The 144,179-nt window shown below is 44.7% G+C and overlaps 4 protein-coding genes, 1 long non-coding RNA gene and 6 pseudogenes across 17 annotated transcripts; 5 read left to right on the forward strand and 6 right to left on the reverse strand.

Moving 5' to 3' along the window:
• The first annotated feature begins 12,670 nt into the window (after positions 1 to 12,670).
• Positions 12,671 to 16,883, forward strand: LOC147977681 (uncharacterized; annotated as a pseudogene). The gene is made up of 3 exons (XR_015599495.1): positions 12,671 to 14,399; positions 14,968 to 15,069; positions 16,190 to 16,883. The product of XR_015599495.1 is annotated as an uncharacterized LOC147977681 (transcript).
• Positions 16,884 to 18,440: 1,557 nt separating this feature from the next.
• LOC147977682 (uncharacterized) lies at positions 18,441 to 32,223 on the reverse strand (annotated as a pseudogene).
• Positions 32,224 to 32,313: 90 nt separating this feature from the next.
• Positions 32,314 to 37,695, reverse strand: LOC147977683 (uncharacterized). The gene is made up of 2 exons (XM_087514505.1): positions 36,796 to 37,695; positions 32,314 to 32,352 (listed from the first exon to the last, which is right to left on the reverse strand). The coding sequence occupies exons 1-2, from the start codon at positions 37,693 to 37,695 to the stop codon at positions 32,314 to 32,316; spliced, it is 939 nt and encodes a 312-aa protein (XP_087370631.1).
• A 6,668-nt stretch (positions 37,696 to 44,363) lies between these two features.
• On the reverse strand, positions 44,364 to 47,990 carry LOC125542561 (uncharacterized). Of its 2 annotated transcripts, none has more exons than XR_015599497.1 (5): positions 47,615 to 47,990; positions 46,638 to 46,777; positions 45,947 to 46,040; positions 45,593 to 45,733; positions 44,364 to 44,961 (listed from the first exon to the last, which is right to left on the reverse strand). It is a non-coding gene; the product is annotated as an uncharacterized LOC125542561 (long non-coding RNA). The 2 variants fall into 2 exon arrangements; XR_015599496.1 differs by having other exon boundaries at positions 44,366 to 44,961; positions 45,593 to 45,662; positions 47,615 to 47,989.
• Positions 47,991 to 60,930: 12,940 nt separating this feature from the next.
• LOC147977684 (rust resistance kinase Lr10-like) lies at positions 60,931 to 69,657 on the reverse strand. 3 transcript variants are annotated; one of them, XM_087545882.1, is made up of 5 exons: positions 69,496 to 69,657; positions 68,931 to 69,143; positions 63,130 to 63,799; positions 62,289 to 62,449; positions 60,931 to 62,193 (listed from the first exon to the last, which is right to left on the reverse strand). In XM_087545882.1, exons 3-5 carry the CDS (start codon positions 63,555 to 63,557, stop codon positions 61,070 to 61,072), a joined length of 1,713 nt encoding a protein of 570 aa, XP_087402008.1. In that variant the 5' UTR covers positions 63,558 to 63,799; positions 68,931 to 69,143; positions 69,496 to 69,657; the 3' UTR covers positions 60,931 to 61,069. The 3 variants fall into 3 exon arrangements, with proteins under 3 accessions (XP_087402008.1, XP_087402009.1, XP_087402007.1); XM_087545883.1 differs by lacking the exons at positions 68,931 to 69,143; positions 69,496 to 69,657 and having other exon boundaries at positions 63,130 to 63,332; positions 63,416 to 63,538; XM_087545881.1 differs by lacking the exons at positions 68,931 to 69,143; positions 69,496 to 69,657 and having other exon boundaries at positions 63,130 to 64,119.
• LOC147977685 (rust resistance kinase Lr10-like) lies at positions 65,363 to 68,921 on the forward strand. Its single transcript, XM_087545884.1, has 3 exons — positions 65,363 to 66,664; positions 67,474 to 67,497; positions 67,653 to 68,921. Exons 1-3 carry the CDS (start codon positions 65,899 to 65,901, stop codon positions 68,720 to 68,722), a joined length of 1,860 nt encoding a protein of 619 aa, XP_087402010.1. The 5' UTR covers positions 65,363 to 65,898; the 3' UTR covers positions 68,723 to 68,921.
• A 2,588-nt stretch (positions 69,658 to 72,245) lies between the features above and the next one.
• On the reverse strand, positions 72,246 to 80,169 carry LOC147977686 (rust resistance kinase Lr10 pseudogene; annotated as a pseudogene). 5 transcript variants are annotated; one of them, XR_015617926.1, is made up of 5 exons: positions 79,926 to 80,169; positions 79,475 to 79,712; positions 77,145 to 77,313; positions 73,648 to 73,812; positions 72,246 to 73,542 (listed from the first exon to the last, which is right to left on the reverse strand). The product of XR_015617926.1 is annotated as a rust resistance kinase Lr10 pseudogene, transcript variant X5 (transcript). The 5 variants fall into 5 exon arrangements; XR_015617922.1 differs by having other exon boundaries at positions 72,246 to 73,552; positions 79,926 to 80,168; XR_015617923.1 differs by having other exon boundaries at positions 72,246 to 73,552; positions 77,145 to 77,316; positions 79,926 to 80,168.
• On the forward strand, positions 75,451 to 78,289 carry LOC147977687 (rust resistance kinase Lr10-like). 2 transcript variants are annotated; one of them, XM_087545886.1, is made up of 3 exons: positions 75,451 to 76,790; positions 77,897 to 77,950; positions 78,154 to 78,289. In XM_087545886.1, the coding sequence occupies exons 1-3, from the start codon at positions 76,019 to 76,021 to the stop codon at positions 78,204 to 78,206; spliced, it is 879 nt and encodes a 292-aa protein (XP_087402012.1). In that variant the 5' UTR covers positions 75,451 to 76,018; the 3' UTR covers positions 78,207 to 78,289. The 2 variants fall into 2 exon arrangements, with proteins under 2 accessions (XP_087402012.1, XP_087402011.1); XM_087545885.1 differs by lacking the exon at positions 78,154 to 78,289 and having other exon boundaries at positions 77,897 to 78,135.
• Positions 78,260 to 79,465, forward strand: LOC147977688 (rust resistance kinase Lr10 pseudogene; annotated as a pseudogene).
• A 17,810-nt stretch (positions 80,170 to 97,979) lies between the features above and the next one.
• Positions 97,980 to 110,572, reverse strand: LOC147977689 (rust resistance kinase Lr10-like; annotated as a pseudogene). Its single transcript, XR_015599498.1, has 4 exons — positions 109,818 to 110,572; positions 109,520 to 109,680; positions 108,644 to 109,420; positions 97,980 to 98,310 (listed from the first exon to the last, which is right to left on the reverse strand). The product of XR_015599498.1 is annotated as a rust resistance kinase Lr10-like (transcript).
• A 15,187-nt stretch (positions 110,573 to 125,759) lies between these two features.
• Positions 125,760 to 128,556, forward strand: LOC147977690 (rust resistance kinase Lr10-like; annotated as a pseudogene). The gene is made up of 3 exons (XR_015617927.1): positions 125,760 to 126,588; positions 127,186 to 127,209; positions 127,342 to 128,556. The product of XR_015617927.1 is annotated as a rust resistance kinase Lr10-like (transcript).
• Positions 128,557 to 144,179: the final 15,623 nt, after the last annotated feature.

The raw sequence follows: 144,179 nt of genomic DNA on the forward strand, positions 1-144,179 counted from the left end.
TGTTGCAACTTGGCTTCTTCGCGGTACCAGCTAGATCGCGCACGTCTTTTGTTGGGTTGGGTTCTTGAGAAGGAGGCCCCATGAAGTCGCCACCGTACCCATGATCGGCAAAGTACTGATCGACGTTGGCAAATGTATCGTCGTCGTCGTTCTGATCCTGTGCCATATGCATGTTTGGATCCAGTGGCATAGGGATGTCCGGCATCGTTGCGGCGGTCTTGCCATGGGGCCGACTTGGCGCCGGCACGACTGGCGGTGTTGTCTTTGGGGTGGTGTCCCCCACCCCCAAACGAATCTGGCTCTTCGGCCAAAGCAGGGGCCAGCTCAGGCAGGCGCTGAGGGTCATCACGTCATCATCGTCGGCCCCGACGGGTCGAATCGGAGGTAACAACTCGTCGCAGCCTGGCAGCACCCGAACCAGTTGAACCCTAAACAAGTTGGGTGGCATCTGGGTACCGTGGAACAAGGGGTTGCCCGGTTGAACGATTTTTCCCTTGGCGACATCGACCAACTCGTTGTTCACGAAGTGCAGGAGAGTGCACGGAACGTCGGCGGCGCCCTGCGAAAACATGTAGGGCGTCAGGGATGCCCAGTCAAAGGCAAGGAGATGAAGTCCTCGGCCGAGAGAGGCTTAATTAGTTACCGTGATGATGGCGTCGAGCTCGGCTAATGTCGAGGCACCGCCAACGGCGGGCGTGCAGTTGACGGAGGGGCCGCTTGCTGCAGAGGTGCCGGCCGGCATACACCCGGGTGCATTAAGCTCCCGTGCCGGCGTCGGAGACACCAATGCCGCCTCCGCCGGAGACACCAATGGCCCCGCCATCGCGTTCTGCGAGTTGCTGGCCGTGAAGCTAGGAATCGGGGGCGGCCCCTGTTGGCCGCCCGCAATCCACGCACTAATCCCCTGGATCAAGGTAGGCACAATGGCGATGATCGTCCTTCCGAGTTGTTGTTCCACTTGCTCTTGGACAATCTCCGGAATCCGCGCCACCTGTGCCCTGAGTTCTTGAACCTCGCGCGCCTGGCTTTCCGAGCTGGTCTTTTTCTCCTTTCGCCCACCAGTGTTATAGTATGACGACCATTTTGTCGACAAGCCTTTGCCGGCCACACGACCAGCTGACGTCGGCGTACTGAGCTTATCCTTGTTCTTCATTACATTCAACGCCCTATTTAGAGTGGTGTCCCAAGGGTTGCTCTTAGTCGACCCCACGCTACTGCTTTCAGTCGCCTGCGGAAGGAATGTGAACCATTTAGAAATTTGGCTTCATTAATTAGAATGCAACCATATGAAGCTAATTACGCGGGGGTGTATTCCTTACCAGAACAAGCTCAAGCTCCCTGGTCTTCGGATCCGTGGTAAGCTCCTTTGTTTTCGGGTCCTTCTTGTACCGGGCCCTGACAAAGTTCCTGGTCTGCTTGTCACCGTATTTATCGAAGAGGGACGGTAGGCCTTGCTCGGCACGGTCCGCCTCCTCCTTGTCCCATATAGGCTCCGCCACTCTGTAACCGCCGGGACCGAGTGTGTGTTCCCCTAAGTTCAGCTCCCGCATTTCTTTCCCCCACTTACTTGATTCGGAGCTTGCGGTGCTCGAGCAATTGATCTTGAAGTCGTTGTAGTCATCTTCGGTGATCGAAGGATTTTTCTCCTTGATCTTCTCATAACTCTCACCTTTCTCGATCATTCTCTTCACATTGCTTTTCCAAGTAGACAGGGCCGTGCTCATCTTCGTGAGGGCAGCACTGTTCACTTTATTCCCTTTGAGGCTTGTGTTTTCAAATTCAGCGGGGAACTTGTATCGTTCGTGCAGCTTCGTGAAGAGGAGGTTGTGCAAATTCCCTCGGTCGGGATGCCTGAGGTTCTCGGTGTTGATCGAGACGGTGCTCCAGAGAATGCACCCGAGCTGAAGCGAGTACCCCTTGACTATTCGTTCGGGCGCCGTTGGATTCCCGTTGGAGTCCACTTTAGTAACTTCCTCCTTGAGGGTGCGGAGCACGGTCGGGTGCCGGTCCTTCCGTTGCCTCTTCGGTTGGCTGCCATCTGTGCGTGCGCCGCCATCATCAGTGGTGGCATCCTCGGCGGCACCATCAGTGGTGGCATCAGTGGGGTCATCCTCGGCGGTACCATCAGTGGTCTCAGGATCGGTGGGGAAGGCGGCGGCCTCATACAAGTGAGGTTGTTCCTCCATCTCCCGGGACAACTCCCAGAATGCCTTGACGCCCGAACCCCCGGCCTCATCGTTGTTGGCCATGTTTCTCTCTAAATAGGAACAAAGTTTGGTCAAAAAGTTGGTTATTGTCAAGGAACAAGATCTCTAAGTTGACCAAATAACCTAATTCTCGAGGAATGTCGCCAAAAAGTTGGTTATTGTCAAGGAACAATTGAGAGATGTTTGTTATATTGCCTAGGTGTTTTGGGATAGAACCTGTTAGTGTGTTGTTGCTAAGGTCCAAGTCCACGTTCTCAGGGTAACCTAGTTCTTGAGGGGTGTGTCTAGAAAGTTGGTTGCTGCAAAGATACAGGGTTGTGAGTTTGGTCAAATTGCCTATGATGTTTGTGATATTGCCTTGGATCTTGAAGGCACTGTTGCATGATGCCTTCCTAACCCCCTTCTTCTTGTCTCCTCTCACTATCTCTCACACACATGGCAAGCAAGGGTGTCTGAGTGTGTGAAAAAAATACTAAACTAATACAACCACTAAAGCAAATTAACTTTTATTTCGGTTGAGAATCGGGCACCTTCTAGGTCAAGAAAATTGGGCATGACCTTTGCTAATTTTCTTGACCTAGGAGTGCCCCATTTCTCAACCGAAACGGAAATTAATCAACGTTTCAGGAGAAAGGGGTTATTTTAGAAGATCACAAGTAGCAGCAGCATCACTTGACAAAATCACAACTAGCAGCAGCAACTCGCAGATAGCAGCAGCAGCATCACTTGACAAGTAGTACAGCAGCCGCGTGGGCTAGATTAGCAGGAAAATAGTTAAACTGTTAGGCATTATTTGTCACAGGTACTGCTACAGTTTTAAATAAGAAGATAAAAAAGAAAGCTGATGTACAAAACCTCAAAACAATGCAAAGTGCTGTGGGCTAAAAAACAATTACAGTAGACTAAAAAACAGGAATCATTATCTTCTATATGAAGCTGAACTAGGCAGACTGAACTGATTTTGATTTTCAAGTTCCAAAGTACCATCAAAACCATTGGTTTACGTATCAAGGTTCAGTATGGACTTTTTACTTATGAAATGATTCCCCACCCCTAGCAAACAACTATCTTCAGACAACCTTCTAGCATCTGTCCATAAACCCAACAGGCACAATGTTGTGCCTGTTAACCACGTACTGATTTAATCCAACAGCAGTTCATACTATTTCCTAGTCTTAACTCCTAACTGAAAGCCTGAAACAGATTATCAAAAGTTCGGAACAATTACAGTAGGCTAGAAAATAGGAACCTATGTGAAGCTGAACTAGGCAGACTGAACTGATTTGGCTTTTCAAATTCCAAAGTCTTCCACTAGCAGCATATCGTATTAAAGCACATTAGCATCAAAACGAATAGTTCCCATATCAAGGTTTAGTGTGGATTTTAAATCTGTCCATAATAGCATCAAATAACTGATTTGATTCAACAACTTTTACTGAAAGTCTGAAACACATTAGGAAAAGTTTCAGACCACATAAACTCTTTTTCAGACTAGTAGTTTCGAATACCCAAACTTTTACTAAATTTGGAATTTGGAGGTCACCGACCTCTTCATCCCTTTTACTGTCAAAAAACTACTAATAGCACAAGTGACATGAAAATTCAGGAGTAGGAGATCACAAAGGCCATGTCATGCTTGGCAATATTTGTTTACTGCAACTAAATGAACATTTTACTGGTAGTGTACTGATAGTGTAATCTAGTTATTGTACTGATATTTATGTTTCTTTGAACATTCTACTGTCAATAAAAATGATGTACTGCTGCTTTCAGTTAATTCAAATTAGCTAAAACCTTTTACTATCAAATAGTGCTAATGTTTACTCTATGAAATAAACTACTCCTCCTCTCTTCTCTTCTTCAGTTAATTAGGAATAGTTTTAGAGGTAACTAACTGAAATTATTTATCATGTTGACAACAGTAGCATGTGGACCTATCATGGTGATTTCATATCAAAATAGAGCAGTACTCCTGTTCATTTGGAGAACTCATACAACAATTGTTATGCATCAAACTTGGGATCAACAGTAGCATGTGGCCTTATCATTCTGGTTTTTGGATGATTTAGTTAATCAAATTCCTCAATTGAGGAACACCTGGACTTGTCATTCCGGTCTTGGGATCAACAGTAGCATATGGACTTATCATTCTTGTTTCTGGATGATTTAGTTAATCAATTTGACATCAATTGACCTGGTTTTTGGATCAATTACAGTTGCTGCTGCTGTGAATCAACTATACAGTGTAAAAACCATGGAAATACACAGTAATTCCACTAAAAATGCCACTTGCAAATACAGAGCAAAAATCCACTAGAAGTACACTGTAAACCCACTAACATTTACAGTGTAAATTCCACTAACAATTACAGTGTAAATTTCACTGAAAATGCACAGTAATTACACTAAAAGTACACTGTAAATACCACTTAAAACACACAAAAGAATTACACTGCTGGAGAGGGCGATTCCTCCATGATCTAGAGTTCTAAACACAAACATGGCTGGAGAAGCAAAAAAAAAATCACAGGTAACCAGTCAAGAGGGGGAGAGGGGGAGAGGGGGAGAGGAGGAGGGGGAGCTCACGGGGGCCGGGGAGTGGGGCGCGGGGAGGATGCAGGGGAGTGGGGCGCGGGGAGGATGTCGGGGACGAGGTCCGGGTGGTGGTGGTGCTCCGGCGACGCTGGTGTGGACGGGGCGGCGTCCGGGCGGCGGGGTCGCGTCGAGGTGGCGGGGCAGCGTCGAGGTGGCAGGGCAGCGGCGTCGGGGCGGGGTCGATGCAGCGTCGGGGCGGCGGGGCAGCGTCGAGGCGGCGGGGCAGCGTCGAGGCGGCGGGGCAGCGGCGTCGGGAGAGGAAAGGGGAAGAGGATCGAGGGCGAGGGCGAGGGAGAGAGAGGGGATAGGGAGGGGCCGGGGAGGGAATATGGATGGGGCCGGGCACAATACTAATGGCGCACCACCCCTCGGTGCGCCATAAGTACATCCATACTAATGGCGCACCTCACCGTGGTGCGCCATTAGTATTTTTTTTATAAGACAGTAATAATTTTTTAAACTTGCTTAAATCATAACAGTAATATTTTTTTATAAGACAGTAACAGTAATATTTTTTTTATAAGATAGTAATAATTTTTTAAAAAATATAATCAAACAGTAATGCCGGTGGAGCGGGGGAGGGTGCGCGGGGTGTGGGGGGTCGGCGGCGGCGGTTGAGTAGGGGAGGGGTGCGGGGGGTCGGCGGCGGCGGTTGAGTAGGGGAATCGAGGGTGCGGGGGGTCGGCGGCGGCGGCCGGTGGACCGGGGGGTGCTCGGCGGCGAGGGGGACCGGATCTGGCGAGGTGGGATAGCGATCGAGATGGAGGGGGATCGAGATCGAGTGTCCATGAAATTTAAAAATATTCATGATAGTTTAAAAAGTACCCATGAAATACAATCGAGAAATGAAGGCTACGATTTAAATACAATCGATCTTAGCTAGCTATCTGTTCACAATCTTCTTGCCCTTCTTTTTCGCAAATGGAGTTCTTCTGTGGAACGGACGTCCTTTAGGTAGGGTGGTCCTGCTTCTTCTTGTGGTGTATGCTGCTACTCCATCATCGTCGTCATGTTCGATCCTCGGGTCGCCGTACTTGTCGAAGTCTTGCTCATTGGCTACTCCATCCATTCCGATGATCTTCCTTTTGCCTCTCCTCACGACAACACGACTGGGCTTTGATGGGTCGGTAATGAAGAAGCATTGGTCCACTTGGGAAGCCAGTACCCATGGCTCATTTTTCGCGGTGACGTTTGCGCCCGCGGTCTTGGATTTGGCTTCGGGTATAACCATGGTGGTGAAATACCGGTCTTCTTTTAGGACGCTCTTGGCCCATCTGACACGGAACATCGAGACCTTCTCTCCAGCGTAGCTCAGCTCCCAGATCTCCTCGATCCTTCCGTAGTATCTGTCCTTGTCGTTACCGGTGTAGGATTCCATCGTTACCCCGGAGTTCTGATAACCATCGCTCTTCATGTCCTTGGCCTCGGTGTAGAATGTGTAGCCGTTGATATCGTACGCCTCATAGGTCATCAGGTTGTGCTCGGCGCCCTGTGACAAGGCGAATATGAGTTGTTCTTCCGCGGAATAATCCTCATGTAAAGGGTACGACAGAAGCTTCTGCTTGAACCAACGCGTGAAACATGAGTTGTGCTCTTTGAGTATATCTCCGTCCGTCCTCTGTTGGCCTCGGTCATTGTATGTCTTCTTAATAAAGGTTTTGTGCTGTACCACCCAAGGATCGACCACGTCTATGTGTTGTAGCGCGACTAGGTTTGCTCTTTCAAAGTCGGCGAGTCGACCCTCGAAGTCGACATGCATTTCGCGACGACCCTCACGGTGACCCCATCCAGCGAGCCTGCCGAGGTGCCTGTTGACGGGCAGACCAACGGGGTTCTCGATGCCTAGATAATTCATGCAGTAGGAGATGCACTCTTCGGTCAGAAAGACCCTAGCTATGCTTCCCTCTGGACGTGACATGTTGCGAACATATCCTTTGATGACACCATTCATCCTTTCGCACGGCATCATGCTGTGCAGGAACGTCGGCCCGAGTTGGATGATATCGTCCATGATATGGACCAGCAGATGCACCATAACGTCGAAGAATGCGGGAGGAAGTACATCTCAAGCTCGCATAGTATCACCACGATCTCTTCCTGTAGCCTTCTGAGTTGCCTCACGCCAACAGACTTCCGAGAGATGACATCGAAAAAGTTGCATAGGCCAAATAGGGTTTCACGGACGTGCGCGTCCATGATCTCACGGATTGCAACTGGAAGTATCTGCGTCATCAGCACGTGACAGTCGTGAGACTTCATCCCGCTGAACTTCTGCTTCGCTGGGTCTAGGTATCTGCTTATCTTCCCCGCGTAACCGTAAGGAAGTTTTACTCCAACGAGGCAGGTGAAAAACTGCTCGATCTCCTCCTGACTTAGAGTGAAGCACGCGGGAGGGTAGTCATTTCCGGTCTTCTTGGCCTTCTTGCCTTTGCGACGACTTTTCGTGTCCTGCTTCGCCTCATCATCATCATCATCATCATGATCATCATATATAGCGTGAAGCTCCTGCCTGATGCTCATTGATTTCAAGTCTGCCCTTGCTTTCGACCCATCTTTGGTCCTCTCTGGCATGTTGAGCAGGGTACCAAGCAGACTCTCGCACACGTTCTTCGTGATATGCATGACATCAAGGCTGTGAGGCACACGGTGGATCTTCCAGTATGGCAAGTCCCAGAAAACAGACCTCATTTTCCATACCTTCAGCAGCGGCTCTGGCGCCTTTCGTTTCTTTCCCGGCTCTGGCGCCTTTTGCTTCTTTCCCGGCAGTGGGCAGTCTTTCCAATTTTTCAACAGCTCGTCTATTTCCTCGCCGCTCCTCGTACGCAGGCGTCCTCGGGGTTCGGTTTCACCATCGAACAGATCCTTGCGTTTTCTCCACGGGTCATCGTCGCGAAGCCACCTTCGATGTCCCATGAACACGGTTTTCGAAGACCCGGGATCTCTATCTAGCTGGCGATACGTTGTGTCATCCATGCACCTGACGCATCCAGAAAATCCGTGGACCACCCGCCCCGTGACATATCCGTAACCGAGATAGTCGTGCACCGTCGTGAGCAGCGCGGCTCTCATAGGGAAATATTCTTTCTCTGCGGCGTCCCACGTATTGGCTGGCGTTTTCCACAGCGTGTCAAGCTCCTCTTTCGGCAGCCCCAGATACAGATTGATATCGTTCCCTGGTTGTTTCGGTCCTTCAATTAGCATACTCATGTGAATGTACTTCCTCTTCATGCACAACCAGGAGGGAAGGTTGTACATCCACACAAACACAGGCCAGGTGCTATGTGTGCTTCTCTGGCTACCAAACAGATTGACTCCATCGGTGCTCGCGCCCAGCACGATGTTCCTTGGATCGTTCCCAAATTCTGGGTCTTCGAAGTTCAACGCTTGCCACTGGCTCGCATCCTTAGGGTGACTCAGCATCTTGTCTTTTTTATCTATCTCTGGATCATTTGCGTCATCTTCTCGCTTCTTCTCCTCCCTATCCGCGTGCCAACGCAGGAGCTTTGCTATCTTAGGGTCCGCGAAATACCGCTGCAAACGAGGAGTGATCGGAAAGTACCACACCACTTTTCGAGGAGCTTTCTTCCTCTTCTTGTATCGAGTGACGCCGCACACCGGACATATGGTAGACTCCGCGTGCTCGTCCCGATAAATGATGCAATTGTTCATGCACACATGGTATTTCACGTGCGGTAAATCCAGAGGACACACGATTTTATTCGCCTCCTCCAAACTGGTCGGGCACTTGTTCCCCTTGGGAAGAAGTTCGTGCCAGAATGACATGTTCTCGTCGAAGCATGCGTCGGTCATTTTGTGTTTTACCTTCATCTCCAGAGCCATGAGCGTTACTTTCAGGCGGGTATCCTCGGGCCTGCATCCTTCATACAATGGAGTAACCGCGTCTAACTCAAGTTGATCCATCTTGGCTTTCTCTCGGGCGGCAGCTCTTGCGTTATCCGTCTGCTTGAGAAGCAGCTCTTGAATATGAGGGTCCTGCACCTAGCCCATCGATGGTCCAGCGTCGTCTGCTCCGCCGGCATCATCATCTTCATGATCATGCCCGTCGTATGCTCTGGCATCTTCCTCATCATCATGTCCTGCATCTTCTACATGATGACTGTGTACAGCATCACCGTCGTGATCATCTCCTGGGGATTCTTCGTCTTCTCGCCCGCCCGAGCCGCGGTGGTTGTCTTGCTGCCCTTCCTCATTTCTTGCCCGGCCCCCATGGACGACTTCGTAGTCATCTTCATCACCTTGCCACCGATAGCCATCCATGAAACCACGCAAGAGCAGGTGGTCCCGCACCTGCCCGGATTCCGGGTCCGCAATAAGGCTCTTCAGCTTGCATCTTCGACACGGACATCTTATCTCCGTCTCGTTCTTTTGAAGCATCTCGGCCTTCGCGGACCTCAAAAACCTATTCACGATGCCTTCGGTCATCATGCGGACCATGGTCGCCTGCGGGGTATAGCAAAACGATATTTTAGAACCAAGAAAAAATTTGGCATGACTTTCCCTAAAAATAGGGCCAAAAAGAATGCTTAATGCCAAAATTCTCGCCGAAACGGAAATGAATCAACATTCCGGCAAAATATTGGCAACTATCGCATTTCAAATACCGGTACACCTCCAAACACAAACACATATGCAACACCACAAACATATGCAACACCACGAACATACATAGATCTAGCTAGGCCATAAAAAGTGCATGTGCACATTGTTGTAGGGAGAACAACATAAATATAGCTTCCCCCCTTACTTACCTATCAAAACAAGGTAATTTAACCACTTAAATTGAATGAATCTATGGTGGAAATGAGGTGAAAAAGAGGAGGCACCCGAGACAAGGAGGAGGTGGAGAGAATGAAGTGGGGAGAAAGTGAGTGTGGGTAGGAGAGGCTGTCCAAAATATCTTGTTGCTGCCCACTTACTAATGGCGCACCAACTCTAAATGCGCCATTAGTAATCCAGGTTACTAATGGCGCACCTTCTGGTGGTGCGCCATTAGTAGTTTTGCAAAAAAAGGAATAAAAAATATAATTAAAAAAACAACATTAGTGGCGCACTTTCCGACAGGTGCGCCATTACTAGTTACAACTAGTAATGGCGCACTTTGTCTGGATGCGCCATTAGTATGTTTGGACAGGCGCACTAGTTCAAAAAAAAAATTGATACTAATGACGCACTCTGGGCCAGGTGCGCCATTAGTAGTTTCAACTCTAATAGCGTATCATAATGTGGTGCGCCATTAGTACTAATGGCGCACCGCTTGTCTGGTGCGCCATTAGTGTCAATCTCATCTATAGCCCTTTTTCTAGTATATAACACTTTTTTCCTCGTAAAAAAAGTATATAACACTTTTTCTTGATGAAGCACATGCCCTTTTTTTTAGAGTAAGTATGTCTCACTTTTTCCTTTGGGGAAGTATATACCCTTTATCCAGTACAGTATATACGTATGCTATAATGGTATAATTCATTCTTTTGAAAAACTATGTACTGCATTTTTTTAACAAGTACTGCTCAAGTTCCATGTATAAGTTTTTCCCTAGTAGTGACCGATTGCGTCCCTTTCTGCGCGTTCGTGAGGGCGGCACCGATGTTGTTGATGTGGGACAGCGAGGTTAACGAGAACATCCTCGCCAACGCCATCCAGAGCTCATGTGCATGGGTGATCGCAGTCACCTGTACGAGTACTTCTTTGGACAGATTATTCAGAAGATAACCCAGTACCTGCTGGTCTTCCCTGATCCAAAGTTGATGTAGAGGATTCGGGGTGGTCTCCTCCTTGCCATCCTTATCCTTGGAGACGACGACCTTGGCTGGCTCCGACATGCTCCCGTCCACGTACCCGAAGAAACCAGCACCACGGAGTTGTGGCGTGATCTGGGTACGCCATAGGATGTAGTTGGGGCGTGTGAGGCGCTCGGTGACTTGGCCAGAGAGGGTAGGGTTGGAGGCGCTGGAGGAAGCCATGGTAGGAGGTTTCGGTGGAGGAGAGAAAACCTAGATGTGATGGAAGAGTTAGACTCTGATTACTATGTGGGAAACGTCATACCCGGTTTAGGGTGGCGCTTGCATGTTATATTGGCAGGGGCACGACTCCCTGATAGCGTACAAGTTGTTGAGATTGAGACTTGAGATACAAGGGATAAGCTACTTGGAGTATAAGGGATAAACTAAAGAGAGAATATTGTTACAGAGAATATCTATCTAGCCTATGCGGTTGAGCCAGAATACTTGGCTGCACTGCCCCACCTTGGCACCATAGTAACGTTGTTTAACATGTCCGACCTCTATGGGTCGCCTAGGAGAACCCGTTGTAGAATATGTGTGGAAGGTGTCTTTTCCTTTAGATAAGCCATGGTTGGGATTTTGGGTCGGGCTCCTGCAAAAATGATTGGCAAAGCAGATTATGAAATGGGCCACGGGAACAATCAAAATGTCTCTGCAAATAACAAGCCAGTGCATTCAATCTGGTTTCCGTGGGTGGAAGAAGGGTCGAGACTAGCAGCCAGATCCTTAAGGACGGCAGACAACTATCTGGCACGTAGGTCGCCCAATAGCGACAGCGTGCGTACCCATGGCTTACCGCTAGGTACACCGGCCCGGCCCAATTGCTCTTTCCGGTTTTGGGAAGGTTCTTAATCGATATTTTTCTTGTTTTTTCTTTCAATTTTTAAACTTTATTTTTTAAAGTTTTTCCCTTCTCTTTTAATTCAGGTTTTTTTTCTTTTTTTGTTTCCAAATTCAGGTACATTTTCTAAAATCTGGTAACACTTTTCAAATCAGCGAACATTTTTTCTAGTCGGTGGACATTTTTGGAATCTCAAAATATGTTCATCAAATTAAAAAATGTTCATCAATTTTTAAAAGTTGTTCATCATATTAAAAAATGTTTATTGAATTCGAAAACTATTGTTGAATTCAACATTTGTTCATAAAATTCAAAAAAATGCTCACAAACTTTAAATTTTGTTCATCAAAATTTTAAAATGTTCATCAAAATTCAAGAAATATTCATAAAAATTTGAAAGTCTGTTCATGAAAACACAAAAATATTCATTAAAATTCAAAATTGTTTATTTTTTATAAATTTTGAACATTTTTTGCATTAGTGAAACTCATTCAGAAGCAAAGTGCCTCATTAAGAAACACCTGGTAGCTTGTAGTTTCAAAACCTATCAACCATTGCAGAAAACAGTGTCATGTTTCTCCAGTCGGACAGATATAACATCATATCTTGCCAGATATAAAGAGAATCTAACCATTATTCTAAACACACATGTCCATCATAAAAGTCATTTCACTTTATTTGATCATATGGAGATGCACTGACAACGTGGTACTGGTAACACATGAGTTTGATTCACATTGTTGGATTATAAGATCGAACCTTATCATCCATACGCACTGACCGGAAACAGCCTGAAAGGAACCATATCCATATTTTACCAGAAGAAGCTTTGGTGTTAGGAAAACTCACCAAGAAACAAAGTGCTTATCTGCTATACTTCTTTTTTCTTAGTAAAAGAGAGGAGAATAACCCCGGCTTCTGCATCTAGAGGTGCACGCATCGAGCTCATAATCTTTAAACAGTGGCATGTTTCGTCAGTTGGGTATGCACCACCAGATCCTTGTAGTAAGTTCGGTTCCTTTGGCATCTGCATTTGCTGGTGCCCAACATTCATTCCTATATAGCATAACTATACATATTGCCTGAAACCAAGTACACGCGCACACAGTCACCCACACTTACCAAATTGCAGTTTATGCAGAAGCTTGAAAACCGTTTCTCCGTTAGACGGTGAAAATCATGTGGGATCGGAAAATGATCACACATTAATCATGAAGTGCATTGACTGACAATATACATATACATAGATAAAACCATACACATGTATGTGTTGATTCCTCTGAAATTGAAACTGAAATAGATTCCTCTACGTGGGCATTCTTTGGCGTGGTGGCAACAAGAATGGAATGGAGGCCCAATACCAGTTTACTACTCTTCAGGTCGGTCGGTCGGTTAGGGGCCCAGAAACACTGCACTGCTTTTACCACTCCGCGCCGTCTTCCTCTGCCTCACTAAAAAAGCTAGGCCTTCATTAAAAAAAAAAGCTAGGTCTTGCCGCCGCCGCCGCCGGCGAGATGAGCGCGGCCGAGGATGCCCGCCGCCATAGCACGCGCACGCGCCTCCATCCACATACCCACGCGAGTGAGGCGGGCGAAGCAGTGGCCCGCCGCCGCAGCACGCGGCTCCATCCCCATCCCCATCCCCAGATCCACGCGAGTGACGACGGCGATGGAGTGGCCCGCCGCCGCAGCCCGCGCCTCCATCCCCAGGCCCACGCGAGCGAGGAGGGCGACGGAGTGGCTCTCCGGCGCAGCACGCGCCTCCATCCCCAGGTCCACCCGAGCGCAGAGGCATCCGGAGTGACCCGCCGCAGTCGTCGTCGCCGCAGCGGCAGCTCGCCGGCGGCGCTTTCCTCGCCGCATGAGGACGACGATCTCCTGTGGGAGATCCTCCTCCGCCTCCCGCCGCAGCCCTCCTCCCTTCCACGCGCCTCCACCGTCTACAAGCGCTGGCGATGCGCCGTCACCGACCCTAGGTTCCAACGCCCCCACTCCTCGGTTGCCTCGTGGAAGGCGTGGATGGTATCGTGTTTAAACCCGCCTTGGACTCTCCTGACTGCATCCCTCCTCAGCGCTTCCACCTACGACTACACGACATTAACAGCGGCAGCTGCTCGAAGCCGAAGGTCCAGATGCTCGGGTGCCGCCACGGTCGTGTGCTTCTCTTCGGCCGGGAAGAGCTTATTGTTGCGCCCATCACCGGCGATGAGTGCCACTTGTCCGTTCCACCGGAATTCAAGAGTGGCCGCTGCGTCACTGGGGCGGTGCTCTGTGCTGCTGTTGACCACGACCATGTGCATGGAAGCTGCCACTCAAGCCAATTCAAGGTGGTCTTGCTCTCCACGAGCACCTACTATGATGGTCCAGAGCTCTCCTTTGCACGTGTTTACTCCTCAGAGACTGGCATATGGAGCGATCTCATCTCAACGCCGACTCCATATCAGCTTCATGGCACTGCTAGTCATGGGTCACTTATTGGTAATGCACTTTACTGGCTGTGCAGACAGGCAAGTTACATAGTTGAGTTTGATTTGGATGGTCAGAGCCTAGCTTTGATCGGAACGCCTCCCATTATTTATGATGATGTCCGTCACCACTATGACGAGCGTGAGATCATCGAGATCGTGGACGGTGTTGTTGGTCTCGCCATATTGTCTAACCATTACCATAACATTCAAATGTTGCGAAGGAAGGTCAATTGTCAGGGTGTTACCGAATGGGTGTTGTGGAAGACCATTGATATGCATAACATTCATGGGATCCCTCCTGGGATGAAAGAAGGGAGGCAAGGGTTAATATTTAGACTGAGATATGCTGAGGGTATTGATGATATATATATTTCTACATGTGGGCACCAGTGTCTATGTGGTTCAACTTAAGTCGATGCAGTCTAAGAAATTTTGTGAAGCCAATTATGTTGATGGCTATTATTCTTTCAAGAGTTTCTATATGCCAGGTGATTGTTCTTGACTGCTTGTCATACCGTAGGAGTAACCTAATCATGCTATATTTTGCACATGGCTCAAATACCTTTGCTGGACAGACAGGCTTATAGCCATGCTGTCATCATTTAATGTAGTCGTACTTTGTGTTATCATTCAACATAGTTGTCTTCATTCTTGGGAGATAACAAAAATATCAAATGAAATGAGTAACAATGTTAATTCAGATGTCAAATGGTTAACTCAATCGGCATGTTTGGAACCTCAGCTAGCTATATTCTTCTACCTAGTACTTCCAATCTTGCCATTTTTCTTGACTCCATAAAAGAACTTCCGTTGTAACTGTACCTTCCAGCATAATAGTTTTCTTTGTCACTTGTTCAAGACTGTCCTGCAAGTGACTAGTACATCTGTAGCACATCTTTTGTCCATGTTTGTTATCTCTAAATCAGGCTCCTTAAATACCCAAAATCATTTTTGTTGATAGTGTTTATGAGTTTTGGCATGTTTTTATGCTGTCTTCTTCACTTCATTCATCTCTGTAACAGACTCACAGTTGTTTTCTCATGCTTATGCTTCTAGGTGCAGCCATTGCTTGTGGACGTGATTAAGCTGAAATGCTGCTTCAGATATAGGATTTTACTGTGTGGTTTGGTGTGCTATTGTGCTGAAACGGTTCACCAGGTAAAAAGATCTTCTAAATATACTCCATGAGATTTGAACGGTGTGATTTTCTCTTTGTAAAATATCTGGTGGCCACTGTGGTTAGCATGCAACCTCAACCTACTGTCCATTGGGCTATAGCGATTCACACATGCTAATAACAGAAACAATCAATCAAAAAGGTGGTGATGCCATGTAAAAAGTGATTCCTTTTTGACGATATATGATATCCAGATGATTCAAATGCTGCATGCTCAGAGTGCTCTCTTGGTTTAGCTGTTCCAGAATCTATAAGTTGAAAGCAATATATTAGTAGCCATCTGGTTATTATAAACACTAGTCACATCGTTTATCTCCGTCACCCAACAAATTCATATGAAAAGGGTGATGGGTTTATTTTTGTTATCATTGGTATTCCTAGGAGATATAGCCAGTTTTAATGATACATCTTCTTTTTTTGGGCGGATATGATATACGTCTTCTTTATGTTGTTGAGCTGACCATGAATTTGTACACATGTGTTGTTAATACACTGTTATATAGGTGCTATCATTAGATTTTATATTGGGACAATTGCATTTTTACCCCTAGTTGGTTCCTACCCACGGGTTTTGCCCTTATTTTTCGAGCTTGCTCAGTTTTGCCCTTACTTTTTCCATCGAGGGCCCTCGAATGCCCTTTGACCATTTGACCAAAACTTTGAAAGTTCATAACTAATTCATATGAACTCAGAAAACATCACCTACATTTGCATGTAATTTTTATTCATGAAAAAAATAGTGTTTATACCTTTTTATTTTTAATAATGTTAATAACATTAATTATCTCGGGTAGTTTAAAGGGTGCTTTTGTCCTGAATGCAAATGATATGCACATAAAGGTAATGTTTATCTGAACATTTTGATATCTTATTTTCATTTTTGTGAGTTCATATGAATTAGTTATGAATTTTCAAAGTTTTGGTCAAACGGTCAAAGGGCATTCGAGGGACCACGACGGAAAAAGTAAGGGCAAAACTAAGCAAGCTCGAAAAGTAAGGGCAAAACCCGTGGGTAGGAACCAACTAGGGGTAAAAATGCAATTGTCCCTTTTATATTCGTTTGTATTGGATTACTAACGGATTAGTGTTTTTTGGTTCCAGGTGAAGAAAGGGTCGCTGCAATTGTTAGTTGTCACTGAGTTTGTCACATCGCATCAATTTGGTCACGGCAGTTTCCAAATGTCATCTAAAAAAAAGCTTATCATGCCTCAGTCTAGCCAAATTTCTAATGTAGCAAGATGCTTTTGAATAGCTAATCTTGGGAGTTGGCCTCTCTTGTCTGAATTTTTTAGCTGGTTTAAATGAAACCTTGAAACTGAGGTTGTTGCTGCTGTCTAGTATTTTGTAATGGCTGCTGCTACTTGCTAAAACTGTGGTGGTGTTCTTAGTTTCCTGTGTGTGGGATGTTAAGCGCTCCTGGCTTGTCGTTTCTGTGATGGTTTGTTTTCCATGTTTAAGACCCAACTTAATGTGGCTGACACTGACATTGCTGCTGCGTGTAGTGGTTCATATGCGCCATCATTTATGCCCATATTAGCTGCTTGATTGGAAGTGACTGGAACTGACTGTTTTATGTGTTAAAACTTAAAAGTGATCATGATGTCTTTCCTCTCCGTATTAGTAAAGGAGAAATGTTCCATATTTACTACAAATAGTTTGAGCATAAAATAAAAAATAATAATATCAGTAGCAGCTAAAGCAAAAAAGATTACAGACGGAGTACTCTTCATTTGTGAGACAATGATATTACATCTTATCAACTGCTATATTCATGCCGACAAAGTTTTCACAACAAGTGCAAGTATAACTTCAGTTTTGGCAAGTTATTGTTCACCTAGCTAATAATATATGCCTATATCCATTATTATGATTTAGCAATTAAGCATCATTATAGCATTTGGAGTTCTCCATCCTCTAACTGCTGGCCATTACATGTTTCCGCACAAAATTTAACACTCCACAAGAGTTGGGAAGCAGCATAGTGGATTGTTTTATATACTCGGTACAAGTACAACCAGTGACTACAGCTTCCAGTGAGTTAAGTACATCATACATCATCTCACACATTACTACATCACAGATTAATATTTTTGCTCACCCTCCTCTAAGATTGCAGTCAGTTGGGGTGACTTGACAGATCACAGATGGTAGGAATCATCTACATGGGCATGCCCCTGCTCGCAGAAGAATGGCCTAGACGGCATTTTCAGGTCATCGGGCCCATCTTCCAGCGTCTCTACCACCTTGCTCATGTCTACACTTAATTATGTAAGTTCTCACTCTGGAACCCCAATTTTTAAAACTGTGGTGGCGTTCTTAGTTTCCTATGTGTAGGATGTTAAGCGCTCCTGGCTCGTTGTTTCTGTGATGGTTTGTTTTTGTTAAGTTTGTTCCCCATGTTTTTAAGACCCAACTTAATGTCGCAGAAGCTGAGGTTGCTGCTGGGTGGTTCATATGAGTCATCATTATGCAGATATTTGCCGTTTGATTGAAACTTTTGAAAGTGACTGCAACCGGACGGTTTTATGTGTTAAAAGTTGGTATTTCTGACATGGTACCTGACCCGTCGCACTTGTGCCTGTGAAATCGCTAGTTTTCACAGGAAAATTGGCTCATCCATATGATGGGTTTGCAGCTTATACGGTCACCCCTCTCATCGTTGCCGCAGAAATCCCTAATGTATGCATGACCTCATTTTCCATCCATTAGAAGAGCACCACTTGGTGAAGAGGTTATGAGAAGCGACATATATTCACTGTTTTCTGATGCACTAGGGGCTGGGGCACGCATGCCCATAGCTCACATGGGTCTAATCTTATTAATGAAGGACGTGCTAACCTTTTTTGTATTGGCGATGTCAACTCTCATGTTTGTAATCCGAGAGCGTGCTTAGGACCCGAACATGGTTTTGCTCACAGTCTAGATCGCCGCGGCGGTCTCCTTGCGCATGGCTTGCATGATCACCTCTTTGGAGAGGGAGTTTAGCAGCTAACAATGCATCTATTGGTCATGCGTGAGCTGAGCAGCGTAGAGGAGGTTGGGTGCCTGGTCCGTTGTCTTCTTGTGTTTGTGACTTGCACTGTCTTGGGCGACGTGGCGTCAGTGCCTTCGAGCAGGCCAGTTAGCAGCACCCCACACAGCTGTGGAATGATCTAGTCCTTCCACATCAGCTGATTTCCTCTGGTCAGTTTCTCCGAGGGTGGCGTGCTTAGGGCAGCCCCAGCAGCAGTTGACGTGGTGGTGGCCGTGGGTGTAGATCAGGGCAGGGATCGCTAGATGGAAGAGGAAGAACCTATTCTTGAATAACATGTAGGATTTCAAGAAGCGTCTCACGCCCCGCAAGACGCCGCGTACAATGTATTCATATTGCGATGCTTATCCCGTAATAGCATACAAGCAGGAAATTACATGCAGAGGCTATTGGACTTGATACACAAGGAATACTAGGGATTACATGGAATACGATTAAGGTTTATCTCAATGAAACCATGTACGATGATAGGATCTAGAAGGTTCTAGTCTATTCCTATGGCATATCCTAACAGATGCATTCTAGCTTTTTGACATCTTAAGAATTTGCTTGCATGGTTTTCGCCCTTTATTCTGATATATAGCAGAACAAACCAAGCAATGTTGATCAATGACTGGCTTCATTCCGTGCGGCCGCTATCGATTTATTGTAGGCCACTTGGATCTTCTTCAGCTTCACAACCACATCGCTCATTGTCATCCTTTGGTCAGTAGAGTCGCTAGTGCAGGCCAAACCCAACTCAAATATCGGCACAAGAAAGCCTTCCGTGCTGCAGCTAAAAGGCTCTTGTAGTAGCTGATTATCTACAACACGGACAAGTTCTGCGGGAAACGCCTCAACAACCCACTTCCTCAGGCATATATCTCCGATAAAAAACTCATCCGTGGGTCTCTTTCTAGTGAAGACTTCAAAGAGCATGATTCCAAAGCTGAATACATCACTTTTTCATGAAGCTTTTCCCTGAGCCCCATACTCTGAAATTAAGGCATGACTGATTAACTTAATTACTTAGTGGTTCAATAAGTAGATTAAGCAAGAAAAGTGCTAGCTAGTAACAGTACCTGGTGCCATGTGGCCAATAGTTCCAGGCATGCTGGCGGTGATTGTAGAGCTTTCATCACCTAGTAACTGAAGGAAATATGCCCTAGAGGCAATAATAAAGTTATTATTTATTTTCTTATTTCATGATAAATGTTTATTATTCATGCTAGAATTGTATTAACCGGAAACATAATACATGTGTGAATACATAGACAAACAGAGTGTCACTAGTATGCCTCTACTTGACTAGCTCGTTAATCAAATATGGTTATGTTTCCTAACCATGGACAAAGAGTTGTTATTTGATTAACGGGATCACATCATTAGATGAATGATCTGATTGACATGACCCATTCCATTAGCTTAGCACCCGATCGTTTAGTATGTTGCTATTGCTTTCTTCATGACTTATACATGTTCCTATGACTATGAGATTATGCAACTCCCGTTTGCCGGAGGAACACTTTGTGTGCTACCAAACGTCACAACGTAACTGGGTGATTATAAAGGAGCTCTACAGGTGTCTCCAAAGGTACATGTTGGGTTGGCGTATTTCGAGATTAGGATTTGTCACTCCGATTGTCGGAGAGGTATCTCTGGGCCCTCTCGGTAATGCACATCACTTAAGCCTTGCAAGCATTGCAACTAATGAGTTAGTTGCGAGATGATGTATTACGGAACGAGTAAAGAGACTTGCTGGTAACGAGATTGAACTAGGTATTGAGATACCAACGATCGAATCTCGGACAAGTAATATACCGATGACAAAGGGAACAACGTATGTTGTTATGCGGTCTGACCGATAAAGATCTTCGTAGAATATGTAGGAGCCAATATGGGCATCCAGGTCCCGCTATTGGTTATTGACCGGAAACGTGTCTCGGTCATGTCTACATTGTTCTCGAACCGTAGGGTCCGCACGCTTAAGGTTTCGATGACAGTTATATTATGAGTTTTGATGTACCGAAGGAGTTTGGAGTCCCGGCTGAGATCGGGGACATGACGAGGAGTCTCAAAATGGTCGAGACGTAAAAATCGATATATTGGACGACTATATTCGGACATCGGAAAGGTTCCGAGTGATTCGAGTATTTTTCGGAGTACCGGAGAGTTACGGGAATTCGCCGGGAGAAGTATTGGGCCTTATTGGGCCATACGGGAAAGAGAGAGGGGCTGCCTAGGGCAGGCCACGCGCCCCCCAAGGCCTAGTCCGAATTGGACTAGGGGGAGGGGCTGCGCCCCTTCCTTGTTTCCTACTCCTACTACATGTAAGGACTCCTAGTTGGACTAGGAAAGGGGGAATCCTACTCCCGGTGGGAGTAGGACTCCCCTAGGGCGCGCCATAGAGAGGGCTGGCCCTCCCCTCCTCCACTCCTTTATATACGGGGGCAGGGGGCACCCCATAGACACACAAGTTGATCTTCGTGATCGTTCCTTAGCCGTGTGCGGTGCCCCCCTCCACCATATTCCACCTCGATCATATCGTTGTAGTGCTTAGGCGAAGCCCTGTGTCGGTAGAACATCATCATCGTCACCACGCCGTTGTGCTGACGGAACTCATCCCTGAAGCTTTGCTGGATCGGAGCCCGGGAGCGTCATCGAGCTGTACGTGTGCCAAGAACTCGAAGGTGCCGGAGTAACGGTGCTTGGATCGGTCGGATCGGAAAAATGTACGACTACTTCCTCTACGTTGTGTCAACGCTTCCATTGCGATCTACAAGGGTACGTAGATCACACTCTCCCCTCTCGTTGCTATGCATCACCATGATCTTGCGTGTGCGTAGGAAATATTTTGAAATTACTACGTTCCCCAACAGTGGCATCCGAGCCTAGGTTTTATGGTTTGATGTCATATGCACGAGTAGAACACAAGTGAGTTGTGGGCGATATAAGTCATACTGCCTACCAGCATGTCATACTTTGGTTCGGTGGTATTGTTGGGCGAGACGACCCGGACCGACATTACGCGTACGCTTACGCGAGACCGGTTCTCCCGACGTGCTTTGCACATAGGTGGCTTGCAGGCGACAGTCTCTCCAACTTTAGTTGAACCGAGTGTGGCTACGCCCGGTCCTTGCGAAGGTTAAAACGGCATCAACTTGACAAACTATCGTTGTGGTTTTGATGCGTAGGTGAGATTGGTTCTTGCTTAAGCCCGTAGCAGCCACGTAAAACTTGCAACAAACAAAGTAGAGGACGTCTAACTTGTTTTTGCAGGGCATGTTGTGATGTGATATGGTCAAGACATGATGCTAAATTTTATTATATGAGATGATCATGTTTTGTAACCGAGTTATCGGCAACTGGCAGGAGCCATATGGTTGTCGCTTTATTGTATGCAATGCAATCGCGATGTAATGCTTTACTTTATCACTAAGCGGTAGCGATAGTCGTGGAAGCATAAGATTGGCGAGACGACAACGATGCTACGATGGAGATCAAGGTGTCGCGCCGGTGACGATGGTGATCATGACGGTGCTTCGGAGATGGAGATCACAGGCACAAGATGATGATGGCCATATCATATCACTTATATTGATTGCATGTGATGTTTATTTTTTATGCATCTTATCTTGCTTTGATTGACAGTAGCATTATAAGATGATCTCTCACTAAATTATCAAGAAGTGTTCTCCCTGAGTATGCACCGTTGCCAAAGTTCGTCGTGCCCAGACACCACGTGATGATTGGGTGTGATAAGCTCTATGTCCATCTACAACGGGTGCAAGCCAGTTTTGCACACGCAGAATACTCGGGTTATACTTGACGAGCCTAGCATATGCAGATATGGCCTCGGAACACGGAGACCTAAAGGTCGAGCGTGAATCATATAGTAGATATGATCAACATAATGATGTTCACCATTGAAGACTAATCCATTTCACGTGATGATCGGTTATGGTTTAGTTGATTTGGATCACGTGATCACTTAGAAGATTAGAGGGATGTCTATCTAAGTGGGAGTTCTTAAGTAATATGATTAATTGAACTTTAATTTATCATGAACTTAGTCCTGGTAGTATTAGCATATCTATGTTGTAGATCAATAGCTCGCGTTGTTGCTTTCATATGTTTATTTTGATATGTTCCTAGAGAAAATTGTGTTGAAGATGTTAGTAGCAATGATGTGGATTGGATCTGTGATCTGAGGTTTAACCTCATTGCTGCACAGAAAAATTATGTCCTTGATGCATCGCTAGGTGACAGACCTATTGCAGGAGCAGATGCAGACGTTATGAACGTTTGGCTAGCTCAATATGATGACTACTTGATAGTTTAAGTGCACCATGCTTAACGGCTTAGAATCGAGACTTCAAAGACGTTTTGAACGTCATGGACCATATGAGATGTTCCAGGAATTGAAGTTAATATTTCAAGCAAATACCCGAGTTGAGAGATATGAAGTCTCCAACAAGTTCTATAGCTAAAAGATGGAGGAGAATCGCTCAACTAGTGAGCATGTGCTCAGATTGTCTGGGTACTACAATCGCTTGAATCAAGTGGGAGTTAATCTTCCAGATAAGATAGTGATTGACAGAATTCTCTAGTCACCATCACCAAGTTAGTAGAACTTCGTGATGAACCATAATATGCAAGGGATAACGGAAACAACTCCCAAGCTCTTCGTGATGCTGAAATCAACGAAGGTAGAAATCAAGAAAAACATCAAGTGTTGATGGTTGACAAGATCACTAGTTTCAAGAAAAGGGCAGAGGGAAGAAGGGGAACTTCAAGAAGAACAGCAAGCAAGTTGCTGCTCAAGTGAAGAAGCCCAAGTCTGGTCCTAAGCCTGAGACTAAGTGCTTCTACTGCAAAAGGACTGGTCACTGAAAGCGGAACTACCCCAAGTGATTGGCGGATAAGAAGGATGGCAAAGTGAACATAAGTATATTTGATATACATGTTATTAATGTGTACTTTACTAGTGTTTATAGCAAACCCTCAGTATTTGATACTAGTTCATTTGCTAAGATTAGTAACTCGAAACGGGAGTTGCAGAATAAACAGAGACTAGTTAAGGGTGAGGTGATGATGTGTGTTGGAAGTGGTTCCAAGATTGATATGATCATCATCGCACACTCCCTATAATTTCGGGATTAGTGTTGGACCTAAATAAGTGTTATTTGGTGTTTGCGTTGAGCATGAATATGATTTGATCATGTTTATTGTAATACAGTTATTCATTTAAGTAAGAGAATAAATTGTTATTCTGTTTACATGAATAAAACCTTATATGGTTACACACCCAATGAAAATAGTTCGTTGGATCTCGATCGTAGTGATACACATAATCATAATATTGAAACCAAAAGATGCAAAGTTAATAATGATAGTGCAACTTATTTGTGGCACTGCTGTTTAGGTCATATTGGTGTAAAGCGCATGAAGAAACTCCATGCTAATGGGCTTTTGGAATCACTTGATTATGAATCAGTTGATGCTTGCGAACCATGCCTCATGGGCAAGATGACTAAGACTCCGTTCTTCAGAACAATGGAGCGAGCAACAAATTTGTTGGAAATCATACATACTGATGTATGTGGTCCGATGAATATTGAGACTCGTGACAGGTATCATTATTTTCTGAACTTCATAGATGATTTGAGCAGATATGGGTATATCTACTTGATGAAACATAAGTCCGAAACATTTGAAAAGTTCAAAGAATTTCAGAGTGAAGTGGAAAATCATCGTGACAAGAAAATAAAGTTTCTACGATCTGATCGCGGAGACAAATATTTGAGTTACGAGTTTGGTCTTCAGTTAAAAACAATGTGAAATAGTTTCACTACTCACGCCACCTGGAACACCATAATGTAATGGTGTGTGCGAACGTCATAACCGTACTTTATTAGATATGGTGCGACCTATGATGTTTCTTACCGATTTACCACTATCGTTTTGGGGTTATGCATTAAAGACAGCTGCATTCACATTTAAAAGGGCACCATCTAAGTCCGTTGAGACGACACAATCTGAACTGTGGTTTGGCAAGAAACCAAAGTTGTCGTTTCTTAAAGTTTGGGATTGTGATGCTTATATGAAAAGGTTTCATCCTGATAAGCTCAAAACCAAATCGGAGAAATATGTCTTCATAGGATACCCAAAGGAAACTGTTGGGTACACCTTCTATCACAGATCCAAAGGCAAGAGATTCGTTGCTAAGAATTGATCCTTTGCAGAGAAGGAGTTTCACTCGAAAGAAGTGAGTGGGAGGAAAGTAGAAAACTTGATAAGGTAAATGTACCTTCTCCCTTATTGGAAAGTAGTTCATCACAAAAATCTGTTCTTGTGACTACTACACCAATTAGTGAGGAAGCTAATGATGATGATCATGTAACTTCAGATCAAGTTACTACCGAATCTCGTAGGTAAACCAGAGTGAGATCCGCACCAGAGTGGTACGGTAATCCTGTTCTGGAGGTCATGTTACTTGACTATGACGAACCTACGAACTATGAGGAAGCGATGATGAGCCCAGATTCCGATAAATGGCTTGAGGCCATGAAATCTGAGATATGATCCATGTATGAGAAAAAAGTATGGACTTTGGTTGACTTGCCCGATGATCGGCAAGCAATTGAGAATAAATGGATCTTCAAGAGGAAGACGGACGCTGATAGTAGTGTTACTATCTACAAAGCTAGAATTGTCGCAAAAGGTTTTCGACAAGTTCAAGGTGTTGACTACGATGAGAGCTTCTCACTCGTATCTATGCTTGAGTCTGTCCGAATCATGTTAGTAATTGCCGCATTTTATGAAATCTGGCAAATGGATAAACAAAACTGCATTCCTTAATGGATTTATTAAAGAAGAGTTGTATATGATGCAACCAGAAGGTTTTGTCAATCCGAAAGATGCTAACAAAATGTACAAGCTCCAGCGATCCATCTGTGGACTGGTGCAAGCATCTCGGAGTTGGAATATACGCTTTGATGAGTTGATCAAAGCATATAGTTTTATACAGACTTGCAGTGAAGCCTGTATTTACAAGAAAGTGAGTGGGAGCACTACAACATTTCTGATAAGTATATGTGAATGACATATTGTTGATTGGAAATAATGTAGAATTATTCTGTAAAGCATAAAGGAGTGTTTGAAAGGAATTTTTCATAGAAAGACTTCGGTGAAGCTGCTTACATATTGAGCTCCAAGATCTATAGAGATAGATCAAGACGCTTGATAAGTTTTTTCAATGAGTACATACCTTGACAAGATTTTGAAGTAGTTCAAAATGGAGCAGTCAAAGAAAGAGTTCTTGCCTGTATTACAAGGTGTGAAGTTGAGTAAGACTCAAAGCCCGACCACGGCAGAAGATAGAAAGAGAATGAAAGTCATTCCATATGCCTTGGCCATAGGTTCTATAAAGTATGTCATGCTGCATACCAGATCTATTGTATACCCTGCACTGATTTGGCAAGGGAGTACAATAGTGATCTAGGAGTAGATCACTGGACAGCGGTCAGAATTATCCTTAGTGAAATAAGGATATGTTTCTCGATTATGGACGTGACAAAAAGGTTCGTCGTAAAGGGTTACGTCGATGCAAGTTTTTGACACTGATCCAGATGATTCTAAGTCTCAATCTGGATACATATTGAAAGTGGGAGCAATTAGCTAGAGTAGCTCCGTGCAGAGCATTGTAGACATAGAATTTTGCAAAATACATACGGATCTGAATTTGGCAGGCCCGTTGACTAAATTTCTCTCACAAGCAAAACATGATCACTCTTTGGGTGTTAATCACATAGCGATGTGAACTAGATTATTGAATCTAGTAAACCCTTTGGGTGTTAGTCACATGGAGATGTGAACCAATCACATAAAGATGTGAACTATTGGTGTTAATCACATAGCGATGTGAACTAGATTATTGACTCTAGTGCAAGTGGGAGACTGAAGGAAATATGCCCTAGAGGCGATAATAAAGTTATTATTTATTTCCTTATTTCATGATAAATGTTTATTATTCATGCTAGAATTGTATTAACCGAAAACATAATACATGTGTGAATACATAGACAAACAGAGTGTCACTAGTATGCCTCTACTTGACTAGCTCGTTAATCAAAGATGGTTATGTTTCCTAACCATGGACAAAGAGTTGTTATTTGATTAACGGGATCACATCATTAGATGAATGATCTGATTGACATGACTCATTCCATTAGCTTAGCACCCGATCGTTTAGTATGTTGCTATTGCTTTCTTCATGACTTATACATGTTCCTATGACTATGAGATTATGCAACTCCCGTTTGCCGGAGGAACACTTTGTGTGCTACCAAACGTCACAACGTAACTGGGTGATTATAAAGGAGCTCTACAGGTGTCTCCAAAGGTACATGTTGGGTTGGCGTATTTCGAGATTAGGATTTGTCACTCCGATTGTCGGAGAGGTATCTCTGGGCCCTCTCGGTAATGCACATCACTTAAGCCTTGCAAGCATTGCAACTAATGAGTTAGTTGCGAGATGATGTATTATGGAACGAGTAAAGAGACTTGCTGGTAACGAGATTGAACTAGGTATTGAGATACCAACGATCGAATCTCGGGCAAGTAACATACCGAAAGGGAACAACGTATGTTGTTATGCGGTCTGACCGATAAAGATCTTCGTAGAATATGTAGGAGCCAATATGGGCATCCAGGTCCCGCTATTGGTTATTGACCGGAAAGGTGTCTCGGTCATGTCTACATTGTTCTCGAACCGTAGGGTCCGCACGCTTAAGGTTTCGATGACAGTTATATTATGAGTTTATGAGTTTTGATGTACCGAAGGAGTTTGGAGTCCCGGCTGAGATCGGGGACATGACGAGGAGTCTCAAAATGGTCGAGACGTAAAAATCGATATATTGGACGACTATATTCGGACATCGGAAAGGTTCCGAGTGATTCGAGTATTTTTCGGAGTACCGGAGAGTTACGGGAATTCGCCGGGAGAAGTATTGGGCCTTATTGGGCCATACGGGAAAGAGAGAGGGGCTGCCTAGGGCAGGCCACGCGCCCCCCCAAGGCCTAGTCCGAATTGGACTAGGGGGAGGGGCTGCGCCCCTTCCTTGTTTCCTACTCCTACTACATGGAAGGACTCCTAGTTGGACTAGGAAAGGGGGAATCCTACTCCCGGTGGGAGTAGGACTCCCCTAGGGCGCGCCATAGAGAGGGCCGGCCCTCCCCTCCTCCACTCCTTTATATACGGGGGCAGGGGGCACCCCATAGACACACAAGTTGATCTTCGTGATCGTTCCTTAGCCGTGTGCGGTGCCCCCCTCCACCATATTCCACCTCGATCATATCGTTGTAGTGCTTAGGCGAAGCCCTGCGTCGGTAGAACATCATCATCGTCACCACGCCGTTGTGCTGACGGAACTCATCCCCGAAGCTTTGCTGGATCGGAGCCCGGGGAGCGTCATCGAGCTGTACGTGTGCCAAGAACTCGAAGGTGCCGGAGTAATGGTGCTTGGATCGTTCGGATCGGAAAGACGTACTTCTACTTCCTCTACGTTGTGTCAACGCTTCCGTTGCGATCTACAAGGGTACGTAGATCACACTCTCCCCTCTCGTTGCTATGCATCACCATGATCTTGCGTGTGCGTAGGAAATATTTTGAAATTACTACGTTCCCCAACAGTAACAACCTTGCAATGCCAAAGTCTGCCACATGTGCTGTCATGTCCTCATCGAACAACACATTGCTAGGCTTCAAGTCACAGTGCAAGACCACCTCGTAGTGTTCATGGTGAAGATACTCTATTGCCAATGACACATCGAGCATGATGCCTAGTCTCTCACTGAATCCCAATTGTGTTGTACTTTGAGAGTTGTGTAGAAGCATCTCTAAGCTGTCATTGGGCATATATTGAAGCACCAATGCCCTAAATTCCAAGTTGGAGCAGGTATTGAGTATCCTCATTAGATTGCGGTGTCGTGCCATCCGTAGTACACCGCACTCTGTATCAAAGCTTCTCATCGCTTGTTCTAGCTGCATGTCTAGAACTTTGATGGCAACAATCAAACCATTGCTTAGCTGGCCCTAGAAAACTTTTCCAAAACACCCAGACCCTAGCAGGTTGCTCTCACTAAAATTATCAGTTGCTCGAACAAGCTCATGGTACGAGACCAGGTGATGGGTGGGCATGTCAACCATACCGGGAGAAGCTGACATCCCATGCTGCTTCTTAATCTTCTTTCTGGTTGTTACATATATGCAGAAAGCTACAAGTCCAATTCATATGATGATAGTAGGGAGCAAAATTTTCAACATGCGGCCATTATTAGTTCTTTTGGAGTTACTTGGGCACATTGGAAATCCTAAACGTGAAGCATCGCAAAGCCCTGAATTCCCCGTCAAGGATTGCTGACTAATATTTATGAAGACACCACCTTTTGGTACTTGACCTTGTAGCTTGTTGAAAGAGAGGTTCAAGCTGGTCAGGATGGTGAAATTGACTAGGTACTTTGGTATTGTACCAGAGAGACTGTTATGTGATAGGTCCAAAGTTTGCAAGCTGGTTAGCTTGCCGAAAGATTCTGGAAGTGAATCATCAAATGAATTGTGTGACAGGTTCAAGTAGGCTATCATTTGGAGTTGTCCAATTGAATATGGGATGATACCAACTAATACGTCTCCAACGTATCTATAATTTTTGATTGCTTCATGCTATATTATCTACTGTTTTGGACTATATTGGGCTTTATTTTCCACTTTTATATTATTTTTGGGACTAACCTATTAACCGGAGGCCCAGCCTGCTGTTTTTTGCCTATTTCAGTGTTTCGGAGAAACAGAATATCAAACGGAGTCCAAACGGAATAAAACCTTCGGGAACGTGATTTTCTCACCGAACGTGATCCAGGAGACTTGGACCCTACTCCAAGGAGTCAAAGAGGTGGTCATGAGGTGGGGGGCGCCCCCCCTAGGGCGAGCCCCCTGCCTCGTGGGCCCCTCGGTGCTCTACCGACGTACTCCTTCCTCCTATATATACCTACGTACCCCCAAACGATCAGAGACGGAGCCAAAAACCTAATTCCACCGCCGCAACTTTCTGTATCCACGAGATCCCATCTTGGGGCCTGTTCCGGAGCTCCGCCGGAGAGGGTCGTCATCACGGAGGGCTTCTACATCATCATAGCCTCTCCGATGAAGTGTGAGTAGTCACCTCAGACCTACGGGTCCATAGTTATTAGCTAGTTGGCTTCTTCTCTCTTTTTGGATCTCAATACAATGTTCTCCCCCTCTCTCGTGGAGATCTATTCGATTTAATCTTCTTTTTGCGGTGTGTTTGTTGAGACCGATGAATTGTGGGTTTATGATCAAGTCTATCTATGAATAATATTTGAATCTTCTCTGAATTCTTTTATGTATGATTGGTTATCTTTGCAAGTCTCTTCGAACTATCAATTTGGTTTGGCCTACTAGATTGGTTTTTCTTGCAATGGGAGAAGTGCTTAGCTTTGGGTTCAATTTTGCGGTGTCCATTCCCAGTGATAGAAGGGGCAGCAAGGCACGTATTGTATTGTTGCCATCGAGGATAATAAGATGGGGTTTTTATCATATTGCATGAAACTATCCCTCTACATCATGTCATCTTGCTTAAGGTGTTACTCTGGTTTTAACTTAATACTCTAGATGCATGCTGGATAGCAGTCGATGAGTGGAGTAATAGTAGTAGATGCAGGCAGGAGTCGGTCTACTTGTCTCGGATGTGATGCCTATATACATGATCATACCTACATATTCTCATAACTATGCTCAATTCTGTCAATTGCTCAACAGTAATTTGTTCACCCACCGTAGAATACTTATGCTCTTGAGAGAAGCCACTAGTGAAACCTATGGCCCCCATGTCTATTCTCATCATATCTATCTCCATCACTTTAATCTTGCTTTGCTTTTTTACTTTGCTTTTTACTTTTCACTTTGCATCTCTATACTAAAAATACCAAAAATATTATCTATCATCTCTATCAGATCACACTCTCGTAAGTGACCGTGAAGGGATTGACAACCCCTAATCGCGTTGGTTGCGAGGAGCTATCATTTTGTGCAAGTACGAGGGACTTGAGCGTAGCCTCCTTCTGGATTGATACCTTGGTTCTCAAAAACTGAGGGAAATACTTATGCTACTTTGTTGCATCATCCTCTCCTCTTCGGGGAAATCCAACGCAGTGCTCAAGAGGAAGCACCAACCAAGAGGTTGGCAAAGAGGTCCATGCTGTAAATTTGATTCAAATAGCCAATATCAACCGGTAATGTGCCAGTCAAGAAGTTTCGAGACACATCTAGCTGAATGAGACTGTCAAGATGAAATAAACTTGATGGGATAATTGATGATAACTGGTTGGCAGACAGTATCAGGTATTCTAACTTGGTCAGGTTACCAATCCCATCCGGTATTGAACCAGACAATTTATTGTTGTAGAGGAACAAACGTTCTATATTCTTGAGCATTGCAATCTGAGGTGGGATGGACCCAAACAAGTGATTTCCGTCCAGGTCAAGAAACTGGAGATTCTCCATCATTATGATGGATTCTGGAATCGTGCTATCCAACTGATTCTCTGAAAAAGCTAGCCATTCAAGACCTGTTAGGTTTGAAATCGTAGCCGGAAGTTCACCAACAAAATTGTTCTCGGAAGCACTGAAAATCTGCAGCTGGGTCGACAGGTTTCCCACATAGTTAGGAATGCCACCGGTGAAATTATTTGAAGAGATGTGTATAAACTGGAGCTTTCTAAAATTAGAAAAACGGGATAAGAAGCTAAGATCCCCCACTAGGCGGTTCTTTGAAATATCAATATGAAGCATCGAGTTTGTACTACCAATTGTTCCTGGTACCGATCCAAGGAAAATATTATTGTTTAAGAGCAGGTATGCTAATTCAGACAGGTTGCCAAGAGAAGCAGGAATGGTTACTACTAGTTGATTGTATGAGACATCCAACAAAGTGAGTTGGTCCAGTTGTCCAAATTCTTCCGGAATGGCTCCTGACAGCTTACAGGCTTTAAGGCCTAGTGTATCTAGCTGCGTGAGGTTGCTAAATGCAACAGGAATTGATCCAACAAGGTGATTCTCACCCAAGGAAAGGAAATTGAGATGAGAAAGCTTTCCCAGCCACGTTGGCACAACACCCTCAAAGGAATTCTCACTGAAGGAGATAGTTTGAAGGTAGCGACAAGAGGATAACCCTAACGGAATTTCACCGGTGAATCTATTGTTGTCCTGGTTGATATGTTGCAACGCTGGTAGACTAAAACTTTCGTTGTTAGGGATTGGACCAGTTAAGTTGTAGTTGAATACAAGCCAGATTTCACTTAATCTAGAATTGTTGAATATGGATGGAGGTACTGGGCCGCTGAAATGATTCACTTGAAGGACAAGGGACTCAAGCATTGGTAAGGAGCCAATACAAGATGGTATATGTCCTGACAGGCTGTTGTTGCCAAAGTCCAGTTGAGTTATTAGAGGGGTATTATTAAATAGATAGGTGGGTATTGAGCCGCTCAGGTAATTCCTGAAGACACCGAAGTAGCCAAGACTCTGCAGGTTCTGCAGTTCTTCGGGGATTGAACCAGATAGATGGTTATAATATAGGGAAAGGTCACAAAGCCTTGTGAGGTTTCCTATGGTGGTTGGGATGCTACCTGATAGGCCATTGAATCCGAGATATAGGTATTTAAGACGACGAAGTAGTCCTAAATCATCGGGGATGGAGCCTGTGAGATTTGTATTGTCGAGGTTGAGAACAGAGAGGGAAGAGAGATTACCAAGGTGAGGAGTGATTGATCCATGGAGGGGGGAGCCCGGCAGTCTCAAAGCGGTGACCCGCTGCCAGCGTTGACTGCATGTGACACCAAACCAGTGGCAGAAATTTGTACCGGTGGTCCAGTTGCTGGCAAGGATGCCGAGAGGGTCGGAGAGCTGTCCTTTGAAAGCCATCAAGGAAGCAAGATCAGTGTCGCTACCATTGCTCTTGCTTGGACCAGGGGAAGAAGCTGTGAGAACAGTGGATAGGGTGATCAAGAACAGAATGGGTATGTATGGAAATCCAAGTGAGGCCATGTGAGGGACAGAGATGTAAGTGCAGGCTTTGGCAAATATCTTATCGATGGATCGATCTTTATATGGTGGGAAGGATAGTTTTTTATAGGCTCACCAAGTGGTGCTTTCAGCATTTAGATACGAGCAGCACTGGAACCATAGATCAGATCTTCATCCTTCATACTGATGATGTGATGTGCAGATATGAACTCCTTCATTCAGACTCCTTCATTTGCTGCTTCTGAAGCAGCTATGTACTCCGCTTCACACGTAGATCCTGCCACGACGCTTTGTTTAGAACTGCACCAACTGACAGCTCCACCGTTCAATATAAACACGTATCCGGTTTGCGATTTAGAATCGTCCGGATCAGTGTCAAAGCTTACATCAACGTAACCATTTACGATGAGCTCTTTGTCACCTCCATAAATGAGAAACATATCATTAGTCCTTTTCGGATATTTCAGGATGTTCTTGACCGCTGTCCAGTGATCCACTCCTGGATTACTTTGGTACCTCCCTGCTAAACTAATAGCAAGGCACACATCAGGTCTGGTACACATCATTGCTTACATGATAGAGCCTATGGCTGAAGCATAGGGAACATCTTTCATTTTCTCTCTATCTTCTGCAATGGTCGGGCATTGAGTCTTACTCAACTTCACACCTTGTAACACAGGCAAGAACCCTTTCTTTGCTTGATCCATTTTGAACTTCTTCAAAACTTTGTCAAGGTATGTGCTTTGTGAAAGTCCAAATAAGCGTCTTGATCTATCTCTATAGATCTTGATGCCCAATATGTCAGCAGCTTCACCGAGGTCTTTCATTGAAAAACTCTTATTCAAGTATCCTTTTATGCTATCCAGAAATTCTATATCATTTCCAGTCAACAATATGTCATCCACATATAAGATTAGAAATGCTACAGAGCTCCCACTCACTTTCTTGTATATATAGGCTTCTCCAAAATTCTGTATAAAACCATATGCTTTGATCACACTATCAAAACATTTATTCCAACTCCGAGAGGCTTGCACCAGTCCATAAATGGATCGCTGGAGCTTGCACACTTTGTTAGCTCCCTTTGGATCGACAAATCCTTCCGGTTGCATCATATACAACTCTTCTTCCAGAAATCCATTCTAGAATGCAGTTTTGACATCCATTTGCCAAATTTCATAATCATAAAATGCGGCAATTGCTAACATGATTCGGACGGACTTAAGCATCGCTACGGGTGAGAAGGTCTCATCGTAGTCAATCCCTTGAACTTGTTGAAAACCTTTTGCAACAAGTCGAGCTTTATAGACAGTAACATTACCGTCAGCGTCAGTATTCTTCTTGAAGATCCATTTATTCTCAATGGCTTGTCGATCATCGGGCAAGTCAACCAAAGTCCACACTTTGTTCTCATACATGGATGCCATCTCAGATTTCATGGCCTCAAGCCATTTTTGCGGAATCTGGGCTCACCATCGCTTCTTCATAGTTTGTAGGTTCGTCATGGTCTAGTAACATAACCTCCAGAACAGGATTACCGTACCACTCTGGTGCGGATCTCACTCTGGTTGACCTACGAGGTTCAGTAGCAACTTGATCTGATGTTTCATGATCAATATCATTGGCTTCCTCACTAATTGGTGTAGGTGTCACAGGAACCAATTTCTGTGATGAACTACTTTCCAATAAGGGAGAAGGTATAGTTACCTCATCAAGTTCTACTTTCCTCCCACTCACTTCTTTCGAGAGAAACTCCTTCTCTAGAAATGATCCATTCTTGGCAACGAATGTCTTGCCTTCGGATCTGTGATAGAAGGTGTACCCAACAGTTTCCTTTGGGTATCCTATGAAGAAACACACATTTCTACGATTTGGGTTCGAGCTTATCAGGTTGAAACTTTTTCACATAAGCATCGCAACCCAAAACTTTAAGAAATGACAACTTTGGTTTCTTGCCAAACCACAGTTCATAAGGCGTCGTCTCAACGGATTTAGATGGTGCCCCATTGAATGTGAATGCAGCCGTCTCTAAAGCATAACCCCAAAACGATAGCGGTAAATCAGTAAGAGACATCATAGATCGCACCATATCCAGTAAAGTACGATTATGACGTTCAGACATACCATTACGCTGTGGTGTTCTGCTACCTCTTCAGCACTGCGTTGGTTTTCCCTTGAAGAGGAAAGGGTGATGCAGCAAAGTTGCGTAAGTATTTCCCTCAGTTTTTGAGAACCAAGGTATCAATCCAGTACGAGGCCACGCTCAAGTCCCTCGCACCTACACAAACAAATAAAAACCTCGCAACCAACGCAATAAAGGGGTTGTCAATCCCTTCACGGTCACTTACGAAAGTGAGATCAGATAGATATGATAAGATAATATTTTTGGTATTTTTATAATAAAGATGCAAAGTAAAATAAAAGGTAATAAAAATAGCTAAGTGTTGGAAGATTAATATGATGGAAAATAGACCCGGGGCCATAGGTTTCACTAGTGGCTTCTCTCAAGAGCATAAGTATTACGGTGGGTGAACAAATTACTATTGAGCAATTGATAGAATTGAGCATAGTTATGAGAATATCTAGGTATGATCATGTATATAGGCATCACGTCCGTGACAAGGAGACCGACTCCTGCCTGCATCTACTACTATTACTCCACACATCGACCGCTATCCAGCATGCATCTAGAGTATTAAGTTTAAAAGAACAGAGTAATGCTTTAAGTAACATGACATGATGTAGAGGGATAAACTCATGCAATATGATATAAACCCCATCTTGTTATCCTCGATGACAACAATACAATACATACCTTGCTGCCCCTGCTGTCACTGGGAAGGACACCGCAAGATTGAACCCAAAGCTAAGCACTTCTCCCATTGCATGAAAGATCAATCTAGTAGGCCAAACCAAACTGATAATTCAAAGACTTGCAAAGATAACCAATCATACATAAAATAATTCAGAGAAGATTCAAATATTGTTCATAGATAAACTTGATCATAAACCCACAATTCATCGGTCTGAACAAACACACCGCAAAAGAAGATTACATCAAATAGATCTCCACGAGAATCGCGGAGAACTTTGTATTGAGATCCAACGAGAGAGAAGAAGCCATCTAGCTAATAACTATGGACCCGAAGGTCTGAGGTAAACTACTCACACATCATCGGAGAGGCTATGGTGTTGATGTAGAAGCCCTCCGTGATCAATGCCCCCTCCAGCAGGACGCCGGAAAAGGCCCCAAGATGGGATCTCACGGGTACAAAAGGTTGTGGTGGTGGAATTAGGTTTTCATGGATGCTTCTGTTGGTTTGGGGGTACGTAGGTATATATAGGAGGAAGAAGTACGTCGGTGGAGCAACGTGGGCCCCACGAGGGTGGAGGGCGCCCCCAGGGGGGTAGGCGCGCCCCCTTGCCTCATGCTCTCCTGGTTGATTTCTTGACGTGGACTCCAAGTCCTCTGGATCACGTTTGTTCCGAAAATCACGTTCCTGAAGGTTTCATTCCGTTTGGACCCCGTTTGATATTCTTTTTCCGCGAAACTCTGAAATAGGCAAAAAAACAGCAATTTGGGCTGGGCCTCCGGTTAATAGGTTAGTCCCAAAAATAATATAAAAGTGTATAACAAAGCCCATTAATCATCCAAAACAGAATATAATATAGCATGAGGCAATCAAAAATTATAGATACGTTGGAGACGTATCATGTTCCAGGTGGCGTGAGTTGCGAAACTATTCCGCATTGTTTCAAATGTAGACCAAACTCGTAACTCAAATATTCTCCTCCACGATTAGATCGTAGAAACATTATTTTCTTGTTACGATGATTTTCAACTTCACTCTGAAATTCTTTGAACTTTTCAAATGTTTCAGACTTATACTTCATTAAGTAGATATACCCATATCTGCTTAAATCATCTCTGAAGGTGAGAAAATAACGATACCCGCCGCGAGCCTCAACATTCATTGGACCACATACATCAGTATGTACGATCTCCAAAAAATCAGTTTCTCGCTCCATAGTTCCAGAGAACGGCGTATTAGTCATCTTGCCCATGAGGCACGGTTCGCAAGTACCAAGTGATTCATAATCAAGTGATTCCAAAAGCCCATCAGTATGGAGTTTCTTCATGCGCTTTACACCAATATGACCCAAATGGCAGTGCCACAAATAAGTTGAACTATCATTATCAACTCTACATCTTTTGGCTTCAACATTATGAATATGTGTATCACTACTTTAGAGATTCAACAAGAATAGACCACTCTTCAAGGGTGCATGACCATAAAAGATATTACTCATATAAATAGAACAACTATTATTCTCAGATTTAAATGAATAACCGTCTCGCTTCAAACAAGATCCAGATATAATGTTCATGCTCAATGCTGGCACCAAATAACAATTATTTAGGTCTAAAACTAATCCCGAAGGTAGATGTAGAGGTAGCGTGCCGACGGCGATCACATCGACTTTGGAACCATTTCCCACACGCATCGTCACCTCGTCCTTAGCCATTCTTCGCTTAATCCGTAGTCCCTATTTCGAGTTGCAAATATTAGCAACAGAACCAGTATCAAATACCCAGGTGCTACTGCGAGCTCTGGTAAGGTACACATCAATAACATGTATATCACATATACCTTTGTTCACCTTGCCATCCTTCTTATCCGCCAAATACTTGGGGCAGTTCCGCTTCCAGTGACTAGTCTGTTTGCAGTAGAAGCACTCAGTCTCAGGCTTAGGTCCAGACTTGGGTTTCTTCTCTTGAGCAGCCACTTGTTTGCCGTTCTTCTTGAAGTTCCCCTTCTTCTTCCCTTTGCCCTTTTTCTTGAAACTGGTGGTCTTGTTGACCATCAACACTTGATGCTCCTGCTTGATTTCTACCTCCGCAGCCTTTAGCATTGCGAAGAGCTCAGGAATAGTCTTATCCATCCCTTGCATATTATAGGTCATCACGAAGCTCTTGTAGTTTGGTGGCAGTGATTGAAGAATTCTGTCAATGACACTATCATCCGGAAGATTAACTCCCAGTTGAATCAAGTGATTGTTATACCCAGATATTTTGAGTATATGTTCACTAAAAGAACTATTCTCCTCCATCTTACAGCTATAGAACTTATTAGAGACTTCATATCTCTCAATCCGGGCATTTGCTTGAAATATTAACTTCAACTCCTGTAACATCTCATATGCTCCATGTCGTTCAAAACGTCGTTGAAGCCCCGGTTCTAGGCCGTAAAGCATGGCACACTGAACTATTGAGTAGTCATCAGCTTTGCTCTGCCAGACGTTCTTAACATCGTCAGTTGCATCTGCAGCAGGCATGGCACCGAGCGGTGCTTCCAGGAAATAATTCTTCTGTGCAGCAATGAGGATAATCCTCAAGTTACGGACACAGTCCGTGTAATTGCTACCATCATCTTTCAACTTTGCTTTCTCAAGCAACGCATTGAAATTCAACGAAACAACAGCACGTGCCATCTATCTACAATCAACATAGACAAGCAAAATAATATCAGGTACTAAGTTCATGATAAATTTAAGTTCAATTAATCATATTACTTAAGAACTCCCACTTAGATAGACATCCCTCTAATCATATAAGTGATCACGTGATCCAAATCAACTAAACCATGTCCGATCATCACGTGAGATGGAGTAGTTTTCAATGGTGAACATCAGTATGTTGATCATATCTATTATATGATTCACACTCGACCTTTTGGTCTCAGTGTTCCGAGGCCATACCTGCATATGCTAGGCTCGTCAAGTTTAACCTGAGTATTCTGCGTGTGCAAAAACTGGCTTGCACCCGTTGTAGATGAACATAGAGCTTATCACACCCTATCATCACATGGTGTCTCGGCACGACGAACTTTGGCATCGTAGCATACTCAGGGAGAACACTTTAATCTTGAAATTTAGTGAGAGATCATCTTATGATGCTACCGTCAATCAAAGCAAAATAAGATGCATAAAAGATAAACATCACATGCAATCAATATAAGTGATATGATATGGACATCATCATCTTGTGCTTGTGATCTCCATCTCCGAAGCACCGTCATGATCACCATCGTCACCGGCGCGACACCTTGATCTCCAGCGTAGCATCGTTGTCGTCTCGCCAACTATTGCTTCTACGACTATCGCTATCTCCATCTCCGAAGCATCGTCATGATCACCATCGTCACCGGCGCGACACCTTGATCTCCATCGTAGCATCGTTGTCGTCTCGCCAACTATTGCTTCTAAGACTATCTCTGCCGCTTAGTGATAAAGTAAAGCAATTACAGGGCGTTTGCATTGCATTTAATAAAGCGACAACCATATGGCTCCTGCCAGTTGCCGATAACTCGGTTACAAAACATGATCATCTCATACAATAAAATATAGCATCATGCCTTGACCATATCACATCACAACATGCCCTGCAAAAACAAGTTAAACGTCCGCTACTTTGTTGTTGCAAGTTTTACGTGGCTGCTACGGGCTGAGCAAGAACCGTTCTTACCTACGCATCAAAACCACAACAATAGTTCGTAAAGTTAGTGATGTTTTAACCTTCTCAAGGACCGGGCGTAGCCACACTCGGTTCAACTAAAGTTGGAGAAACTGACACCCGCCAGCCACCTGTGTGCAAATCACGTCGGTAGAACCAGTCTCGCGTAAGCGTACGCATAATGTCGGTCCGGGCCGCTTCATCCAACAATACCGCCGAACCAAAGTATGACATGCTGGTAAGCAGTATGACTTGTATCGCCCACAACTCACTTGTGTTCTACTCGTGCATATAACATCTACGCACAAAACCAGGTTTGGATGCCACTGTTGGTGAACGAGTAATTTCAAAAAAATTCCTACGCACACACAGGATCATGGTGATGCATAGCAATGAGAGGGGAGAGTGTGTCCACGTACCCTCGTAGACCAAAAGCGGAAGCGTTAGCACAACGCGGTTGATGTAGTCATACGTCTTCACGATCCGACCGATCAAGTACCGAACGTACGGCACCTCCGAGTTCAGCACACGTTCAGCTCGATGACGTCCCTCGAACTCCGATCCAGCCGAGCTTTGAGGGAGAGTTCCGTCAGCACGACGGTGTGGTGACAGTGATGATGATGCTACCGACGCAGGGCTTCGCCTAAGCACCGCTACGATATTACCGAGGTGGAATATGATGGAGGGGGGCACCGCACACGACTAAGAGATCAATAGATCAATTGTTGTGTCTCCAAGGGGTGCCCCCCTCCCAGTATATAAAGGAGTGGAGGAGGAGGAGGAGTCCGGCCACCCTAGGCGCGCCCCATGAGGAGTCCTACTCCCACCGAGAGTAGGACTCCCCCCTTCCAAGTGGGAGTAGGAGAGGAGAGGGAAGGAGAGAGAGGGGGAAAGGAAAGGGGGGCGCCGCCCCCCACCTTGTCCAATTCGGACTGGGGGGAGGGCGCGCACGGCTGCCCTTGGCCGCCCCTCCTCTTCTACACTAGGGCCCAATAGGCCCATTAGTCTCCCCGGGGGGTTCCGGTAACCCCCCGGTACTCTGGTATGTGTCCGAAACTACCCGAAACCATTTCGGTGTCCGAACATAGTCGTCCAATATATCGATATTTATGTCTCGACCATTTCGAGACTCCTCATCATGTCCGCGATCTCATCCGGGACACCGAATTATCTTCGGTACATCAAAACACAAAACTCAAAATACCGATCGTCATCTAACTTTAAGCATGCGGACCCTACGGGTTCAAGAACTAAGTAGACATGAATGAGACTCATCTCCGGTCAATAACCACTAGCGGAACCTGGATGCTCATATTGGCTCCTACATATTCTACGAAGATCTTTATCGGTAAAACCACATAACAACATACATTATTCCCTTTGGCATCGGTATGTTACTTGCCCGAGATTCGATCGTTGGTATCTCAATACCTAGTTCAATCTCCTTACCGCAAGTCTCTTTACTCGTTCCATAATACATCATCTCGTAACTAACTTATTAGTCATAGTGCTTGCAAGGCTTATAGTGATGTGCATTACCGAGAGGGCCCAGAGATACCTCTCCGACTATCGGAGTGACAAATCCTAATCTCGAAATACGCCAACACCAACAAGTACCTTCGGAGACACCTGTAGAGCACCTTTATAATCACCCAGTTACGTTGTGACGTTTCGTAGCACACAAAGTGTTCCTCCGATAAACGGGAGTTGCATAATCTTATAGTCATAGGAACATGTATAAGTCATTAAGAAAGCAATAGCAACATACTAAACGATCAAGTGCTAAGCTAACGGAATGGGTCAAGTCAATCACATCATTCTCCTAATGATGTGATCCCGTTAATCAAATGACAACTCATGTCTATGGTCACGAAACATAACCATCTTTGATTAACGAGCTAGTCAAGTAGAGGCATACTAGTGACACTCTGTTTGTCTATGTATTCACACATGTATCATGTTTCCGGTTAATACAATTCTATCATTAATAATAAACATTTATCATGATATAAGGAAATAAATAATAACTTTCTTATTGCCTCTAGGGCATATTTCCTTCAGTAACTTGATCTGAAGTTTTATGATCATTATCATTAGCTTCCTCACTAATTGGTGTAGGGATCACAGGAACAGATTTCTGTGATGAACTACTTTCCAATAAGGGAGCAGGTACAGTTACCTCATCAAGTTCTACTTTCCTCCCACTCACTTCTTTCGAGAGAAACTCCTTCTCTAGAAAGGATCCATTCTTAGCAACAAATTTCTTGCCTTCGGATCTGTGATAGAAGTTGTACCCAACATTCTCCTTTGGGTATCCTATGAAGATACATTTCTCCGATTTGGGTTCGAGCTTATCAGGTTGAAGCTTTTTCACATAAGCATCGCAGCCACAAACTTTAAGAAACGACAACTTTGGTTTCTTGCCAAACCACAGTCATAAGGCGTCGTCTCAACGGATTTAGATGGTGCCCTATTGAACGTGAATGCAGCCGTCTCTAAAGCATAACCCCAAAACGATAGCGGTAAATCAGTTAGAGACATCATAGATCGCACCATATCTAATAAAGTTCGGTTACGACGTTCGGACACACCCTTACGTTGTGGTGTTCCGGGTGGCCTTAGCTGCGAAACTATTCCGCATTGTTTCAAATGAAGACCAAACTCGTAACTCAAATATTCTCCTCCATGATCAGATCGTAGAAACTTTATTTTCTTGTTACGATGATTTTTCACTTCACTCTGAAATTCCTTGAACTTTTCAAATGTTTCAGACTTATGTTTCATCAAGTAGATATACCCATATGTGCTCAAATCATCTGTGAAGGTCAAAAAATAACGATACCCGCTGCGAGCCTAAACACTCATCGGACCGTATACATCAGTATGTATTATTTCCAACAAGTTTGTTGCTCGCTCCCTTGTTCCGGAGAACGAAGTCTTAGTCATCTTGCCCATGAGGCATGGTTCGCAAGCATCAAGTGATTGCAAAAGCCTATCAGCATGGAGTTTCTTCATGCGCTTTACACCAATATGACCTAAACGGCAGTGCCACAAATAAGTTGCACTATCATTATTAAACTTATATCTTTTGGCTTCAATACTATGAATATATGTGTATCACTACTATCGAGATTTTAATAAAAATAGACCACTCATCAAGGGTGCATGACCATAAAAGATATTACTCATATAAATAGAACAACCATTATTCTGTGATTTAAATGAATAACCGTCTCGCATCAAACAAGATCCAGATATAATGTTCATGCTTAACGCTGGCACCAAATAACAATTATTCAGGTCTAAAACTAATCCCGAAGGTAGATGTAGGGGTAGCGTGCCGACGACGATCACATCGACTTTGGAACCATTTCCCACGCGCATCGTCACCTCGTCCTTAGCCAATCTTCGCTTAATCCGTAGTCCCTATTTCGAGTTGCAAATATGAGCAACAGAATTAGTATCAAATACCCAGGCACTACTGTAAGAATTAGTAAGGTACACATGTATACCCAGGCACTACTGTGAGCATTAGTAAGGTACACATCAATAACATGTATATCAAATATACCTTTCACTTTGCCATCCTTTTTATCCGCCAAATACTTGGGGCAGTTCCGCTTCCAGTGACTAGTCTCTTTGCAGTAGTAGCACTCAGTCTCAGGCTTAGGTCCAGACTTGGACTTCTTCACTTGAGCAGCAACTTTCTTGCCGTTCTTCTTGAAGTTCCCCTTCTTCCCTTTGCCCTTTTTCTTGAAACTAGTGATCTTGTTGACCATCAACACTTGATGCTCCTTCTTGATTTCTACCTCCGCAGCCTTTAGCATTGCGAAGAGCTCGGGAATTGTCTTATCCATCCCTTGCATATTATAGTTCATCATGAAGCTTTTGTAGCTTGATGGTGATGTCTACTACACAACCTTCTTCTTGTAGACGTTGTTGGGCCTCCAAGTGCAGAGGTTTGTAGGACAGTAGCAAGTTTCCCTCAAGTGGATGACCTAAGGTTTATCAATCCGTGGGAGGCGTAGGATGAAGATGGTCTCTCTCAAGCAACCCTGCAACCAAATAACAAAGAGTCTCTTGTGTCCCCAACACACCCAATACAATGGTAAATTGTATAGGTGCACTAGTTCGGCGAAGAGATGGTGATACAAGTGCAATATGGATAGTAGATATAGGTTTTTGTAATCTGAAAATATAAAAACAGCAAGGTAGAAAGTGATAAAAGTGAGCGTAAACGGTATTGCAATGCTAGGAAACATGGCCTAGGGTTCATACTTTCACTAGTGCAAATTCTCTCAACAATAATAACATAATTGGATCATATAACTATCCCTCAACATGCAACAAAGAGTCACTAATAGCAGAGAACAAACGAAGAGATTATGGTAGGGTACGAAACCACCTCAAAGTTATTCTTTCCAATCAATCTGTTGGGCTATTCCTATAAGTGCCACAAACAGCCCTAGAGTTCGTACTAGAATAACACCTTAGGACACAAATCAACCAAAACCCTAATGTCACCTAGATACTCCAATGTCACCTCAAGTATCCGTGGGTATGATTATACGATATGCATCACACAATCTCAATTCATCTATTCAAACCAACACATAGAACCTCAAAGAGTGCCCCAAAGTTTCTACCGGAGAATCACGACGAAAACGTGTGCTGCTACCTCTTGAGCTTGCGTTGGTTTTCCCCGAAGAGGAGAGGATGATGCAGCAGAGTAGCGTAAGTATTTCCCTCAGTTTTTGAGAACCAAGGTATCAATCCAGTAGGAGGCCACGCTCAAGTCCCTCGTACCTGCACAAAACGATAGCTATTCGCAACCAACGCGATTAGGGGTTGTCAATCCCTTTCACGGTCACTTACGAGAGTGAGATCTGATAGATAGTATTTTTTGTATTTTTGATATAGAGATGCAAAGTGAAAAGTAAAAGGCAAAGTAAAAAGCAAAGTAAAATTAAAGTGATGGAGATTGATATGATGATGAATAGACCCGGGGGCCATAGGTTTCACTAGTGGCTTCTCTCAAGAGCATAAGTATTCTACGGTGGGTGAACAAATTACTGTTGAGCAATTGACAGAATTGAGCATCGTTATGAGAATATCTAGGCATGATCATGTATATAGGCATCACGTCCGTGACAAGTAGACCGAAACGATTCTGCATCTACTACTACTAGTAAATGTGCACGTGCAACGCATGTATTATCATATAAAAAATCATCATTCATTCTAGAAAACAATGAACAAAAATATAATAGTGTGCTAACATGAGGCAATATTTAGTGAACATATTTGTTGATCATGAGCAATGTTTTAAATAGCGGGCTATGCCAAATAGCGGCGGACCTCAAAATCAGCTATAGCGGGCTATAGCGGGAAATTTGTACATGGGTCCATTTAATGGCACCCTGCTGAAAAGGCTATAGCGGGCTATAGCGGAGCTATAGCCGGCTATTTAAAACTATGATCATGAGTAAAAGTATATCACAATTTTGTGGACCAAATCCTTTTCGAATCCTTGCCAACGAACAAGTCATGTGAATATAAATTTTACATTGATATTATGATTTTTTTTTAAAATAGACAAAGGCACGACCATGAAGAAATCGATGCACAACAATATGTATTTTTAAAAGGACATCACCGGTTCACACACATAAATGATATACATGTTTCAAAAACATAACCAAAAATGAACATGGGTATAATGAGTAATCATGCTTGCAGGCATGGCATAGAGGGAGTGCAAATTTCCATTCATCTCTAAAGAAAAGGGGGAATGTCCCAATCAATTCTGGAAACATAGTCATGCGGTACAAATGTTGAACCTACTCGCACAACCAGTGTAATGAGCGCATCATTCATTATACTCATCATTTACCAGGTTGCAGTAACCTCCTTTTCAAATTTTTTTTTTACCAGGTTGCAGTAAATTGAAGTCTTGCAAGAGCGGGTTTGGTCAAGTCAGCCATGTAGTAGTTGCCAGTGACCTGGTTCCTAACAACATTGGCCATCTCGCGAAACTCCTTGTGTATGAGACTGGAGAACGCAAAGGCTTGGTCTGCTGCGTCTTCGTCATCTCCTCTTGTCAAGAGGACCACGGTCATCTCCTTTTCAGCAGCTAGCTGCACCATGTCTTCTTGTTTGATAGGTCAGAGACCAGTAGGAGTGGACATTGTAGAGGTAGTTGGTCCCCATGCTGAACTGAACCGTGGCACTGCTGTTGCGAATTACTAAATCAGGTCAGAGTGCAATGCATGTTAGATAGTTATGGTTTATGATAACCTTTGCAGGAGTTTAACAAGACATATTAAGGTACTGAAGATCCAAGGTGGCACGTGCATAAAAGTTTCAGGCGGTATTTCCATTTCCAGCGAACTGAACAAATAAAGTAGAAAAGGACAAGCTAATGACATGTGTGCACAACCAGCATATGAAAGGCCAATGAAGTACACGAGGGCATCATTTGAGTTCATAGATGATCGGTGAACAAGAGGGCATCATTTTTTCAGTTTAGAAACAATACAAATTGGCAATGCATGTCAATCTGCAAGTACATAAGAGAGGTGAAACTATCTTACATAGTTGTGCATGTTTAACATGAGCTTAGTTTGTGAAGCATTTGTCAAACACCCAAGAAAAGAATACGAAAATAGATCGAAGCACATGTACGACCGAGGCTACGGTGGAATTTGCCAGAGATGAACGTGACTTTCGACGCACAATAGACCGTTCTAAGGACCTGAATATGTACAAAACCCATAATACCTTATTATTGATAATTATACGACATGCTTTCAAAGTATGAAAATGTGCTTATTAACAGAAATACATTGAGATAGGATGCAGATCAGGAAAACGTACCAGTCACTTTGACCCAACCCGATGTAGCCGAGTTCACTGGATCTTCTCCCCGACAACTTCATTGTAGTTTCTGCACAATAACACATTTTCTGAAGAAATATATTCTGCACACGACCAACGGTTTCTCTGAAGAAATGTATTCTGCACAATAGATTAAAGTTTCTGCATGATAGTTCAAAAAAGATGGACACTAACAAACAAGAAAGCGGGCTGAAAGGAGAAACCATGAAATCCAAGTGTGCTCCCTAACCACAGATCTATCAACATATTACACAACAAATCACAGAAGTGTGTTCTTGAGTTTTCTTACAAATATAAGCTGTTGTGTACCCAAATAAGATAGACTGAACCAACCTGCGCGACGTAAACACTTGCAACAGAGCATGTATCAACATTTTCATTTCCTCTTCCTTTCCATTGATTCTCAGGGAAATCTGATGGCCCAAAACTGGAGCACAAAAAAGTGTTAGCTGATGCTGAACCATGGGCTAATCGGCGAGTGAATAGCGAAAGCTAATAACTATGACAGATTCTTGATGTCACTAAGACCACAACATTTTAACTGTGTGTGCCCCCCTCTTTGGCGCTCAATTCCATAAGGTTTTTTTCTGTTCAGCCTCTCTCTTCTTTCCACCAAATCTAAAGTGTTAGGACACAAAAAAATTTCATTTTGAAGGAAGTGGAAGTGCACTAACAGCATACTGATGCTAGAGACATCTATTACGATTACAAAGGCAAAATAAGATAGCAGATGCATGATACTAATCTCTGAATATCGTGAAAAATATTTGAAACTGACCAAAAGTTCAATAAAAAATTTGGGCCTTAAACAATATTGACTGATAAGAGTATTTGGTACCTAAATTTACCTTCCAATTCATCACAACAATATTTAATATCACGATACAGGATATGACATACTTAAAGGGAGACGTCATGATTTAAGTTACTGCGAAAAGGGTAGTTCAGAGCTCTGTAACATTTGCATACCAATCGCACTACATCATAGCCTATAAGAAAGGATAACAAGTGGGGAAAGACATACCCTTCCTTCCACTAAATCCTGTGTGCCAATGTTGACAACAATGATTAACTATTGCAGCCGCCAGCGGCCAACCCCGCCACCGTCGCCCGTGGCGGCGCCTCCTTCCTTGGCGCTCACCCTTGCTTTAGATTCAAAAACTCCTGCAGAAACACCGCACAAAATTCACCATTCAAACCAAACACCACACTGAGCTCATATTTAGTTCAGCATAATTAATCTGAAGAATAAACATTCAAATGAAATCCCATGAGTATTCTGTGACCACCGGAACAGAAGCCAACCCAGTGTCGTGAAGACATTTACAAAGAAAAGCCTAATTTCTGAAGTTTCCTGCGCAAAACAGAGATGTAATGCCTAACAGATTATAGAATTGCCATTTGTGTTAATAAAGGAAATGTATAGGATAATCTATAGTACTTGGGCGTGTTGCCTGCTCATCCTAAACAAGAACACTTTGTTAAATCCATTGTTTTTTTATAATCTACAATATTTAATACCTCAGCAGGTTTGGCAACCTTGGAGATAACTCCTCCTCACAAAAATAAGTAAATAGAATCCCTCCAATTTCCACCATCATCAATCACAACATGCATTGTTCTAAAAATAATAACCGTTGAATGAATGCAAATTCTAGAGTCTCCAATCGTGTCCTACATACTGCATGAATATCAGCATGACAGGCATAAGTACTAAGCAATAAGCACTAACAGTCTACATTATAAGTTACAACTCTGAAGGGGCTACTATAGATGTAGGCATGAACATAAATTTTCTAGACCCAAATGATGATAGGATAAATGAAATTGAGACATTGCAGGATCTGTTAGCACTGAACCGAGAACAACATACGCCGAACTTTGTGCATTACTATCTGAACAAACAACATTGGATTTACATGAAGTATGCATCATCGTCTAGAATTACCAACGGGTAGGGGATGGAGATTGGAGAAAGAAGGGAGGGAAGAGAAGACCCACGGATTTGAGAAGCACGGGATCCGGCTTCAACGGCACCAGCGAGCACATCACAGATCGAGATGGAGATCCGAGGCGGCACACAAGTAGCCAGAGCAGGAGCATGCGGAGGCTCCCATCCCGGGGCGCGGCTGTGGAGAAGGAGGCGACCTCGAGCACCTTCTCGCGGCCAGCTCCAAGCCCTTCGTCGCGAGCTTGGTGTTGGATCCTGGAGAACTAAGACGACGGCGGTCTGGCGCGGAGGAACGTGGGGCGGCGGTCCGGCGCGGAGGAGCGCGTGGCGGCGGCCGGAAGGGGAGGGGAGCGGCGCTGGTGGCGATCCAAAGGGGAGGGGCGTGGCCACGTGGGGTGGGCGTGCTAATCTGTGGCGTGATTTGCGCCCGAGGGGAGGGGCAGGGGGCATAGGCAGGATAGTCTGCCGGCAGAATATTTTATCTGGGACATCGGTTTGTGTCACGAAACCTTGATGTAATATAGACTGTTAGATGTGATTTAGTGAGATTAATCGGACGCCCCTGGTAATCCTGTGTACATTTTTTGGTGTGGTTATAGGGTAATTCAAGTTTGCTCTTTTAATAGTAGTAATAGATTACTCCACTCATCGACCGCTATCCAGCATGCATCTAGAGTATTAAGTTAAAAACAAAGTAACGCTTTAAGCAAGATGACATGATGTAGAGAGATAAATTCATGCAATATGAAATAAACCCCATCTTGTTATCCTCGATGGCAACGATGCAATACGTGCCTTGCTGCCCCTTTTGTCACTGGGAAAGGACACCGCAAGATCGAACCCAAAGCTAAACACTTCTCCCATGGCAAGAACTACCAATCTAGTTGGCCAAACCAAACGGATAATTCGAAGAGACTTGCAAAGATAACCAATCATGCATAAAAGAATTCGGTGAAGATTCAAATATTATTCATAGATAGACTTGATCATAAACCCACAATTCATCGGTCTCAACAAACACACCGCAAAAAGAAGATTACATCGAATAGATCTCCACAAGAGAGGGGGAGAACATTGTATTGAGATCCAAAAAGAGAGAAGAAGCCATCTAGCTACTAACTATGGACCCGAAGGTCTGAGGTAAACTACTCACACTTCATCGGAGAGGCTATGATGATGTACAAGCCCTCCGTGATGACGGCCCTCTCCGGCGGAGCTCCGGAACAGGCCCCAAGATGGGATCTCATGGATACAGAAAGTTGCGGCGGTGGAATTAGGTTTTTGGCTCCGTATTTGTTCGTTTGGGGGTACGTAGGTATATATAGGAGGAAGAAGTACGTCGGTGGAGCTTCAGGGGGCCCACGAGGCAGGGGCGCGCCCTAGGGGGGCGCCCCCCACCCTCGTGACCGCCTCTCTGATGCCTTGGCGTAGGGTCCAAGTCTCCTGGGTCATATTCGGGAAGAAAATCACGTTCCAGAAAGGTTTATTCCGTTTGGACTCCGTTTGATATTCCGTTTCTTCGAAACACTGAAATAGGCAAAAAACAGCAATTCTGGGCTGGGCCTCCGGTTAATAGGTTAGTCCCAAAAATAATATAAAAGTGGAAAATAAAGCCCAGTATAGTCCAAAATAGTAGATAATATAGCATGGAGCAATCAAAAATTATAGATACGTTGGAGACGTATCAGGCATCCCCAAGCTTAATTTCTGCTCGTCCTCGAGTAGGTAAATGATAAAAAGAGAATTTTTGATGCGGAGTGCTACTTGGCATAATTTCAATGCAAATCTCCTTAATCGTGGTATGAATATTCAGATTCGAAAGATTCAAGACAAAATTTCATATTGACATAAAAATAATAATACTTCAAGCATACTAATAAAGCAATTATGTCTTCTCAAAATAACATGGCCAAAGAAAGTTATCCCTACAAAATCATATAGTCTGGCTATGCTCTATCTTCACCACACAAAGTATTTAAATCATGCACAACCCCGATGACAAGCCAAGCAATTGTTTCATACTCTAACTTTTTCAAAACTTTTTCGATCTTCACGCAATACATGAGCATGAGTCATGGATATAGCACTATAGGTGGAATAGAAGGGTGGTTGTGGGGAAGACAAAAGGAGGGGAAGATAGTCTCACATCAACTAGGCGTATCAACGGGCTATGGAGATACCCATCAATAGATATCAATGTGAATGAGTAGGGATTGCCATGCAACGGATGCACTAGAGCTATAAGTATATGAAAGCTCATCAAAAGAAACTAAGTGGGTGTGCATCCAACTCGCTTGCTCACGAAGACCTAGGGCATTTTGAGGAAGCCCATCATTGGAATATACAAGCCAAGTTCTATAATGGAAAATTTCCCACTAGTATATGAAAGTGACATAACGAGAGACTCTCTATCATGAAGATCATGGTGCTACTTTGAAGCACAAGTGTGGTAAAAGGATAGTAACATTGTCCCTTCTCTCTCTTTCTCTCATTTTTTTATTTGGGCCTTTTTTCTTTTTTTATGGCCTCTTTTTTTCGTCTGGAGTCTCATCCCGACTTATGGGGGAATCATAGTCTCCATCATCCTTTCCTCACTTGGGACAATGCTCTAAAAATGATGATCATCACACTTTTATTTTTCTTACAACTCAACAATTACAACTCGATACTTAGAACAAATATGACTCTATATGAATGTCTCCGGCGGTGTACCGGGATATGCAATGATTCAAGAGTGACATGTATGAAAGAATTATGAATGATGGCTTTGCCACAAATACGATGTCAACTACATGATCATGCTAGCAATATGACAATGATGGAGCACGTCATAATAAACGGAACGATGGAAAGTTGCATGGCAATATATCTCGGAATTGCTATGGAAATGCCATGATAGGTAGGTATGGTGGCTGTTTTGAGGAAGGTATATGGTGGGTGTATGATACCGGCCAAAGGTGCGCGGTATTAGAGAGGCTACCAATGGTGGAAGGATGGGAAAAAATGCGTATAATCCATGGACTCAACATTAGTCATAAAGAACTCATATACTTATTGCAAAAATCTAGAAGTTATCAAAGCAAAGTATTACGCGCATGCTCCTAGGGGGATAGATTGGTAGGAAAAGATCATCGCTCGTCCCCGGCCGCCACTAATAAGGAAGACAATCAATAAATAAATCATGCTCCGACTTCATCACATAACGGTTCACCATACGTGCATGCTACGGGAATCACAAACTTTAACACAAGTATTCTTTAAATTCACAACTACTCAACTAGCATGACTCTAATATTATCACCTCCATATCTCAAAACAATTATCAAGCATCAATCTTTTCTTAGTATTCAACGCACTCAAAAGAAAGTTTCACAAATCTTGAATACCAAGCATATTATTATTATTAAGCAAGTTACCATGCTATTAAAACTCTCAAAATAATCTAAGTGAAGCATGAGAGATAAATAGTTTCCTTAAAACAAATCCACCACCGTGCTCTAAAAGATATAAGTGAAGCACATAGAGCAAAATTATAACGCTCAAAAAGATATAAGTGAAGCTCATAGAGTATAACTACATAGCTCAAAAGATATAAGTGAAGCACATAGAGTATTCTATCAAATTCCAATTCATGTATGGCTCTCTCAAAAGGTGTGTACAGCAAGGATGATTGTGGCACACTAACAAACGAAGACACAAATAATACAAGACGCTCCAAGCAAAACACATATCATGTTGGTGAATAAAAATATAGCTCCAAGTAAATTACCGATGGAAGTGGACGAAAGAGGGGATGCCTTCCGGGGCATCCCCAAGCTTTGACTTTTTGGTGTCCTTGGATTATTTTGGGGGTGCCATGGGCATCCCCAAGCTTAGGCTCTTGCCACTCCTTGTTCCATAATCCATCAAAAGAATTCACCCAAAACTTGAAAACTTCACAACACAAAACTCAACAGAAATCTCGTAAGCTCCGTTAGAGAAAGAAAACAAAAGACCACTTCAAGGTACTGTAATGAACTCATTCTTTATTTATATTGGTGTTAAACCTACTGTATTCCAACTTCTCTATGGATTATAAACTAATTTACTAGCCATAGATTCATCAAAATAAGCAAACAACACACGAAAAACAGAATCTGTCAAAAACAGAACAGTCTATAGTAATCTGTAACTAACGCAAACTTCTGGAACTCCAAAAATTCTACCAAACTTAGAAGACCTAGACAATTTGTTTATTGATCATCAGCAATTGGAATCAGTATTTTATCACGTTCTGATGATTTTTAATAATTCGGGCACTGAACACAAAGTTTCTGGAAATTACAGCAAGATCAAATAACTATCATCCAAGAAGATCCAATAGGTCTAGCTTGGCACAAACACTAATTAAAACACAAAACCACATCCAAACAGAAGGTAGATGGGTTATTTATTCCCTAACAGAAGAAAAACACAAAAAACTAAAAATAAAATTGGGTTGCCTCCCAACAAGCGCTATCATTTAACGCCCCTAGCTAGGCATAAAAGCGAGGATAGATCTAAGTATTGCCATCTTTGGTAGGCAATCCATAAGTGGCTCTCATGATAGTTTCATATGGCAATTCTATTTTCTTTCTCGGAAAGTGTTCCATGCCCTTTTTTAATGGAAATTGAAATCTAATATTCCCTTCCTTCATATCAATAATCGCACCACCCGTTCTAAGGAAAGGTCTACCAAGAATAATAGGGCAAGAAGGATTGCAATCTATATCAAGAACAATGAAATATACGGGCACATAATTCCTATTTGCAACAATAATAACATCATTAATTCTTCCCTTAGGTTTCTTAATAGTGGAATCCGCAAGATGCAAGTTTAGAGAGCAATCATCAAAATCGCGGAAATCTAGCAAATCACACAAAGTTTTGGGGATAGTGGAGACACTAGCACCCAAATCACACAAGGCATAAAACTCATGATTTTTAATTTTAATTTTAATAGTTGGTTCCCACTCATCATAGAGTTTTCTAGGGATAGAAACTTTCAACTCAAGCTTTTCTTCATAAGATTGCATCAAGGCATCAACAATATGTTCGGTAAAGGCTTTCTTTTGACTATAAGCATGTGGAGAATTTAGCACGGATTGCAACAAGGAAATACAATCAATTAAAGAGCAACTTTCATAGTTAAATTCCTTGAAATCCAATATAGTGGGTTTAGTGACATCTAAATTTTTATTTCTTTGAATCCCACTTTCATCAATTTCATCATAAAGATCTAAATACTCCGAATTTTTAGAACGCCTTCTAGGTAAAGGAAGATCATATTCAGTTTCATCAAGATTCATATTGCAAAACAAGGATTTGATAGGTGACACATCAATAACTTTTAGATCTTCATCTTGATTTTCATAGGAATTGGAAGAACATGCTTTAATAAAGGCATCTTTGGAAGCACGCATCCTAGCGGTTCTTTCCTTGCACTCATCAATGGAAATTCTCATGGCTTTGAGAGACACATTGATATCATGCTTAGGAGGAATAGATCTAAGCTTTAAAGAATCAACCTCAAGAGAAATTCTATCAACGTTCCTAGCCAAATCATCAACTTTAAGCAATTTCTCTTCAAGCAAAGCATTAAAATTCTTTTGTGAATTCATAAACTCTTTAACACTATTCTCAAATTCAGAGGGCATCTTATTATAATTTCCATAAGAGTTGTTGTAGGAATTTCCATAATTAGAAGGATTAGTAGGATATGGCCTAGGATTAAAATTCCCTCTATGCGTTGTTACCAAAATTGTTCCTACCAACAAAATTCACATCCATAGATTCATTGTTATTCTCAATCAAAGTAGACAAAGGCATATCATTAGGATCAGAAGAAACACTCTTAGTAGCAAATAATTTCATAAGTTCATCCATCTTTCGACTCAAAACATTGATTTCTTCTATCGCATGCACTTTTTTATTAGAAGATCTTTCAGTATGCCATTGAGAATAATTAACCATAATATTATCTAGGAGTTTAGTAGCATCTCCTAAACTGATTTCCATAAAAGTGCCTCCCGCGGCCGAATCTAAAAGATTTCTAGAGGCAAAATTTAATCCGGCAAAATTTTTTTGTATAATCATCCACAAATTCAAACCATGAGTAGGGCAATTATGTATCATTAATTTCATTCTCTCCCAAGCTTGTGGGACATGTTCATGATCAAGTTGCTTAAAATTCATAACGTCGTTTCTAAGAGAGATGATCTTAGCGGGAAGAAAATACTTAGAGATAAAAGCATCTTTGCACTTGTTCCAAGAATCAATACTATTTTTAGGCAAAGACGAAAACCAAGCTTTAGCACGATATCTAAGCGAAAAAGGAAATAGCTTCAATTTAACAACGTCATTATCGACATCTTTTTTCTTTTGCATATCACATAAATCAACGAAGCTATTCAGATGAGTAGTGGCATCTTCACTAGGAAGGCCGGCGAATTGATCTTTCATAACAAGATTCAACAAAGCAGTATTGATTTCACAAGATTCAGTATTGGCAAGAGGAGCAATCGGAGTGCTAAGGAAATCATTATTATTGGTATTGGTGAAGTCACACAATTTGGTAGTATCTTGAGCCATCGCGACAAACAAGCAATCCAACACACGAGCAAACAAAAGGCAAGCGAGAAAAAGGCAAATGGAAAAAGAGAAGGAGAAGAAGATTGGGAGAGAGAGGGCGAATAAAACGGCAAGGGTGAAGTGGGGGAGAGGAAAACGAGAGGCAAATGGAAACTAATGTAATGCGAGAGATAGGGATTGTGATGGGTACTTCGTATGTTGACTTTTTGCGTAGACTCCCCGGCAACGGCGCCAGAAATTCTTCTTGCTACCTCTTGAGCTTGCGTTGGTTTTCCCCGAAGAGGAGAGGATGATGCAGCAGAGTAGCGTAAGTATTTCCCTCAGTTTTTGAGAACCAAGGTATCAATCCAGTAGGAGGCCATGCTCAAGTCCCTCGTACCTGCACAAAACGATAGCTACTCGCAACCAACGCGATTAGGGGTTGTCAATCCCTTTCACGGTCACTTATGAGAGTGAGATCTGATAGATAGTATTTCTGGTATTTTGATATAGAGATGCAAAGTGAAAAGTAAAAGGCAAAGTAAAAAAGCAAAGTAAAATTAAAGTGATGGAGATTGATATGATGGTGAATAGACCCGGGGGCCATAGGTTTCACTAGTGGCTTCTCTCAAGAGCATAAGTATTCTACGGTGGGTGAACAAATTACTGTTGAGCAATTGACAGAATTGAGCATAGTTATGAGAATATCTAGGCATGATCATGTATATAGGCATCACGTCCGTGACAAGTAGACCGAAACGATTCTGCATCTACTACTATTACTCCACTCATCGATCGCTGTCCAGCATGCATCTAGAGTATTAAGTTAAAAACAAAGTAACGCTTTAAGCAAGATGACATGATGTAGAGAGATAAATTCATGCAATATGAAATAAACCCCATCTTGTTATCCTCGATGGCAACGATGCAATACGTGCCTTGCTGCCCCTTCTATCACTGGGAAAGGACACCGCAAGATTGAACCCAAAGCTAAGCACTTCTCCCATGGCAAGAACTACCAATCTAGTTGGCCAAACCAAACGGATAATTTGAAGAGACTTGCAAAGATAACCAATCACGCATAAAAGAATTCGGAGAAGATTCAAATATTATTCATAGATAGACTTGATCATAAACCCACAATTCATCGGTCTCAACAAACACACCGCAAAAAGAAGATTACATCGAATAGATCTCCACAAGAGAGGGGGAGAACATTGTATTGAGATCCAAAAAGAGAGAAAAAGCCATCTAGCTACTAACTATGGACCCGAAGGTCTGAGGTAAACTACTCACACTTCATCGGAGAGGCTATGATGATGTAGAAGCCCTCCGTAATGACGGCCCTCTCCGGCGGAGCTCCGGAACAGGTCCCAAGATGGGACCTCGTGGATACAGAAAGTTGCGGCGGTGGAATTAGGTTTTGGCTCCGTATCTGTTCGTTTGGGGGTACGTAGGTATATATAGGAGGAAGAAGTACGTCGGTTGAGCTTCAGGGGGCCCACGAGGCAGGGGGCGCGCCCTAGGGGGGGACGCCCCCCACCCTCGTGACCGCCTCTCTAATGCCTTGGCGTAGGGTCCAAGTCTCCTGGGTCATATTCGGGAAGAAAATCACGTTCCAGAAAGGTTTATTTCGTTTAGACTCCGTTTGATATTCCGTTTCTTCGAAACACTGAAATAGGCAAAAAAACAACAATTCTGGGCTGGGCCTCTGGTTAATAGGTTAGTTCCAAAAATAATATAAGTGGAAAATAAAGCCCAATATGGTCCAAAACAGTAGATAATATAGCATGGAGCAATCAAAAATTATAGATACGTTGGAGACGTATCATGTGCCAACCCCTATGCATAGGTTCATGGGCGGAACCCACAAGTTGATCACCAAAACATACATCAAGTGAATCACGTGATATCCCATTGTCACCACAGATACGCATGGCAAGACATACATCAAGTGTTCTCAAATCTTTAAAGACTCAATCCGATAAGATTACTTCAAGGGGAAAACTCAATCCATTACAAGAGAGAAGAGGGGGAGAAGAAACATAAGATCCAACTATAATAGAAAAGCTCGCGATACATCAAGATCGTGCCAAATCAAGAACACGAGAGAGAGAGAGAGAGATCAAACACATAGCTACTGGTACATACCCTCAGCCCCGAGGGTGAACTACTCCCTCCTCGTCATGGAGAGCGTCGAGATGATGAAGATGGCCACCGGTGAGGGATCCCCCCTCCGGCAGGGTGCCGGAACAGGGTCCCGATTGGTTTTTGGTGGCTACAGAGGCTTGCGGCGGCGGAACTCCCGATCTAATCTCTGTTCTGGAAGTTTTAGGGTACGTGAGTATATATGGATGCAGGAAGTACGTCGGTGGAGCTTCGGGGGCCCCACGAGGCAGGGGGCGCGCCCGCCACCCTCGTGAGCACCTCCCTTATCTCCTGACGTGGGGTCCAAGTCCATCTGGTAGTTTTCCTTCCAAAAATAACTTCTCCAGTTGATTTGTTCTGTTTCGACTCCGTTTGATATTCCTTTTCTTTGAAACACTGAAATAGGCAAAAAAACAGCAAATCTGGGCTGGGCCTCCGGTTAATAGGTTAGTCCCAAAAATAATATAAAAGTGGATAATAAAGCCCAATATTGCCCAAAACAGTATATAATATAGCATGGAGCAATCAAAAATTATAGATACGTTGGAGATGTATCAGGTGGCAGTGATTGAAGAACTCTGTCAATGACACTATCAACCAAAAGATCAACTCCCAGTTGAGTCAAGTGATTGTGGTACCCAGACATTTTGAGTATATATTCACCGACAGAACTATTTTCCTCCATTTTGCAGTTGTAGAACTTATTGGATACTTCATATCTCTCAATCCGGGCGTTTGCTTGAAATATTAACTTCAACTCCTGGAACATCTCATATGCTCCATGATGTTCAAAACGTCGTTGAAGTCCCGGTTCTAAGCCGTAAAGCATGGTACACTGAACTATCGAGTAGTCATCAGCTTTGCTCTGCCAGGCGTTCACAACGTCTGGTGTTGCTCCTGCAGCGGGTCTTGCACCTAGCGGTGCTTTCAGGACGTAATTCTTCTGTGCAACAATGAGGATAATCCTGAAGTTACGGACCCAGTCCGTGTAGTTGCTACCATCATCTTTTAACTTAGCTTTCTCTAGGAACGCATTAAAATTCAAAGGAATAGTAGCACGGGCCATTGATCTACAACAACATAGACATGCAAAATACTATCAGGTACTAAGTTCATGATAAATTAAAGTTCAATTAATCATATTACTTAAGAACTCCCACTTAGATAGACATCCCTCCAATCATCTAAGTGATCACGTGATCCAAATCAACTAAACCATGTCTGATCATCACGTGAGGTGGAGTAGTTTTCAATGGTGAACATCACTATGTTGATCATATCTACTATATGATTCATGCTCGACCTTTCGATCTCAGTGTTCTGAGGCCATATATGCATATGCTAGGCTCCTCAAATTTAACCCGAGTATTCTGCGTGTGCAAAACTGGCTTGCACCTATTGTATGTGAACGTAGAGCTTATAACACCCGATCATCACGTGGTGTCTCGGCACGACGAACTGTCGCAACGGTGCATACTCAGGGAGAACACTTATACCTTGAAATTTAATGAGAGATCATCTTATAATGCTACCGCCGAACTAAGCAAAATAAGATGCATAAAGGACAAACATCACATGCAATCAATATAAGTGATATGATATGGCCATCATCATCTTGTGCCTTTGATCTCCATCTCCAAAGCACCGTCATGATCACCATCGTCATCGGCTTGACACCTTGATCTCCATTGAAGCATCGTTGTCGTCTCGCCAACTATTGCTTCTACGACTATCGCTACCGCTTAGTGATAAAGTAAAACAATTACATGGCGATTGCATTTCATACAATAAAGCGACAACGATAAGGCTCCTACCAGTTGCCGATAACTTATACAAAACACGATCATCTCATACAACAATTTATATATCATCACGCCTTGACCATATCACATCACAGCAAGCCCTGCAAAAACAAGTTAGACGTCCTCTACTTTGTTGTTGCAAGTTTTATGTGGCTGCTACGGGCTTAGCAAGAACCGTTCTTACCTATGCATCAAAACCACAACAATTTTTCTTCAAGTGTGCTGTTTTAACCTTCAACAAGGACCGGGCGTAGTCACACTCGATTCAACTAAAGTTGGAGCAGCAGACACCCACTAGCCACCTGTGTGCGAAGCACGGTGGTAGAACCAGTCTCATGAACCAGTCTCATCCAACAATACCGCCGAATCAAAGTATGACATGCTGGTAAGCAGTATGACTATTATCGCCCACAATTCTTTGTGTTCTACTCATGCATATAACATCTACACATAGACCTGGCTCGGATGCCACTGTTGGGGAACGTAGTATTTCAAAATTTTGCCTACGATCACAAAAGATCTATCTAGGAGAAGCATAGCAATGAGCGGGGAGAGTGTGTCTACGTACCCTCGTAGACCGAAAGCGGAAGCGTTAAGTAACGCGGTTGATGTAGTCGAACATATTCGCGATCCAACCGATCAAGTACCGAACGCACGGCACCTCCGCGATCTGCACACGTTCAGCTCGGTGACGTCCCTCGAACTCTTGATCCAGCTGAGGCCGAGGGAGAGTTCCGTCAGCACGACGGCGTGGTGACGGTGATGATGAAGTTACCGGCGCAGGGCTTCGCCTAAGCACTACAATGATATGACCGAGGTGTAAAACTGTGGAGGGGGCACCGCACACGACTAAGAGATTGTCTGTTGTGCCTTTGGGTGCCCCCCTCCCCACGTATATAAAGGAGGGAGGGAGGAGGAGGCCGGCCAGGTGGAGGCGCGCCCATGGGGGGGAGTCCTACTCCAAGTAGGATTCGCGCCCCCCCTTTCCTACTTCCACAAGGAGAAGGGGGGAAGGACAGAAGGAAAGTGGGGGGGCGGCCCTCTTAGCCCTAGTCCAATTCGATTTAGGCTAGGGGGGCGCGCGCCACACCTTGGCCTGCCTCCTCTCTTCCACCACTAGGCCCATGAGGCCCAATAACCCCCGGGGGGTTCCGGTAACCCCCCGGTACTCCGGAAAATACCCGATACACTTCAGAACCATTCCGGTGTCCGAATATAACCTTCCAATATATCAATCTTTATGTATCAACCATTTCGAGACTCCTCGTCATGTCCGTGATCTCATCCGGGACTCCGAACAACCTTCGGTACATCAAAACACATAAACTCATAATACGAATCATCATCGAACGTTAAGCGTGCGGACCCTACGGGTTCGAGAACTATGTAGACATGACCGAGACACCTCTCCGGTCAATAACCAATAGCGGAACCTGGATGCTCATATTGGCTCCTACATATTCTACGAAGATCTTTATCGGTCAAACCACATAACAACACACATTGTTCCCTTTGTCATCGGTATGTTACTTGCCCGAGATTCGATCGTCGGTATCACCATACCTAGTTCAATCTCATTACCGGCAAGTCTCTTTACTCGTTCCGTAATGCATCATCCTGCAACTAACTCATTAGTCACATTGCTTGCAAGGCTTATAGTGATGTGCATTACCGAGAGGGCCCAGAGATACTTCTCCGACGATCGGAGTGACAAATCCTAATCTCAATCTATGCCAACTCAACAAACACCTTCGGAGACACCTGTAGAGCATCTTTGTAATCACCCAGTTACGTTGTGATGTTTGATAGCACACTAAGTGTTCCTCCGGTATTCAGGAGTTGCATAATCTCATAGTCATAGGAACATGTATAAGTCATGAAGAAAGCAATAGCAACAAACTAAACGATCATAGTGCTAAGCTAACGGATGAGTCTTGTCAATCACATCATTCTCTAATGATGCGATCCCGTTCATCAAATGACAACTCATGTCTATGGCTAGGAAACTTAACCATCTTTGATTCACGAGCTAGTTAAGTAGAGGCATACTAGTGACCCTCTGTTTGTCTATGTATTCACACATGTACTAAGTTTCCGGTAAATACAATTCTAGCATGAATAATAAACATTTATCATGATTTAAGGAAATATAAATAACAACTTTATTATTGCTTCTAGGGCATATTTCCTTCAGATTGGTGATGATACGAGACTGGATGAGAGTAGAGCCAAAAGTCACACCCGTTATCGCAAGAACACGATGGGCCAAGAGGGTCGCATTCGTGCATTTGGAAACTCTGACCAACTGAATTCCTCCAGGACCAAGTACAGTCATTCGATGGTCGTTTTCAGTTTACAAGTTGTTTCAGCGTTTGGAGGGCTGAAATGAAAGATAACGCAGCTGAAATTGAGGAGCTTTGCTGCTGTCCACTTGCTTCCTAGTGCTTCATATATATCCACCCCATGAAAAAAAACCAACGAACCTGCCGATGAAGAATGGGGTGTTGCCTTTGTTGTCGCGGGTGACTACTTCAAGTTAAAAGGCAGGATTAGCAAATTACTTCGTCTCGGTTTTATTACGCAAATAACTCATTGCTTAAAAGATCTGACATTTGAGGCTCTCTGCCTTCCCAACTTGTACCTGATAATTCTATCGGATCTAGATAAACGTGTTTCGGCAAAAGAAATGTCAAAATATGCGCGTTGATACAAAAATAGCACTTAGCTTGTGTACTTTTTAGGCGACAGTGACACACACCAGCTTCATCATGAAATTCATGGCAAGAGTTGATGTAAGAGAAACTGGAGTCCACGTATTGGTTTTGGCATAACAGAAAACACAAAGCAGCAGAAAGGTTCTGCTGCTCTGCTATTACATGTTTCCACCTATAAGTACATACTCGATACAACTATACAACCATTATTTCAATAATTTTATGAGCTAAGCACATCACACCGTGCATTACATCACACATCAATATTTTCACTCATGTCCTCCTCGGAGATTTCAGCCAGCTTGGACGACAAATGGTAAGTATCCTCGGCATGGATGTGCCCTTCGTCACAGAAGAATGGCCTCGAAGGCATTTGCAAGCTATGGATGCCACCTTCCAGCATCTCTATGACATCGCTCATCGTCGGTCGATCTTGAGACCTCATTTGAATGCACCATAGTCCAACAATGCACAACTTCCTCTCCAACTCATGCATCTCAGTATAAACATGAGCAAATATCTCACCCACGTGGTCTCGTTGAGTTAGCCGGTCATACACCCACGACGGGTAGTATTCTTGGCTCGTGTTTGTTGTATTTGGATCAGCATTCCTTCTTCCTCCGGCCATCTCTAGCAGCAGCATCCCAAAGCTGTAAACATCCGACTTGCTCGATATGATGCCGAAGCTCCGAGATATCATCTCAGGAGCTATGTACCCAATTGTTCCCCGTAGGGCTCTCGATGGCACAAAGCTGTTGTCCCTTGGGTATAGTTTTGCGAGACCAAAATCAGCAACTTTGGGGACAAAATTGTTGTCAAGAAGGATGTTGTGTGGCTTGATGTCAAAGTGCAGAATCTGCATGTCACAACCCTGATGAAGGTAGTCGATCCCCTTGGCAATGCCCAAAGCTATCTCGACGAGCTTGCCCCAGGAGAAACTCTTCTCGGCTGAGAAGATGTACTTATCCAGAGAACCTTGAGGCATGTACTCGTAAACCAGTGCTCTCCTCATTTCCTCTGAGCAGAATCCCATGAGACGCACCACATTTACGTGATGGATCCTACCGATGGTGGAGACTTCATTGATGAAATCTTCTCCATTGCAGTTAGGATTGCCCTCTAGCATCTTGACAGCAACATGAACATTGCCCGGCAATAGCACACCCTTGAACACAGACCCGTAGCCTCCCTGGCCCAGCTTATCTCTGAAATGGCTTGTAATTGCTGTGATGTCAGTGTAGGCATACCTCATTGGACCTAGCATTTGTTGCATTTGGAGGAACTTCTCAACAGCATCGATCGTGATCCTCGTTTTCCAATACTTGTGGGCGAGGAAGATCAACACAGCCAGTGGTGCCAACACGAACCTGCATAGCACTGCATAAACAAGTTTATAAAGGCTTGGTGGGTACAGACATGCGTAGATGTGATGATGAAGAAACTGCAATCAAGAGCAGAGCATTCGGAATTACCAGCAATCCACTTGACAAACCAGAAGATGGATAGTATGATTAATGGGGCAACACCATCAAATCCAGCTACATCCAGTGAACAGTCCAAGAAATTAAAATCGACCACAAGAATTCGCAGAACACAACTCATGACGCCTTCACTACACACTTGCGAGAAGTCGCTGCAATACCATCCAACGAGACATCAAAGGAATGAAAGAGGGGCTCAACGGTTTTAGGATAGGACTAGCACATATGCCCGTGCGTTGCAACGGGAAAAATTGATATTTTGTGCAAGCATAATGTCCCACAGCACCGGATTCAAAGAATATGCTGCAACGCATCATCCTTATACAAAATGAACATAAAAAATACGTTAATCTTTCTTTTAGTTATTCCATCGGTTTATCCATAATCCTTTCTTTAATTAGCCACATCCGTTTGAATATTCTATTTAAGCCCACAATCCTTCTTTTATTAGCTCATTCGCTTAATTAGCTCGCCCTAAATATGATAACTGCCACTCGTATATTTAGAGCAAGTTGGGAGTAATAAATGTGAAGGCGTATAGGTCGCTGGTTGTTATGTCAAAGAGCTACACAGGAGGTCCTGTGTTCAATTCCTACAATGTTGATTTATTTTGACCTAATTATTTCTCGCGGTCTCTATGAAAGCCCATAAAAGGCCCATCAACATACAAGTACCTGGCCAGATCGCTTAGCGTGTGTAAACCAAACGAAAAGGACTAAACCAAACCAAGAATACCTATTCCCTTTAATAGTAGGTATAGATATATCAAAACCACTTATACAGGCAACAAATTGAACCACTCTATACAGATATATCAAAATTCAGAACTCACCGGAAGTGGCGTATTAGGCACTCTTTGATGCTTGTGATCCAGCAGGCATATCCTCTGGAAGGGAATTTAACGGCAAATCCAATCCTCATGGATTTCACAACATCTACATAACTTGCATTTTCTAGCTGCTCATAGTACCAAGGCACTGAACTGTCCCAAGGCCGAGGAATCATGGCCAGGTACCCACAAGAAGGCTCGAGATACTTCATTAACATAGATCCATAACCAGTTAACACGTAAACATAAGTATCATTGGTGCTAAGGCAAGCAACAGGCATGTACATACCATTGTCCTTTATTTCCCGAGAGCATTTAAGAAAACAAGCCTGACTACGTGAAAGGGGGCCCAATTCAACTTCCCTGCCGTCGTTGCACCAAGTTGGAGGCCGATTCCACCGTGGTAGAGGGCAGCTGTTGTACAAATCCATGTTGGCATCGATGACCCAGAAGGAAGAACCGCCGTAGTTGATGGCAGACACATAGTATGTTGCATCGTCGATGCGAATTGCAGCCTTGGTATCACTGCAAATTAGCTCATAAGATCGATAACCACACCCAGGTGGATCACTTGCCTGGCGAAATGGGGATGATACTTTTCTGAGAGGGCCACACGAGAAAGAAGGACAATCAGGGTCATCATACCGCCCTTCAGCCTGACCTGCAGCAAGAACTGCAAGCACACAAAAGAAAGTGAGGGAGTTGAGAACAGTGGGCATCGCCATGGCAGACTTGTTCACAGAAGCACAGAAGTGCATATGAATGGCTGAATAAGTGTGTGGCTGCCAAAGTTAAAAATAGAACTCTAAAGAATGGACATTATGTGATGTTGCTGACTAGGAGACTTGGCTACTAGCTGCCAACTAAAGTTGGGTACATACCACCTACTGGCTCGTCTAAGTGATGGTGATGTTCTTGACCGGTGACCTCTTGGTTAACATAAGAGTTCAATTGTGTTACTATAGCATCCTGTACTGGTCCTAGTCATGGTAACATGGAATTCGGTGCCTTGAGAAAATGACAAATAACAGGGACCAAAAAAATGGAAAATAACAAAACATCATTATTTGAGATATTTGAGTTTACCGGTTAGCAACGCATGTTTTTGCAGAGAGGAAAAACTAAGTATGATCGAATTCCTCATTTTTACCTAGTTCTAGTTGAAAAACTTCCCAAAACCCCTCCTATATGAAACTAATTCCGCAGAATATATTCAAACCACGTGCAGATTATATGGGCAGATGCATTTGATATTTCCCTGGTTTCCATTGCCTGGAGATTACAAATTATAATGGACATCATTAAACAGCATAGGACCAAAAAAATATTAAAATATACTATTAAGTGGAAGCATTTTCTTTACAGGACTAACTAAAAGCATTTGCATAATGTCAGGTCAATTATTTCTGACAATGACTGGACTACGTACAGCCACAATTAAGCTGTTATAACAACCAGTTAGCAAGACTTATCACAATTCAAACCTCTGCAAATGGGCTAGACTAGACAGATAAGAAGTACTAGAATATTAGTCAACTCGGCCTCTGCTTGATTAGGATATGCATATGGATGTTGATTCGTTGATGTGAGGCATTAGCCTTCAATTTAATCTCCTGGCCGACTTTCATTATCAAAATCCCTAGTGACATCTAGCTATGGGCTATGGTTAAGCTACTAATTGTTTTTTTTTGTGACAGTAACCCACCAAGTCTAGCTAGTCTACAGTCAATAATTTGTGTAAGACAAGACTGACATCGTTAGCGTTGTTAAGCAATCATGACCAGACTTGTAAGACAAGAGTTGGAGCTCCTCAAAATTAACTAGTTTATTTAGTTGATCAAAACAACCAAGTCACCTACCGCGCCGATTGCACATGGACGAACGATAGCAGGTAGGAATCGCTGGTGTAGACAACTGGCTGTTACCGGCTGATCATGATCATGAAGACTTATACTGATTCAAGTCAAGGCATTAGATGTACTGCGGTCGATTATTAGTTTAATATCTCGGCCGGCGATGATTATTAAGTCCTAATGTCGATTAGTTTTAATGTCTCGGCCGGCAATGAATATTAAGTCCTAATGTTGATAAGTTTTAATGTCTCGGCCGGCAATGAATATTAAGTCCTAATGTCGATTAGTTTTAATGTCTTGGCCGGCGATGATTATTCAGTCCTAATGTCAGTTAGTTCTAATGTCTCGGCCGGCGATGATTATTAAGTTCTAATGTCTCGGCCGGCGATGATTATTAATATTAAGTGGAAGCATTTTCTTTACAGGACTAACTAAAAGCATTTGCATAATGTCAGGTCAATTATTTCTGACAATGACTGGACTACAGCCACAATTAAGCTGTTATCACAACCAGTCAGCAAGACTTATCACAATTCAAACCTCTGCAAATGGTGGTTTACCATGTCAAGCTCACAAGTTTATTGCAGTACAATACTGCAAGTTTCGTCTGGTCAGATGTGTACAATTCTACCAAAGACTAGTACTAGTAGAACTGAATAAAAATGAGGATGTGCAGGCAGTGAAATCAAAAGAATAGTCTAAACAAGATTCATTTGTTTCCAGAGACCACAGAATTTTCCAAGCCACAGAACAAGGTGGACGTTTCAGTGGTAGGTGGAATTCCTACTTGGACGCACAACTATCTTGATGACCATAACATCAATGGTACTCATTGGAGGTTAAAGCAGACAAGTAGGCAAGTTAGCAACTTCCTATACTCCCTGCCCTCCCTTCTTCCATCTTTACTCCAGTATATTTCATGGACTTGCCTAAATTTCTTGTCACTCTGCTGCTGATCTGTCTTCCCACCTATGAATCCTATGTGGACGCAGCATCAGAAGAACAAGATTTCTTAAGAACTTGTTCATCTCGCAGGTGCAGCAAACATGGACCTGAGATCCGGTTCCCGTTCCGGCTTTCGAGCCACCTACCATCTTGTGGTGTCCCAGGCATGCAGTTATCGTGCTCCGGGGATGACACAATCCTCGATCATCATGTTCTTGGCTCCTGCAGAGTGACTGAGATCTATTACAGGCACCGCGTCATCAACGTCATCCCGCTTGTGGAACCATCGACGCAATGCCCTCTTCAGAAGCTCATCTCAGCAAACTTAGCAACTGATGTGTACAAACAACCTCAATCATCACAAGTTGCGACCCTGGTACGTTGTTCAAGAGCTTTCACACCACTGGATCAATATAGTATAGTAGGCCCAGCCCCTTGTCTCAGTAACAACGCTAGCCAATTCTGGTATATAGCGGGATCTTATGGATACATGTCTGATCTTCCACGGGACTGCATGGCTGTTTCTAAAGGCATCCCCATACCCTTGACCTATGATAAAGATGGCCTGAACCTTGACGAGTACACCTTCAAAGAAAAGGCAAATAATTTCCTCAATTTTGGTGAAACAACATTCACTTGGCACCTCAATAACATTACAGATGTCTGCCAACAGTGTGAACATAAAGATCAGCAATGTGGATTCATCTCACAAAGGCATCAAGCTTTCTGCCAGCACCATGGTATTGTTTCTTTTCCTAGTTGAAATCTCATATCATTATGGTGGATATTCTATTTTGGAACCACAATGAATTTCTCTCTCTCCATTTACTCGTTTGCCAATTTGCTATATTCTGTTCCTAAGTGCATTCAATCTTCCTGTGGATTTTTCACCTGTAACAAAACTATTTAACAAAGGAAATTTTCATGCCAATTGGACCAACGGATAAGTTGTGCAAGCACATATAGTCTCTAGGTTCGCATCCATGGACGTTTCTGTAATTTTTTTGATCAAGTTATGGGGGTTAACTATTTGTAAAAATCACACAAAACAAAAGGTAAGAGACAAATCTTAATTGACCATTCTGCAGATATTTTCAGATCTAAAGCCAAGCTTCATTTTAGGCAGCATAAGGTCTAGTTTAGTCAACTGATTTCATTTAACTCTGTAACTACCAACTATAATGATCTTTATTCTTGCCACATTTCTTTGCGAAAGTATTCTTGCTATGTTGTTGACTTCTGGAGTGGTGTAATTTCAGCATATTAAGCAATCAACAGGTCTGGATTAAAAAAAATATTTTAAAATATGTGCATTTACAATGTCAATCCTGTATAAATATACGCTCTCGTCTATATGTGTATCAGTGTTTGTGGAAAACTATCACATTTTTCGCTGTACAATGTATGAGGTATTTCGAGCAGAATTCAATCATCACATACAGAGCTTGTACCATGATGTACTGACTATTAACTTATACTCCCTCCGTCCGAAAAAGCTTTTGTCTACATATAATCATGGCGAAACTAATAAACTTTTTTCTGCATGCAGGTGTGCCTGTCATCCCGGTTGCAGGTAATGCTGCAACTCTTATCATTACTTTCATTCTAAATGAAATCCTTATTGCTTACTGATCTACTCTTTTGTGTTATCACATCACAAAAGAGTCAGGAGCACATAACTTCTTATCTGAACGTCACTTGTTAATTTCCTTTCTTTTTAATGAGCAGCATCATCTGTAGCTGCATTTGTAGTTTTTTCATTGATGGTGGCCACCGCGATCTACCTCTCCTTAAAGTCAAAGTACAATGAAGAGATAAATATGAAGGTTGAAATGTTTCTCAAGGCATATGGCACATCGAAACCCACAAGGTACACTTTCCCTGAAGTTAAGAAGATAGCAAGACGTTTCAAGGATAAACTAGGGCAGGGTGGATTTGGAAGTGTATACAAAGGTGAGCTACGAAATGGAGTGCCTGTAGCAGTCAAGATGCTAGAGAGCTCTACAGGAGAGGGAGAGGAATTCATTAATGAGGTTGCAACCATTGGACTGATCCACCATGCTAATATCGTTCGTCTCTTGGGCTTTTGCTCTGAAGGAACAAGACAGGCTCTGATTTATGAATATATGCCTACCAATTCACTGGAAAAATACATATTCTCACATGTTTCTGATATTTCTCAACAACTCCTAGCACCCACCAAAATGCTAGATATTGCTTTAGGCATCGCCCGAGGAACGGAGTACCTGCATCAAGGTTGCAACCAGCGCATCCTCCACTTTGACATCAAACCGCACAACATCTTGCTGGACTACAACTTCAATCCGAAGATCTCGGACTTTGGCCTTGCAAAGCTGTGTGCAAGGGACCAGAGCATCGTTACCTTGACTGCAGCAAGAGGCACTATGGGATACATCGCACCAGAGGTATACTCTCGGAACTTTGGAGGGGTGTCTTACAAGTCGGATGTGTACAGTTTCGGCATGCTGGTGTTGGAAATGGTGAGTGGACGGAGGAACTCAGATCCAAGTGTTGAGAACCAGGATGAGGTATATCTCCCAGAGTGGATCTACGAGAAAGTATTCAGCGGGCACGAATGGGAGCTTACTCCAGAAATGACAGCAGAAGACAAAGAGAAGATGAGACAGCTGACTATTGTGGGGCTGTGGTGTATTCAGTGGAACCCAAAGAACCGGCCTTCAATGACAAAGGTGGTAAACATGTTAACGGGGAGGTTGCAGAACCTACAGGTTCCCCCTAAGCCCTTTGTGTCATCTGAAAATCAACCTAGAACATAAGGCACCGAGAACATGCTGCCAAGATTTGGTGCATATTGCAGACATGCACTTAACTCCATGTCTTGCACAGAATGCATAGCACCTGATTATATGAATAATCGTCCATCCCCATGTAATAGTACTACTAGCCATATGCAAGAACATATGAGAACCACATCGAACTTTATTTGGATTGTAACAGTTAAAAATACAGTAATCTGTTGGTTACCTTGCTCTGGTGTTCCGGTGATTTATCCTCATTTAAGTATTTCCTGCTCCTTCTCATAGAAACTTGATTGCGCTGTCTGATTGCCACTTTGATTGTGCTGAGATGTAACAGGACCATTCCGCCGGTCGATTGATCATGACTTAAAAATCTCAGCAATCCATAGCACTAGCATGGAGTATATTTCGATCTTCCCCCTCAATTAGCACTTGCCACCTGAAGCATGAATAATAATCAGTCGTCACCGTGTCTTAGTACTAGTAGCTATTTGCAACATATCGGAATCACATCCAAGTTTATTTGCACAAGAACCCGTTGCTTACCTTATTATTCCTTTGTTTCACACTTGAGCATTACTCCTCAGTAAACTATGAGCACGACAACGTGCTACTTGCTATTACGCTGAGAATCTCACAGGTTCATGGTCATGGTACAGGGCGGTTAATCCCAGGACAGGAGTAACACTTTTACAATGTGAATGGATGTATGTTCTGGGACTGACGGTACATTTCGTACTAAGATTTGGCAGCAAAAAATGAAAGGAAATCGAACAAAGGGGATTGGCTACCTTGTGCGACGCAGATGAGGATGCGGCGGCAGATCTCGAATGCAGCGAGATTCCTCGGGAGGCCGCCATTGCCGGAGAAAGGGCGCTCCGGTGGAGCATGGCGGCCTGCTCCGATAGCCGCCGCCGCCGGCTGGAGCAGAGTACCGCACCGCTGGGGGGTTGGAGAAGAGGCGTATCAGGCCTGTTGACTCCGTCTGCGAAAACGACCCAGCCCACTAAGTAGGAACGAAGGGCCCAACCCATCAACCCCGCCAGAGCATGCGTCTCTATATGACCAACTAAAAAAACATATATTTGAAAAACAAATATTAGTCATGTCTTTGGAAAATGCTTAATATGTATAGAAACAATGCTTAAAATGTGTCCCAAAAATATACAATGTGTGTGAAAACATAGGCATAAAAACATATATATGATAAATTTGTAATCATGTACTTAAAAAATGTTGAACATGTGTAAAACAATGTTCCTTATGGATACAAAAAATGTGCAGTGTATGCAAGGAAATTAGACATAAAAAAAATAGAATTAAAAATGCTAGTCACAGATTTAAAAAAATGTTCAACATGTACGAAGCAAATATTTCAGATATATAAAAAATGTGTTCATGTATTTGAAAAGCGCTAGACATGTATAGAAGAAATGTTCTTATCTTATATCAAAAGCGCTAGACATGTAGCAGAGCACCACAACGCCGGGGAACGTGGTGGGTTGGAGAAGGCCGTATGCGAAAACGGCCCAGCCCACTAAGTAGGAAAGTAGGGCCCAGCCCATCAAAACCCCTGCCAGAGCATGCGTCTCTATGTGGCCAACTAAAAAAAACATATATTTGAAAAAATAATAGTCATGTATTTGAAAATTGCTAAGTATGTATAAAAATAATGTTTGAAATGTGTCCAAAAATACACAACGTGTATGAAAACATAGGCATAAAAACATATATATGATAAATGTTTAATAATGTATTTAGAAAATGTTAAACGTGTGTAAAAAGTGTTCCTTATATATACAAAAAATATGCAATGTATATAAGGAAATTAGACATCAAAACAGTATAGATAAAAAAAATGTTTGTCACATATTTAAAAAATGTTCAAAATGTACAAAACAAATATTTCAGATATATGCAAAAATGTGATCGTGTATTTGACAAATGATATACATGTATAAAAGAAACGGTCCTGTTTTATACGAAAGGAGAAAAGTTAAACCAATCAAATTTGACAAATAAACAAATAAAGATGAAGAAACCCAAAGAAAAATAAAATAAAATTAGAAACCAAAGAAAGCCAATGCGAAAGAGTGGAAACAGTGAAAAACGAAAAAGAAAATCAAAGGAAAAAAGATAAACCAAAGAAAACCATACAAGAAATTAAAACGTTGAAAACCGACAAATGAACAAGAAACCCGAGAAAGAAGCAATGAAAAATGAAGAAAAACATAGGAAAAAAAGAAAGAAAACGGGTCAAATACTTGGCTGGCACACCATGGTTGTGCACGCGGCTCGCCGTAGAGATTACACGGCGGGTGGAGGGGCGCTGGCCACAGCCATGACATAAAAAAGAAATTCTTTCGATACTCCTTTTTTAAAATAAATAAAAACTTCACTCGATACTCCTTAATAGCACAGAGACAATTTATAGGTCGGTCATCACTGCACCTACTCATACTCATGGTCGTTTCAGTTCAGATATTTTTTCAGCATTTTACACGGGGGTTGAAATGAAGATAATGCAGCTTAGACTGAGGTGGTAGCTGTTGCTGCTGCTGCGGTCCTCTTACTTTCTAGTGGTTGATATGAGTGGAAGTGCTCGTCTCACCTACAATCCCTCGCAGCCATTTGCTGGTGATGATACAAGACTGGACAGGAGCTAGTCTTCAGTCACACGACGGGCCAAGAGGGTCGCATTCGTGCATTTGGCAACTCTGACCCACTGAATTCCTCCAGGACCAAACATTATTTGAACCAGCAAGACAAGTAGCTAGGAATAAGCTATCAGTAGTGCTCATTCCTTTTCTTCTCTCCTTCAGGCCACCATACAACATCTAGTCTACCTGTTTTTACCACTGTTATTTTTTTTACTGTGTTTACCAACACCAGAGAAAACAAAACAAAATAGTACAGTCGGCAGCGACAACAGTTATTATTATTATTTACCGCTAACACAGTTGCAAAAATGTTACAGCATATTATTTTGGTTATTCTTTGCAGAAAGTGAGGCAATTGATGGTCATCACTGCATCGATCGACTCAATGGTTGGTTGTTTTCAGTTTACATCTTGTTTCAGCGTTTGCAGGGCAGAAATGAAGATAACACAGCTCAAATTGAGGAGATTGCTGCTGTCCACTTGCTTCCTAGTGGTTCATACATATCCACCCCATGAAACTGGAGCATCTGCCTCAAAAAAGAAAAGAAAAAACCTGGCAACCTGCCGATGAAGAATGGGGCGTTGCCTTCGTCGTCGCGGGTGACTACTTCAAAGTTAAAAGGGGGGATTAGCAAATTACTTCGTCTCGGTTTTATATTACGCAAATAACTCGTTGCTTAAAAGATCCGGCACTTGAGGCTCTCTGCCTTCCCAACCTGTACCTGATAATTCTGTCAGGATTTAGACAAAATATGAGTTGATACAAAAATAGCACTTAGCTCGAGCACTTTTTAGGCTACACACACTAGCTTCATCATGAAATCCATGGCAAGAGGTCATTTAAGGGAAACTGGAGTCCCCAACAGAAAGGCTTGGGGATAACAGAAAACCCAAAGTAGTAGCACCATGGAGCAGCAAAAAAAAATTATATAAGATGGCACCATGAAATCAGTAGTTCTGCTACTCTACTACCTATTACCGTACATGTTTCCTCCTGTAAGTACATACTCGATACAACAATACAACCATTATTCAGAATTTTATGAGCTAAGCGCATGATCTCGTACATTACATCACACATCAATACTTTCACTCATATCCTCCTCGGAGATTTCAGTCAGCTCGGACGACAAATGGTAAGTATCGTCGGTATGTGTGTGCCCTTCATCACAGAAGAATGGCCTGGAAGGCATCTGCAAGCCATCGACACCGTCTTCAAGCATCTCTATGACTTCACTCATCGTCGGCCTATCATGCGACTTCATCTGGATGCACCATAGCCCAACAATGCACAACTTCCTCTCCAACTCATGCATCTCAGTAGCAGGAGATATCTCATCCACCTCTGGCTCGGTTAGCCTATCATACACCCATGATGGGTAGTATGCCTGACTCGAGTTCGCTGCGTTTGGATCGGCGTTCCTTCTTCCTCCAATCATCTCCAGTAGCAGCATCCCAAAGCTGTAAACATCGGACTTGCTCGATATGGCACCAAAACTTCGAGATATCATCTCAGGGGCTATGTACCCAATAGTTCCCCTCAAGGCTCTTGATGGCACAAAACTGTTGTCCCTTGGGTATAGTTTGGCAAGACCAAAATCAGCAACTTTTGGGATGAAATTGTTGTCAAGAAGGATATTGTGGGGCTTGATGTCAAAGTGGAGAATCTGCAACTCGCAACCCTGATGCAGGTAGTCGATACCCCTGGCAATGCCCAAAGCGATCTTGTTGAGCTTGTCCCAGGAGAAACTCTTCTCAGCCGAGAAGATGTACTTGTCCAGAGAACCTCGAGGCATGTACTCGTAGACAAGCGCCCTTCTCATTTCCTCCGAGCAGAACCCCACTAAACGCACCACATTGACATGGTGGATGCTGCCAATGGTTGAAACTTCACTGATGAAATCTTCTCCATTGCAATTCGAGTTACCATCCAGCATCTTGACCGCGACATGGACATTGCCTGGTGATAGCAAACCTTTGAACACGGAGCCGTAGCCTCCCTGGCCCAGCTTATCTCTGAAATGGCTTGTGATTGCGGTGATCTCACTGTAGGTATACCTTATTGGACCCAGCATTTGCTGCATTAGAAGGAACTTCTCGACTGCATCGATTGTTATCCTTGTTTTCCAGTACTTGTGGGAGAGGAACATCAATACAACCAGGGGTGCCAACATGAACCTGCATATTACTGCCCAAACAAGTCAAGGCACTTGTAAGTTAGGCAAGTTAGGTGAACACATAGACATAACCGTGATGATAAAAAAGCAGTCCATTCTCACGTACCAACAAGAAACACCGGGATATCAATAATAGATATTATCCCTTTCACAACCAAAATGAAGCTCTTGCTGCCGGTGTTTTCCGATATGCAATAAATGTGGCTCGCCCCAGAGAAAAGTGTGAATCCAATTCAGAATGCTTACACCAGATCTTTGCTCCTTGTATTATCTACAAGTCACAAAATTGTCAAGAAAATGGGATTCTTTTTTAACTTCAAAAAAATGGTTTTGAATGAGGGAACATAATTTTTAAGGTAAGAGTAAAGTGGATTTTCCACCCCTAATCGACCATAGGCGTGTAAAACATGGGTATTGTTTATTTGCACATAACACCATGTAATTCAGCTATGTGTTCCAATTAAGAAGTGAAAAATTAACATGATCAAACACGTGTTGATAGCCTCCAGATCACAGAAACTGCTGATGCTGCCAGTCTGGCGTGTGAGATCTTCAGTACAATTAGTGCAAGCTGCAATGCGTATTCTAATAGTATGTTTTTATGTACACGAAAAAAAAGGCAAACCCTAATGTTTCTCACAAAACTAGGTATATGAGAGTGCATTTTAGTACCTTATAGGATTAGAATTGTAATAGAAAACAAATTCATGAGTAATCAGCTATATGGTGTAATTAAAACATAGCAAATACTATTTCTGTCCAGAAATGTAAGGTAAATTTGATTCATGTAAACAAGGCTTCGTTAAAATATTACTCCAATATTATATGTTGTATGTGATAGAAAGACACAATCATAAGGTAGTACTTCAGAACTAATGACATCAATATCTGTGTCACATTTTCAGTTACATAAACCACATAATACTAGAGTACTGGTTGGTCAAAGCCTTGTCTTTAACGAATCAAAATGCACCTTACATTTCTTGACAAAGCGAGTACTGTTATTGCCTCCTTAACTGCTTGAAGGACGTCACCACCAGCATAATTATACTTGGGAAACTCAAGTGAGCTAAGCATCCCCAGAATTCTTTCTGGGGGGTGGGGAGGGGGGAGGGGTTATGTTCACCTGCTTGAATTGATCAGGCATACATTGATGGCCTCAGAGACAGAAGGCCAGTGGTGAACAGTAAGCATAGGAAATTGAACAGAAAATCCCCTTCTCATGACTTGTATGATATCCACATAACTTGCATTCTCAACATGTATTGTGGACAAGAGGGTATATGAATCCAAGGGAGTCATGGCCAAGTATCCGCAAAAAGGTTCAAGATCTTCAACATTGCAGCCTTCAACAGATACCAAAACATAAACATTTGAATTCTCCGCAGTCAAGCAAGCAATAGGGTTGTACCGACTATTATTCGTTACTGCTTGCGAACAATTAACGAAGCATGCCCAAGTATCTTGAATGACCAGATTGCAGTAAGGGCCATGTGAATAAGTTAGGCAGTCTGCATAGTAGCCGTAACTAAATTTAGTCCACCGAGGAAGAGGTTGATTCAACTGAGGGAGAGGCTGATTCAACTGAGGAAGAGGACAGGTGTTGTTCGTGTCCCAGTTGGCATCCACAACCGAGAAAGATAAGTCGGTATAATCGACGCCAGTCACATAGTATGCTCCTGTTTTGACGTAAATTGTAGCATTGCTACTGCCACAAACCAGCTCGTATGCTCCAACACCACACTCAGGTGGGTCGCCTGGACGACGGAAAGGATACTGGACATGTTGGAGATGTCCGCAGGAGAAACCTGGGCACCTGTCTCCTCCCTGGGGATCTGCTAGAAAGACTGAAAGCAAAGAGAAGAAAATTAAAGCATGCAGGCTAATAGAATGATGAAATGAACCGGGGTTTGCCATGATAGCTTGGAAGATGCACTAATACTCTCGCAAGGGAGTCGATATCCTATCCTCGTTGTGGAGAAGATTACTTAACTAAGGCCGCAAGGGAGTTGATATCCATGGTCCATCTTCTGCCCTTATCTACAACACATAGTTGGTAATAATTCATTTTCTCCGGAGGTGACAATGACAACATACTAGAATCTCTACACAGAATTGCACCTTACTTAATGCTCATGTGAAAGGAATGGACTATACTGAGTCTGCATTCACACTCAAATAAATCGAGCATGGCAGGCGTTCACAGTTGAAATGTACTCCTTATAGCACATAGCCATCAGTTAACTAGCTGCTACCGATAGACAAGGAACTTTCTGTCTGCATTTGCACCCGAATCACTAAAACTCAACAATCGGAAGAACCTCCTCCATAATAATAGTCACACAGCTATCACTACAGCACAACTCCAATTGCAATTTGAAGCAAAGCAGTAACTGCTGCCTTCTGTACTTGCAACACCTTGATTGCCTTCATTTCCATCTTCCTCTTCCTCTCCATCTCGCTTACCGTAGAACAAGATGAGCAGAATTCTTGTCACAGTCCTCCTGCTTCTCTCTCTTGCCAGCTTTGGAACCGACTTGGCCACATCATGGAGTGATAAAGATTTCTTCAGATACTGTCAACCGTTCTGGTGTAGTCAAGATGGCCCAGAGATTAGATTTCCTTTCCGGCTCGAATCCAGCAACATATCATCATGCGGCAGACCATGCATGGAGCTAGCATGTTTTGACAATGATACCATCCTAGTTCACTCGGTTCTTGGCCCATGCAAAGTGACTGCAATAGATTACACACATGCTGTCATGAAGATCACCCCGCTCATGTACTCCTTATCACCTTGTCCGCTCGAGGAGCTCTTCTCCAAAAGCATATCATTTCTTGCTGCCCATGCAGACTACGGGAGCTCTTGCGAACCATATGACTCGCTAGATGCAACCCTAGTGAGGTGCTCAAGAGAGTTCACACCAAGCATTGATGATGTCAACAGCATTGCTGGCCCAGTCTCCTGTCTTAGCAATGCTACCCACTTCTCGTATTTGGTGTACAGTTATGCATCCATGCTTGTGCTTCCATTGGATTGCAAAGTCGTTTCAAATGGCAGCATTCCGATACCCACCTATAGAACATTAGAAGACACAACATTCAAGAAAAGTGCAGAAAGGATCATCGGTTTTACTGACACGACGTTGAGTTGGATGCTTGAGGATTGCCGAGCATGTGAACACCATGGGCGGCGTTGTGCATACAGCTCACAAAGGAATGAAGCGTTCTGCATGGCTAGCCCTGACGGTATCATTTCTAACTGTTTGTTCTGTAATAAAGTTCAGATAAGTGTTCAGGTTTTATAGTTTTTAGCTTAGAATTCACTCAATATTAAAACAGCACAAAAAAAACGGTATCTAGATTGTGCAATAATATTGAGGCACCCAATTCCCATTATATAAATACCTCAGATATAATTAAGTGACAATAAGTTATATCTTTTTGTTCATCTACCAGACAGACATTGACCTCACAAAATTCAGAAATCTTTAATTGTTGTTTCATTTCACATTGGTAGTCCAGTATACGTATACAGATACCGCATTGCTGAAAAGTAACCCTAAGGTATAAAGTTTCTAAATAATGCATGAAAACAGACACCTGTATAGAAGATTTTACTGAAGAATGTGGATTAGCTACCAATGGGGATTCTCTTCCCCGTGTCATTCTGAAAAAAAGGCTATTGAGCCAACCATGCCTTGCCCAGTTGCCAGAGAGGAGAGGCGCACTTCAGAACAGGCTGAAAGCCAGGGAACCAACAAACCACTATCTGCTACAACATAACACAATATCAGAAAGAAGACGGAGTTCAAGACACTGCCATCACATGCAGAATGAATAATCAAAATAGAAACACAAATAGATATACATGAGGCGAAAAGGGTGCTAAAATAAGAACATGGAAAAACATGTTTCTAGACTTCTAGTGGTGCCTACTACATAAAACAGTTCCCTGTTGGCTGCATTTTGTTCTGTACAAGGATCACAAGCAACCTGCTTCTCTAAAGCCATTGTAAAGCTTGGGAAATACCTTTATACGAAAACTTATTCTCTTTCTTAATACAAGAAGGCATAGTTTCTATATTGTCAGAAAATAAAATATGATCAACAGCATGTGACAAAGATTTCTCTTCAAAAGGCATGGTCATTTATATATGGTCCTCCAAAAAATAAAAATATCCGACCAAGACAACTCTTTTGTATCCCATTGTGGCAGTGTACTACAGCAAGCAAGTAATGCAAGACAGCACTCCTGTAACCATTTGTCAGTTCTACAAAATATTCCAAGAAAGTATAAGTCCTGCTGTCTGGCTGAACCATCAACCAAATCTCATTCTCTTCTATTTTTGCAGAAATCCCATTTTCTTCTTTGGTATTTGCAGGCTCAAGTATCACAGTCATTGCAGGTACTGCCAATGTGACCCAGTTTCTTTTTGTACCTCAAAAAATGATTAAAAGAAAAACGTTTCCATCATGCACAAACATTTACTTTTTTTTAGGGAATGCCATGCACAAACATTTACTGTTGGCTACTACAACTGTAATATCATCTTAAGTAAAGGCTCAATGCAATATGTTGATTTTTTTAGTTTTTCTTCTTTTTATTCAGCGGTATCATCGGTGGTTACGTTTGTTATACTTCTGTTGATGGTAGTGCTGTGATTTATCCTTCACTAAAGACAAGATACAATGAAGAGGTACATTTGAAGGTCGAAATGTTTCTCAGGACATATGGCACATCGAAACCCACAAGATACACTTTCCTTGAAGTTAGGAAGATAGCAAGACGGTTCAAGGATAAAGTAGGCCAGGGTGGATTTGGAAGTGTATACAAAGGCGAGCTACGAAATGGAGTGCCTGTGGCAGTCAAGATGCTAGAGAGCTCTGCAGGACAGGGAGAGGAATTTATCAATGAAGTTGCAACCATAGGATTAATACACCATACAAATATCGTCCGCCTTTTGGGCTTTTGCTCCGAAGGAACGAGACGTGCTCTTATTTACGAATTCATGCCTAACGAGTCACTGGAGAAATACATATTCTCACATGTTTCCAACATTTCGCAACAACTCCTAGCACCCACCAAAATGCTAGATATTGCTTTAGGCATTGCCCGAGGAATGGAATACCTGCATCAAGGCTGCAACCAGCGGATCCTCCACTTTGACATCAAGCCACACAACATCTTGCTGGACTACAACTTCAATCCGAAGATCTCAGACTTTGGCCTTGCAAAGCTGTGTGCAAGGGACCAGAGCATCATTACCTTAACTGCAGCAAGAGGCACTATGGGATACATCGCACCAGAGGTATACTCTCGCAACTTCGGAGGGGTGTCATACAAGTCAGATGTGTACAGTTTTGGCATGCTGGTGTTGGAAATGGTGAGTGGAAGAAGGAACTCGGACCCAATTGTTGAGAATCAGGACGAGGTATACCTCCCAGAGTGGATCTATGAGAAAGTGATTTCTGGGCAGGAATGGGAGCTTACTTTGGAAATGACAGCAGAAGACAGAGAAAAAATGAGGCAGCTGACTATTGTGGCCCTGTGGTGCATCCAGTGGAACCCGAAGAACCGGCCTTCAATGACAAAGGTGGTAAACATGTTAACGGGGAGGTTGCAGAACCTACAGATTCCCCCTAAGCCCTTTGTGTCATCTGAAAATCATCCTAGAACATAAAGCACAGAGAACATGCTGCCTTGATTTGCTACATACTGCAGACATGCACTTAGTCCATGTGTTGTTCCGCAATGCATAGCACTAGGATGCAGTATATTTCCATCTTTCCACTCTATTAGCACCAGATTGTATGAATAATCGACGTCCCCATGTAATAGTACTACTAGGCATGTGCAAGAACATATGAGGACCACATCAAACTTTATTTGGAAATTGTAGCAGTTAAAAATACAGTGATCTGTTGGTTACCTTGCTCTGCTTTTCCTGTGATATATCTCCAATTCAGTATTTTCCTGCAGTGCATTCCTCCTCACTGGGCTCCTTTGGAAACATGATTACGCCCTGTGATTGTCACTTTCATTGTGCTGAGAATATCACAGGATCGTTCTACGGTTTAATTAATCATGCCTTATCTTAAAAATCTCAGCAATCCATAGCGCTAGCATTGAACACATTTCGATCTTTCCCACCTATTAGCACCTGCCACCTAAAGTATGAATAACCAGTCAGCATTGTGTCATAGTACTAGTAGCTAGTATTTATTTGCATTTTGACAGTTAAAAATACAGTGATCTGTTGGGGTTATATTGCGCTGAAAATCTTCAGAGAGACAATTTTACAGGCCGATTGATCATGCCATTTCGTAATAAAGATTCAGCAACGCGACGCGAAAGGAGAAGGAGCAAAGGGAGTTTGCTACCTTGGGCGACGCAGACGAGGACGCGGCGGCGGATCTCGAAGGCAGCGGCATTCCTCGGGAGGCCGCTATCACCAGAGAAGGGCGTTCCGGTGGGGCATGAAGGGCAATGGGGGAGACGTGGAACCCCTCAACTGGAAGCGCGATTTGGCGGCCTGCTCCGATGGCCGCCGGTCGCCGCCACCGGCGGAGCAGAGCACACCGCACCGCCGGGGGGTTCGTGGTGGGTTGAAGAGGTGGCCTATCAGGGCTGATGACTTCATCTGCAAAAATGACCCAGCCCACTAAGTAGGAACGAAGGGCCCAGCCCATCACAACCCCGCCAGAGCAGGGCGTCTCTATGTGACCAACTAAAAGAAACATATATTTGAAAAAATATTCATGTATTTGAAAAATGTTAAATATGTATAAAAATAATGTTTTAAATATGAACAAAAAATATACAATATGTATGAAAACATTGGCAAAAAAACATATATATGATAATTTTTTAATGATGTACTTTAAAATGTTAAACATGCGTAAACAACTGTTCCTTATGTATACAAAAAATGTGCAATGTACTCTCTCTGTTCCTAAATATAACTTTTTTAGAGATTTCAATACGAACTACATATGGAAGTATATAGACGTATTTTAGAGTGTAGATTCACTCATTTTACTTCGTATGTAGTCCATATTGAAATCTCTAAAAAGAATTATACTATTTAGGATCGGAAGGAGTATATAAGGAAAGTAGACATCAAAACAATATAGTTAACAAAAATGTTAGTCACATATTTTAAAAATGTTCAACATGTACAAAACAAATAATTCAGATATATACAAAATGTGTTCATGTATTTGGAAAATATTATACATATATAAAAGAAATGTTCCTATCTTATATGAAAAGAGAAACGTCAAAAACAATGAAATTTGACAAATAAACAAACAAAGATGAAGAAAACCAAGAAAAAACAAAGAAAACGAAAGAAAAAGGAGAAAAATAAAATTAAAATTAGAAACCAAAGAAAAGCCATGCAAAAGAGTGGACACAACGAAAACCGACAAACCGAAAAAGAAATTCAAATGAAAAAAAGGAAAAAAACAAAGATAACCATACAAAAAAATAAAAACGTTGAAAACCGACAAATGAACAAAGAAAAACGGAGAAACCTAAGAAAGAAGCATTGAAAATGAAGGAAAAAACAGTGAAAACCGAAGAAACCTGAGAACAAAGCAATGAAAAATGAAGAAAACAAAGGAAAAAGAAAAAGAAAGCAGTGAAAACCGAAGAAAACTGTGAAGTAAAACACAGAAAAAGAAAGGGAAAAACTGGTCCAGTCCTACAAATGAATAGTCAAAGAAAAAAAAAGCCAGGGAAATTTACATCAAGGGAGCGAGTGAGCATCATCGCCTGAGCGTGCGAGCAAACAGAAAAAACACGAACCGGGCTTGCCCAGTAGGTACACTAGGAAAAAAAACATCAGACGACATCTCTCTATAAACCAGATATAGCTCTCTGAGTGTTGAGCATGTTTTCCCCATGGATGTATAAAAGGTGGGTTGGGCTTGCACGTGCAGCAACATAGATTGACTGACTGTTTTGGGCTGGCTCGCGGTCAAATACTTGGGCTGGCAGACCATGGTTGTGCGCGTTGCTCGCCGGAGAGGGACGCTGGCCACAGCGATGACATCCAAAGAAAAATCCTTTTATTCTTCTGATACTCTTTTTTTTAAGATAATCTTGTCTCGATACTCTTTGCACAGAGACAATTTATAGGTCGATCATCACTGCACCTACTCATGGTCGTTGCAGCATTTTACAGGGGGATTGAAATGAAGATAGTACAGCTTAGACCGAGGAGGTAGCTGCTGCTGCTGCTGCTGCGGTCCACTTACTTTCTAGTGGTTGATATGAGTGAAAGTGCTCGTCTCATCCTCAATCCCTCGCAGCCATTTACTGGTGATGATACGAGACTGGACAGGAGCTAGTCTTCAGTCACAGCCGTTATCGCAACAACACAATGGGCCGAGAGGGTCGCATTCGCGCATTTGGAAACTCTGACCGACTGAATTCCTCCAGGACCAGGTACACAGCTATCACCGGCACACCAGCACTTTATCTGAACCAGGAAGACAAGCAGCTAGGAAGAAGCTACCAGTGCTGCTCATCAGTGTTCTTCTCTTCTGCAGGCCACCATGCAACTTCTAGTTTACCTGCCTATGTTTACCACTGTTCAAAAAAATTTGTGGTTACCACCACCAGAGTAAACAGAACAAAACAAAAAAGTACAGTCGGCAGTGACAACAGTTTGCACTATTATTATTTACCGCTAACGCAGTTATGGAATTCGTTATACCGACTTAGCTGGCATTGCTAAAATGCTAGTACATTCTTTTGTTTATTCTTTGCAGAAAGTTATTCTTTTGGTTATTCTTCTCTTCTTCAGGTCATCACTGCATCGACCCAATGGTTGGTTGTTTTCAGTTTACATGTTGTTTCAGCATTTGCCGGGCTGAAATGAAGATAACACAGCTGAAATTGAGGAGCTTGCTGCTGCTGCTGCTGTCCACTTGCTTCCTATTGGTTCATGAAACTTAGCTTCAGGACTTTTACCAAAAAGGCTTTCGCCTCATTTTATATATAAAACAACGATCAACAACAATTCGATATAAACGCACGCCATCACAACACACGCACGCACCCAAGGTAGGATGCATAGGCGCTGAGCGCATCAACACCACCCCAAGAAGATGACACCCCATATGATGAACCGTGGGCTCCAAGGCGGCGCCTTCAGGAAGAAAACGACACCGGAGCGCCGTCGCCGCCCGACCCGAGGGTCAGAGTTTCTCCCGAAGCAACACGACGGACAATGAGGGCCGCGACGACACCTTCAAGAAGAGAACGAGTTTCGCCGCCACCGGTCCGTCCGAAGATAGAGCAGGTTTTCACCCCGGCCAACACTCACGCCACCGAACGCCACACCCCGACAACCATGCCGCCCACACGGTCATGGTCACCGGGCAGCACCAAGCCACGGGCTCTGCCCATGAGGACCGTGCTACCAACACCAGGGCCGCCGCCCCAGCAACCAAGACCTAGACAGCACCTCACCCGAGACCCGCCGCTACCCCAACCTTTCGCACCCCTGGGCGCCCCCAGGCCCCAGCGCTGAGACCCAATAGGCCGGCCAACGTTGGCCTCCATCGACCCATCCTGCTGCACCAGGCGCGAGACGAGCTCGATCCTGCTGCCGGGCACGAGACGAGCTCGGTCCTGCTGTCAGGCGCGACATGACTTCGGTCTCGCGGCACTGGGCACGAGACGAGTGATGGACCGCAGTGGGAGCGGGTCAACCCTTCGACGAAGGTAGCACCCAGACGATGAGGAAAGGGATCAAAGGCCGACACAGGCCGCTCACCGACGGGCTGACACCAGAGATGTCCAGCCGCCGCCGTGAAACGATCTAGGTGAGGGAGTCCTGGATTAGGGGGTGTCCGGATGGCCGGACTATACCTTCAGCCGGACTCCTGGACTATGAAGATACAAGATTGAAGACTTCGTCCCATGTCCGCAAGGGACTTGGCGTGGAAGGCAAGCTTGACGGTGCGGATATGTAGATCTCCTACCATTGTAACCGACTCTGTGTAACCCTAACCCTCTCCGGTGTCTATATAAACCGGAGGATTCTAGTCCGTAGGACAGAAGAACAACAATCATACCATAGGCTAGCTTCTAGGGTTCCTTGATCTCGTGGTAGATCTACTCTTGTACTACCCATATCATCAATTTTAATCAAGCAGGAGTAGGGTTTTACCTCCATCGAGAGGGCCCGAACCTGGGTAAAAACATCGTGTCCCTTGTCTCCTGTTACCATCCGCCTAGACGCACAGTTTGGGACCCCCTACCCGAGATCCGCCGGTTTTGACACCGACATTGGTGCTTTCATTGAGAGTTCCTCTGTGTCGTCACTTTTAGGCCCGATGGCTCCTCCGATCATCAACAACGATGCAGTCCTGGGTGAGACTTTTCTCCCCGGACAGATCTTCGTCTTTGGCGGCTTCGCACTGCGGGCCAATTCGCTTGGCCATCTGGACAGATCGAAAGCTACGCCCCTGGCCATCAGGTCAGATTTGAAAGTCTAAACTACACGGCTGACATCCGCGGAGGCTTGATCTTCGACGGATTCGAGCCACAGCCGAGCGCGCCGCACTGTCACGATGGGCATGATCTAGCTCTGCCGCCGAACAGTGCCCTAGAGGCCGCACCCGCATCAGCTCCGACCCTTAATTCGGAGCCAACTGCGCCGATCGAGGATGGGTGGTTGGACACCGCCTCGGGGGCTGCAATCTCTACGGCGATCGAGCCGAACACCAACTTTGTCCCCTGCGAAGCCCGTGACACCAAGGCGCCGGACTCCACTCCGGACTCCGAGCCCTCCGTGCCCCTGCCGATCGAATCCGAGTGGGCGCCGATCATGGAGTTCACCGCCGCGGACATCTTTCCGCACTCGCCCTTCGGCGATATTCTGAAGTCACTAAAGTCTCTCTCTCTCTCTCTATCAGGAGATCCCTGGCCGGATTACGGTCAGCAAGGTTGGGATACGGACGATGAAGAAATTCAAAGCCCACCCACCACCCACTTTGTAGCCACTGTCGATGATTTAACCGACATGCTCGACTTCGACTCCGAAGACATAGACGGTATGGACGCCGATGCAGGAGACGATCAAGAACCAGCGCCTATAGGGCACTGGAAAGCCACCTCGTCGTATGACATATACATGGTGGACACCCCAAAAGAAGGAGATGTCGATGGAACAGCGGAGGACGACCCCTCCAAGAAACAGCCTAAGCGCCGGCGGCAGCGGCGCCGCTCTAAATCCCGCCACAGCAAAAATGGTGATTCCGGCACAGGAGATAATAACACTCTGAACAGTGCCAAAGAAAACCCCCTCCAGCAAGATTCAGCACAGGAGGATGGAGAAGCCAGCCCTCATGAGAGAGCGGCAGACAGAGAGGTCGAGGACGATAATTACATGCCTCCCTCCGAAGACGAGGCAAGCCTCGACGACGATGAATTCGTCGTGCCGGAGGATCCCGTCGAACAAGAGCATTTTAAACGTAGGCTTATGGCCACGGCGAGCAGCCTCAAGAAAAAACAGCAACAGCCTAGAGCTGATCAAGATTTGCTAGCTGACAGATGGACTGAAGTCCTTGCGGCCGAAGAGTATGAACTCGAACGCCCCTCCAAGAGCTACCCAAAGTGCAGGTTGCTACCCCGATTAGAGGAGGAAGCACCTAAACCTACATCACCAGCGCATGATGCGGCCGACCGGCCACCTCGCGGCCGCGACAGAGAGGCCTCTCGGGCCTCCACTCAAGCCGCACCCCGGCGCCGCTCAAAAACTACCAAGGCACGGGAAAATGCGCCAGACCTGCGAGATATATTGGAGGACAAGGCAAGGCAAACAAGATCGATCTACGGATCGCGCAGGCGCCCCACGGCACGAGACGATAATCGTCACGCCGGATATAATAAATCCGGCCGGGCCGAACACAATAGACAAAGCTCATTTGAGCTACGTCGGGATATAGCCCAGTACAGAGGCGCCGCACACCCACTATGCTTCACAGATGAAGTAATGGATCATCAAATCCCCGAGGGTTTCAAACCCGTAAACATTGAATCATACGATGGCACAACAGATCCTGCGGTATGGATCGAGGATTATCTCCTTCATATCCACATGGCCCGTGGCGATGATCTACACGCCATCAAATACCTCCCACTCAACTTAAAGGACCAGCTCGGCATTGGCTTAATAGCTTGCCAGCAGAATCAATTGGTTGTTGGGAGGACCTGGAAGCCGCATTCCTCGACAATTTCCAGGGCACTTATGTGCGACCACCAGACACCGATGACCTAAGCCACATAATTCAGCAGCCAGAGGAATCGGCCAGGCAATTCTGGACACGGTTCCTAACAAAGAAAAATCAAATAGTCGACTGTCCGGACGCAGAGGGCCCTCGCAGCCTTCAAGCACAATACCCGTGACGAGTGGCTTGCCCGGCACCTTGGACAGGAAAAGCCGAAATCTATGGCAGCCCTCACGACACTTATGACCCGCTTTTGTGCGGGAGAAGACAGCTGGCTTGCTCGTAGCAACAATATAACCAGGAACCCTGGTAATTCGGATACCAAGGACAGCAGTGGCAGGTCGCGTCGCAACAAGCAAAAGCGCCACATTAACGACGACAATTATGAGGATACGGTAGTTAATGCCGGATTCAGAGGCTATAAATCCGGTCAGCGGAAAAAGCCATTCAAAAGAAATACTCCGGGCCCGTCCAGTTTGGACCGAATACTCGACCGCTTGTGCCAGATACATGGCACCCTCGAAAAGCCAGCCAATCACACCAACAGGGATTGTTGGGTGTTCAAGCAGGCAGGCAAGTTAAATGCCGAAAATAGAGACAAGGGGCTGCATAGCGATGACGAGGAGGAGCCCCGGCTGCCGAACAACAATGGACAGAAGGGTTTTCCCCCACAAGTGCGGACGGTGAACATGATATACGCAATCCACATCCCCAAGAGGGAGCGGAAGCGTGCGTTAAGAGACGTATACGCGATGGAGCCAGTCGCCCCAAAGTTCAACCCATGGCCCTCCTGCCCGATCACTTTTGATCGAAGAGACCACCCCACTAGCATCCATCACGGCTAGGGACGGCAATGGGGCCCCATACCCGCCAAACCCATGGGGATTTCATCCATTAGGGGCAGGGGATGGGTGAAAATCTTCCCCATGGGGATATTTACTGAACTTATTTATTCCCCATAGGGTACAACGGGGATGGGGATGGTATGCTAGTCCCCAGACCCGCTACTCAACGGGGACCCGCATTTTACATATGACATGTAGACTGTATATATGTCTATATATACAGGATGAAGTCAACCCTAAAAAATTAATAACCCTAGCTCTCATCTTATCGTGCTCACCTCAGCCGCCGCCATGACGAAGAAGTCAACACGTCCTACTCCTAGATCTGCAGCAACAGGAGAAGCACAACGCCGTAGCTCAAGGTTCCTAGGTAACGCTGATGCATCAAATTCATCAGCCACGACCCAGGCACCAGTAGCCGGACGGCCATCACCTCATCTCCTACAGCCATCCATCTCCACGGTGCTCTCTCTCTCTATCTCTCTCTCTCTCTCTCGTGTTTATCCTCTTCGAGCGACTAGAAAAAAGAGGGGATAGGAGAATCCGACAGCTTCGACCTAGCAGAGGCAGCCGGCGGCGGCGCAGGTGCGCCGTCCCCCTGAGCTACTCCCCGCCATAGAGTCCGACGACGGCGCAGGTGCCTTCCTCGCCGTCCGCCGTGCCCCGCCGTCCTTAGCCACGCCTAGCCGTGCTCCCTGCCCGCCGTCCTTCTAGTTGATTGGCCCTCATGCTCCGGCGTGGACATCTTCTGCTGATGGAGATTGGCCCATACATGATGGAGATTGGAATTTGTGAAGATTGTTTTTCATGTATGTCTCACATGTAGTATCTTGTAGTACTGATCGGCGTCCAGACTTTTTAGATTCAGTCATGAAGCTGAAATTTTAGATTGATTTAGTACTGGTCGTCATCCACAATTTTTAAGATTTAGTTGTTTTTCGTAGATCCTTGGCTTGCAAACTTTTAGATTTATTTTAGTACTGTTCATCAATCATCATCCACTAATTTTTGGGGGAGAGTCAGTTCTGAATTGTGCCGTGCTAGCACTGAATAATTAGTCAGTAGTTTCAGAAATCATAATCACATAATGATTGATTATGATTTTTCACACTTCTTTACTACCACAACAGTCTATTTACATGAATTGATTTGTACGCATGCCTATGATAAATGTAGTATCATTTTTTTCATGATCATTATGTAATTGGTAACTACATATATTACTCAATACCATATATATTCTTGCATTTAACGTGATAATAATTTAGTGTGTGCAAATCAATGCATATCCCTTTATTCTTTCCACGTAGTGGGAGATAAGTAGCATTTTCAACATGGGGTAGCAGTACTGTACTATACTGATGAACAAAATCATATGTTTTAAACTTCTTTCATCTTGTAGATCCTTGGTCCATTGGATTCCACCGCTGGAAGCAGCAGCCTAGTCACCGCTCCTACTCTGACATCCCCTCAACATGAAGCTGATGAGGTACCAGTATCACAGGCTGAGCCCATGAATACAGATTCAGTTGTCATAGAGGAAGACAGCGAAGAAGATGAAGCACAAGAGGAAGAAATGAAGCAGAAGAAGTAGTCGTTCGTCCTAGGAGGAAGTTGACATCTCCTGTTTGGAAGGAGTTTAAGAATGTAAAAGTGAAGAACATGATGAAGGCCAAGTGTAACTGGTGCTCAAAGAAGCTTGGAGGGGAACCAAGAAATGGAACGAAGCATCTCCTTGACCATTTAAAGATATGTCCATATCGCAAGAGGCCTGCGGACACCAAGAAGCAAAGTTCTTTGAGGTATAGTTCGAATATACAAGGTGGGAAAGTTGCTGTAGAGAACTATACTTTTGACCAGGATGTTGCTAGAAAGGCTCTTGGTTCCATGATTCTTCTCCATGACTATCCTCTGTCAATTGTTGATCACATTGGGTTTAGAAAATTTGTTTCTGCACTCCAGCCATTATTTAAGATGGTGAGAAGAAATACTATTAGGAGTGACATCTTAGATAGCTATAAAATCGAAAAGAAGAGGGCTATCAACTACATGGAGAAAAATAAAAGCAGGGTGGCTATGACTACAGATATGTGGACGTCTGAACATCAGAAAGGAGGCTACATGGCTATCACAGCACATTTCGTTGATGAATCCTGGAAGCTTCAGAGCTATATTATGAGGTATTTTTGGTCATATATTTTGTGTTATTTTTTTATGCAAACTGCACCACCGTTGTATAACATGGTCTCTAATAACAAGCTTTTGCATTTTTTATATGCAGATTTATTTATGTTCCAGCACCACATACAGCTCGTGTAATTGCCGAGATACTTCATGATGCACTGGTCGAATGGTATCTGGAAGATAAGGTATCTACATTGACTGTTGATAATGCCACAACAAATGATGCTTGCATTCCCATATTAGAGAATCTGATAGGTCCAAGTAAGCTTATGTTAGGTGGCAAGCTTTTACATATGCGTTGTTGTGCGCATATTCTTAACCTGATAGTCAAGGATGGTTTGGATGTGTTAGAAGAATCGATTGAGAAAATCCGTGATAGTGTTGCATTCTGGGCTAGCACACCTAAGAGAATAGAGAATTTTCAAGAGGTTGCCAAGATGCTGAAAGTAGACCAAAGTAAAAAATTATCCCTTGATGTGAAAACACGATGGAACTCTACGTACTTTATGCTCAATGTTGCTTTACGCTACAAGAGTGTGTTTAATCGCTTGAGGCAGCGGGAAAAGACCTTTCCTTGTGCTCCTAGTGATGATGATTGGAAGTTTTGTGGAGAAGTCTGTGATAGGCTTAAGTTGTTTGCTGACATTACTGAAATATTTTCTGGGACTCAGTATGTGATTGCTAATATTTACTTTCCTAAGATCTGTGAAATTAAAATGAATATAAGTGGTAGAAGTGTGGGAATGAAATTATAGAAGCTATGTCAAATGCTATGAGTGCAAAATTTGACAAGTACTGGTCTGATATCCAAGGCCTCATGGGTATTGCTACACTCCTTGATACACGGTTTAAGATTGATATGCTGCATGTGTGCTTTGAAATGCTCCTTGGTGACGAGTCCATTATTGATTGTGAGAGTAAAGTTCATGAGATCCGTGAGTTAGTGTCTAGCCTGATGCTTGAATATCAAATGGAGAGTGAGCAAGAGAATACAGAAGCCCAGTCTGTGTCCATTTCTGCAATGGAAGCTAACGAGGTGATGTCCATCTTCAGTGCACGAGTAGCTAGAAAGAGGCCTGCAACCAGTTTATCCAGAACAGAGTTAGACCGCTACTTGGATGATGAGTATGTGCCAGCTAATCAAGAGAATTTTGATGTGTTGGGATGGTGGAATGTTTCTGGTTCACGCTACCCAACTTTGAGGGCTATTGTGCATGATATATTTGCCATCCCAGTAACTACAGTAGCTTCCGAGTCAGCTTTCAGTAGAAGTGGAAGAGTACTTAGTGAACACCGCAGTCGTCTGACCCCTGATTTGCTAGAGGCTTTAATGTGTTCACAAAACTGGGAGAGAAACAAAGCTAAAGGTTTGCACATTTCTCTATCATTTGATCCTTTAACCATTTCTATTTTCTAGTTTTATGATTAAATTTATGTTTCTGTTTTTTTGGACATGTCACATGTAGATGATGAGAAGACCGAGGCTGCTAGTTTTTGGAGTTGCCTTGATGATATACAAGAAGGTTTAGAGGTGAGTCAATCTAAGATTGTACATGGCACCATTTTCATACTTCAAAGATTTTTATCTATTCATCAAGCATTTTTTTATGGTTGTCGTATGTGTTTCTGCAGCGCATCACACTATAGAGGGGGTTCCTTCTGTACTTCCTACAAGTCAGCTCAACTTCAACAAACAATGATGCCGAACACATACCAAGGCTGTAGCTGTTAGCTTGCTACCTCTGCAATACTTTTGCGCACGATCATGTTTACCTTAAGTTAGTTATGGTCACATGGAACCTTATGTTGGAGTCAATAAATTATGTCAAGCGAGTCAGACAAATTTTGTAGTCAATAAATTATGTCAAGCGAGTCAGACAAATTTCATCCTTATTAAATGTGGTGTTTGCATTGATACTCTCTTCAAGCGTGTGCTCACGCTATTCAATATTTCTATGATATTTGTGTTGGAAACATGCCCATTATGGCTTGTTATGTGTTCAACCATGGTGCATACAACATCTTGTCCCCATGTACCATTATTAGTGCATTTTTATTTGTTATTTCACTTTAATAAATGTTGATTGTATTTTATCATATTATATATATGATTATTTGTTTATGGGGATGGGGACCCTAATGGGGCCCCGCTCCCCAGTGGGGCATGGGTATGGGAAAATTTCATCCCCGGTCATGCAAACGGGGATGGGGATGGGGTGATGGGGAATAGATGGGTACGGGGATGTTCTATGGGTCCCCATAGGGGATTGTCCCCATTGCCATCCCTAATCACGGCGGATTCGCCGCATTGGTTCTAGACCCAATTATTGACGGATTTCACCTCACTAGAGTCCTTATGGACGGCGGCAGCAGCCTGAACCTGCTTTATCAGGATACAGTGCGAAAAATGGGCATCGACCCTTCGAGGATTAAACCCACTAAAACGACCTTTAAAGGCGTCATACCAGGTGTAGATGCCAACTATACAGGCTCAGTTACACTTGAAGTGGTCTTCAGATCTCTGGATAATTTCCGAAGCGAGGAGTTAATCTTCGACATAGTCCCTTTCCGCAGTGGCTATCATGCACTGCTCGGGCGAACCGCATTTGCCAAGTTCAATGCGGTACCGCACTACGCATACCTTAAGCTCAAGATGCCAGGCCCTCGAGGCGTCATTACGGTCAATGGAAACACCGAACGCTCTCTCCGAACGGAGGAGCATACGGCGGCTCTCGCAGCAGAAGTGCAAAGCAGCCTTTCAAGGCAATTCTCCAGTCCGGCTACTAAACGTCCGGACACCTTCAAGCGCGCCCGGAGTAACCTACAACAAGACCGTCTGGCACGTTCCGAACAAGCGTAGCAATGCGGCCCCAACCCCAGCCCTCGCGAAATTGCGAAACCAGTGCTTCGCGTACATAACTACGCTCTGGAAATACCATGGGCACAGGGAGAGGGGCACCATCATAGCATGCCTGAAACACGGCTTAAACCGCACTAGGGGCTACCGAATTTTTTTAATTTAATTCTCTCTTACTTTCAGGACTCCATTCTTCGGAAGGCCTAATCGGCAGTACAATTGCCGCACAAACGATGCAAGAACCAGGGAAGCAGAAAGTTACGCCGCATCATGGAACTCTCAGGTGGTCTCTATAATGAGCAATATACCTGTTTTGCATACCATTCCGCAGCCTGCCCCTGGAAAGGACATGTTAAATAGTCCCGCCTTTTGCTTATCGCACTATTTGTATCGTTCTGCTTTGATCGCAACTTTTTTAAATAAACAATGCATAGCTTTCGTCTATTATTGCATTAATTTCTTTTATATATGTTCATTAATGACATGTTGCACCCGTACACTCTGGTACGGCCAATACGCCAGGGGCTTAAGTACCCCTCAATATGGTGTGAGAAGTCCAAACACTTTCACAAGTGCGACACCCCGAACGCATTATATGCATCGGCTCCGAATCATGTCTTGGGTCAATAGTTGGGTTTGCCAGGCTCCTATGTTTTGGTGCCTTACGTTCCGTTATATCAGCTAAGGTAGCACTAGGAGAACTACTGTGATTGTGCCCCAGTTGAGCTGGGCTAAGCACCTCAGTAGAGAAAGCTAAAACTGACTGTCATGATGAAGTGAGAGACTGGTTGCTGTTCGAGAGGTTTTTCGAGTCCCTAAAGACTTATGCCGCTTAGAGCGAGGAGTCGGCCTTGTCCGTCCTAGGCGTGGATAGCGCCCCGAACTCGGTCTTCCGAATACTAGGGGCTTCGCCGAAATTTAAAATTATAGAATTCTATGGCTAAGTGAGAGTGTTCAAGCATTATAGTCTGATTGCCTTGTTCGTTGTGCTGAGCGCCTCCCTCGAAGGACCCAAAAATGGGAAAAAGAGCGCTCAGGTTTATCCCGAACACCCCAGCACTAGTGGCATGGGGGCAGAAGCCGACGACTCGCCATCTCTCAAATTTGATAAACGGCCGCACAGAAGGTAATATTTTAAATTCAAAAAGCATTGCTTAGAGCATATGAACAAGTTTTCAGCGCACAGGACAACATGAGCGAGTTTACTCAAAAATTACATCCCTGGAACATTCATCCGCCATAAGGCGGGCACCCTTCAGAATGCCCTCATAATACATCTCGGGCTTGCGATGCTATTTCCCCGGCGGTGGCCCGTCCTTCACAAGCTTCTCAGCATCCAACTTGCCCCAGTGCACCTTAGCACGGGCAAGGGCCCTACGGGCACCTTCGATGCAGACGGAGCGCTTGATGACTTCGAGCCTTGGACAAGCCTCCACCAGCCGCCGCACCAGCCCGAAGTAGCTCCCAGGCAGAGCCTCTCCAGGCCACAACCGAACTATGAGGCGCTTCATGGCCTGTTCGGCCACCTTGTGGAGCTCGACCAGTTGCTTCAGCTGGTCGCTCAAGGGCACAAGGTGTCCGGCCTCGGCATACTGAGACCAGAACACCTTCTCCGTCGAGCTGCCCTCCTCGGCTCGGTAGAATGCGACGGCATCAGACACGCTGCGGGGCAAATCTGCGAATGCTCCTGGAGAGCTCCGGATTCAGGTAAGTAACAAGTAATTCACTTTCACATGCTTGCTTTGCATAAAGAAAGCCTTACCCGCCGCTATCTATTTCATCGCATCCACCTCCTGAAGGGCCTTCTGGGCTTCGGCCTTGGCAGACTTGGCATTTTCAATGGCCGCCGCGAGCTCGGACGCTCGCGTCTTCGAGTCAAGCTCCAAACTCTCATGTTTTTTCATGAGAGCCTGGAGCTCTTGCCGCACCTCGCCAACCTGCGCCTCATACTTCTCCCGCTCGGTGCGCTCCGTGGCCGCCCTCTTCTCGGCCTCGGACAGCGCTTGCTTAAGGGTCGCCACCTCAGTCATGGCCCCTACAATAGCCACGTCAATCCTGTCATTTTTTGCAATTGCACCTTTTATATATTTTAATAAGGTATTTCTTACCTTCCTTCTCCTCGAGCTGCCGCTTGGCAAGGCCGAGCTCTTGCTCGGACCGCTCGAGGTCCTGCTTCAACGTGCCCACCTCCGCAGTCAGTGCGGCGGACGCTAGCAGCGAAGCCTGCATACGCATATTGACTCATTTTTTTGCTAGACTCCTGCGAATTTTATTAGATCCTCTATTCGGCTTTTCTTTACGAACGCCAAACAGAGCATCAGGGGCTACTGTCTATGCGGTAATATTTTTACATATTCTTTACTTACCCCAAAGCCTGTTAGAAGGCTGGCACAGGCTTCAGTCAGTCCGCTCTTGGCAGACTGAACCTTCTGGATCACCACACTCATAATAGTGCGGTGCTCCTCGTCGATGGAGGCGCCCTTAAGCACCTCCAGCAGATTGTCCGGCGCCTCTGGTTGGACGGGGGCCGCCGGCTCAGTAGGCTTGCTCCTCTTAGAAGGAGGTCGCCTGCCGCAGTCCGGAACCGTTGAGGATTCCGGCGCGGTGTCCGGCTCAAAGCCGGACTTGGAGCCCTGGGGGGTTCTATCCCCTTCACTCCTGGAGTCCAAGAGGTTGCCTTGCGGCTCCTCCAGGACCACCTCCTCCTGGCTTGGAACCTGTTGGGACGCCATCTCGGTGTCGTCCGTAGGACGGGGGGAGGTAGCGGGCGGAAGTGAATTCACGTTCGACAAGTCCAGGGAACCGCTCGACGAAACGTCGAGCCCAGCCTTGGGCGGACTGCATAATTATATTCGACATAAGGAAAAGTTGTGCAACAAAGGAATACTATGAATTATTCTGGTATCCAGATACTTACAATTTCGCCGGGCGCTTGGCCCTGTGCGGCCACTCCTCTTCGCCGTCGTCGGCGTCGGTGGAGTAGTCCGGAGGAAGGGTCTTCCCCTTCTTGGACCCTTCGGTCCCCCCGGTCGGGGCGGCCTTCCTTTTCTTTCCTCCCCCCGTTAGAGGGGGAGAGGCTTCTTCTTCCTCCTCCTCGTCTTCACGGGAGGAGCGCGTCTCGGATTCGTCGGATGATGAATCTGACACGTCCAGGCGCCGGGCACTCTTTCGAGTCCCTGTGGCCTTCTTCTTGGCCTTCTGCTCCGGCACCACATAGGGTGCCGGAACCAGCAGCTTCGCCAAGCGAGCATCGGCTGGGTCTTCGGGCAAAGGAGCCGGACAGTTGATCTGTCCGGACTTCGCCTGCCAATCCTGTCAAAGGTAAGGGAGCTTAGATCCCGCATAGAGTCAAACTATGAAAAACTAATACCCTGTAAAAGGTAAAGATAGCTTACTGCACTAGCGTGGCACTGCGTGCTGAATCCACGATCTTCTATCGCGGATGCGGGAGCCTTGGCGCCCTTGAAAAGCACCTTCCAGGCATCTTCGTATGTCGTGTCGAAGAGCCTGTTTAGAGTTTGGTGCTGCACCGGGTCGAACTCCCACAAATTGAAGGCCCGTTGTTGGCACGGGAGGATCCGGCGGACGAGCATGACCTAGACTACATTGACAAGTCTGTGCTTCTTGCTCACCAGGTTTTTGATGCATGATTGCAGTCCGGTCACCTCTCCCTTTTCTCCCCATGACAGGCCGGTCTCCTTCCAGGAGGTGAGCCACGTGGGGGTTCCAGATCGGAATTCGGGGGCTGCGACCCACTCAGGGTCGCGTGGCTCGGTGATGTAAAACCACCCCGATTGCCACCCCTTTAGGGTCTCCACGAAGGAGCCCTCGAGCCACAGGATGTTGGGCATCTTGCCCACCATGGCGCCTCCACACTCCGCCTGGTTGCCGCGCACCACCTTTGGCTTGACGTTAAAGGTCTTGAGCCATAGGCCGAAGTGGGGTTGGATGCAGAGGAAAGCCTCGCACACGACGATAAACGCCGAGATGTTGAGGACGAAATTCGGGGCCAGATCATGGAAATCCAGGCCATAGTAGAACATGAGCCCCCGGACGAATGGGTGGAGAGGAAAGCCCAGTTCGCGGAGGAAATGGGGAAGGAACACTACCCTCTCATGGGGCCTTGGGGAGGGAAGGAGCTGCCCCTCTTCGGGAAGCCGGTGCGCGATGTCGTTAGACAAGTATCCGGCCTTCCTCAGTTTTTTGATGTGTCCCTCCGTGATGGATGAGACCATCCACTTGCCTCCCGCTCCGGACATGGCTGGAGAAGGTCGAGGTGGGAAGTGCGGACTTGGGCGTTGGAGCTCAAGTGCGCGGAAGATGGATAGGCAAAGGAGGAAGAAGGTGTAGGTGAAAAGGTGGACCCTTATCCCCTTATATGGGCGGATGCGGCTATGCGTCCCCACCAGCCTGATAAAACTCGCTTATCTCCCAAGCGCCGTAATCAATGGCGCGGTTGGGTTACCCACGTCCGTATTGATGAGAATCTCGTAAATAAAGGGGGCACGATCTCTGCTTCGACTGGACGTGCCAAGGAAACCGCCTCGCTAAACGCGCTGAGGTGGGACAGTAAAAACAATTTGAATAAAGGCTTGGCCATAGTGCGATGTCACGCTACGGAATGCATCAGTAGATTAGTTTTGTGTAAACATTATTCTCTCTATGGCAATATGTGGAAACTTGTTTTGCAGAGACGGACACTATCCTTTGTGTTCAAAATCTTCTACGAAGTACTTGGAGGAGGAACCTGCCTTGCAATGCCGAAGACAATCTACGCGCCGGACTCGTCGTCATTGAAGCCTGGTTCAGGGGCTACTGAGGGAGTCCTGGATTAGGGGGTGTCCGGATGGCCGGACTATACCTTCAGTCGGACTCCTGGACTATGAAAATACAAGATTGAAGACCTCGTCCCGTGTCCGGAAGGGACTTTCCTTGGCGTGGAAGGCAAGCTTGGCGGTGCGGATATGTAGATCTCCTACCATTGTAACCGACTCTGTGTAACCCTAACCCTCTCCAGTGTCTATATAAACCGGAGGATTTTAGTCCGTAGGACAGAAGAACAACAATCATACCATAGGCTAGCTTCTAGGGTTTAGCCTCCTTGATCTCATGGTAGATCTACTCTTGTACTACCCATATCATCAATATTAATCAAGCAGGAGTAGGGTTTTACCTCCATCGAGAGGGCCCGAACCTGGGTAAAAACATCGTGTCCCGTGTCTCCTGTTACCATCCGCCTAGACGCACAGTTCGGGACCCCCTACCCGAGATCCGCCGGTTTTGACACCGACACCAGGCCACCACCATGAGCCATCACCACGCCGTGGCAGCCCAAATCCACGCGCGGGATCCCGAGGGGCAGCCCCGAGCTGCCCTGCAGTAGGTGCCCGGCACGCCGCGGAAGTCGCAGCCCGCCCCCGCGCCGCCTGACCGCACCATATCCCGATCCAGGAGCACGACCAGCACGCCCAGCCAGCGACCACCACTGCTCCGCCACCCCTACAGCCCAAGGTCGAGGCAGGAGTAGCCACCCGCAGACCATGCCGCGCACAGCCCGCGCCCCCTACCGGCGTCAGATCCAAGCCAATCCTGGCCGGACCTGATTGAAGGTCGGCAGGTGCGCCACCACGAGGGACACCGATCAGAGAGGACTCGGAGATGGCCTCCACCAGCGCCAAGCCCAAGCCACACCGCAGCAGAGGGCCAAGACGCCCGTGTCACTCCATCATATCGGAGCCGCACCAGCTCGAACCTGCAGAAGACTCGCGCGCCACCCCACCGCCCTCAGCCCCTTTGCGCCACCGCCGATATCTCGCGCCTCCGTCTCAAGCTGTAGTCTCCGCCCGACCACATCGGCCTGCGCCACCTGCGCCGAGCGGGGGAAGGAAGAACACCCTGCCGCCGACGATGCTGGCCGGGCTTTGCCCGTCAGCGCGCCATGGCGGCGGCGAGGCGAGGAGGGTGGCAAGGAGGAGGCCGTGGGCCGGTGGCTCGGGTTCCTCGCGGAGCGTGCGGGAGGGGACGGGAGGAGCAGGTCGCTTCAGGACTTTTTAGGCGACATACACCACCTTAATCATGAAATACATGGAAAGAATTCATACAAAGGAACTGGAATCCCCAGCACAAAGCCTCAGGCATAACAGAAAACACGATGGAGGGAGCAACACAAAAATATCATATATATGATGTCATGGAGAAAGCAGTAGTTGTACATATTTCCGCCTATAGGTACATACTCAGTACAACTATACAACCATTATTTCAATATTTTTATGAGCTAAGCGCATGATCTTGTACATTACATCACACATCAAAACTTTCACTCATGTCCTCCTCCTCCTCCTCAGAGATCTTAGTCAGCTCGGATGACAAATGATAAGTATCCTCGGTATGGGTGTGCCCTTCATCACAGAAGAATGGCCTGGAAGGCATCCGCAAGCCATCGACACCGTCTTCCAGCAACTGTACGACTTCACTCATCATTGGTCTGTCATGAGACTTCATCTGGATGCACCATAGCCCAACAATGCACAGCTTCCTCTCCAACTCATGCATCTCAGTATAAACATGAGCAAATATCTCACCCACATGGTCTTGTTAAGTTAGCCGGTTGTCGGTGTCAAAACCAGCGGATCTCGGGTAGGGGGTCCCGAACTGTGCGTCTAGGCGGATGGTAACAGGAGACAAGGGACACGATGTTTTTACCCAAGTTCGGGCCCTCTCGATGGAGGTAAACCCTACTCCTGCTTGATTAATATTGATGATATGGGTAGTACAAGAGTAGATCTACCACGAGATCAAGGAGGCTAAACCCTAGAAGTTAGCCTATGGTATGATTGTTTTTTCGTCCTACGGACTAAAACCCTCTGGTTTATATAGACACCGGAGAGGGCTAGGGTTACACAGAGTCGGTTACAATGGTAGGAGATCTACATATCCGTATCGCCAAGCTTGCCTTCCACGCCAAGGAAAGTCCCTTCCGGACACGGGACGAAGTCTTCAATCTTGTATCTTCATAGTCCAGGAGTCCGGCTGAAGGTATAGTCCGGCTATCCGAACACCCCCTAATCCAGGACTCCCTCAGTAGCCCCTGAACCAGGCTTCAATGACGACGAGTCCGGCGCGCAGATTGTCTTCGGCATTGCAAGGCGGGTTCCTCCTCCAAGTACTTCATAGAAGATTTTGAACACAAGGATAGTGTCCGGCTCTGCAAAATAAGTTTCCACATATTGCTATAGAGAGAATAATATTTACACAAATCTAATCTGCTGACGCATTCCGTAGCGTGACATCACACTACCACCAAGCCTTTATTCGAATCGTTTTTACTGTCCCACCTCAACGCGTTTAGCGAGGCGGTTTCCTTGGCACGTCCTGTTGAAGCAGAGATCATGTCCCCTTTATTTACGGGATTCTCATCAATACGGACGTGGGTAACCCAATCGTGCCTGTTGGTATGTTTTCTCGATCAAAGGCGAGTCCCAAACGGTCACGGGGAGGGCCCTTGGTATTCAACCTCTTATAAAGAGGCCAAGGCCATACTCCTTTCTTTCAATCTCAAACGAGTTCGCCCTTCGCCTCGAGTTCCAACACCCAAGGCTCCAGATTTCAGGCGCTTCAGACCTTCAACAATGTCTGGTTCCGACCTTCGAGGCCGATGGATGCCCTCCTCTGTCACGGAGGAGGACGTGCTAAAGTTGAGAGAGGCCAGGTTCTTGACCGGCGAAATTTCGCATAGGCTGCCTGCTCAAGGGTAGGTCATTCCCACTCCCAAGCCTGGTGAGAGCGTGGTGTTCATGTCTCACTTCCTTCGGGGGATAGGCTTCCCGACAGATCCCTTCGTGAGGGGTATCATGTTCTATTATGGGCTGGAATTTCACGACTTAGCTCCGGAGTCCATCCTCCATATTTCCTCATTCATCGTCGTGTGTGAAGCCTTCCTCCGTATTACTCCCCACTTCGGACTACGGCTCAAGACCTTCAAAGTGGAACCGAAGACGATCGAGGGACGGCACACGGAGTGCGGAGGTGCTATTATAAGCAAAAATGTTGATGCTCCATGGCCCGAGGGCTCTTTTCAAGAGGAGCTCGGCTTATGGCAACGAGAGTGGTTCTATATCACCGCTCCCAGGGGCACCAAATGGGTGGCGCCACCTGCCTTTCGCTCGGGCCCCCCACCACAGCTAGCGTCATGGGTCAATAAAGGACTAGACTGGGGGCCATCCAAGGACGTGCCCTTGTTGCAGGGCTGCATCAGGAATCTCTTAGAAAGAGACCTCAACCTGGTCGAAGTGACGCAGGTCATGCTGATCCGCCGAACCCTGCCCGGCAAACGTCGCCCCCTCCGCCTGTGGGAGTTCAATCCGGAGGGACCGCGAACTCTCCAACATTTTATGGGCGCGACGCCCGTGGAGTTGTACAAATTGTTCTTCGAATCACAAGCAATGTGTTCGGACTTGACCGAGGATGCAGGTCTGAGCTGCAATCGCCCGGATACTCAAGTAAGCAGCCTCGTGCCCGGACTCGCTATCTGTATATTTATCATAAAATTGCCCCTAAAAGAGCTGTCCTTTAAACATGAGTGGATAGCGAAAGCAAAGCTAATCAGGTGTCCGGCCCCCCTCCCCGAGATCACGCCGGATAACATGCTAATCAGGATGTTGGAGGTTATGCCTTCGGAGGAAGGCAAGGGAGGGTACAAGGAAGCTACGGCCTCCTCGAAGGAGGCTGTTCGGAAGGGAGGAATTGATAATTCCCCTCCTCAGGGGAAGAAGAAGATCGCCTCTGATGACCCGGAGATCATGGCCTCAGAGCAGGGGAAGAAATCTTCGTCAGAGGGTCCTGCGCCGGGGGATACTTCGGCCAAATTATGCCCTCAAGGGGATCAGCCCTCCCCCGAGCCGTAAGTAGAGAGAAGTTTTTCTTTGAGAGGAATCCTTGCTTTATATCTCAGAAGAGTAACCGAAATTTTACCTTGTAGTTCAGACCTCAGCCCTTCTCAGCAGAGCTCGTCTTCGGGGGATCTTCTTCCGGAGATGATGGAGAGCGGAAAGCCTCCCCCTGTCGTACCGCCTCGCGAGGCGGGCAACCCTGAGGTATCGTCGCGAAGGGTTTCTCCGAATACGGCAGGGCCGGAAGGTAGCCATATGGCCCCCCAAGGCTCTCCGCGTCCGGCCTTCGAAAAAGGCCATAGGACGAGTCCGGCACCGTCCGGTGTGCGGTCGGAGGAGCTGAAGGATCTGCTAGGGCGAGCATCTATCTCAGAGGAGCACCGTGCATTGATGGGCACGGTGATTGAAAGGATTTCGTCTGTGGAAAGCGGATTGCACGAGGCCGTCAGAAGTTTACTGACAGGTCTTGAGGTACGCGAAATAATGCACCCTTTTTTACAGTTGCGCATAAATAAGATGCGCCCTGTGTAGATAGTAGCCCCTGAAACTCTGTGCGTTGTCAAAAGTGACGGTGCGCAGAGGATCATAATCCCAGGTCTAATACGCCGCCTTCATACGTAGGTGGCGAAGTGTCCGGTGGCTAGCCGGACTGATGAATTTGCCGAGCTAAAGCGGCAACTTGACGTGGCAGATGCCTACATCGCGCTTGTCAACAAGCGGCTTGACGAGGCACAAGCTATGTAATTCCTCCGGCGGCACCTGGTAAGAGGAGCTTTATGCCAGTATCTTACAATGTGTGTGCTTGATGCAGATGGTGCCGCTGCCATGGAGAATCTTCGGGCGGAGCTTGCCCGAGCCAAGGAGCAAGCCAGAAGAAGTGATGCGGCTGCCGGAATGGCAATTGAAGAGCTGAAAGCCGAATACGCTGCTCACTGCCGAAGCAAGAAAGAAATGGCCGAGATGGGCGTGAAGCTGAAGAGCGCTGCTGACCGTTGCAAGTTTCTTAAAAAAGAAGACCGGGCAGAACAGACGGACCTGGAAAAGGCCGTTGCGGATGCCAAGGATGCTCGCTCTGCCATGAGAGCTATGAAGGAGGAGCTACGTCAGGCCAGAGAGATCACTGCTGGAAAGCCCTTTATGCTGCGGAGGAAGTTCTGTGATCCTAAGCATGCTCCGTTAGACCGGGAGTGGAGTACGGCGGACACCTATCTGGATTTGGCAGCGAGTGCTGCAGATGCGACCGAACACTTTCGAGACTAGGAAGACCGCGAAGTGGAAAAGCTCTTCCGGTCGCAGTTCCACAATCCAGAGCGGCCACTGTCAGTAGCCGATCGTCTGGCTGAATGGGTCGAGCTGAATAGGTTGTCCGGACTCGCCACGAAGTGTGTCATGAGTCATCTGTGGCCAGAGAGACCAGAGCCGAAAAGTTATTTCAACTTGGTGCAGCAGTTCCTTGGTGCGATGCCGCATATTAATGCGATTAAGAGGTCAGCGTGCATAGAGGGTGCGTGGATGGCTCTTGCCCGTGTCAAGACATACTGGGCGGAGATGGAGACCACCGCTGTTGCATCCCGAGATTCGGACGGAAGCCGAGTAACTGCCGAGCACTATTTTCAGGAAGTTCTGCAAGGCGCTCGTGTAATAGAGACGCAGTGCTCGAAGGATGCTATGTTCGAATAGCATATGTTGTTGTAAAACAATAAATTGTAGAAGCTTTTTATACTTGTGCCTTCAAATATTATAACACCTCCTATGCGGCCGTTTAAGACATATGTATATATAATCTGAAAGATGGCAGTCGTCGGCTTCAGCCCCCACGCAAATAATGCGGGGGTGATCGCAGAAGGCGCATTTTCATACTTGATCCAACGTCTTGGTCCTACAAAGGAGGTGATAGCGCAGCGAACTAGGCAATCGGACTATAATGCTTTATCACTTTCACTTAGCCATAGGAGCTTGACAGTGAGGCTACTTAGATAGCCCCTGGTGGCGCTTGCGCTCGCCCGAATTCGGGGCGCGTATGTGCCTGGCCGGGAAACAACCCTTCGTTAATGCGGAGGAATCCTATAGATTCCGGTAAGTCATCGAGTGGTTGACCAGTCTCACGTTATATCATGACAGTCAGTTTTCGGCTTTCTCTACTGAGGTGCTCGCCTGGCCGAACCGGGGCACAATCGCAGTAGTTCTCCTGGTGCCGCCTTAGCTGATAGAGCGGAACGTAAGGCAGCAAAACACAGGAGCCGGGCAAACCCAACATTTGACCAAAGACATGATTCGGAGCTGATGCATATAAGGCGAAACTCGCGATGCCGAACACTCCCTAAGGTATTCGGTCTTTATGAGGGCGGGCGGAACAACGCCCTTCGTTATAAGCCCCTAGTGTCCAGGTACGGGCAAATTTCTGACATGGCCACATGCCAAGACGCCAGCCTCCTCCTTGGTTATACCAAAAAACCAGGGGATGCGTATCAACACGAGACAGTAAAAAAGGTTTACGCAGGGTCTTAATCTGAAAAGAATCCTTGGAACGGGTCCCTGCTGCACGTCTGCGCCCGTGTCTCCGTTGTGCCGTATCCTGGACGGGCGCAGCACGGGGTTCATCTGTAAAAGAGACGAACTTAGTTGAATAAAGGTCATGCCAAACAGAAGTTATACTAAACAAACAAAGTATAAATTGAAATGGGTAGAATTGAGCTTGACTGTCTCTTGTTTGATATGCGCGGAGCCCCTAGTACAGGGGTATGCGGCTATTAAGCCTTTATCAATTATATGTTTATGCCGGACTCGTCTAGCCGTGTCCGTGGTCTTAACGACCTATTTAGATGTTTTGGCTGGTGAAGCCGTTTTATTGTGGGGCTGTTAAGGCAGCCGCACAGTCTTCCGCGCGGGAGGCGCACTCAGTGTTGTCCCTTTAATGAGATGATGCCTCGTGGACCAGGCATCTTAAGCGTAAGAGATGCATAATGCGGTATTGCGTTAAAGCAGGCGAAAGCTTCGCGTCTCAGCAGTGCTTGATAGCTGCTTGAAAATGGGGCGATATGGAAGGTTAGCCTTTTGCGACGGAAGTTGTCGGGGGAGCCGAACATGACTTCTAACCGGAGAGAGCCCGTGCAGTGGGAAACCAGGCCTGGCGTTACTCCTTGAAAGGAAGTGTTGCCATGGCGAATTTTTTTTGGGTCTATCCCCATGTGGCGGATTGTGTCCTGATATAACAGGTTTAGTCCACTGCTGCCATCCATCAGGACATTTGTAAAGTGGAGTCCGCTGATTATTGGATCTAATACCAAGGCAATCCAGCCTGCGTTCCGGATACTTCTAGAGTAATCCTGATGGTCGAAGGTGATCGGTTTTGACAACCAGTGGCGAGATTCCTTTGGGATAGGCCGTATGGCGCATATCTCTATGGGCGCCGCTCGTTTTGTCACGTGAAGTAAGTTTACTATTTTTACTTCTTGTGGAAAATTCTTTTGTTTCCTGGTGCTCTCCTTGTGGGGTTCGTCATCATCCTCACTTGGTGTGTCGAACCCCTTGTGTTCGGCGTTGAGTTTGCCGGATTGCTTGAAGACCCAACAATCTCTGTGGGTATGGTTTGCAGGCTTCCCGGGAGTACTGTGTATTTGACATATCCTGTCCAAGATTTTGTTTAGGTTGGATAGCTCGTCCCTTTTATCCTGGAGGGGTGGCTTTTTCTGATTCTGCCGTGAGCTTTTGAATCCGGCGTTGACTGCCATGCTCTTTGGGCTGTTTCCCTTATTCCGGCGTTGGTCCTTATTGCGTCGGGTTTTCCGTTTCCATCCCTAACTTCGGATGTACTTGGGTCGCTGGTGCTACATCTCGCCAACCAGCTGTCCTCTCCTGCGCAAAAGCGGGTCATGAGGCTTGTTAATGCGGCCATTGTTCTTGGCTTTTCTTGGCCGAGGTGTCTGGCGAGCTATTCGTCTCGAACGTTGTGCTTAAAAGCTGCTAAGGCTTCGGCGTCCGGACAGTCGACTATCTGATTCTTTTTAGTAAGAAATCTGTTCCAGAATTTCTGGGTTGACTCTCCGGGCTGTTGAGTTATGTGACTGAGATCGTCTGCATCCGGAGGGCGGACGTAAGTCCCTTGAAAATTTGCCCGAAAAGCGACCTCGAGCTCTTCGCAACTTCCAGTGGTGTTTTCGGGAATGCTTTTGAGCCAATGCCGGGCTGGCCCTTTAAGCTTGAGGGATAAGTATTTTATGGCGTGGAGGTCATCTCCTCTCGCCATGTGTATGTGGAGGATATAATCCTCAATCCAGACTCCAGGGTCTGTTGTTCCGTCATACGCCTCTATGTTTACGAGCTTGAATCCCGCTGGAAATTCATGGTCTAGAACCTCATCGGTGAAACATAGGGGGTGTGCGGCACCCCTGTATTTTGGTGTGCCGCGATGTTCGGATATTGGTTGTGTTGCATTGCTTACGAGAGCTTGCTTTCTTGGCCCATAGATAGATCTGGCTGGGCCATCTTTTCGATGCGAATCCTTGAGTGGATCGCGTGCCGGCTTGTGTGTGGCACCGCTGGCCGCTCTATGCTGGCCATGGGGTCGTCTATCCGACCGGGTGGCTTTCTTATTTTTTGATTGCCGGGGCTCTATGGCCTCCTCGTCAAATTCAGGTAGTAGCTGTCGCTTTGGATAGCTTTTGGTGTGGCAACTGCCACCGTATTTGTCTACGGTGTTGAGTACTTTGCTCCATCTGATTCTGAGTACATCTTCCGCAGTTTTGAGCTTCCGCTTCTGCTTTTTCAGGCTACGCGCAGTGGCAACGAGCCTTTTGTGGAGGTTCTTCTGCTCCATGAGCTTGTCCGGCGTAAGGTCGTCCGGAATGCCGTTTTCGCCGGGGACGGGTTGTTCGGTTTGTTTATCGAAGTTGCCATGTTCGGACGGTTGCTCGAAGGTATGTTTGTCGTCCGCCGGCTCTTCCTGCTCTACAGCTGGGTCTGTATGGCTGCTGTCTCTGTCGAGGCGGGGCTTGGAGCGGCGCTTACGTCGCCGCTTTGATTGCTTTTCGAGTGAACGATCCCTCGTTGCATCCCCGTGTTCCTCGTCGTCGCTTCCTTTGGGTGTGTCCACCATATATACATCATGAGATGAGGTGGCAGTCCAGTGCCTTATAGGCGCTGGTTCATGTTCGTCTCCTACATCGTCGTCCATACCGTCGATGTCTTCGGAGTCGAAGTTGAGCACGTCGTTTAAGTTATCGACAGTGGCTACGAAGTGGGTGGTGGGTGGGGATCGGATTTCTTCGTCGTCCGCATCCCAATCCTGCCGGCCATAGTCCGGCTAGGAGTCTCCTAACAAAGAGAGAGACCTGAGTGAATTCAGAATGTCGCCAAAGGGCGAGTGCTGAAAGATGTCTGCGGCGGTGAATTCCATGATCGGCGCCCTATCGGATTCAATCGGTAGGGGCGCGGGGGGTTCGGAGTCCGGAGAGGAGTCCGGCACCATGGAGTCACAGGCTTCGCAGAGGATAAGGCTGATGTTCGGCTTGATCGCCGTAGAGATTGCAGCCACCGAGGCGGTGTCTAGCCACCCGTCCTTGATCGGTGTGGTCGGCTCCAAGCTAAGGGTCGGAGCGGACACAGGTGCGGCCTCCAGGGCACTGTTCAATGGCAGAGCTAGATCATGCCCATCGTGACCTTGTGGCTCGCTCGGCTGTGGCTTGGGTCCGTCGAAGATCAAATCTCCGTGGACGTCCGCCGTGTAATTTAGACTTCCGAATCTGACCTGACGGCCAGGGGCGTAGCTTTCAATCTGTTCCAGATGGCCAAGCGAATTGGCCTGCAGTGCAAAGCCGCCGAATACGAAGATCTGTCCGGGGAGAAAGGTCTCACCCTAGACTGCATCGCTGTTGATGATCGAAGGAGCCATCGGGCCCAAAAGTGACGTGAAAGCACCAATGTCGGTGTCAAAACCGGCGGATCTCGGGTAGGGGGTCCCGAACTATGCGTCTAGGCGGATGGTAACAGGAGACAAGGGACACGATGTTTTTACCCAGGTTCGGGCCCTCTCGATGGAGGTAAAACCCTACTCCTGCTTGACTAATATTGATGATATGGATAGTACAAGAGTAGATCTACCACGAGATCAAGGAGGCTAAACCCTAGAAGCTAGCCTATGGTATGATTGTTTTTTCGTCCTACGGACTAAAACCCTCTGGTTTATATAGACACCGGAGAGGGCTAGGGTTACACAGAGTCGGTTACAATGGTAGGAGATCTACATATCTGTATCGCCAAGCTTGCCTTCCACGCCAAGGAAATTCCCTTCCGGACACGGGACAAAGTCTTCAATCTTGTATCTTCATAGTCCAGGAGTCCGGCTGAAGGTATAGTCCGGCTATCCGAACACCCCCTAATCCAGGACTCCCTCAGTAGCCCCTGAACCAGGCTTCAATGACGACGAGTACGGCGCACAGATTGTCTTCGGCATTGCAAGGCGGGTTCCTCCTCCAAGTACTTCATAGAAGATTTTGAACACAAGGATAGTGTCCCGCTCTGCAAAATAAGTTTCCACATATTGCCATAGCGAGAATAATATTTACACAAATCTAATCTGCTGACGCATTCCGTAGCGTGACATCACACTACGACCAAGCCTTTATTCGAATCGTTTTTACTGTCCCACCTCAGCGCGTTTAGCGAGGCGGTTTCCTTGGCACGTCCTGTCGAAGCAGAGATCATGTCCCCTTTATTTATGGGATTCTCATCAATACGGACGTGGGTAACCCAATCGTGCCCGTTGGTATGTTTTCTCGATCAAAGGCGAGTCCCAAACGGTCACGGGGAGGGCCCTTGGTATTCAACCTCTTATAAAGAGATCAAGGCCTTACTCCTTTCTTTCAATATCAAACGAGTTCGCCCTTCGCCTCGAGTTCCAACACCCAAGGCTCCAGATTTCAGGCGCTTCGGACCTTTGACAATGTCCGGTTCCGACCTTCGAGGCCGATGGATGCCCTCCTCCATCACGGAGGAGGACGTGCTGAAGTTGAGAGAGGCCAGGTTCTTGACCGGCGAAATTTCGCATAGGCTGCCTGCTCAAGGGCAGGTCATTCCCACTCCCAAGCCTGGTGAGAGCGTGGTGTTCATGTCTCACTTCCTTCGGGGGATAGGCTTCCCGACGGATCCCTTTGTGAGGGGTATCATGTTCTATTATGGGCTGGAATTTCACGACTTAGCTCCGGAGTCCATCCTCCATATTTCCTCATTCATCGTCGTGTGTGAAGCCTTCCTCCGTATTACTCCCCACTTCGGACTACGGCTCAAGACCTTCAAAGTGGAACCGAAGACGATCGAGGGATGGCACGCGGAGTGCGGAGGTGCTATTATAAGCAAAAATGCTGATGCTCCATGGCCCGAGGGCTCTTTTCAAGAGGAGCTCGGCTTATGGCAACGAGAGTGGTTCTATATCACCGCTCCCAGGGGCACCAAATGGGTGGCGCCACCTGCCTTTCGCTCGGGTCCCCCACCACAGCTAGCGTCATGGGTCAATAAAGGACTAGACTGGGGGCCATCCAAGGACGTGCCCTTGTTGCAGGGCTGCATCAGGAATCTCTTAGAAAGAGACCTCAACCTGGTCGAAGTGACGCAGGTCATGCTGATCCACCGAACCCTGCCCGGCAAACGTCGCCCCCTCCGCCTGTGGGAGTTCAATCCGGAGGGACCGCGAACTCTCCAACATTTTATGGGCGCGACGCCCGTGGAGTTGTACAAATTGTTCTTTTGATCACAAGCAATGTGTCCGGACTTGACCGAGGACGCAGGTCTGAGCTACAATCTACCACGAGATCAAGGAGGCTAAACCCTAGAAGCTAGCCTATGGTATGATTGTTTTTTCGTCCTACGGACTAAAACCCTCTGGTTTATATAGACACCGGAGAGGGCTAGGGTTACACAGAGTCGGTTACAATGGTAGGAGATCTACATATCCGTATCGCCAAGCTTGCCTTCCACGCCAAGGAAAGTCCCTTCCGGACACGGGACGAAGTCTTCAATCTTGTATCTTCATAGTCCAGGAGTCCGGCTATCCGAACACCCCCTAATCCAGGACTCCCTCACCGGTCATACACCCACGAAGGGTAATACGCTTGGCTCGAGTTTGCCGCATTTGGATCAGCATTCCTTCTTCCACCGGCTATCTCTAGCAGCAGCATCCCAAAGCTGTAAACATCAGACTTGCTCGATATGACGGCGAAGTTCCGAGATATCATCTCAGGAGCTATGTAACCAATTGTTCCCCGTAGGGCTCTCGATGGCACAAAGCTGTTGTCCCTTGGGTAAAGTTTGGCGAGACAAAAATCAGCAACTTTGGGGACAAAATTGCTGTCAAGAAGGATGTTGTGTGGCTTGATGTCAAAGTGCAGAATCTGCATGTCACAACCCTGATGAAGGTAGTCGATCCCCTTGGCAATGCCCAAAGCTATCTCAGCGAGCTTGTCCCAGGAGAAACTCTTCTCAGCTGAGAAGATGTACTTGTCCAGAGAACTTTGAGGCATGTACTCGTAAACCAGTGCTCTCCTCATTTCCTCTGAGCAGAATCCCATGAGGCGCACCACATTAACGTGATGGATCCTATCTCAGCGATCTTGACAGCGACATGAACATTGCCTGGCAATATCACACCCTTGAACACAGAGCCGTAGCCTCCCTGGCCCGGCTTATCTCTGAAATGGCTTGTAATTGCTGTGATGTCGGTGTAGGCATACCTCATCGGACCTAGCATTTGTTGCATTCGGAGGAACTTCTCGACAGCATCGATCGTGATCCTCGTTTTCCAATACATGTGGGCGAGGAAGATCAATACAACCAGTGGTGCCAACACAAACCTGCATAGCACTGCATAAACAAGTTTATATAGGTTTGGTGGGTGGGTACATACATGAGTAGATGTGATGATGAAGAAACTGCAATGAACAGTAGAACATTTGGAATTACCAGCAATCCACTTGACAAACAAGAAGACGGATGCTATGATTGATGAGGCATAATAATCAAACGAAGTTGCATCCACTAAGTAGTACCAGAATCTTCCATCGACCAAAAGAATATGCAGAACACAACTCATGACGCCTTCACTACACTCTCGCGAGAAGCCGCTGCAATACCATCCAACGAGACATAAAGGGAATGAAAGAGGGGCTCAACGGTTTTGGGATAAGATATATCAAAACCACTTATACAGGCAACAAATAGAACCACTCTATACAGATATATATCAAAATTCTGAACTAACCGAAACAGGAGTATTAGGCACTCTTTGATGCTTCTGCTCTTCCTGAAAGGGAATTTAATGGCAAATCCAATCCTCATGGATTTCACAACATCTACATAACTTGCATTTTCTAGCGGCTCGTAGTCCCAACAAAATGGACTGTGACAAGGCCAAGGAGTCATGGCCAAGTACCCACAAGAAGGCTCGAGATACTCCATAGAACAAGATCCATAACCAGTTAACATGTAAACATAAGTATCATTGCTGCTAAGGCAAGCAACAGGCATGTACATACCATTGTCCTTTACTTCCCGAGAGCATTTAACAAAGCAAGACTGTCTAGGTGAAAGGGGGTCCAATTCGACTTCCATGTCGTCATCAACTACCCGGAAGGAAGAGGGAGGCCGATTCCACCGAGGTAGAGGGCAGCTGCTGTATAAATCCATGTCGGTATCGACTACCCAGAAGAAAGAACCACTGTCATTGATGGCAGAGACATAGTATGTCACGTTGTCAATGTGAACTGTAGCCTTTGTATCACCGCAAACCAGCTCATAAGATTGATAGCCGCACCCAGGTGGATCACTTGCCTGACGAAATGGAGAAGATATGTTTCTGAAAGGGCCGCATGAGAAAGAAGGACAATAAGGCTGATGATGCTGCCCTTCTGACTGATCTGGTGCAAGAACTGCAAGCACAAACAAGAAAGTTAAGGCCTTGAGAGCAGTGGGCATCGCCATGGCAGACACACAGATGCGCAGTTGAATGGCTGAATAAGTGAGTGGCTGCCAAAGTAAAAAAATAGAGCTCCAAAGGATGGTAATTACATGCCAACTAGCACCTCTACATGACCGTGATGTTGCTGACAAGGAGACTTGGCTACTAGCTGCCAACTAAAGTTGGGTACATACCACCTACTGGCTCATCTAATGATGGTGATGTTCTTGACCGGCGACCTCTTGGTTAACTGAAGAGTCCAATTGTGTTACTATAGCAACCTGTGCTGGTCCAATTGTGTTACCATAGCATCTTGTACTGGTCCAATCATGTCCAAGTCATGGAGCATGCAATTCGGTGCCTTGGGAAAATGACAAATAACAGGGACCAAAAAACGGAAAATAAGAAAATATCATTCAGTTGAGATATTGAGTTTACCGGTTAGCAAGGCATGTTTTGCAGAGAGGAAAAGCTAAGTCTGATCGAATTCCTCATTTGTATCTAGTTCTAGTTGAAAAACTTCCCAAAACCCCTCCTATAAGGAACTAATCCCCGGAATATCTTCACACCACGTGCAGATTATGTCCCCTGGTTTCCATTGATATCTCCCCTAGTTTCCATTGATATCTCCCCTGGTTTCCATTGCCTGCATATTATCTTCAAACCATGTTTTCCATTGCCTGCAGATTATACAACTTATAATAGACATCATTTAAGCCGCATCCGACTGAAAGAACACTAAAATAAACTAATAAGTGGAAGCTTTTTCTTTACAGGACTAACTGAAAGCATTTCCATAAGGCCAGTTCAAATATGTCTGATGTTGTGACTGGATTTATCACAAAAACTCAATAAGTCTTATCACAATTCAAACCTCTGCGAATGGTTGTCTTTTAGAAAAGGAGGATCACCGCCAGCATCTACATCAAAGCTGGTGATGCGTGCAGCAAAGTATCCGAGAAGTCTGTGGTCTAGCGCAAGCTCGCTCAAAGCTAAAAAAGTAATTAAAAAGGGAAAAGTTGCCACAACCAGCGAAAATAGGACGGATGACTAAACACCTAGCCTATTACTGGACCGCCATCCAAATCGGTTGTAGATATCCCAAGCTACCATCTCTCATCGTGTCAACCCAATAACCAAAGGCTCCCTCGCAAGAGTGAGTAACGACCACATACGGATCCAAATAGTGACCCTGTAGATAACCTGCAAACAATTTATACAAGTTTGTCTGTTAAAAAACATATTTTTTCTACAGTTTCTTTTTTTTGAAAAGGACGATAGACCCCCGGGCTCTGCATCTGGACGATGCATGCGACCATTTTATTAATTATTCACAGAGATCGTACAAATAATACATCGGTCAGCCTGAAGCCACCATCTAGGCAACACCTGTTGCTACTCCTATCCCATTGATGAAGGTGTGCCGAATATCCGGGCCTAATACCAAACGGACATCGCACCAAACCCTAACATCTAAATTCGGATGCCCAGCCGAGCCACACACCGGGACTGGGTCCATCTCCAGAGCCGAAACTGACCCATCGACCTTCCCTGGCCTGCCGTCGACGCCACCACGACGCCAGACAACTCCACCATCCTGCACGTATCCGTCCACACGGACCCGTCGCCGAACCTCCACGGCACCATATGCCACCAGGATCCGCCGTCGGCCTTGCGATGGATGAGACATCTCTCTTCCGCTTGTCCCGTCGAACAAGCACTTGCTCCAAAACGATGCCCTCAGGAGGGACAATGGCATCAAAGGTACCATCATCGTCCGATCTGGTAGATTCAGATCTAGAGTTTCCCCTGGAGCATCACGAGTGGGGTGCCATGACCTGCAACAACGATGCCTCGAGAAGGGAACGACGTCATAAGACGCCACCATCGTCTGTCATGACCAAAGTCGCGTCCCCCCAACCTTGCAGCTGGCTGGAACCGAACGGAGCCTCGCCGTGGAGACGAGGGCTGCCGTCGGCACACCGGTAGGGAGCCTCCAACTGCCCCTCAGCAGTCCTCCTCGCACCACCGGCCGGCCAAGGCCGTACCGAGAGGTATCTGGACAGGACGTCAGATCCGCAGCCATTGGAGCCTCCCATGCGCCCGCGGCCATCACACTGCCGACGACGTAGGTTCCCATCACCGCCGCACAGTAGGGGCATCACCCTGACTGCCGCCTCCGGCCTCCCCGAGTGAGACTCCGCCTCCACCTCACAGGATTTTCCGCGGCAACCACCCGCCCTGGATCTGTAGGGCCCGCCGCCATCGCGGCCCTTGCCGGCGGCAGCGGCAGCTGGGGATGGAGGAGCGGGGAGAGCTGGCGGTGTGGGATCTGGGGCCCCTGGCGCCGCCCAAGGGGAGGGCTTTTTTGTTATATCACCGAGTGAGACGCCTGGGGGTTCCTCCTGCAGTTCCATGTAGCCCAAAGTAATGTGCATACTCCTATCCGAATATGTCTTGAAGTATTTGGCTCTACTCCATTTAGCCACGTCCCAAACTGGAGCAGGGGCAAAGCTCCCATGTAAGCATTGGGGATTTGGGGTCAATTGACCCTAATGAAATTAGGTAATTCTTCATTAGCTTAGTACTAATTACTGTCCATTTATAGAAGATGACCCCACTGTCATAGACATGACCCCATCAAACTTTTTTTCTAGCTTCGCCCCTGATTTGGAGGAGTGATATTAAAGGCTGTATGAATTGAACGCCATAATAGTTTGGCCAGCGGACAATCGAGAAAGAGGTGCTTAATAGCTTCATCTTGGCTAGCGGACAACCTCTGCGAATGGTGCTTTACCATGTCAAGCTCATGCGTTTATTGCAAGTTTCATCTAGTTAGATGTGTACAATTCTGTCAAAGGCTAGTTATTTAGGATTGAAGAAAAATGAGGACGTCCAGCTGGTGAAATCAAAAGAATAGACTAAACATTTAGGACTGAAGAAAAATGAGGACATCCAGCTGGTGAAATCAAAAGAATAGACTAAACATTTATTTTCAGATACCATGGAATTTTCATAGCCACAGAACAAGGCAAACGTCTCATTGGAGGTTAAAGCAGACAAGGAAGCAAGTTAGCAACTTTTTATACTCCCTGACTTCCCTTCTTCCATCTTTACTCCATTATATTTCAAGGACTTGCCTCTTGTCACTCTGCTGCTAATCTATCTTGTCACCAATGAATCCTAATATAACACCCTCGATGCGACTATATCTCCCACGTGTCGAGGCACGACTTAGAGGCATAATCGCATTGAAGGCATATGTCGCAAGTCAGGTAATCATCACAACATCCCATGTAATAGATAATGAAAAAGGGTTAACATAGTTGGCTTACACTCGCCACGTCAATCAAGTACATAAATAACATACATCATCCAAACACTCATGGCCCGACTATGGCGCCAAAATAAAAGACAACTCAACAAGTGACATGGTCCCGATCAACCCCAACTGGGCACCACTACTGATCATCAGGAAAAGACACATAGTATCGCTGAGAGTCCTCATCGAACTCCCACTTGAGATCGTACTCGTCACTTGGAGCGGAATCACCTGGACCTGCATCTGGTATTATAGGAATCTGTGAGCCACAGGGACTCAGCAATCTCGCACCCTCGCGATCAAGACTATTTAAGCTTAATAGGAAGGGTAAGGTAAATATATATGGAGCTGCAGCAAGCGACTAGCATATATGGTGGCTATCTTATTCGCAAGAGAGAGCGAGAAGAGGAGGCGAAGCGCGAGCGAGAATCTAAAGAGAGCAACCTACGCAAACATAACTCCAACACCGTGTCCACTACCCAGACTCCGCCGAGAAGAGGCCATCACGGTAACACACACGGTTGATTCATTTTAATTAAATTAAGGTTCAAGTTATCTACAACCGGACATTAACAAATTCCCATCTGCCCATAACCGCGGGCACGGCTTTCGAAAGTTCAATCCCTGCAGGGGAGTCCCAACTTAGCCCATGACAAGCTCTCACGGTCAACGAAGGAATAGACCTCCACCCGAGACGTTTCGATCAGACTCGGTATCCCGGTACAACAAGACATTTCGACAGGTTAAAACAAGACCAGCAACACCGCCCGAATGTGCCGAAAAATCCCGATAGGAGCTGCACATATCTCTTTCTCAGGGCACACTCAGATTGTCCTAGGTACGGGTAGGCCAACACAGAGTTGCCCCTGGTGGCCATCGGCAGCTGACAGGTGGACCAACACTCAGAGGAGCACTGGCCCGGGGGGTTTAAATAAGATGACCCTCGGGCTCCGAAAACCCAAGGGAAAAAGAGGCTAGGTGGCAAATGGTAAAACCAATGTTGGGCATTGCTGGAAAAGCTTTAATCAAGGCGAACTGTCAAGGGGTTCCCATTATAACCCAACCGCATAAGGAACGCAAAAATCCGGGAACATAACACCGATATGACGGAAACTAGGGCGGCAAGAGTGGAACAAAACACTAGGCGAGAGGCCGAGCCTTCCACTCTTTACCAGGTATATAGATGCATTAAGATAACATAGCAACACTAGTAGAAAAAGGGTCAAACGTGAAGCACATTAGTGCCGGTTTGTATTTGAGCCGGTACTAATGTATACATTAGTGCCGGTTCCAACGGCTAGCCGGGGCGCTCTCATTAGTACCGTTTCGTGGCGAACCTTTAGCACCGGTTCGTGCCACGAACTGGTACTAATGAGAGTGGTGGCAGGATGTTGTCAGAATGGGGCCCCTCCAGCCCCTTTAGTACCGCTTCTTGGCACAAACCGGTACTAAAGGCCGTCCTACATAAACCCTTCGTCCACCCGAGCTCGCTCTGTTCTTCCCCTTTCCCCTCTCCTCTCTGTTCTTCCCCTCTTCCTCTCGAGCTCATCACACATTTTGCCCAAAATTTGTCAAGATTTGAAGGCCCCCATCCATTCAAATGATCACAAAGGTTAGCAACTTTGTCCTTTCATCTCTCATTGCTAGATTAGCTCTTGCAATGCTTTATATAGTGATTAATTTGTGAGTTTAGTAATTTGGGAGGAAATATATGTGCTAGTATTTGATTTATATGCAATTTGAGGTCAAAAATAACACTTAGTTTGCATATGTAGGTGTGGTTTACTTAGTGCCTTCTAAATCTCCATCGTAGCCACCGTCGATCGCCCGCACCGTCCCGTCGCCGGCACCACCTTGTGGTGAGCCTCTTGTTCATGAAATTTTATATAAAAATTGATGTTTGTGTGATTTGGATATATAGTTACTCGTATAATTATCTTACCCGTACGTTGTTTGTTATACATATAGTGCCATGGTTTTGATATCCGTCCCCGTCGGCCCTAGTCCTTGTTATGATTCAGATGTGGTATGTATATTATCTTTTAAAACTAGTTGCATTTCGTGTTTATGACAAATTATGCCCATCAAGTTGACATAGAAATTTTTTCTAGGAGGTATGTGAACCGGAAATTCCAACCGACCCTATTGCCGAGAGGTTAAATTTAGTTGAAAGAGAAAACGAGTACTTGAAAGAAAAATTGAAAAGAATTGAGGGGGAGAAGATGGAATTGGAGTTGCATGTTGCCGATGTCGTCGATGATCACAAGATCAAGATGGAGAAAATGCGCTTGAAGATTAGAAAGATTAGAAAATATGCCATCGATAGTGAGGCTTGGTATCATTATGCTGTTGGATCCATTGTTACCTTAGTTGCGATCGTGATCGTATTTGTTGTTGCATTTAAATGCTTTAGCTAGAGAGTTATTTGTTTGTTGCATTTAAGTGTTGTATGAACTTTATGTATGAACTTGTATTAATTTGGTCTATTCGGTGTTGTGTAATGAAGATGAGCCGGCAATGGATGTACGATGACCGATGCTCTCCCCAGTTCGTTGAGGGCGTGCATACTTTTCTGCTTGCGGCTGAGGCAAACAAGCGGGCGGATGGTTTTAGGCCTTGTCCATGTGCTCGCTGTAAGAATGGTCACAATTACTCTACGTCAAGAACCATTCACGTCCACATGTTTAAGTCCGGTTTCATGCCCCATTATAATGTTTGGACCAAGCACGGAGAAAGAGGGGTTATGATGGAAGACAATGAAGAAGAAGAGGACGACGACATCTATCTTGGCCATGGGTTCCCTGAATACGATGATACAACAATGGGGGAAGAAGCTGAGCCGGTAATGCGGGAAGAAGCTGAGCCGGCAATGCGGGAAGAAGCTGAAGAAGAGGCATCAGATGAGCCCGTTGATGATCTAGGTCGGGCCATTGCCGATGCAAAGAGAAACTGCGCAAGTGATTTGGAGAAGAAGAAGTTGCAGCGCATGTTAGAGGATCACAAAAAATTGTTGTACCTGAATTGCGTAGGTGACAAGAGAAAGCTGGGCACCACACTGGAATTGCTGCAATGGAAGGCAGAGAATGGTGTATCTGACAAGGGATTTGGAAAGTTGCTGGTAATGATAAAGGATATGCTCCCAAAGGACAACGAATTGCCCGGGAGTACGTACGAAGCAAAGAAGGCTGTCTGCCCTCTAGGGTTAGAGGTGCAGAAGATACATGCATGCCCTAATGATTGCATCGTCTATCGCGGTGAGTACGAGGATTTGAATGCTTGCCCGGTATGTGGTGCATTGCGCTATAAGATCAGCCGCGATGACCCTGGTGATGTCGAGGGCCGGCGCCCCAGGAAGAAGATTCCTGCAAAGGTGATGTGGTATGCTCCTATAATACCACGGTTGAAACGTTTGTTTCAAAACAAAGAGCATGCCAAGGCGATGCGATGGCACAGAGAAGACCCTAAGAAACACGGAAAGTTGAGAGTACCCGCTGACGGGTCGCAGTGGAGAAAAATCGAAATAAAGTACGGGAAGGAGTTTGCAGATGACGCAAGGAGCGTATGGTTTGGTCTAAGCGCAGATGGCATTAATCCTTTTGGGGAGCAGAGCAGCAACCATAGCACCTGGCCTGTGACTCTATGTTTGTATAACCTTCCTCCGTGGTTGTGCATGAAGCGGAAGTTCATTATGATGCCAGTGCTCATCCAAGGCCCTAAGCAACCCGGCAACGACATTGATGTGTACCTAAGGCCATTAGTTGAAGAACTCTTACAACTGTGGAATGGAACAGGTGTACGTGCGTGGGATGAGCACATGGGGGAAGAATTTGACCTAAAGGCGTTGCTGTTCATGACCATCAATGATTGACCTGCTCTCAGTAACCTTTCAGGACAGACAAACAAGGGATACCGCGCATGCACGCACTGTTTGGACGATACCGACAGTATATATTTGGCTAATAAGAATTTGTACCTGGGACATCGTCGATTTCTTCTGAGCAGGCATCCCGTAAGAAAGAAAGGCAAGCATTTCAAAGGTGAGGCGGATCACCGAACGAAGCCTCGCCACCGTACTGGTGCTGATGTACAAGATATGGTCAAGGATTTGAAGGTGGCCTTTGGAAAGGGTCCTGGTGGACAACCTGTTCCGAATGACGCTGACGGACGCGCACCCATGTGGAAGAAGAAATCTATATTTTGGGACCTGCCCTATTGGAAAGACCTCGAGGTCCGCTCCGCAAACGACGTGATGCACGTGATGAAGAATCTTTGTGTGACCCTGCTTGGCTTCTTGGGCGTGTATGGGAAGACAAAAGATACACCTGAGGCACGGGAGGACCAGCAACGTATGCACGGAAAAGATGGCATACATCAGGGTCATGCAAGCTACGCTCTTACCAAAGAAGAGAAGGAAATCTTCTTTGAATGCCTGCTCAGTATTAAGGTACCGTCTGACTTCTCGTCGAATATAAAGGGAATAATAAACATGGCAAAGAAAAAGTTCCAGAACCTAAAGTCTCATGACTGCCACGTGATTATGACGCAACTGCTTCTGGTTGCATTGAGGGGGCTTCTACCGGAAAACGTTCGATTAGCCATTGTGAAGCTATGTGCATTTCTCAATGCAATCTCTCAGAAGGTAATCCATCCAGAAATCATACCAAGGTTACAGAATGATTTGGTGCAATGTCTTGTCAGTTTCGAGTTGGTGTTCCCACCATCCTTCTTCAACATCATGACGCACGTCCTAGTTCACCTATGCGAAGAGATTAACGTTTTGGGTCCTATATTTCTACACAATATGTTCCCCTTTGAGAGGTTCATGGGAGTCTTAAAGAAATATGTTCATAACCGTGCTAGGCCAGAAGGAAGCATCTCCAAGGGCCGTCAAAATGAGGAGGTCATTGAGTTTTGTATTGACTTTATTCCTGACCTTAAGCCGATTGGTGTTCCTGAATCGCGGCATAAGGGCAGACTGGATGGAAAAGGCACGCTAGGAGGGGAACAGATAATATGTATGGACGGACATTCTCTCACTGAAGCACACTACACAGTTCTACAGAATTCCGCCTTGGTGGCTCCGTATATGGATGAACACAAGAATTTGCTACGCTCCAAACACCCGGAGCGGTCTGATGACTGGATTACACGTGAACAAACCAGGAGTTTCGCCAGCTGGTTGCAAGCACGTACCATGCATGACACCTCTATCGAAGATGACCTGTACTTGCTGTCCCAATTACCATCTTCGAATATAATGACTTTCAAAGGGTACGAGATAAATGGTAATACATTTTACACGATCGCCCAAGATAAGAAGAGCACCAACCAAAACAGTGGTGTCCGCTTTGATGCAGAAACCAAGACGGGAAAGGAAACATACTATGGTTATATACAGGACATATGGGAACTTGACTATCGACGTGGTTTGAAGGTCCCTTTGTTTCGGTGCAAATGGGTCAATATGACACGAGGCGGGGTAACGGAAGACGCGCAGTACGGAATGACAACAGTGGATCTCAACAATCTTGCGTATGCAGACGAACCATTCGTCCTAGCCAATGATGTGGCACAGGTTTTCTATGTGAAGGACATGTCTACCAAGCCAAGAAAAAGAAAAGATAAGGAAGCGAATGCATCGTACGATGAGCCAAAGCGGCACATAGTTCTTTCTGGGAAGAGAAACATCGTGGGAGTGGATGACAAGACAGACAAGTTAGAAGATTATGAAAAGTTTGATGAAATTGCTCCATTCACAGTGAATATTGACCCGAGCATCCCGTTAAATGATGAAGATTTTCCATGGCTACGACGCAAAGGGACACACGCGAAGAAAAAGTTTCACACCGAAAGATCTGGGATGTGATCGGCTTAACTATCATCACTTTCTTCTGTGTTTCACACCCAGCAGGGAATCTCTGTAATAGTTAGGGTAGCTAGTTATGTGTTTTGGCATTTGAAACGCGAAGAAATTTTATGTGCAAGCAAATTCTTTCATGCATTTACTGATTTTTTCAGCTAAATGACCCTGAAATTGAAAAGCATTTCAAATGAACTCGGAAAAGGATGAAAGTTGGCATGGTATCATAATTTCACCCACATAGCATGTGCAAAAAAGTAGAGAGGGTTACCGCAAAAACTGGATGCACTTCGTGTACAAAATGGACAATCTGTTTCGAAGTATCAGGGTTTCGGACGAAAACTCATCCGTTACAAAGGCATTTCATTTTTTAAATAACCTAAGCATTACCAAATTGAATATAATGATAAAACACACTAATATTCAACATAAGAAAAAAGAATCACTGAAAAATCTATTTTCAAAGTTAAGTTATTCACAAAAATAAATAAAGCAAAAAAAATAAGAAAAAAGCCCACCTACTGGGCCACAGCGGCCTGCATACGACTAGAAACCCAAATTCAAGTTGGGCCAGGATGCAGGCCCGCTAGCCCAGTAGGCCCAACAGGGCATCGCAGAAGAGGTAGGCCCAGAAGGCCTGCTTAAGAGAGGAGCTCGAGACAGCAGCGACGGTGGGGCTTATAAGCAGGTGCGAGTGTCCCTCGGCTAGCGAGGTGGGACTAAACTTTTGTGCCCCTCGCCTGGCAGCGCACACCCTTTAGTACCGGGTCGTGGCACCAACCGGTACTAAAGGGGGGGCCTTTAGTACCGGTTGGTTCCACGAACCGGTACTAAAGGGGGGTGCTTCCCGCCGCTTGGCCTGGCCAAAACAGGCCTTTAGTACCGGTTGGTGGCTCCAACCGGTACTAAAGGTGCCTTCTATATATACATCACTTCGAAAAATTTCATTCTCCCTTTGTTTCTTCCTGATCGATCGACGCCGTCGCCGCCCCCGTCCTACGCCGACCCCGTCGCGCGCCGTTGCCGTCGCCGCCCCCATCCTCATCCCCGTCGCCGCCCCCGTCGCCGTCGCCGCCCTTGTCTCCGTCGCCGCCCCGGGCCCGTCCCCGTCGCGCTGTCCCCGCGTCGCCGCCCCGTCACGCCCCGGCCCGTCGCCTCGCCGTCGCCGTCGCCCCGCTGTGAGCTCTCCCCCTCTAACCCCTCTCCCTCGCCCCCGGTGGCCACCATGGGTGCCGCCCCTCCCCGAGCCCATACACACACACAAGCATGATGAACACACACACACGCACATTTCCTTAAGTTAATTAGTATATACGTATTTTGTATGTTTAATTAGTTTAGATTTTTCAGATTATTATTTTTTCACTAGTATATATGTATGAATGCATGTTAGATGGATATAATTAGTGTTTAATTAGTATGGAATTTTTTATATAATGTTGTTTTTCTGTTTTTAATGGATGTATAGAAGTTGTTTTTCTGTTTTTAGTGTTAGATGCTTAATTAGTATGAAATAGCATATAAAATTTTGACATATGCAATGATAGCATAATTAGTGTTACATTTGCATATAGTATTTGTTGTCGACGATACCCGGCCCGCATCCTCGCCGTCGACCCGTTCGCGACGACGTCCTGCTTCAGAGGACCCATGTCCGGGACTGGGCTTAGCGGTACCAGTCGAGGTCATAGTACAGGAAGTACAGGCGGAGGCAAGCGATATAAATATGGTCCAAACCTCACTACTCCTCTTCCTGTGAGAGCTTACGACAGGACCGAGAAGCAAACCAATGCCATAGTGCGGGCAGAAGTCGACGCTCATTTTGGACCGAAACCGCCACCGCCGCCAAGGGAGAAAGTGCCTGTGGAAGTAGTTGACCACTTCATTCGTATGGCTCAACCACCAGCTCCTAAGCTTGTTGACACAGACTATGAGCGCCACATCAGGAAGTTACATCGACAACGTCTACAGAAGGAGGCGAGCTCGAGCTCGAGCAAACAACAAGCAGCTGTCGAAAAATGCGGGAAAACCGTTGCCCAGCTGGGAGAACAGGCGGCGCAATCGATCCCCCCGCTTGTTGTGGCCAAACAGTTTACGTTCCCGAGGTGGGCGATGTGGTAATAACCCAGGAGCATATAATGCAGGCTGAAGAACTCAAGATCACTGTTGGACAACTCCTCAAGATCGAGGACATGCCTGTGATTACAGAGAAGGAAATAAAATGGAAATATGTCCGGGGCCAACCTTTGGTCGAGCCAGAAGATGTCAAGAAGCTCCCAACGAGAATGTATGAATTGCATCAATGGTACATGGACATTATCAAGAGATCCGATCGAGAGTCCCTCATGGTGTATGTCAAGAAGGATCATTACTACCATGAGAAAGCTGTGGCCGTTGAGTATTCTGAACTGTTTCAGTTATACAATCAAGACGCACTCGACAAATCTATCGTCAGTTGCTATTGTCTGTAAGTGATTTCTTTCTGTAATTTAAGTCTCAAGCTAGCTCTAGTGATCCTTTTGATCAATCATTACCTGTAATTATCCTCACTATATTATTTTCTGTGGTATTATGCAGGATGAAGATGTATGAAATGAGAAAAGGTGGACGCTATGGCATTGGGTTCATTGACCGAAACACCGTTAATGAATACACATGGAAAATGAACAAGTATTATGAAAAGCAGGTAGAGGACAGCATGCTAGAGTTCTTGAAGCGCCTCAAATACAATGAAGATATACCACTTCCTTACAACTTCCAATGAGTCACACTTTCTTGTACTACAAATTCTCTGTTTTTGCCTACTAGCTAGCTACATGTTTTTGCTTACATATGCCCGCTTAATTAAGACATGCAAACGTGTGTGCATGCAGATTTCACTGGATCTTGTGTATCATTAAAGTTGACGCCGGAACAGTTGAAATACTGGACTCGCTACTCAAAGCAAATAGTGACTACAACATCTTGTATGGGATAGTCAACAGGTAATTTCAATCATTATTAACTATATATCTCGGCCTATTTAGTTCGTCATTTCATGATTTAATAACCCCTTTATTCATTTTCTTTGTCGGCGGGCAGGGCTTGGGCAAGGTTCATCAGCGTCACGGAAGGCGAATGGAAACCACAACTGAAATGGTTTCGATCCAAGGTAAGTAATTAAGTAGTACTAGCTAGCTAGCTAGCTGCCATCTCTTTAATTATCATGCTTGATTAATTATTATCTGATCAAATTAAATTCCATTCTCGTAATAAAGGCCCTGAAGCAGGCGCAGGGGACTGATCTGTGTACATTCTGCGTTTGCGAGAACATTCGCATGATGGCGTCCGAAAGAAGCAGATCTCAAAAACAGGAATGGGTACGCTTGTCAGAACACTATTCACAATTTTTACACCATTATCGATATCTAGTCACACAACTAATACACATGCATATTGATCTCCTTCTTAACAGTTCAAAGAGGTGCGGGACAAGCTCCTAGTAACGGAGCGCGTAGAAGCACTTCAAGAGGAAATAGCGGGATTTTTGCTCGACCAGGTCATAAATCCGAAGGGAGAATACTATTACCCGCTACCGCCCCCATCGAACAGGTCATGAACCACTTCCAATTGTCATCGTGCTCCGAAGGCACCAATTAGGCTAATGCCACTGGCTCCGAAGGCAACATGCATATGTAGGAGAAATTGTATATAGCTATACATGTGTGTATGTGTAAATTAATATGGTGGTTTGTGAGACATTGATGATATATATATGATTGGTTCTACTAGAAATTCTATATATATATATATATATATATATATATATATATATATATATATATATATATATGCATAACGTGTACAATGTGTAGTACCGTAAAATACCAGCAAACGAAAAAGAATTAAAATAGAAAACACAAAATTAAATGAAAAAGAAATCATAAAACCAAAAACCCCCCAAACATTTTAGTACCGGTGCTCCCGGCCCCCGGAGCTGGCTCGTGCCACGTGGTTTCCCTTTAGCACCGGTTCGTGCTGAACCGATACTAAAGGGGGGGCCTTTAGTGCCAAAATTTTAGTGCCGGTTCCTAAACCGGCACTAAAGGGCCTTACGAATCGGTGCTATTGCCCGGTTCTGCACTAGTGCAATATAATGATATCCCAACAAGTAAATAAATGTTCCAACAAAGAACGGCTCCAATCTTCACCTGCAACTAGCAACGCTATAAGAGGGGCTGAGCAAATCGGTAACATAGCCAATCAACGGTTTGCTAGGACATGGTGGGTTAGAGGTTTGACATGGCAATTGGGAGGCTGACAAGCAATTAATAGGCATCGTAACATTTTGGTATCAGAGCCGACCCTCGCGGTTACACAGATGGTTGCGAACAGGTGCGTGGTCATGTTGTTCATGACGTTTGTGACCCGTCGTGGCACCCGGCATGGCACATGTACCATACTGGAAGCACAGACGTTTGTGCCAAGAGGGAACGTTCCTGTGGCCCGACGAGGACGTCGGTTCCTCTGAGTGGGGGTGTATGTGATGGCCTAGCTTATTAGGGATGATAGACTAGTCATATTAATAAGGAATTCCTTCTTTTCCGGTAGCCCATTCGGACAGAACTTCAAAGTTAAGCGTGCTTAGCTTGGAGTAGTGTCAGGATGGGTGACCGACCGGGAAGTTGCTCCCGGGTGCACATGAGTGAGGACAAAGTGCGCAGAAAAGACTAGTATTAATCTGTGGGGACAGTCTAGATCCCACCAGGAGTAACGACCACCGGCGGGTGTGTCCGGGGCGTTACACCTAAGTAGACACAGCATCGGTAGAACAAGATTTTGCAAGAACTTGTTCATCTCGCCGCTGCAGCAAACATGGACCTGAACCCTACGAACCAACTGCCAGACCTGGAAATGGGATACTGCCATAAGCCTAGGGATTCAAGCCCAAGCCCCCCTACCGCCCTGATGTCCGCGCTCCAGCGGTAGTCGGCCAAGGCACCCCGGTCGGTTTGCTGCTTCCTAGTGCGACGCAAGGCATGTTTTTCTACTTTTTTTAACTAACTTCCCAAAATTTGTTTAATATCTTTAGCACTAAGTGTACATTATATGCGCAGATGCATTTGATATTTCTCCTGGTTTCTATTTTCTGCAAATTATAAGTTAGAATGGATAGCACTTCAACTGTGCACGGATGATAGAATACTAAAATAGACAAATATGTAGAAGGCTTTTTCTTTACAGGAGTAACACAGAAAGCATTTCCGTAGTATGTGGCTAATTCCAACGATGACCACACTACAAGCTCACAAAAAAAATCAACAAGCCTTATCGTAAAGTGAAACTCAGCACTCGGTGCTTTACAATGCCAAGTTCATGAGAATTACTACAATGAGTCTAATCTTTTTTTGATATATGCCTATTGTATATTAACTGGTTTTCACTTCAATTGGCATTTTGATGGTAAATGGTTTTCACTTGATAGCAAGGGAATGGTAACTGCATACCAGCTATAGACTCTGCATGTCCGTGACGTGGTTGGACAGGATCTCTTGACAGACTCGTGGGTGCTCTATATATCAAAGTTATCGTTTCTGATCTTCGTTACATGGAAGTTTGGAACATCTTAATCATCACAGCACGCCCTTGGCAACCATCCATGTCCGGCAGTTTTTTTGTGGCTCCAGTAACAGTGAGACTTAGTATTCGCCACTCCCAGTACCCTGTACTCTTCTCCTCTCTTCCGATTGTTTTTTGTTGCTTGACTCGAATATCCAGTCAACTCTTTCTTTTTCAAAGCCAACATGTATCAATACAAGTTCGTCATGGAGATAATGCAATGGAAAACGACCTATCAGGAATTAAATGGTTAATGTAATGGAAGGAAGGGAAGTTTGGAATTCTCTTGGAGTACTAGAGGATATATGTGTGGTGAAATGGCATGAATGGTCTAAACAGTAATAGAGCCATGGAACAATATGAGCCATACAACACATATGGCACAGGTTTTTGTGGTAGCTGGAATTCCTGCCCAGGCACATAACTTTCAAGACAAGCGCCGCCCCACTCCTCACCAGAGGTTAAAGCAAACAGCCATTTTTAATACTCCTGGCTTTCTCTTCTTCCATCTTCATATGCAATACATCGCATGGATTTGCTTAAATTTCTTGTGACGCCGCTGCTGCTATCTCTTCTAACCTATCAAACCTATGTGGGCGCAGCATCGGATGATGAAGATTTCTCGAAACTATGTTCATCTCACAGGTGCAGCAAGCATGGACCTGCGATCCGGTTCCCATTCCGGCTGTCAACTCAGCCACCATCATGTGGCGCACCAGGTATGCAGTTATCGTGCTCCGGGGATGACACAATCCTGGATCACCCTGCTCTTGGCTCCTGCAAAGTGACCGAGATCTATTACAGACACCGTGTCATCAACGTCACCCCGCTTGTGGAACCAGCGACACAGTGCCCACTTCAGAAGCTCATCTCATCAAATTTAGCAACTGATGTGTACGAACTACCTCCATCACCAACGACCCTGGTACGTTGTTCAAGCGAATTCATACCTGCAGATCCATACAGTGTAGCTGGCCCAGCTGCTTGTCTCAGTAACAACGCAACCCAGTTCTGGTATTTGGCGGCGTCAGCTTATGCATACATATATGATCTACCACGGGACTGTGAGGCCGTTTCTAGAGGCATTCCAATACCCTACAGCTATGATATAGATGGCCCAGACATAGGAAACAAGTTTGTCTTCAACAAAAAAGCGAGTACAGTCATCATTTTTGGTGAAACAACATTCACTTGGCACCTCAGTAACCTTACCGATGTCTGCCAAAAGTGTGAACAAGAAGGTCGACACTGTGGATTCAGTTCACGCAGCCGTCAAGCATTCTGCCAGCCCCGTGGTATTCTTTCTTTTGCTTGACGTTTCAATTTATTTCGGAACAAAAAATCAATCTCTTATAATCCGGGTTAACTGTTTTAAATCTTTCAACAGGATTTTCACCTATAGCTCAGTTATTTTACAAACAAAATTGTAATGGAAATCATAGAAATTGTTAACTTGTTCAAGCACATACAGTCTCTAGGTTCACATCCATGAAAGTTCCCCCAAAAAAACATTCATTTAGAGATGCAAGTGGCAAATTATATGGGGAAACTTATGACGGTTGACTAATTTGTAAAATTCTCATAAAGCAGTAAGAGATAAACCTTAATTGACCATTTTTCAGATTGCTTTAGTCTTTTAGTACTGAAGATGAATAAACAATTGTAGAGCTATCACCTAACAAGGGGATGCACTAATCAATATAACACCCTATGTCTGAGGTCCAATGTACATGAAGCCAACTGGAGGCCAACACATATATATGTCCTTCTTATGTCAACAGGAATCAGAAATTAGTTGTTCCAAACATACACTGTACAAGTAATGAAGTAGTTCTTCTGTTTTTCTCTACATTAAGTCATGGCAGAACTAATGATATTCTTCCTACATGCAGGCACGCATGTCATCCCAATTGCAGGTAATGATGCAACTCTTATTTGTTTCAAATTCTAAATGAAATTCTTATTGTGTTTTCTCATTGCTATAAGCGTTAGGAACTCATGACTTCTTATCTGAATGCAGCTCACTAATTTCATTTCTTTTTAATCAGCATCATCATATGTAGCTGCATTTATATCTCTTTCATTGGTGGTAGCCGCAACGCTCTACCTCTCCTTAAAGTCAAGGTATAATGAAGAGATAAATAAGAAGGTCGAAATGTTTCTCAAGGCATATGGCACATCGAAACCCACAAGGTACACTTTCCCTGAAGTTAAGAAGATAGCAAGACGGTTCAAGGATAAACTCGGCCAGGGTGGATTTGGAAGTGTATACAAAGGCGAGCTACCTAATGGAATTCCTGTGGCAGTCAAGATGCTAGAGAGCTCTACAGGAGAGGGAGAGGAATTCATCAATGAAGTTGCAACCATTGGACAAATCCACCATGCAAATATCGTCCGTCTTTTGGGCTTTTGCTCCGAAGGAATGAGACGGGCTCTTATTTATGAATTCATGCCTAACGAGTCACTGGAGAAATACATATTCACACATGTTTCCAATATTTCTCGACAACCCCTAGCACCAAACAAAATGCTAGATATTGCTTTAGGCACCGCCCGAGGAATGGAATACATGCATCAAGGCTGCAACCAGCGGATTCTCCACTTTGACATCAAGCCACACAACATCCTGCTGGACTACAACTTCAATCCAAAGATCTCTGACTTGGCCTTGCAAAGCTGTGTGCAAGGGACCAAAGCATTGTTACGCTCACAGCAGCCAGAGGAACTATGGGATACATCGCACTGGAGCTATACTCTCGGAACTTTGGAGGGGTGTCATACAAGTCAGATGTGTACAGTTTCGGCATGCTTGTGTTGGAAATGGTCAGTGGAAGGAGGAACTCAGATCCAAGTGTTGAGAACCAGGATGAGGTATATCTCCCAGAGTGGATCTACGAGAAAGTAATCAATGGGCAAGAATGGGAGCTTACTTTGGAAATGACAGCAGAAGACAAGGAGAAGATGAGACAGCTGACTATTGTGGCGCTGTGGTGCATCCAGTGGAACCCGAAGAACAGTCCTTCAATGACTAAGGTGGTAAACATGTTAACTGGGAGGCTGAATAACCTGCATATTCCCCCCAAGCCCTTTGTGTCGTCTGACAATCGCCCTATGCCACAAAACACGACAAACACATGAATATGCAGAGCGTTTTTGTGTATTATTATTACACATTTGAGCGAAGTTAACTCGCATCTATGTTGCAAACTGTAATGCCTTGTACTTTTATGTCGAATGTTAGTTCCACTACATACTGAACTGAACTACATGGGTCACCTGATTTGTACCTTATTATATTGTAATGCTACATGGGCCACCTGATCTGCGCCTTATCATGTTGTAATGCATGCTATTAACTAGAAACATATGCCACTGGATTTGTCAACCTTTTATACTACTCCCTCCATTCCTAAATATAAGTCTTTTTAGACATTTCAAATGGACTACAACATACGAATGTATGTAGACATATTTTAGAGTGTAGATTCACTTATTTTGCTTCATATGTAGTCACTTGTTGGAATCTCTAGAAAGACTTATATTTAGGAACGAAGGGAGTAGTATCCTGTCATTGCTGTGATTTTATCTCCTTTTCCTCAGAAACTTTGGGCATTTGATTTCCTTGTCAGAATCAGAAGATGACCTAGCTAATCATGCAACTGCATGCCCTAGCTACTACTTGAAGAAACTCAGCACTGCTGTTCTGAAATCAAAAGGATAGCGAAGGGGAATACTCGCCGGTCGCTGGAGTATGTGAGCTGCGCGAGTGGGGCGGCTTGACTGCGTCGCCGGAGTAAGCACTCGCCGGCTGCCGGCCGCCGGCTAGGGTAGAAACGAGCACCCGTGGATAAGCCTGAGTTGGGTTTATGGACTGGGCTTCCATGTAGTAATGAGCAATGAGAGAAGAGTACGAATTGGTTCCTGGGCCGGTCCGCGGTCTCCATAAATTAAATTATACGATGGGCCACTGGTATTGTTTCCTCAAAAAATAAAATAAAATAAAATTATCCACTGGTATTGTGAAAGAGATAAATAGGAGAATCGTAATTTTTTGCCAGCCGTGATTTTATGTTCGAAGGTCGAGCTTTGAGTCAGGAGGCACATAATATTGTAAAATCTGATGTATCGCTTACTCAGTGTCGCCATGTGTGACTTCTAATCCCTCATGACCCCCTTTCTATCTCGTTGAATATTGTTCAATTATAATAAAGTTTGGGATCCCTCAAATAAAAATCCACTGGTACGTTTTCCTTTTGTCAAGAAAAAAAGCCACTGCCACGGTTTCCATAAAAAAACCAAGCCACTAGTACGTTACCTGAAAAGGGATGGAAATATTAAAAAAATTGACGATAGCATGCCAAATCAAATGTCAGGAAATCGTCATCCGTGCGATAACATAACTTGTCATGAAAAACATTCAATTTGCCATGCTCTCTAGCGGATGTTTGCTGGTTATCATAATCCGAAAAAATGCCACTGGTACATTGTTCTCTAAAGAAGCCATAGGTACGTTCTAATAACTTCACCTTTCTATATCTACGTATTTCAAAAGAAAATTGAAATTTCTTTTGGAAATTTTAATTTTATTTTTTATGTAGTTTCAGAAAGTTATAAGGGCGTATATTAAGTATCACAAGCCCCGACAAATCCACCCTCATAGAGAAAGAAGATTACATCCAAATTCCTAGGGGTGCCAAACTTATTCCTCTTGCATCTACCGGTAGTGCGCCGTGAACAAAGCTCGTTGCCTCCACCGAAGCTTTGTCGTTGTGGATCAAACTTGTTTTAACCGAGGCACTTCTAGGAGTAGCGCTCGATGAGTCGTTGATGTAGACCAGAAGGTGTCGGCATCCACAATCTGCATAGCAAATCGCCACCCTCGGATAAGAAGACACTAAAGGGACATGCAGATACTCCAAAGATTACAACGTTGACCGAACCCATGATACATTGGAGACAAAAGCCGATCAGATCCAGGAAGATCCATCGGAGACACGCCTTCACATACCTCCATCTGCACTAAAAGTGCAAAGCAATGTCACTGCAACAACCATGACACATAGACTCACTACAACTAGCATGACGCACGGGCACAACACAAAAAAGGGCTCTCGCAGGAGCACCCAAAGCCGCCCTATGACGGTGGCCCCGGGCATGCCTGCGGTCCACCCATCATGGACCGCTGAGGCGGGTCGCCCGGGTGAGTGCCGTCCGGGTAGATGGGACGGCGCGGTGAGCCCCTGCGGCACGCCACATGGTTATGGACAGCGCGGAAGGCGCTCTCGCTCGTGAAAGCCCCCAGGAGGCGGGCACTTCAGCATGATTTATAAAAAGTAATGTATGTAATGAAATTGCATAACATTGTAATGAATTTGCAAAAAAAAAAATGGTGCAGTTTCAGCTCTATTATCACTCTGTAATATAAGGTGACTAATATTACACAGTGATAATAGAACTGAAATAACCATTCTCCAGGTGAAGAAACATAACAGTGGAAAGTCTATATTTATAACTACAAGTGTACACAATCATTTCAAAGGTTAGGAAATGGCATAAATATTTCGACACATCACCCTATAGTGCATGTTCATACATTACTTCCGATTTATTTCAAACCCTTTTGAATTCGAGCCAATTGCAGCCTAGTTGCACTGGTAGAAAAAGGGTCAAATGTCAAGCACATTAGTGCCGGCCGGTTTGATTTTGAGCCAGCACTAATGTGTGCATTAGTGCCGGTTCCAACGGCTAGCCGGCCGCTCTCATTAGTACCGATTCGTGGCGAACCTTTAGCACCGGTTCGTGCCACGGACCAGTACTAAAGTGAGTGGTGGCAGGATGTTGTCAGTTCGGGGCCCCTCCAGCACCTTTAGTACCGGTTCGTGGCACGAACCGGTGCTAAAGGTCGTCGTACATAAACCCTTCGTCCACCCGAGCTCGCTCTGTTCTTCCCCTTTCCCCTCTCCTCTCTGTTCTTCCCCTCTTCCTCTCGAGCTCACCACACATTTTGCCCAAAATTTGTCAAGATTTGAAGGCCCCCATCCATTCAAATGATCACAAAGGTTAGCAACTTTGTCCTTTCATCTCTCATTGCTAGATTAGCTCTTGCAATGCTTTGTATAGTGATTAATTTATGAGTTTAGTAATTTGGGAGGAAATATATGTGCTAGTATTTGATTTATATGCAATTTGAGGTCAAAAATAACACTTAGTTTGCATATGTAGGTGTGGTTTACTTAGTGCCTTCTAAATCTCCATCGTAACCACCGTCGATCGCCCGCACCGTCCCGTCGCCGGCACCACCTTGTGGTGAGCCTCTTGTTCATGAATGTTTTACATTACCAAATTGATGTTTGTGTGATTTGGATATATAGTTACTCGTATTATTATCTTACCCGTACGTTGTTTCTAATACATAGTGCCATGGTTTTGATATCCGTCCCCGTCGGCCCTCGTCCTTGTTATGATTCGGATGTGGTATATTCTCTTTTAAAACTAGTTGTTGCATTTCGTGTTTATGACAAATTATTAGGCCAATCAAGTTGACATAGATATTTTTATCTAGGAGGTTTGTGAACCGGAAATTCCAACCGACCCTATTGTCGAGAGGTTAAATTTAGTCGAAAGAGAAAATGAGTATTTGAAATAAAAATTGAAAAGAATTGAGGGGGAGAAGAAGGAATTGGAGTTGCATGTTGCCGATGTCGTCGATGATCACAAGATCAAGATGGAGAAAATGTGCTTGAAGATTAGAAAGATTAGAAAATATGCCACTGATAGTGAGGCTTGGTATCATTATGCTGTTGGATCAATTGTTACCTTAATTGCGATCTTGATCACATTTGTTGTTGCATTTAAATGCTTTAGTTAGAGAGTTATTTGTTTGTTGCATTTAAGTGTCGTATGAACTTTACGTATGAACTTGTATTAATTTGGTCTTTTCGGTGTTGTGTAATGAAGATGAGCCGACAATGGATGTACGATGACCGATGCTCTCCCGAGTTCATTAATGGCGTGCAAACTTTTCTGCTTGCGGCTGAGGCAAACAAACGGGCGGATGGTTTTATGCCTTGTCCATGTGCTGTCTATAAGAATGATCACAATTACTCTACGTCAAGAACCATTCACGTCCACCTGTTTAAGTCCGGTTTCATGCCCCAGTATAATGGTTGGACCAAGCATGGAGAAAGAGGGGTTATGATGGAAGACAATGAAGAAGAAGAGGACGACGACAGCTATCCTGGCCATGGGTTCCCTGAATATGATGATACAACAATGGGGGAAGAAGCTGAGCCGGCAATCCGGGAAGAAGCTGAAGAAGAGGCATCAGATGAGCCCGCTGATGATCTAGGTCAGGCCATTGCCGATGCAAAGAGAAACTGTGCAAGTGATTTGGAGAAGAAGAAGTTGCAGCGCATGTTAGAGGATCACAAGAAATTGTTGTACCCGAATTGCAAAGCTGACAAGAAAAAGTTGGGCACCACACTGGAATTGATGCAATGGAAGGCAGAGAATGGTGTATCTGACAAGGGATTTGGAAAGTTGCTGGTAATGATAAAGAATATGCTTCCAAAGGACAACGAATTGCCCGAGAGTACGTATGAAGCAAAGAAGGTTGTCTGCCCTCTAGGGTTAGAGGTGCAGAAGATACATGCATGCCCTACTGACTGCATCCTCTACCGCGGTGAGTACGAGGATTTGAACGCTTGCCCGATATGCGGTGCATTGCGCTATAAGATCAGCCGCGATGACCCTGGTGATGTCGAGGGCAAGCGCCCCAGGAAGAAGATTCCTGCCAAGGTGATGTGGTATGCTCATATAATACCACGGTTGAAACATTTGTTCCAAAACAAAGAGCATGCCAAGGCGATGCGATGGCACAGAGAAGACCGTAAGAAAGGCGGAAAGTTGAGAGTACCCACTGACGGGTCACAGTGGAGAAAAATCAAGAGAAAGTACGGGAAGGAGTTTGCAGATGACGCAAGGAACGTATGGTTTGGTCTAAGCGCAGATGACATTAATCCTTTTGGGGAGCAGAGCAGCAACCATGGCACCTGGCTAGTGACTCTATGTTTGTATAACCTTCCCTCCTTGGTTGTGCATGAAGCAGAAGTTCATTATGATGCCAGTGCTCATCCAAGGCCCTAAGCAACCCGACAACGATATTGATGTGTACCTAAGGCTGATACGTCTCCAACGTATCAATAATTTTTGATTGCTCCATACTATATTATCTACAATTTTGGACATTATTGGGCTTTATTATTCACTTTTATATTATTTTTGGGACTAACCTATTAACTGGAGGCCCAGCCCAGAATTGTTGTTTTTTGCCTATTTCAGAGTTTCGCAAAAAAGGAATATCAACCGGAGTCCAAACGGAATGAAACCTTCAGGAACGTGATTTTCAGAACGAATATGATCCAGGAGACTCGGACCCTACGTCAAGAAATAAAGGAGGAGGCCACGAGGTAGGGGCACACCTACCCCCCCAAGGCGTGCCCTCCACCCTCGTGGGCCCCCTGTTGCTCCACCGACGTACTCCTTCCTCCTATATATACCTACGTACCCCCAAACGATCAGAAACGGAGCCAAAAACCTAATTCCACCGCCGCAACCTTCTATACCCACGAGATCCCATCTTGGGGCCTGTTCCGAAGCTCCGCCGGAGGGGGCATCGATCATGGAGGGCTTCTACATCAACACCATAGCCCCTCCGATGAAGTGTGAGTAGTTTACCTCAGACCTTCAGGTCCATAGTTATTAGCTAGATGGCTTCTTCTCTCTTTTTGAATCTCAATACAATGTTCTCCCCCTCTATCGTGGAGATCTATTCGGTGTAATCTTCTTTTGCGGCGTGTTTGTTGAGATGATGAATTTTGGGTTTATGATCAAGATTATCTATGAACAATATTTGAATCTTCTGAATTCTTTTATGTATGATTGGTTATCTTTGCAAGTCTCTTCGAATTATCAGTTTGGTTTGGCCTACTATATTGATCTTTCTTGCAATGGGAGAAGTGCTTAGCTTTGGGTTCAATCTTGCGGTGTCCTTTCCCAGTGACAGTACAGACAGCAAGGCACGTATTGTATTGTTGCCATCGAGGATAACAAGATGGGGTTTTATCATATTGCATGAATTTATCCCTCTACATCATGTCATCTTGCTTAAGGCGTTACTCTGTTCTTATGAACTTAATACTCTAGATGCATGCTGGATAGCAGTCGATGTGTGGAGTAATAGTAGTAGATGGAGGCAAGAGTCGGTCTACTTGTCTCAGACGTGATGCCTATATACATGATCATACCTAGATATTCTCATAACTATGCTCAATTCTGTCAATTGCTCAACAGTAATTTGTTCACCCATCGTAAAATACTTATGCTCTTGAGAGAAGCCACTAGTGAAACCTATGGCCCCCGGGTCTATCTTCATCATATTAATCTTCCAATACTTAGTTCTTTCCTTTGCTTTTATTTTAATTTGCATCTTTATCACAAAAATACCAAAAATATTATCCTACCATATCTATCAGATCTCACTCTCGTAAGTGACCGTGTATGGATTGACAACCCCTTATCGCGTTGGTTGCGAGGATTTATTTGTTTTGTGTAGGTGCGAGGGACTCGCGCGTAGCCTCCTACTGGATTGATACCTTGGTTCTCAAAAACTGAGGGAAATACTTACGATGCTTTGCTGCATCACCCTTTCCTCTTCAAGGGAAAACCAACGTAGTGCTCAAGAGGTAACAAGAAGGATTTCTGGCGCCGTTGCCGGGGAAGTCTACGCAAAAGTCAACATGCCAAGTACCCATCACAATCCCTTATCTCCCGCATTACATTATTTGCCATTTGCCTCTCGTTTTCCTCTCCCCCACTTCACCCTTGCCGTTTTATTCGCCCTCTCTTTTCTGTTTGCCTCTTTTTCGCTTGCTTCTTGTTTGCTCGTGTGTTGGATTGCTTGTTTGTCACGATGGCTCAAGATAATACCAAATTATGTGACTTTACCAATACCAACAATAATGATTTCCTTAGCACTCTGATTGCTCCTCTTACCGATACTGAATCTTGTGAAATCAATGCTGCTTTGTTGAATCTTGTCATGAAAGATCAATTCGCCGGCCTTCCTAGTGAAGATATCGCTACTCATCTAAATAGCTTCGTTGATTTGTGTGATATGCAAAAGAAGAAAGATGTTGATAATGATATTGTTAAATTGAAGCTATTTCCTTTTTCGCTTAGAGATCGTGCTAAAGCTTGGTTTTCGTCTTTGCCTAAAAATAGTATTGATTCTTGGAATAAGTGCAAAGATGCTTTTATCTCTAAGTATTTTCCTCCCTCTAAGATCATCTCTCTTAGAAACGATATTATGAATTTTAAGCAACTTGATCATGAACATGTTGCACAAGCTTGGGAGAGGATGAAATTAATGATACGCAATTGCCCCACTCATGGTTTAAATTTGTGGATGATTATACAAAAAAATTATGCCGGATTGAATTTTGCTTCTAGAAATCTTTTAGATTCGGCCGCAGGAGGCACTTTTATGGAAATCACTTTAGGAGAAGCTACTAAACTCCTAGATAGTATTATGGTTAATTATTCTCAATGGCACACTAAAAGATCTACTAATAAAAAAGTGCATGCGATAGAAGAAATTAATGTTTTGAGTGGAAAGATGGATGAGCTTATGAAATTATTTGCTACTAAGAGTGTTTCTTCTGATCCTAATGATATGCCTTTGTCTAATTTGATTGAGAATAATAATGAATCTATGGATGTGAATTTTGTTGGTAGGAATAATTTTGGTAACAACGCGTATGGAGGAAACTTTAATCCTAGGCATTATCCTAGCAATTCCTCTAATAATTATGATAATTCCTACAAAAATTCTTATGGAAATTTTAATAAGATGCCCTCTGAATTTGAGACTAGTGTTAAAGAGTTTATGAATTCACAAAAGAATTTCAATGCCTTGTTTGAAGAGAAATTGCTTAAAGTTGATGAATTGTCTAGGAACGTTGATAGAATTTCTCTTGATGTTGATTCTTTAAAACTTAGATCTATTCCTCCTAAGCATGATATCAATGAGTCTCTCAAAGCCACGAGAATTTCCATTGATGAGTGCAAAGAAAGAACCGCTAGGATGCGTGCTAAGGGAGATTGCTTTATGAAAGCGTGTTCTTCTAATTTCTATGAAAATAAAGATGAAGATCTAAAAGTTATTGATGTGTCCCCTATTAAATCTTTGTTTTGCAATATGAATCTTGAAAATGATGGGACTGAATATGATCCACCTTTACCTAGAAGGCGTTCCAAAAATTCAGAGTTTTTAGATCTTGATGCTAAAATTGATAAAAGTGGGATCGAAGAAATCAAAACACTAGATGTTAATAAACCCACTAATTTGGATTTCGAGGAATTTAATTATGATAATTGCTCTTTGATAGATTGTATTTCCTTGTTACAATTCCACTGGTAGAAAAAGGGCCTTTAGTCCCGGTTCCAGAATCGGGACTAAAGGCCCTCCACGTGGCCGGTCCACCTTTAGTCCCGGTTGGTAACACCAACCGGTACTAAAGGAAATTTCCTGATTTTTTTTTGAAATTTTTTTTGAATTTTTTTTATTTTCAAATTTCTGAATTATTTTAACCTCTAATCTCTAATCACCCCTCATCACTGCTCAATTTAATCTCTAATCACCCCTCATCATTCCAAATCATCTCACTTCCCGAACGGTCACCCATCCTCTCACTACTCCAGGCTGAGCACGCTTAACTTCCGGATTCTATTCTCCCTCGTTTCCAAGTCTGCACTTGTTGTTTTCCTGACAATAGTAAGATGTCAATCCTATTAACCCTCAGGAATTTAGCTTGAGCATGAAGTCACATATTTCACTATTTGAGTTTAAAACTATTGTTCTAAAAAACAATAATTTTTTAGTAACACTAATATTTTTGAATAAGTAGTTTGACCATTGTTTGACCACAGTTTGACCATAGTTTGACCAGATTTGACCAAAATTCAAAAAAGGTGAAATAATTATTTAATAACACTAATATTCTTGAATAATTATTTAGTAACACTAATACTTCTTGAATAAGTAGTTTGACCATAGTTTGACCAGATTTACTGAAAATTTAAAAAAACTGAAATTTGAGCATAACTTTTTTTCCTTTTGGAATTTGAGGATTCTAGAAATTTGCAAACAGGCCGTAGGCGGTCTCCATCGGATGTAACTTTTCGAGTAGATGATTTTTCATATAAAAAACTTTTTCATCCGAGTTCGTATGCAAAAGTTATGCCCATTTTACAAATTCCAGAGAGATTTTGTAAATAAAGTCGAAATTCATATTTGTAAATTTTCCCAACAACTAGACCACATATCACATGTGAAACTTATTTTCTTTTATTTTTTTGACATTTCCATCATTTTCTTTTATTTTTTTAAAACTGAAAAGGCGATCCAGGGGGGGTATAGTTTGAAAATGGGACCTTTAGTACCGGTTCGTGGCACGAACCGGGACTAAAGGTCTCATCCCCATTAGTCCCAGTTCGTGCCTCAAACCGGGACTAAAGGTCTAATCTTTAGTCCCGGTTTGTGGCACGAACCGGGACCAATGGTTGTGGGCCAGGAACGAGGCCCATTGGTCCCGGTTCATCCCACCAACTGGAACCAAAAGGTCTAGATGAACCGGGACTAATGCCTTAGCCGCACGAACCGGGACCAATGCTCACATTAGTCCCGGTTCTAGACTGAACCGGGACTAATGGGCTGAGCCGGCCTGGACCATAGCCCTGTTTTCTACTAGTGTTCGTGCTAAATTCTCCTCATGCTTATAGTCAAAATAAAGCTTTTACCAAACATATCGTTGATGCTTTGATGCAATCTTATGAAGAAAAACCTGAGTTGGAAGTTTCTATCCCTAGAAAACTTTATGATGAGTGGGAACCTACTATTAAAATTAAGATTAAGGATCATGAGTTCTATGCTTTATGTGATTTGGGTGCTAGTGTTTCCACTATTCCCAAAACTTTGTGCGATTTGCTAGATTTCCGTGATTTTCATGATTGCTCTCTAAACTTGCACCTTGCGGATTCCACTATTATGAAACCTATGGAAAGAATTAATGATGTTCTTATTGTTGCAAATAGGAATTATGTGCCCGTAGATTTTATCGTTCTTGATATAGATTGCAATCCTTCATGTCCTACTATTCTTGGTAGACCTTTTCTTAGAACGATTGGTGCAATTATTGAAATGAACGAAGGGAATATTAGATTCCAATTTCCATTAAAGAAAGGCATGGAACACTTCCCTAGGAAGAAAATAAAACTACCTTATGAATCTATTATGAGAGCCACTCATGGATTGCCTACCAAAGATGGCAATACCTAGATCTATCCTTGCTTTTATGCCTAGCTAGGGGCGTTAAACGATAGCGCTTGTTGGGAGGCAACCCAATTTTATTTTTAATTTTTTGCTTTTTGCTTCTGTTTAGGAATAAATCTTTGTTCTATCCTCTTGTTAGATGTGTTTTTTAGTGTTTGTAACAAGTTAAACCTATATGATCTTCTTGGATGATAGTTATTTGATCTTGCTGTAATTTCCAGAAACTTTCTGTTCACAAAAATAATTGTTAAAAATCACCAGAACGTGATAAAATACTGATTCAAATTTCTGCTGATCAATAAACAAATTGTCTAGGTCTTCCTATTTTGGCTGATTGTTTGTAGTTCCAGAAGTTTGCGTTAGTTACAGATTACTACAGACTGTTCTGTTTTTGACAGATTCTGCTTTTCGTGTGTTGTTTGCTTATTTTGATGAATCTATGGCTAGTAAAATAGTTTATAAACCATAGAGAAGTTGGAACACAGTAGGTTTAACACCAATATAAATAAATAATGAATTCATTACAGTATCTTGAAGTGGTCTTTTGTTTTCTTTCGCTAACGGAGCTCACGAGATTTTCTGTTGAGTTTTGTGTTGTGAAGTTTTCAAGTTTTGGGTGAAAGATTTGATGGATTATGGGACAAGGAATGGCAAGAGCCTAAGATTGGGGATGCCCATGGCACCCCCAAGATAATCTAAGGACACCATGAAGCCAAAGCCTGGGGATGCCCCGGAAGGCATCCCCTCTTTCGTCTACTTCCATCGGTAACTTTACTTGGAGCTATATTTTTATTCACCACATGATATGTGTTTTGCTTGGAGCGTCTTGTATGATTTGAGTCTTTGATTTTTAGTTTACTACAATCATCCTTGCTGTACACACCTTTTGAGAGAGCCATACATGATCTGGAATTTGTTAGAATACTATATGTGCTTCGCTTATATCTTTTGAGTTATATAGTTTTGCTCTAGTGCTTCACTTATATCTTTTAGAGCACGTTGGTGGATTTGTTTTATAGAAACTATTGATATCTCATGCTTCACTTAGATTATTTTCAGACTCTTATATAGCATGGTAATTTGCTTAAATAATCCTAATATGCTTGGTATTCAAGATTAGTAAAAACTTTCTTATGCGTGTGATGAATACTAAGAAAAGTTTGATGCTTGATAATTGTTTTGAGATATAAAGATGGTGATATTAGAGTCATGCTAGTTGAGTAGTTGTGAATTTGAGAAATACTTGTGTTAAAGTTTGTGGTTCTCGTAGCATGCACGTATGGTGAACCGTTATGTGATGAAGTCGGAGTATAATTTATTTATTGATTGTCTTCCTTATGAGTGGCAGTCGGGGACGAGCGATGGTCTTTTCCTACCAATCTATCCCCCTAGGAGCATGCGCGTAATACTTTGCTTTGATAATTTGTAGATTTTTACAATAAGTATATGAGTTCTTTATGACTAATGTTGAGTCCATGGATTATACGCACTCTTCTTCCTTCCACCATTGCTAGCCTCTCTAATACCGCACACTTTTCGCTGGTATCATACACCCCCCATAAACCTTCCTCAAAACAGCCACCATACCTACCTATCATGGCATTTCCATAGCCATTCCGAGATATATTGCCATGCAACTTTCCATCGTTCCGTTTATTATGACACGCTCCATCATTGTCATATTGCTTTGCATGATCATGTAGTTGACATCGTATTTGTGGCAAAGCCACCATTCATAATTCTTTCATACATGTCACTCTTTATTCATTGCATATCCCGGTACACCGCCGGAGGAGTTCATATAGAGTCATATTTTGTTCTAAGTATCGAGTTGTAATTGTTGAGTTGTAAGAAAATAAAAGTGTGATGATCTTCATTTTTGGAGCATTGTCCCAACTGAGGAAAGGATGATGGATACTATGATTCGTTACTATCCTTTTACCACACTTGTGCTTCAAAGTAGCACCATGATCTTCATGATAGAGAGTCTCTCATTTTGTCACTTTCATATACTAGTGGGAATTTTTCATTATAGAACTTGTCTTGTATATTCCAATGATGGGCTTCCTCAAAATGCCCTAGGTCTTCGTGAGCAAGCGAGCTGGATGCACACCCACTTAGTTTCTTTTGTTGAGCTTTCATATACTTATAGCTCTAGTTCATTCGTTGCATGGCAATCCCTACTCACTCACATTGATATCTATTGATGGGCATCTCCATAGCCCGTTGATACGCCTAGTTGATGTGAGACTATCTTCTCCATTTTTGTCTTCTCCACAACCACCATTCTATTCCACATATAGTGCTATGTCCATGGCTCACGCTCATGTATTGCGTGAAGATTGAAAAAGTTTGAGAACGTCAAAAGTATGAAACAATTGCTTGGCTTGTCATCGGGGTTGTGCATGATTTAAATACTTTGTGTGGTGAAGATAGAGCATAGCCAGACTATATGATTTTGTAGGGATAACTTTCTTTGGCCATGTTATTTTGAGAAGACATAATTGCTTTGTCAGTATGCTTGAAGTATTATTATTTTTATGTCAATATTAAACTTTTGTCTTCAATCTTTCGGATCTGAATATTCATACCACAATTAAGAAGAATTACATTGAAAATATGCCAAGTAGTACTCCGCATCAAAAATTCTGTTTTTATCATTTACCTACTCGAGGACGAGTAGGAGTTAAGCTTGGGGATGCTTGATACGTCTCCAACGTATCTATAATTTTTGATTGCTCCATGCAATATTATCTACTGTTTTGGACATTATTGGGCTTTATTATTCACTTTTATATTATTTTTGCGACTAACCTATTAACCGGAGGCCCAGCCCAGAATTGTTGTTTTTTGCCTATTTCAGAGTTTCGCAGAAAAGGAATATCAAACGGAGTCCAAACGGAATAAAACCTTCGGGAACATGATTTTCAGAATGAAAGAAAGAAAGAAAGGCAAGCATTTCAAAGGTGAGGCGGATCACCGGACGAAGCCTCGCCACCGTACTGGTGCTGATGTACATGATATGGTCAAGGATTTGAAGGTAGTCTTTGGAAAGGGTCCTGGCGGACAACCTGTTCAGAATGACGCTGACGGACGCACACCCATGTGGAAGAAGAAATCTATATTTTGGGACCTGCCCTATTGGAAAGACCTAGAGGTCCGCTCCGCAATCGACGTGAGGCACATGACGAAGAATCTTTGCGTGACCCTGCTTGGCTTCTTGGGCATGTATGGGAAGAAAAAAGATACACCTGAGGCATGAAAGGACAAGCAACGTATGCATGGAAAAGACGGCATACATCAGGGTCATGCCAGCTACGCTCTTACCAAAGAAGAGAAGGAAATCTTCTTTGAATGCCTGCTCAGTATTAAGGTACCGTCTGACTTCTCGTCGAATATAAAGGGAATAATAAACATGGCAGACAAAAAGTTCTAGAACCTAAAGTCTCATGACTGCCACGTGATTATGACGCAACTGCTTGCGTTGCATTGAGGGGGCTTCTACCGGATAACGTTCGACTAGCCATTGTGAAGCTATGTGCATTCTTCAATGCAATCTCTCAAAAGGTAATCGATCCAGAAATCATACCAAGGTTAGAGAATGATTTGGTGCAATGTCTTGTCAGTTTCGAGTTGGTGTTCCCACCATCCTTCTTCAACATCATGACGCACGTCCTAGTTCACCTATGCGAAGAGATTAACATTTTGGGTCCTGTATTTCTACACAATATGTTCCCCTTTGAGAGGTTCATGGGAGTCTTAAAGAAATATGTTCATAACCGTGCTAGGCTAGAAGGAAGCATCTCCAAGGGCCATCACAATGAGGAGGTCATTGAGTTTTGTATTGAGTTTATTCCTGACCTTAAGCCGATTGGTGTTCCTGAATCGCGGCATAAGGGCAGACTGGAGGGAAAAGGCATGCCAGGAGGGAATCAACTAATATGTATGGACGAACATTCTCTCACTGAAGCACACTACACAGTTCTACAGAATTCCGCCTTGGTGGCTCCGTATATGGACGAACACTAGCATTTCATTTTTTTAAATAACCTAAGCATTACCAAATTCAATATAATGATAAAACACACTAATATTAAACATAAGAAAAAAGAATCACTGAAAAATCTATTTTCAAAATTAAGTTATTCACAAACTAGTGATTCACACAAATTTCAAATAATTCAAAATTTAAACTATTCAAATTTGAAAACTACCGGCACTAACAGAAAGTTTGTAATTTTTTGTACCTAAAGCAAAAATATTCACAAAGAAACTCTAAATACAGCAAAAAACAACTCAAAAATAAATAAACCAAAAAAAATAAAGAAAAAAAATAAGAAAATGAAAAAGCTCACCTACTGGGCCAGAGCGGCCTGCATACGACTAGAAACCCAACCTGTAGTTGGGCCAGGATGCAGGCCCGCAAGCCCAGTAGGCCCACAGGCAGAGTAGGAGAGGTAGGCCTAGAAGGCCTGCTTTTGAGAGGAACTCAATGCAGTGCCCGCGCCGGGCTTATAAACTGGTCTTGGCGCTCCTCAACTAGCGAGGTGGGACTAAACTTCTGCGCGCCTCGCCTGGCAGCGCACCCCCTTTAGTACCGGGTCGTGGCTCCAACCGGTACTAAAGGGGGGTCTTTAGTACGGGTTGGTGCCACCACCCGGTACTAAAGGGTGTGCGCTTCCCGCCGCTTCGCCTTGCCAAAACAAACCTTTAGTACCGGTTTGTGGCTCCAGCCGGTACTAAAGGGGTGTCCTATATAAGAAAACACTTCAAAAAAAATCAGTTTCTCATCTCTCCCTCTGCTTCTTCTCCTCTGCCCCATCGCCGCCGCCCCTGTCGCCGTCCGTCGCCGTACCCATTGCCGTCCCCCTCGCCGTCGCCGCCCCGGCCGTCCCCGTCCCCGTCGCCGCGCCGCGCCCCGTCGTCCCGTCGTCCCCGTCCCCGTCATCGCCGCCCCGTCCCCATCCCCGTCGTCACCGCCCGTCTCCGTCCCCGTCGCTGCCCCCCGTCGCCGCGCCTCGCCCGTGAGCTCCTGCCCCGGCCGCCATGTCCACACACACACATTGTTTTTTAGTTTTTTAGTTATAAATTTTAGATATAGAAATTTTTCTGTTTTTTAGTTATAGAAATATTAGAAATGTTATAATTTTTTTTCTGTTTTTTTGTTATAGAAATATTTATAGAAATGTTAGCAATTTTTCTGTTTTTTAGTTATAGAAATATTAGAAATGTTACAGAAATGTTAGTTATATATATAGAAATGTTAGATATTTTAGAATTAGTTTTAGCTAGATGAATTAGATTAATGTCAAGTTGTTAGAATTTGCATATAGGATTTTAGTTATCACAATCCAATCATTTAAAAAATGTTATTTTTTGCGGGCATATAGTATTTGTTCTCGACGATGCCCAGCCCGCATCCTCGTCGTCGACCCATTCGCGACGACGTCCGGCTGACCAATGTCCGGGACTGGGCTTCGCTGGGCTGGCACTGGG

This window comes from Triticum urartu, chromosome 3A, assembly GCF_056163025.1.
Source record: "Triticum urartu cultivar PI428250 chromosome 3A, HENAU_Tu73, whole genome shotgun sequence".
Classification (NCBI taxonomy): domain Eukaryota; kingdom Viridiplantae; phylum Streptophyta; class Magnoliopsida; order Poales; family Poaceae; genus Triticum; species Triticum urartu.

What these genes read in the sequence shown, in the direction of transcription:
- LOC147977683 (XM_087514505.1), bottom strand. Translation starts at nt 37,695, where the DNA reads ATGGCACGTGCTGTTGTTTCGTTGAATTTCAATGCGTTGCTTGAGAAA. An exon ending in GAGCTCGCAGTAGCACCTGG is followed by an intron (nt 32,353 to 36,795) that starts GTATTTGATACT and finishes CTATGGTTCCAG; the next exon opens with TGCTGCTCGTATCTAAATGC.
- LOC147977684 (XM_087545881.1), bottom strand. Translation starts at nt 63,884, where the DNA reads ATGCACTTCTGTGCTTCTGTGAACAAGTCTGCCATGGCGATGCCCACT. An exon ending in TGCCTAATACGCCACTTCCG is followed by an intron (nt 62,450 to 63,129) that starts GTGAGTTCTGAA and finishes ATGGTATTGCAG; the next exon opens with CGACTTCTCGCAAGTGTGTA. An exon ending in GTTTGTCAAGTGGATTGCTG is followed by an intron (nt 62,194 to 62,288) that starts GTAATTCCGAAT and finishes TTGTTTATGCAG; the next exon opens with TGCTATGCAGGTTCGTGTTG.
- LOC147977685 (XM_087545884.1), top strand. Translation starts at nt 65,899, where the DNA reads ATGGACTTGCCTAAATTTCTTGTCACTCTGCTGCTGATCTGTCTTCCC. An exon ending in AGCTTTCTGCCAGCACCATG is followed by an intron (nt 66,665 to 67,473) that starts GTATTGTTTCTT and finishes TTCTGCATGCAG; the next exon opens with GTGTGCCTGTCATCCCGGTT. An exon ending in GCCTGTCATCCCGGTTGCAG is followed by an intron (nt 67,498 to 67,652) that starts GTAATGCTGCAA and finishes TTTAATGAGCAG; the next exon opens with CATCATCTGTAGCTGCATTT.
- LOC147977687 (XM_087545885.1), top strand. Translation starts at nt 76,019, where the DNA reads ATGAGCAGAATTCTTGTCACAGTCCTCCTGCTTCTCTCTCTTGCCAGC. An exon ending in CTGCATGGCTAGCCCTGACG is followed by an intron (nt 76,791 to 77,896) that starts GTATCATTTCTA and finishes CTATTTTTGCAG; the next exon opens with AAATCCCATTTTCTTCTTTG.